Source organism: Phascolarctos cinereus, unplaced genomic scaffold, assembly GCF_003287225.1.
Source record: "Phascolarctos cinereus isolate Bilbo 61053 unplaced genomic scaffold, phaCin_HiC Scaffold_726;HRSCAF=1367, whole genome shotgun sequence".
In the NCBI taxonomy this organism is placed as follows: Eukaryota; Metazoa; Chordata; class Mammalia; order Diprotodontia; family Phascolarctidae; genus Phascolarctos; species Phascolarctos cinereus.
In genome coordinates, this window is record NW_027556098.1 from 11789354 (window position 1) to 11933532 (window position 144179).

The 144179-nt window shown below is 37.9% G+C and overlaps 3 long non-coding RNA genes across 4 annotated transcripts; 1 reads left to right on the top strand and 2 right to left on the bottom strand.

Annotated features, from left to right (window-relative positions):
• Positions 1–5031: 5031 nt before the first annotated feature.
• LOC144458227 (uncharacterized) lies at positions 5032–68160 on the bottom strand. Its single transcript, XR_013487815.1, has 3 exons — positions 67833–68160; positions 56486–56584; positions 5032–5205 (listed from the first exon to the last, which is right to left on the bottom strand). It is a non-coding gene; the product is annotated as an uncharacterized LOC144458227 (long non-coding RNA).
• Positions 68161–68294: 134 nt separating this feature from the next.
• Positions 68295–98975, top strand: LOC110221537 (uncharacterized). Its single transcript, XR_002328164.2, has 3 exons — positions 68295–68492; positions 76043–76130; positions 98049–98975. It is a non-coding gene; the product is annotated as an uncharacterized LOC110221537 (long non-coding RNA).
• A 27736-nt stretch (positions 98976–126711) lies between these two features.
• LOC110221512 (uncharacterized) lies at positions 126712–141227 on the bottom strand. Of its 2 annotated transcripts, XR_002328150.2 has the most exons (6): positions 141155–141227; positions 138474–138540; positions 136551–136607; positions 135658–135715; positions 134738–134828; positions 126712–126879 (listed from the first exon to the last, which is right to left on the bottom strand). It is a non-coding gene; the product is annotated as an uncharacterized LOC110221512 (long non-coding RNA). The 2 variants fall into 2 exon arrangements; XR_002328149.2 differs by lacking the exon at positions 135658–135715.
• Between the last annotated feature and the right edge of the window lie 2952 nt (positions 141228–144179).

The following is a 144179-nucleotide window of genomic DNA, read 5'->3' on the forward strand; positions in this document are numbered from 1 at the left end:
TCAAATACAAGACTTAAGAGAAGCATAAAAAGGTAAACAGGAAAGGGAAATCATAAGGGACCTAATGATATTAAATTATTTACATTCCTACATGGGAAGATGATATTTGTAACTCATAAGACCTTTCTCATTATTAGGATAGTTAGAAGGACCATATGCGGACAGAGGGCACAAGTGTGAGTTGAATATGAAGGGATGACATCTAAAAAATAAAATTAAGGGATGAGAGAGGAATGTACTGGAAGAAGGGGAAAGTAAGAGGTAGAGTAGGGTAAATTATCTCAGGTAAAAGAGTTAAGGAAAAGCTTATACAGTGGAGGGAAAGAAGGGAAAGGTGAGGGGGAGTAAGTGAACCTTATTCTCATCAGAATTGTCTCAAAGAGGGAACAACATACACATTCAGTTGGATATGGAAGTCTATCTTACATTGCCTATGAGAAAGTAGGAGGGGAAGGGGATACGGTGGGGGAGTGATAGAAGGGAGGCAGATTGGAAGAAGGGGAAGTAAGAAGTCCCTTTTGAGGAGGGACAAGATGAAAGGATAGAGAGAAAATAATAAATGGGGTAGAGGGATAGGATGGAGGGAAATATAATTAGCAATAGTAACTATGAAAAAATTTTGAAGAAAGTTCTCTGATAAAGGCCTCATTTCTCAAACATACAAAGAACTGAGTCAGATTTATAAAAGTAAGAGCCCTTCCTCAATTGATAAATGGTCAAAAGATATGATCAGTTTTCAGATGAAGTAATCAAAACTATCTATAGCCATATGAAAAAATGCTCTAATTCACTATTGATTGGAGAAATACAAATTAAAACTCTTTTGAGGTACTACCTCATACCTATTAGACTGGCAAATAGGATAGAAATGGTAAATGACAAACGTTGGAGAGTATGTGGGAAAACTGAGACTTTAATGCACTGTGGTGGAGTTGTGAACTGATTCAACTGTTCTGTAGAAAAATTTGGAACTATGCCCAAAGGGCTATAAAACCATGAATACATTTTGACCTAGCAATATAACTACTAAGTCTGTATCCTGAAAGAGATTTAAAAAAACACACACACAAAAGAAAAGGACCTACATGTACAAAAATATTTATAATAGCTCTTTTTGTGGTGGCAAAGAATTAGAAATTGAGGAGGTGCCTATCAATTGGGAAATGGCTTCACAAGTTGTGCTATGTGATTGTGATGGAATACTATTGTACTATAAGAAATAATGAGCAGGATGCTCTCAGAGAAATCTGGAAAGATTTGGCTGGGCTGATGCAAAGGGAATTGTACTATGTACAAAGTTAACAGTAATATTGTAAGATGATCAGCCATGAAAGATTTAGCTGTTCTCAGTATACAACAATCCAGACAACTCTGAAGGACTTATGATGGAAATGTTATCCATCCCCAGAGAAAGAACTTACAGTGTCTGAATATTGATTGAAGCATACTTTTTTTTTACTTTATTTTTCATGAGTTTTTTTTTCTTGTCTATGTTTTCTTTCACAACATAACTATTATGGATATGTTTTGTATGACTACACATGTATAACCTATATTGAATTGCTTGCCTTCTCAACGAGGTAGTGTGGAGAGAAAGGAAGGGAGAGAATTTGGAGCTCAAAGTTTTAAAAATGAATCTTAAAAATTGTTTTTACACACAACTGGGGAAAAATGAAATAAATAAAAGCTTAAAATATTAAAGAAAAGAAAATAAATGATCATTGACCCAATGGAAGCTAATGAGATCACTAAGTGAGCTAGTGAGTTTGTTATCCTCAAAAAGGACCAAAATGACATCAGTATGTTAGAATCAAGTTACTGTATGTCTGACTGTGCCTGATTAGACTAATATGGGCTCAGAATGCTCTACCACAGGTCAGGCACAAATAGTCCATGTGACCATTTGGGGTGGATTCTCTAAATTTGTGCATCATGCATTTCTTTTGACCTACTCCAATTCTGCTTCACTCATAGAGCACAGCACATTTTTTGATGAGAGCATGCCATGCTGGGTGGTCTTGTTCCAGTGTCTCCATTGCATGCAATCAATTCCAAAGTTCTTCAGAAATACCTGTAGAGTGTCTTTGAATCACTTCTGACTACCATGTGAGCACTTGCCTCCATGAGTTCTCTGTAACATAATAGTCTTTTAGGCAAACATGCATTTGGCATTTGAACAATGTGGCGAGTGCATAAGAGTTGCACTCTCTGCCATAGAGTTTGAATGCTTGGCAGTTGAGCTTGAGAAAGGACCTCAGTGTCAAGTACCATATCCTGCCAGGTGATTCTTCAGAATCTTCCTAAGACAATTCAGATGGAAGTAATTCAGTTTCCCAGCATGGTGATGGTAGACTGTCCAGGTTTCATAGGCATACAGCGAGGTGAGGACACCAGCTCTGTAGATCTTCAGTCTGTAGTCAGTCCAATATCTCTTCTCTCCCACACTTTCCTTTGAAGCCTTCCAAACAGTGAGCTAGCTCTGGCAATGTGTGCATCAACCTCATTAGCAATGTGAACATCCCTGGAAAGTATACTGCCAAGATAAGTGAACTTATCCACAGTATTCAAAATTTTGTAACCAATGGTTCCACATATGGCTGGTGTGGTGATAGCTGGTGGAGCACCTTTGGTTTTTTGGTGTTGATTTTTAGGCCAAAATTAGCACAAGCAGCAGAGAATCAATCCATATGTTGTTGTATCTCAACTTCAGAGACTGCATGGCGTGCACAAATATTTGTGAACAAAAAAATCATGAACTCTCCCTCCACTTTAGCCCTGGCTTGTAGCCTTTTCAAGTTTAATAATAAATTACCATCAGTGTGGTAGCTGCTGTTGATGTTGTGTTCCTCCTCAGGGAAGGCTTCTGACACCATTGCTGGAGAGGGAAAAGAGTGCTTAGAATGGAGTTTTGGAAAATACTTAAGGTTAGTGGGAGTGGCTTGAATGAAGAATAAGCAAAGGAAACTGAGGACTTGTCAGATAGGTAGGAGGAAGAGAACCTGGAGATCGATGGCTCAAAACCTGTAGAGAAGGATCTTATAGAGTGATCAACAATATCAAAGTCCATGGAGAGATAAAGAAGATGAGATATAAGAAAGGCCATTAGATTTGGCAATTAAGAGCTCATTGGTAATTTTGGAGAGTAGTTTCAGTTGAATAATGAAGTTAGAAGTCAGACTTCAAAGGGTTTAGAAGAGAGTGAGAAAAGAGGAAGTGAATCCAGTAAGTATAGACAGCTTTCTCAAGAAGTACTTGAGAAGAGAGAGACTCAGGACAAGAGATGGGCTTGTGTCATCTTGGGTTAATAATCATCTCTAAGAGCATTGCAGTAGTTTCTGAGGACTCCTCTCTTTGCTGCCAATTCTCTCTCTCTCTCTCTTTCTCTCTCTCTCTCTCTCTCTCTCTCTCTCTCTCTCTCTCATTTTTTGTTTGTTTGTTTGTTTTTGTTTTTGTTTTGCAAGGCAATCAGAGTTGAGTGACTTGCCCAGGGTCACAAAGCTAGTAAATGTCAAGTGTCTAGGGTCAGATCTGAACTCAGGTCCTCCTGGCTCCGGGGCCCATGCTCTATCCACTGTGCAACCTAGCTGCCCCTGCTGCCAATTATCTCTAGCAAAAAAAAAAAAATATGGACCTCTCAAACTGACAAGCCTGGACACATCTGTTTCAGAAGAGATACTCATTCACCTAAAGTCAAGAAAGAACAACTGCAAAAGAAGTAGCCTGGATCCAGGCTCAGGTTTGCTAAGACAAGATTTGTCCTTTATTTGTTCAGTGCTCATATCCATAGATCTGATAGAATCCACAACCAGAAGGGAAGAAAAGGACTGGGGGTTGAGTCATTTCTTTTTAAATGTCCACTGAATCACTGGACCTTCAAACTCAGTGGCCAATAAAGAACCTGCCTTTTCACCTCAAAGCCCAGCTTCCTCAGCATTGAAATACCACATGGTGTCTGCAATTTGTCCCAAGGCTGGGGTGCACATGTGGGTGGCCAGAAGTACTGAGGACCACTTTGCTCAATGCCCTGTTCAAACCCTGGAACAATTTAGTAGAAGAGCTGTGCTATGAAAAATTATATATGCATATATATGTGTGTGTATATATATATATATATGTGTGTGTGTGTGTGTGTGTGTGTATGTATATATGTATGTATACACACATATGTATATATACACATAAACACACACACACACATATATATATATATGACAGGTTCAGAGAAACCACAGAACACTTGTGTGAACTGAAACAAAACAAAATGAATAATTTATGTGATGACCAAAATAATGTCAGGGAAAACAAATTTGAAAGACCAGAATTCTGATTGATGTGGTACGGACTCTAGAAGAGCATGCATCCTGCCATGTGTGAAGTAATAACCCTGGAGCTGTAGAGAGAACCATACATTTAAATCTATAGTCAATGTGTTTGTTTGACTTGACTGTATTGGTCACACAATTCATTAGGATGGGGTGGGGGAGAAAAAGAGTTGGTGGGTAATGAGAATGATTTTTTTTCAAAGGTGAAATGAAGGAAAAAGGCTAAATAAAACAATTTTTTTTTGGCTAGGCAATGGGGTTAAGTGACTTTCCCAGGGTCACACAGCTAGTAAGTGTTATATGTCTGAGGTCAGATTTGAACTCAGGTCCTCCCAAATCTAGGGCCGGTACTCTATCCACTGCACCACCTAACCACCCCTAAATAAAACAATTTTAAAATAGATGGAAGAGAGCAAAGAATATTCACAGATGAAAGGTGGGTAGACAAATAGACAAGAAGTGAAATAAATCTGGCAATGTTTCTGTACTAATCCAATTTCATCTTGAATGAAAAACGAACCACGACACATGGACCCTAATGCCCCAGCCAATGATAAGCTATATGAAATAAAAATATTACTTAAGATGAAGTCAGGAAGAGTAACTTGACCTGACCAAATACACAGTGAAGAAATTGGTGTTCAGAAGAGAACACAGATTAGCCGAACAGTTTACTCTGTATTTGCTCTATTTGTATTTGTATATATATATTTACATTTTGTGCTTTATATTTGTATATTTACATTGTATATGTATGTACCTTTGTATACATATTTATTTTATTTGCTCAAATACTCTAACAAAAATTCATATACATTGTTTTATAGCCACTCTTCTTTTGTGTGTTTTTTCCTGTTAATTGACATGTTCTTCTTTGTTGAATCTGTAAGAAAAAAGAAAAGGATTTTTAAAGTCTAAAAAAGAGAAAAGCATGTGGACTGGTATATTGATGTTTCTTTCATCACATTTCTGGGTATTAAGATTAAAGGATTATAGATTTAGAGCTGGAAGGGATATCAGAGGAAACCAGTCCAATTGCCTCAATCATTTTACAGATGAGGAAACTGAGTTCCAGAGGTTAGCTTTTTTTCTGTTCTTTTGGTATTTTCCTTTTCATGAGATAACTTCTTTCCATAATAGTGTCACCTCCCTCCCATCCCACCACCCTTCAGCACCAATTTCTTCATTGCATGTTTGGTCAGGTCAAGTTGCTCTTCCTGACTTCATCTTAAGTAATATTTTTATTTCATATAACTTATCATTGATGGAGGTATTAGGGTATGTGTGTGATGGTTCACTTTTCATTCAAGATGAAATTAGATTAGTATAGTAACATTGGTAAATTTATTACATTTCCTGTCTATCTGTCTACCCACCAGTTTCATCTGTGAATATTCTTTCCATAAGGTGGCTTACTTAAGTCTCATGCCAAGCTTGTTACTATATACTTTTTTTTATTCTATTCCTTTTTGTCTGTTTATGAGGTGATGCTGCTTTAAATCTTCTGCTATCCTCCTCTATAGTGCATGCAAATATATTGTACTCTAAACCACTATTGCTTGGGGTTGTTATCTTTTTTTATCATAAGAAGAGCAAGAATTTCCAGGATTCTTTTGATCTTCTTATTTTGGCAAGTAGCTTAGATCTCATATATTTTCAGGCAATAATGATAATTTAAAATTTAGTCTATTTAAAAATGAATTAGGTAGTATGCTGTGTAAAGGCTCATTGGATAGAGCTCTGGACCTAGAGTCAGGAGGACCTAAGCTCAAATTTGGCCTCAGACACTAGCTGTGGGACCCTGGGCAAGTCACTTAATCTCTGTTTGCCTCAATCCACTGGAGAAAGAAATGGTAAGTCACTCTAGTATTTTTGCCAAGAAAACCCCACAGACAGTACAGTCCATGGAGTGGTGAAGAGTTGGACACAATGAATGATCAGACAATAACAATAACGATAACAACCTGTCGTAAAATACACTACAAAGCATTCCAAAAAGTAATAGAAAAGAGTTTTGGATTATCTCCTCTTTTGAGTTAGGAGGTAGTGGGATATAGCAGAAGGAATACTGAAGTCAGAGGACCTTGGTTTTATTCTGAGATGTACTACTTATAATCTGTGTAATCTTGGGCAAGACCCTTATAGGTGCCAGTTTCCTCACATATAAAATTAAAGGAATGGACTGGTGACTTCTAAGATCACTCTGTCTTTAAACTGATGGTCCTACACATTTTATTTTTATCTCTATTATAAGAGTGGTACAGTGGGAAAGGGCAATGGCTTTGGAGTCAGAGGACTTGGGTTTAAATCCCCTCTCTGTCATTTTTAACCTCTCCAAGCTTGAGTTTTCTCATTTCTATAATTAGGTGTTTGGATGAGATAGTCGGGTCCAGACTAGATCATGGAAAATTGAGTTGGATATAGCTGGAAGCTACAATGGCTAGAAGCCCACTGAAGAACTCAAACCCCTACAAATTATTGAATCACATAGGCAGCAATATACTAAAGTTAGTTTCAATGGGCTATTGTTGAATTTTCAGTGTGAGCATTCGCACCTCAATAATCTGAAATTGCTACATATCAGGGATTGATTCATTATTTTATTTATTTCTAGACTTAAAGTATTAATAATGCAAATTTAACATAAAAATGTGTGCATACTTAAAAAAACCACAAAACTGTTGTAGGTCCTAGTTGTTAAACATTTAGCATCATAACCCTGTATTGTTCTACAGTCATTCAGCTCAGCAGTTCAGTAGAAGGCTCAAAGAATTAAGTCCTCTCTAGAATAGAGTTCTGAAGATTGTAGGCTAATCATAACAATAACAACAGCTAGCACTTATGTAGTACTTTAAGAGTTGTACAGGGATTTACATCCCTTATCTCACTTGAACTCCATAGCACCTTGACTATGCCACCCAATCAACCAGCTTTATTTTGTCACTCTCCAAAATAAACTAAAACTGGACTAGGTTTCTTCAATACCCTACACATACCAGTTTTTCCTCACCTTTGCATTTTGTGCTGGTCCTTCAGCCTGGAATGCCCTGTTTCCACAACTCTACCTTTATGAATCTTCTAGTCCTTTCAAAGTCCATCTCAAATACCGCCTCCTTCATGCAACTGTTCCAGATCCTATATAATTTTGTGTGTCTTCTTTTCCTTTGAACCCTTGTAGTACTATTGACTGACATCATATACACACGCATTATTTCATTTGATTCTCAAAATCATCATCATCCCTATTTTATAGATGATAAAACTGAGGCTCAGACAGAGTGGGAACCTTGTCCAGGGTCACATGGCTAATAAGTATTTGAACCCAGGACTTCTTGACTCCAAGTCCAAAATTCTAAACCACTGCCTCTCATTTATTTGCATTACTTCTGAAAGTACCTACACTGATAAGATCACAGAACCATTGGAACAGTGGAGTGAGAGTATTTGGTTAGGTCCAGGAGCTTTTTCCTAATTCCATTTTATTAAATACCAGTTCCATTTTCTCATACAGTGATAAGTTACATCTCATGCAGTGGAGTTTACATTGTCATTAGTGATGACAGTGGATTGTTACAGAAACATAGATAGGAATGTTTGATTTCATATCTGTCTGTCCTCTTCCTTACGATTTCTTTCATAAGGATTCTCAGGATGATGTGGCTTTCTGCAGTTTTTTTTCTCACCATACTGATTTTTGTTATTTTGTGAGGGGATACTGTTTATAATACGCCAACTTTCTTTCTAATATTTTGTAAGTGACCTTTTACTTGAAATTTAAATTGTCTCAGGCTATAACATCTCTCTGTCTGACAAATAGATAAAGTATTTGTTGGCTAAGGCAACTTTTGTGCTTTTTTGGCTTCTGTTTTAGTGGCAACTGTTTTACCTCAGTTAAATCAGATCTGGGGTCCTGTCCCCAAAGCCCCCATTAAAAAGTTAATGGTAACTTGGAGGCCTCTAGTAGCACTTCAGGGATCTGACTTGGCCCTATTCTGTTTGGCATTTTTATCAGTGACTTAGATGAAGGCATAGATTGATTTTTATCAGATTTATAGATGACAGAAAGTTGGGTAAAATAGCCACACATTGGATAATGATAATAAGGATCCCAAAGCTAGAACATAGGCCACATCTAATTAGATGAAATTTAATAGGTTTAATTGTAAAGCCCTACACTTGGGTTCAAAAAATCAATTTCATAAGTAAAAAGTGGGGAGGCATGAATAAACAATACTTGGTGTATAAGAAATTGGTGGCTTTAATGAATTACAAATTCAGTGAATCAATAGCAACAAACAGTACCTGCAAAAATTTATCTGAGGCTACTTCAAGAGAAGCATAATGTGGGAGCTAATAGTTCCATTCTTTTCCTTCCTGATCATACCATATCCAAAATATTGTGTTCAGTGTTGGCTGCTCCACTTTCAAAAGGGTTTTGACAAACTAGAGAGCATACAGAAAAGAGTGGCCAGAGGAGAGTGATTATGGTGGAAAGGAGACTTAAGATCATGCCCAAAAAAGGATCAGTAAAAGGAGCTGAGGATGTTTAGCTTGGAGAAGGAGTGTGGACATGAGAACTATCTTTAGGTATTTGAAAGATCATAACACAAAAGAGGGTTTTGCTCTTGCCTCCAGATTATGGAACTAGAAGCAATGACGAGGTGATACAAAGAGGAAGATTTAACCTGATGTACAAAAAACTTTTCTTAGACACATCTAAAAATGAAATAGGCTATCTAAAGAGATGATGGGTTACCCATTCACATTTAAGTAAAACCTATAATGACTATGGCTTGAGATACTGTAAAAAAAATAAAAGGGTTATTGATCAGGCCCCAAGTTGGATTACTGAAACCACTGAGGCACCTTCTAAACTCTGAGTTTTATAATTCTAGGAAATATCAATAATCAGTCAATGTCTTCATTTTTGTTCAGTTTCCATTTTCCAGAATAAGCTCTTTGTTTAACTAGGTCTGGAGCTACTGTAAGTACACGCATCTTCTCTTCTTTGTCCTTTCTCATAATGTAGCTTTAATTTTGACCATTATTCAAACCACTCAACAATTTGCTATAGGACTAGTCTCTAGAATCATGCCTATGACTCCTCCAATTCTTCAAAATATTTCACTTGAACCTAAAATTCCTTCAAGCTATCTTATTTCTTTTCTTCAACTCCCAGCCCTAGGTCAACGATTCTATAATATAATCCCATGAGCCTAGAAAATGTCATTTACATTCAATGTCTACACCTTTCCTTTTCCTGTCAACCCATGTAATATTGTTTCAACCTCAACACTTAAGTGAAATTCCTCTATCCAAGTATATCAATAAAAAAAATCTCAGTTACCAAATCTAATGGCCTTTTCTTAATCTTTATTCTTTCTGTCATTTCTGCAGTATTTGACACCATAGAGCACCCTTTCCTGTTGTGTATTTTCTCCTCACTGGGTTTTCATGACACCACTGTCTCCAAGGTCTCCTACATGTATGGCCATCTTTTCTTAGTACTCTTTGCTAAATCACCATCAAGGTACTGTTCACTCAATGGGGCTGTTACCCAAAGATCTGATCTGGACCTTTTCTCTATATAAACTCTCAGTAATCTCATCAGCTTCCATGGGTTCAACTATCATCTCTAAGCAGATGACCTTTAGATCCCCATATTCAGGGGATCCCCTTTCCTTAGGCCTGGTTTCACATTACTAATTCCCTGTTGGATATTTACAACTATATGTCCCATAGGCAATTCATTTCATCATGCCCAAAATGAAATTCATTACATTCCTGCCCCCCCCAGCCATCCCTTCTTCTGAATTTCCCTACTTCTGCTAAGGACATTATCATCCTTCCAACCACCTAGGTTTCCAACCAAATCATTCTCTATTCTTCTTTCTCCCTTATTCCCTGTATCTAATCAGTTGCCAGGTTTTCTTGATTTTTCTTCTAAAACATCTCTTACATCTATTTCTCTCTACTCACGCAATCACTATCCTATTTTAAATATCCATCTCCTCTTGCTTATACAGTTGCAATAGTCTCCTAAGTAATCTTTTTGCCTAAAGTTTCTCCCCTCTCTAATTCTTCCTTCATATGGCTACCAGATTGGTTTTCCTGAAGCACAGGTTTCATCATGGCACTTTCCTGATCAAGAAGCTCTAATGAATCTCTGTTGACTCTAAGACAAAATACAAATTTCTGTTTGAATTGGCTTTTAGAACCCTTTACAAGATGACTCTAGCCTGTTTTTTTTAGGCATACTACTCACCATACACTATACAATCTAGCCATTGATGTACATTGGCAAGTACATTGATGTACTTGCCATTTCTTCTGCACAACTTTCCATCTCCTATCTCCCTGTCTTTACACAGGCTGTTCCCACTCTTGGACTACATTCCCTCCTTGCCTCCATGTTCTTAGAATCTTTGAATTTCTTTGAAGTTTAATTTAAATGCTATATTCTACATAAGACTTATCCTGTTCCCACCAGTTGCTGGTGCCCTCCACTGCTCATATGAATTTGTATTATATATCAATATGAAACATATGTATATACACATGTATGCATTAAATATATTTATATGTAAATACATATATGCTTTTATACAAAAGCACATTCCTTATACATTCTGCTTTCATCTGGAGTTAAAATGTTAATATGGGTGTTCTTCCAGTAGTTAATCAACTTTGTTGGATAAGCATCTCAGATTTGTAGAATCAACAGTTAATCTTTTTAGACAGGCCAGTTCTTGGGTAGCAGACACCAGCTGTCACAGGGACTACTCCAACATCAGAATTAGGCAGATTTTGATCTTTACTGGCTTAAGCTTTGAAAATCTAGGGTCATTTCTATTCCATAATAAGCCATCAGAGAAGGACTTCTGTGGAAGACCTTATAGCTATTTAGTGAATGTTTCTTGAATAAAATTTGTTGAATTCATTGGAAAGGTTTGTTGGTATCTGAATGTAGAAGGCCTTGAATGTCAGGTTAGCCATTATTTGACAAGCAATAGTGAGCTACTGAAATGTTTTTTAGGAGATCTATGCATAAGGAAGATTACTCTGTCAGGTATGTGTGGAAAATGAATTGTAGAGAGGAGAGAGTAAACAGGGAAAGCAAAGCTCTAAGGTGCTTACATTATCCCCTGCAAAAAAAAAATGGAAGGCAACAGTGCCATCAATAATACAGAACTCTTAATGATTCTAAAATCTTTAATATTTGATTTTGAAATGGACTATGTGGTTGTGCTTTCTAAAAGCAAGTTTCTCTCCTCCCTTTTGTTTTGCTTGTTTCCACATTAAAATCAGTTGACATTTTTTGAGCCAATATATATTGTCTAGGCTATGATAGCAATGATCAGAAATCCTGGTAGCAAAAGAAAACCAGCATGGAAAGAATGTTCTATAACACATAATCCACAAAGCAGATAAGCCATCTGTATATAATCAGGACCAGATCATCAGATTTTATTTTGGAAGCCAACTGCTTTGTTCATTACAAAGGAAGGATATCTTGTTACATGCAATAAGTAATTTTTTCAGAGATTTCCTAGGAATTCCTGGCCATTTTGTCTTTCCAGAAAGTTTTGCATCCATTCAGGAAAACAACTTAGAAATTGCACTAACACACTCCTTTTCCCTCCTCCCTCCCCCCTGCCCCATTCTTAACTTTTGTTTTAATCATAGTTGATCACAAGGGGAAGTCTAGAGAGGGATTTACAAGGCTCTGTGGGATAATAAGTGAGAGGCCTAGTACTGGAGGGAGGAAAATCCAACAATGACCTTACCTTTCTGAATAAACAGCTTCTGTTTCCCTTCTAGTAGGACATTATCCACAGAGGACAATCCAGTACCTAGCAGGTAGATATAGGATCATCTTTGTTTTTCATGAGAAGACCAGGTAATTGTGTCAGGAGAAGTTCTGCCTTGTGAAGACTGAACAATTTTGTTCCTTTCATGCAAAAAAAACGGAGGAGAGGAGAATCATTTGGACATTTTAACCACTTTCCAATTATGCTCACACACCTGTATGTAACATAAAAGGTTCAAACATCATTCTTCCCCTCACCTCACAGAAATTTACTTAAGGATTCAGAAAAGTACAACTGTTTATTGGATCATAGATTGAGAGCTGCAGTAGTTTGTTCCAAGGTGAAGGGAAAAAAACCAAATCAAGAGATTATTTTAGTAAAGATACAGTACTTTAGCCCTTCCAAGCTGCTTTGAAGCTTTGAAAAATCATCCTTGGGGTGTTTCAATGTTTACTAATTACTCTTAGGCAATTTTTGAGATGGAGCATGGAGGTTGGTGAGTGAATTGGTATCCACTTTGGTAGAGAAGAGGAGAAAGGAAGAATACTGTGTGTGGATGATAATAACATCTGACATTTATGTCGCACTTTAAAGTGTAAAAAGCACTTAACCTACAGTGTCTCATTTGAGTCTTACAACAACGCTGTGAGGCTAATTTTACGGGTATTATTATTATTATTCCTATTTATATATGAGGAAACTGAGGCTCTAAGAGATCCAGTGACAGGACTTGGTGACCAGAAGACCTAAATTTAAAGCACTGAGTCAAATGTATGACCCTGGGCAAGACATTTCATATTGTGAGCCTCAGTTTCCTCATCTGTAAGACAGCACCCACTTGACATGGTTATTATGAGCATTAAATGAGATAAGATATGTAAAGAGATACATAAAGGGTGGTTATTACTTACTCAGTGTCACACAACTAGTAAGCATGGAGGAGGCAGAATACAAAGCCAGGTGTTCCTGACTCCAACTATCACACTCTATCTATAGTTCACTATAATGGTTGGAAGTGGGAGATATGGACACCTGAATTTTTTATTTGATTCTACACTAATCAAGAACTCTCAGTAAATTATTATGAACATAAAAATGTGAAATTTGAAATGAGTCCCTAAGGAGACTGATGGTTAGTAAATGAGATTTTCAATTTTTAAGAAAAATCTTATCTTTTTGTATTTGTATCTTTTCTCTTTTCATTTATTTAGTATTTTATTTTTCCCCAGTTACATATAAAAACAATTTTCAACATTTTTCTTTTTTTTTCACAGTTACTGATGCTAACTCTATTTCCCTCCAGCCTATTTCTCTCTCCCCATTTATTCTATCCTCTCTCTCCTTTCACCCTGTCCCTCCTCAAAGGTATTTTGCTTCTGTCTGCTCCCCTCCCACAATCTGCCCTCCCTTCTATCACTCTCCCTTTTCTTATCCCTTTCCTCTCCTACTTTCCTGTAGGGCAAGATAGATTTCTATACCCAATTGAATGTGTATGCTATTCCCTCTTTGAGCCAATTCAGATGAGAACAAGGTTCACTTACTCCTCCTCACTTTCCCCCTCTTACCTTCCACTGTAAAAGCTTTTTCTTACCTCTTTTACATGAGATAATTTACCCCATTCTACCTCTCCCTTTCTCTTTCTCCCAGTATATTCCTCTCTCACTGCTTGATTTTATTTTTTAGATATCATCCCTTCATATTCAATTTACACTTGTGCCCTCTGTCTATATGTACTCCTTCTAACTATACTAATAGTGAAAAAGATCTTATGAGTTACAAATATCATCTTCCCATGTAGGAATGTAAATAGTTTAATATTATTAAGTCCCTTATGATTTCCCCTTCCTGTTTACCTTTTTATGCTTCTTTTAAGTCTTGTATTTGAAAGTCAAATTTTCTATTCAGCTCTGATTTTTTCATCAAGAATGCTTGAACTTCCTCTATCTCATTGATAGGTGGGTAGGTGATTCTTGGTTGTAATTCCAGTTCCTTTGCCCTCTGGAATATCATATTTTGAGCCCTCTGATCCTTTAATTTAGAAGCTGCTAAATCTTATGTTATCCTGACTGTGGCTCCACCTTACTTGAATTGTTTCTTTCTGGCTGCTTACAATATTTTCTTCTTGACCTAGGAACACCAGAATTTGGCTATAATATTCCTGGCAGTTTTCATTTGGGGATCTCTTTCAAGAGGTGATTGGTAGGTTCTTTAAATTTCAATTTTAATTTTACCCTCTGGTTGTAGAAGATCAGGGCAGTTTTCCTTGATAATTTCTTGAAAGATGATGACTAGGCTTTTATTCATTCATTCATTCATGCATTTATTTATTTATTTATTTGTTTGTTTGTTTGTTTGTTTGTTTGTTTATTTATTTAGGCTTTCAGGTAGTCCAATAATTTTTAAATTATCTTTCCTGGATCTATTTTCCAGGTCAGTTGTTTTTCCAATGAGATATTTCACGTTGTCTCCTAGTTTTTCATTCTTTTGGTTTTGTTTTCTTGTTTCTTGATTTCTCATAAAGTCATTAGCTTCCATTTGCTCCATTCTAATTTTTAAGGAATAATTTTCTTCAGTGAGCTTTTGGACCTCCTTTTCCATTTGGCCACTTCTACTTTTTAAGGCATTCTTCTCCTTATTGGCTTTTTGGACATCTTTTATGATTTGGCTTAGTTTGGTTTTTTGTTTGTTTGTTTGTTTTGGTTTGGTTTGGGTTTTTTGCAAGGCAATGGGGTGAAGTGACTTGCCTAGGATCATACAGCTAATATGTCTCAAGTGTCTGAGGCCAGATGCGAACTCAGGTCTTCCTGAATCCAGGGCCAGTGTTCTATTCACTGTGCCAACTAACTGCCCCCTAAAGTGCTCTCTCTCTCTCTCTCTCTCTCTCTCTCTCTCTCTCTTTCTCTCTCTCTTTTTCTCTTTTTTGGTGAGGCAATCAGGGTTAGTGACTTGCCCAGGGTCAAGTCCAAGTGTCAAGTGTCCAAGGCTGGATTTGAACTCAGGTCCTCCTGACTCCAAGGTCAGAGTTCTATCCACTGTGCCACCTAGCTGCCCAATCTAGTCTGTTTTTCAATGTGTTACTTTCTTCAGTATTTTTTGGTGTCTCCTTTACCAAGCTGTTGACTCAGTTTTCATGATTTTCTTGCATCATTCTCATTTCTCTTCCCAATTTTTTCTCTACTTCTTTTATTTGATTTTCAAAATCCTTTTTGAGCTCTTCCATGTCCTGAGACCTATTCATATTTTTCTTGGAGGCTTTGGACACAGGAGCTTTGACTTTGTTGTCTTCTTCTGAGTGTGTGTTTTGATCTTCCTTGTCACTATAGTAACTTTCAATAGTCAGAGATTTTTCCCCATTGTTTGCTCATCTTTCTAGACTATTTCTTGACTTTTAACTCTTTGTTAAAGTAGGGCTCTGCTTCCATGGTGGAGGGTGCACTGTCCCAAGCTTCAGGGCTTTTGTGCAGCTATTTTAGAGATACTTCCAAGCACCTGTAAGTTTTCAGTTCTTTCAAGGTGATATGATTTAAGGAGAGATGTTTTCTACTCTTCTGGCCTGTGCTCTGGTCCGTGAAAGACCATAAGTGCTCTTTTCTGCCCTGGAACTGTGAGGAGGGTCCTTCCTCCACTGCTGCTGAAAGGCCTACTATGCTAGTGCTCCTCCTTATCCTGGGACTGCCACTTACAAATGTGACCTGGATCCAAGAATGAGCAAAGCAACAGAGTTCTGCCTTAGTGCTAGCAAAAAGACCTCTGTAATGTCCTTCTGACCAGCTGTTCAACCCCCTTACCATCTGTGAGCTGAGACCTCCAGAAGTAATTGCTGTGGCTGCTGATTCAGTGGCTCCCAACATCTGCTCCTGATTTGCTGGGTCGTGGTCTGTGCTGGCACAGCCTACGCTTGACTGTGCTCCTCTCTCATTCAGGTGCAATAGACTTTGGCATCTGTTGGCTGAGAGGTCTGGAAACTGCCACTGCCACTGGTGATTTAGTCATCCCAAGGCCTGCTCCTGGTTTGCTGGACCCCAGACTGTGCTGGCTTTGCCTGTGCTGGACTGTGCTCCTCTCTCATCCTGGTGCAACAGACCTTTTCTGTTGACCTTCCAAGTTGTCTTGGGCTGGAAATTTGTTTCACTCTCTCTTTTTGTGGGTTCTGCTGCTCTAGAATTTGTTTAGAGTCATTTTAAAAGGTGTTTGGAGGGGTTTGGGGTAGAGCTCAGGCAAGTCCCTGCCTTTACTCTGCCATCTTGGCTCCACCTCCAGAAAAATCTTATCTTAACAAACAACTAAAATGAACTTTTTCTTATACACAATATAATTGAAAAAGTTGCATGGGTTTTAATGTAGTTTTAACTAGTGAAATTGTTGCACTTCTTTTATATTCTACTCCAGAGAAGTCATAATATGTGAATGGGAACCAAATCAACCTTAAATAAATATTTGGTTGCATCATCAGTTCTTTTAAGACAGAATAAGCAGGCCCTCTAAGGCACCTTTGCCAATGAATGGAACCTGAGACAATACTGGTCATTTTACATAATATCATACTCTTCCCCCCCTTTTTTGTATTCCTTAGTTATTGATTGTGCTAACTTTTCTTCCTACTTCTAGTTCAAGTCAACAAATATTTATTAAGTGCCTACTATATAAAAGGTATTACACTAAGTTCTGGAGATAGAAATATGAATTGAGACACAATCTCCGTTCCCCAGTTGCTAAAAATCTAAGAGATGATACAATAGACACAGAGATAAGTATGATATGATGTAAACTATGTTCAGGACAAAAGAAGAATCTAGATCTAGATAACGTGCTCTAAAGAAATAAAAAGAGAGATGATTTTATGGTGGGGAACGGATCATGGAAGGCTTCATCGAAAATGTGATATTTGAGCTTGTCCTTTGAGGGAAGAAAAGGAATTTAATGGATTGAAATGTGAATGTTTCAGGTACAGGTGAGGGAGGGAGTAAAGGAGAAGATAGATACATAGATACAAGACAGACAGGTAGATTGTTATTGCTGAGTTATTTTCAGTCATGTCTAACTCTTTGTGACCCCATTTAGGGTTTTCTTATCAAAGATACTGGAGTTGTTTGCCATTTCCTTCTCCAGTTCATTTTACAAATGAGGAAACTGAGGTAAACAGGGTTAAGTGATTTGCTCAGGATCACACAGCTATTAAGTGTCTAAGGTCAAACCTGAATTCAGGAAGATGAGTCTTTCTGACTTCAGGCCTGGCACTCTGTCCACTGTGCCACCTTGCTGTCCCAGGTACATAGATAGATAGATATAAATAGATATATAAATAGAGCATTTATTAGAGTTTACTATATGCTTGGCACTAAGAACATATCAGGAGGGGTCTGAAAGGCCTCATACATATATACTATCACCAATCAATATTTATTATACTGATATGTATTATAGATGTTCTTAATGGGGTGGGGTGCAGTCTATGTACTTTTTAAAAAATACTTTGAAATCTGTATTTCAATATAATTGGGTTTCTTTGTAACCTCATCTATTTCATGCTATATATTTAAAAACAGAGCCCATAGATTCAGCAGACTGCCAGATAGGTACAGGATACAAAAGGACACAAGGACATTGGATACAAAAACTGGCAATCTCTTCTGGTGCCAGGATGGCAGAGTGAAGAAGGAGGTATATGAAGCCTTCCCAAATTCCTCTCCAAATAATCATGAAACTGCCTCAGAATTGATCTAGGAGCAGGGAAGCAGCTTACTAGCCTTTCAGGAAAGGTCTGTCTCATTGTGGTAGGAGGGGGGTAAGGTCCAAGAGCAGCAGCATCAGCAGCAGCTGACCTCACAGCACAGGGCCTGCAGCAGGACTGTGAGCCTGGAACAATTCATAAATAAGACCCTGCCATTCTGCAAACCAGCAGACACTTAGGCAAGTGAGCAGTTTGTGCAGCACAGCAAGGTCCCACCCCAAAGACCCCAAACCCAGCAGAAGCCACCAGTAAGACCTTGGCCCCTTTGCTGACCAGTAGTAAAGACCCACCATGCAGCTGGCCAACAGCAAGACCCTGCCCCTTAGGCCTACCAGCAGAGAGACCCTGTTTCCACAGCAACCTAGCATAAGGGCCCCAAACCTGGGGCAGTCTAGCAACAGGATCTCCCTTCCAGGGCCAGTCACCAGAAAGACTGTGTTACCATAGCAACTCAGTTGCAAGGTCCCACCCCTGGATTGGCTAAATCAGCTAAACCCCATACCCAAGACAGGACAATAGGGAGATCCCACTGTCCAGTACAAGACAGAAAGGAACCCTACCCTCCAGAGAAAGCAAGCAGCTAAGCTCTGAAGCCAATTGAAAGCCAACAATAAGACCCAGAGCACCAGCACAAAAAGCTTGGGACAGGGCAGGACCAGAGCCCAACTCTCCCATAAAAACATCAAGTCACCAAAAATAGGACAGGAAAAATGAGCAAAAAACAACAACAAAAAAACCCCTTGACTATAGAAAGTTACTATGGTGATAGGGAAGATCAAGTCATAAACTTAGAAGAGGACAATAGGGTCAAAATGGCTACACGTGAAGCCTCAAAGAAAAATGTAATTTGATCTCAGGCCCAAAAAGAATTCCTAGAAAAGCTTAAAAAGGATTTTAAAAAGTAAATTAGAGAAGTAGGAGAAAAATTAGGAAAAGAAATGAGAGTAATGCAGGAGAATCATGAAAAAAGAGTCAATCTCCTGGGAAGAGATACACAAAAATTTACCAAGGAAAATAACTCCTTAAAAAATAGAATTGGCCAAATGGAAAAGGAAGTACACAAGCTCATTGAAGCAAATAATTCCTTAAAAATTAGAATTGAAAAATGGAAACTAATGACTCTATGAAACATCAAAATATGATAAAACAAAAGCAAAAAAGCAAAAAAAAAGAAGAAAAGTGGAAATTTCTCATTGGAAAAACAATTGACCTAGAAAATAGATCCAGGAGAGGTAATAGAATAATTATTGGACTACCTAAAAGTCATTACCAAAAGAAAAGTCTTCACAACATCTTTTAAATTATCAAAGAAAACTGCCCTGATATATTAGAACCAAAGGGTAAAAAAGAAACTGAAAGCATCTATCGATCACTGTCTGAAAGAGATCCCAAAATGTAAACTCCCAGGAACATAATAGCCAAATTCAAGAGCTCACAGATCAAGAAAAAAGCATTGCAAGCAACCAAAAAGATACAATTCAAATATCATGGAGCTACAGTCAGGATTACACAGGATTTGGAAGTTTGAACGTAAAAGAACCAGAGAGCTTGGAATATGATATACTGGAAGGCAAAGGAATTAGGATTACAATCAAGAATCACCTACTCAGCAAAATTAAGTATAATCTTTCAGAGGGGAAAATAGATATTTAATGAAATAGAGGACTTTCAAGCATTTCTGATTGAAAGACCAGAGCTGAATAAAAAATTTGACCTCCAAATACAGACTCAAAGGAAAAATAAAAAGGTAAAAAAGAAACAAGAGGAATCATAAGAAATTCAATGAGGTTAAGCTGTTTATATGGCAAGATATTATTTGTAACTCAACAACTTTATTACTATAAGAGTAACTAGAAGGAATGTGTGTGGATGTAAGCTGACTCTGATGGGATGATACCCTAAAAACAAAAAAAAGGGGGTGACAAAGAAAATTGCACCGGAAGAAGGAGGGGGGAGATTGAATGGGATAAAATATCCCACATAAAAGAGGAATGAAAAAGCTATTATAATGGAGGGGAAGAAGGGAGTGGGGTGGTGGGCAAAGCTTCAACCTTTCTCTCATCAAAATTGGTGCAAAGAAGGAATAACATATATACTCAGTTGTATATAAAAATTTGTCTTACCCTATTAGGAAATAAAAAGAGACAGGGATAATAGAAAGGGGAGAAGGGAGACTGCCAGAAGGGAGGGTATATTGGAGAAGGCAGTGATTAGGAGTAAAACAGTTGTGAGAAGAAAAAGGGTGGGGGGTAAGAGAGAGAAGGGGATACACAACTGAAAAATAGCATGGAAAGAAATACACAGTCAGTTACCATAAGTATAAATGTGAATGGGATGAACTCATCCATAAAATGGAAACAGATAACAGAATGGATTAAAAACCAGAATCCTACAATATGTTGTTTACAAGAAACACATTTGAAGCAGAGAGATACACACAAGATAAAAGTAAGGGGCTGGAGCAGAGTCTATTATGCTTCAGCTGAAACAAAGAAAGTAGGGAAGCAGTCATGATCTCAGACAAAGCAAAAGTAAAAATACATCTAATTCAAAGAGACAAAAAAGGAAGCATTATATTTCTGAAAGGTACCATACAAAATGAAGTCATATCAAAACTAAATATATATGCACCAAGTGGTATGGCATCTAAACTTTTGAAGGAGAAGTTGAATGAGTTATAGGATAATAAGTAGATAATAAAACTATACAATTTTCTCCTCTCAGAACTAGACAAATCTAACCAAAAAGTAAACAAAAAAGAAGTTGAGGAGGTGAATAAAATTCTGAAAAACTAGTATATGATAGATCTCTGGAATAAATTGAATGGAAATAGAAAGGAATATACATTTTTCTTAGCAATACATAACACCTACACAAAAATTTGCAAAAAATTATTTGGACATAAAAACCTCACAACCAAATGCAGAAAAGCAGAAATAGTAAATGCACCCTTTTCTGATCATAATGCAATAAAATTTATATTAATTACTGGATGATGGAAAGAGAGTAATGGAAATTAAATAATCTAATCCTTTAAAAAAAACAAGTGGGTCAATGAATAAATCATAGAAACAACAGATAATTTCATTAAAGAAAATGACATCAATGAGACAACATACCAAAATTTATGGGAGTCAGTCAAAGCAGTACTTAGGGGTAAATATATATCTCTAATTGCTTACATCAATAAAATGGAGAAAAAGCAGATCAATGAATTGTACACGTAACTAAAAAAAAACAGGAAAAGAATGAATTAAAAATCCCCAATTAAACACCAAATTGGAAATCCTGAAAATCAAAAGAGAGATTAATAATGTTGAAAGTAGGAAAACCATTAAACTAATAAAACTAGATGCTGGTTTTATGAAAAAACCCATAAGATAGATAAAGCATTGGTTAATTTGATTTAAAAAAGAAAGAAGAAAACCAAATTACTAGTATCAAAAATGAAAGGGATGAACTCACCACCGATGAAGAGGAAACTAAGACAGTTGTTAGGAGCTATTTTGCCCAATTACATATCTATAAATTTGACAATCTAAATGAAATGGATGAATAGCTACAAAAATATACATTACCTAGATTAACAGAAGAAGAAATAAAATACTTAAATAACCCAATCTTAGAAAAAGAAATGGAACAAGCTATCAATGAATTTTCTAAGAAAAAATCTCCAGGACCAGATGAATTCACAAGTTAATTCTACCAAACATTTAAAGAACAATTAATCCCAATACTATATAAACTATATGGAAAAATAGGTGGAGTGCTACCAAAATTCATTTATGACACAAATATGGTACTGATACTCAAACCAGGAAGAGCCAAAACGTAGAAAGAAAATTATAGACCAATTTTCTTAATGAATATTGATGCAAACATTTTAAATAAAATACTAGCAAAAAGATTACAGCAATATATCATAAGGATCATACACTATGACCAGGTAGGATTTATACCAGGAATGCAGAGCTAGTTCAATATTATGAAAGCTATCAGCATAATTGACCATATCAATAACAAAACCAACAGAAATCATGCGATTACCTCAATAGATGTCAAAAAAGCCTTTGACAAAATACAGTACCCATTCTCAATAAAAAATACTGAAGAATATAGGAATAAATTGAACTTACCTTGAAATGATAAGTAATATTTATCTAAAACCATCAGCAAGGATTATCTGTAGTGGGAATAAGCTAGAAACCTTATCAAATCAGGGGTGAAGCAAAAATGCCCATTATCACCTTTATTATTTAGTACTGTACTAGAAATGTTAGCTATAGCACTAAAAGAAGAAAAAGAAATTAAAGAAATTAGAAGAGGCAATGAAGACACAAAACCATTACTCTTCGCAAATGATATGATGTTATACTTAGAAAATCTGAGAGAATCAACTAAAAAACTACTTGAAATTATTAATAATTTAAGAAAAGTTGCAGGATATAAAATAAACCCATATAAATCATCAGCATTTCTACATATTACCAACAAAGTCCAGCAGCAAGAGATAGAGAAATTCCATTCAAAATAAATGTAGACTATATAAAATACTTGGGAGTCTACCTGCCAAGACAAACCCAGGAACTATATGAATATAACTATAAACACTTTTCACACAAATGAAGTCAGATCTAAATAATTGGAAAAATATTAATTGCTCATGGGTAGACTGGTCCAATATAATAAAAATGACAATTCTACCTAAATTAATCCATTTATTCAGTGCCATACCAATCAAACTAATAAAAAATTAGAGTTAGAAAAATAATAACAAAACCCATCTGGAAGAACAAAAGCTCAAGGACAGCAAGGGAATCAATGAAAAAAAATGCCAAAGAAGGTAGTCTAGCCATACTGGATCTCAAACTCTATTATAAAGTGGTAATTATCAAAAGAATCTGGTGCTGGCTAAGAAATAGAGTGGTGGATCAGTGGAGTAGATTAAGTATAAATTATATTATAGTAAATGACCATAGTAATCTAGTATATGATAAATCCAGATTCCAAGCTTTGGGGACAAAAATTCATCCTTTGACAAAATCTGCTGGGAAAACTGGAAAACTATGGCAGAAAATAGGATTAGACCAACATCTCACACTATGTACCAAGGTAAGATCAAAATGGGTACATGATTTACATATAAAGAATGATACCATAAGCAAATTAAGAGAGCATGGAAGTTTATCTGTCAGGTTTATGGATAAGGGAAGAATTCAGGACCAAAGAAGATATAGGAAGCATTATAAAATGTAAAATAGATAGTTTTGATTTTATTAAGAAGTTTTTACACAGACAAAACCAATGCAACCAAAACTATAAAGAAAGCAGAAAACTGAGAAAAAATTTTGCAGCAGGGATCTCTGATAAAAGTCTCATTTCTCAAATATATAGAGAACAGAGTCAAATTTATAAAAATACAAGTCATTCCCTGGTTGATAAATGGTCAAAGGATATGAACAGGCAGTTTTCAGAAAAAGAAAGCAAATATGCAGATAAGAAAAAAATGCTCTAAATTACTATTGATCAGAGTGGGTAATATGACAAAAAAGGAAAATGTTGGATGTTGGAAGTGATGTGGGAAAACTGGGACACTAATGCGCTGTTGGTGGAGTTGTGAAGTGATCAAACCATTCTGGAGAACAATTTAGAACTATGCCCAAATGTCTGTAAAACCATGCATACCTTTTGACCAAATAATACCACTGCTAGGTCTATTTCCCAGAGACATCCAAGAAAAGGGGAAAGGATCTATTTATACAAAAATATTTGTAGCAGCTGTTTTTGTGGTGCCTGAGAATTGGAAATTGAGGGGATGATCATCAATTGGGGAACAGCTAAACAAACGGTGGTATATATTTGTAACGGAATATTATTGTGCTGTAAGAAATGAGAAGCAATATGATTTCAGAAGAACTTGAAAAGACGTACATGACCTGATGTATAATGAAGTGAACAGAACCAGGATAACATTAGACGTAGTAAGAGCAGTATTGCTCAATGAAGAATTGTGAATGACTTAACTATTCTCAGCAATACAATGAATCAAGATAGTCGGAAAGGACTAATGATGAAACATCATACTGTCTGCCTCTAAGGAAAGAACTGATGTTGATTGAATGCAGACTGAAGTATGCTGTTTTTTTATTTTCTTTCCTTTTTTTCTTTTATTCAAGTCTTCTTGTACAAAATGACTATGGAAATGTTCTACTTAATCACACACATATAACCTATATCCAATTGCTTATCAACTTGGGGAGGGGAGGGAAGAAAGGAGGGAGGGATAGAATTTGGAACTCAAAACTTTGAATAAAAATGTTAAAAAATTTTAAAAATAAATAAAAATATGATGAATTCCAAAAAGAAGGAGGAGGAGGAGGAGAACCACTGGTCTAAGGACTATACAAAATACCAAGGAAACTCAGCATCCCTTACTTCTATTCTTAAATGTCCTCAACATAAGACTACTTAACATCTCTTTTGTATTCTTTTTCTTAGCTTTCTGCAATTTTTTTAGGATGTTGGGTTGTTTCCTTTTGCTTCCTTTAAGACCAGGACTTATTGACACTCACCAGCATTCTCCTCTGCCACAGTAAATCGGGCTAGAGGAGAGATCTGAGCTCTCAAAGTAAACAAAAGGAAATCTTATTTCTTTTCTTTGTGTGTGTGTATTTTTCAGTCATGTTTGACTCTTCATGACCCCATTTTAGGATTTCCTTGGCAGATAGAGGAGTAGTTTGCCATTTCCTTCTCCAGTTCTTTTTACAGATGAGGAAACTGAGGCAAACAGGGTTAAGTGACTTGCCCAGGGTCACACAGTGTTTGGGGCTAGATTTGAATTTAGGAAGATGAGTCTTTCTTATTCCAGACCAAGCATTCTGTCCACTTAGACACGCAGCTGCCCTTGTTTGTTTTTACCTTAAACCAAATGTAGACATCACATCTAACCATTGCTCATGAATCACTTACTTTAATATTTTACTAACAATAATTACTAGAAAAAAGTCACAACCAGATAATTAAAATCAGTTTTGAAAAGAAAGCTTAAATTCTCTTACCTTCATATTGTTCATGCTTATGCTGCCGCCTTGTGGACGACTGAAAGAACACATGGAGTTTGAGCATGATTAAGAGTTTAACCTCCAGAGGTGTGTGGGAATTTGATATTAAGTTACTCCTTCACTAGAAAATTTTAAGTGTATCTTGAGTAGGACTGGTTATGAGGAGATGAAGTGATTGGTTCAGTATCTTAAAAACAAACTTGCTTCATCATTATTTACATTCAAATGAACTAATCTAAATGTATTAAATAGCATAACTTTTTGGTCATGGCTTCTAAGTTCTCATCAGCATTCTTTGTATGTTCATTCTCATTCACTTTTTTCCCTCATATAGTTACAGTAAGTGTGCTCCATTCTTCCAGTTCTTCTATTTTTCCCTTTTGCTTTATTTCAGAAAGATTTTCAGATTTCTTTGTATTTGTTGGTCTCAGTGGTGTTAACGTATTCCATAACACTAATGTACAACAAAATATTTCACCATTTCCCTGTGCTTGGACATTCAAGTTGCTTCCAGTTTTGTTTTGCTTTGCAGTTATATATAATGATGCTAGGAAAATCTGTGAACAGATGGCCCTTTTTTGATTCTTGTTAACATTGCCAGGGTAAATCAAGTCCTTCTGGGAAGATGATGGAGTAGATCAGAAATCCCCAGGCTCTCCCAGATTTCCTCCACAAACAGACAGAAAATCTCCATTAAATGAACTTAGAGCAGCAAAAATAAAGGGGTAAAGGGGCTGTCCTCCTAAGATAACGTGAGAGGACCTCAGAAAAGACAGGGCCTCCAGGGGCTAAGGTTTGGCCTGAGTGAAGGGTAGACACCTACAGGATGACTCCGCTGAATCAACAAGCAGCAGGCCCTGGAGCAGCTCTGTCAGGAAGCAGATTAAGTTTCAAGAAATTTCACCTCACAAACTTTCACCTCATGAACTTTTACCTCACAAACTTTCATCAAAAGAAGAGCAGATGGCTGAGGGGGGAAAGATTGGAGGACCCCCTGCTGTTTCCAGAAGCCAGGCCTCCCTTTGCTGACCATAAGTAGCATCAGGCTACTGTGTTGTTTGTTGTTTGTCCTTCTCAAAGAAGACCAAGGACATCAGGAGGGGATGTCTTGACTTGTAAGTAAATTGGATTTAAGTGAGGCAGGGCTGTGCAAAGTCATCAGTTTCCAGTGGCAAGACTTAGATCAGGATGACTGTGGATGGCCCCAGATGCAGTGGGAGACCTTGGCCTTTGTAAGCTAAGGTCTTTCCCAGGTCTCAGATTGTCTGAGGCAAAACCCACTCAGCAATTTAAGGCCTGGTGATAAATAAGGCAAAAGATGGTCTGTTTGCCTACTCAAAAAAAAAAAGAGAGAGAAAGAAAGAAAGAAAGAAAGAAAGAAAGAAAGAAAGAAAGAAAGAAAGAAAGAAAAAAGAAAAGAAGAAAAAAAAGAAAGAAGGAAAAGAAAGAAAATTAAACTGGGAGGGGAAGACCCTTAGTGTTTCTGGCCAGAACAGAAACAAATTGCTATGACCAGAAGTGATACCAGGCTGTGGCTGTGGGAGAGGAGGAGTAAGCACATGCTGGGAGAGTGCGGTACCAAAGAAATCAAGAACATTTTGGAGACACTATGGCTAGGGATTCCTACCTGTGGCTTAGGGGAGGAGAGGAGTCCCTGAGGTTGAACCCCTGGACAGATTTCAGAAAATAACAGTAAGGAGTACCTGAGGCTTAGGGCAACATTATCCACAACTCAGGATTAAAACTTGATTATAATAATAAGCTACTAAAAATAATAAAAATGAGTAAGCAAAAGAAAAAGAACCCAACTATAGATAGCTATTTTGGTGTACAAGAGGATGTGGATTCATATTCAGGGGAAGGCAGCGAGGTCAAAACAAAACAAAACAAAACCACTCCTTCTTCCAAGAATAACATCAAATGGTCATGAGCCCAAAAAGAATTTTTGGAAGAACTGAAACTGGAATTCAAAAATAAAAAAAGAGATTATATTTTGAACGATGGAAATGCTAGGCCAAAAGACATGATTATTTTTTAAGTTTAAATGTGTACTAAAGATAGTACAACAAAAGACTGTTCTCCAGAAAGTTTCTATACTTTGAAATTCCATCAGCAATGAAGGAGTGTGTCTGTTTCTCTACACATCTTCCATTCTTATCACTGAAATTAGTAGCTGTTTACAATTTTGGCCTATTTCTTGGGTCTAAAGTAGTACAGCAAAGTTGTTTTAATTTAAACTAAATTAAATTATTAAATTTCTAAATTAAAATTTTATTACTGTCTTTTTGGTTTTAAATCTTAATTTCTTTTTTGAAAATAAATTTTTATTAGTTTTTTTCATCATCTAAATTTCCTTCTGTAGCCTCTTTTTCTTACCTAAAGGGCTATCCCATGTAATATAAAAATATTTTTAAAAGAAAGAGAAGGAAGAGGAAAAAAAGCAAAACTAGGAAATACATTTAAAAAATATGAAAATATATACAATGTTCCATATTCATGGTCCTCTTACCTCTTCAAAGGAGTTACGGGAGGGATTTTTCATATGTCTTCTTGATGGCCATGTTCCTTCTTGTAGCTCTGTGACATTCATTTAAGACTATTTTGTTATGATTGGTTATTCCATTCACATTGTCATTCTCATTGTGTATAATGTTCTCTTGTATCTGCTTACTTCACTCTGCATCAACGCATGTAAGTCTTTCTATGCTTCTCAGTAACCATCCATATTGATCATTTCTTATAAGACAATAGATCCCTCACATGCTTTAGCATAGTCAGGGGAACCAGCAGACTCCAGCCCCAAGAACTATCACGTGCTTCAATGTAGCCCTGGGCAAATAGGCATCCTTCAGTGGCCAGACCTCCACATACTGAAGCATAGCCCCACGCAAATACGTAAATGCCAACCCTATGGATGCCTAAGCAAACAGGCAGAGCCAGCCAGCACCAGCCCTGCCAAGCTTTAGCTTAGCCCTGGGCAAACAGGCAGCTTCCAGAGGCCAGACCACCATGTGCTTCAGTGTAGCTATGGGAAATGCAGAAACACCTCACCAGGCCTCAGCAACCAACAGACATCACCACTAGGACCCCAGCTCAGCACCAAGTAAGCTGCCAGATCCCTATGGCCTCCAGCAGTACCAGCCAACCCCCACCCCACCTGTGCAGTGCAGCACTAGACACAAGAGTTTCCCACGGGCCTCAAGGTAATATCAGTGCAGCACCAGTTAAATAGCCAGGACCTGTAGCCATTAATATAAGAAGCATGAGACAGTGTCCCTTCCATCCTGGGAGCAGAACTCAAAAAAAAAAAGGCCCCCCAAAAAACATGAGCAAAACAATAAAAAGAGCATCTGACCATAGAAAGTTATTATGGTGACAGGGAAGACCAAGACACAAACTCAGATGAGGACAACAATGTCAAAACACCTATGGACAAAATCCCAAAGTAAAATGGGAAGTGGTGTCAAGCCCAGAAAGAACGTGTGGAAGAGCTCATAAATGAGCTAAAAAAATCATGTAAGAGAAGTAGAAGAAAAAATGGGAAAAGAAATGAGCAACATACAAGCATGCAAGAGAATTACAAAAATAAAAAAGAATCAAAAACTTGGAAAATTGCTTTAAAAATAATGGAAAAGGAGATACAAAAATCCACTAAAGAAAACAACCCCTTAAAGAGTAAAATTGGCCAAATAGAAAAGAAAGTAGGAAAGCTAATTGAGGAAAACAACATTGTAAAATTTAGAATTGGGCAAGTGGAAGCCAATTGAATCAATCAAATAAATTCAAAAGAACGAATAAATGGGAAGAAAATGTAAAATACCTCATGGAAAAAACAATTGACCGGGAAAATAGATCCAGGAGAGACAATATCAGAATCATTGGTCTACCTGAAAGCCACAATCAAAGGGAGGACCTGGACTGAATTTTCAAGAAATTATCAAGGAAAATTTCACTAATGTCCTGGAACCAGAGGGCAGAATAGGTATTGAAAAAAATCCACTGATCACCTCAGGAAAGAGATCCCAAAATAAAAACCCCAAGGGACATTATAGCCAAATTTCAGAACTATCAGGTGAAGGAAAAAATACTGCAAGTGGCCAGAAAGAAACAATTTAAATATCAGGGAGTCACAATCAGGATCACACAGGACTTGGCAGCTACAACATTCAAGGATCAGAGGTCATGGAACATGATATTCTGGAAGGCAAAGGAGCTAGAACTACAACCATAAATCTCTTACCTGGCAAAATTAAGCATAATACATCAAAGGAAAAAATGGTCATTTTTAAATAGATGGATTTCAAGCCTTCATAAGGTGAAGACCAGAATTAATCAAAAATTTGACCTCCAATATCAAGAGTGAAGAGAAACATAAACAATCAAAAAAAGGGAAAAGAAAACATAAGGGACTCAATGGAGCTGAACTATTTACATCCCTACACAGGAAGATGATACTTGTAACTCTTAACAACTGTATCACTAACAGTACAGACAGAAAGAATATATATAGACAGAGGGTGCAGGTATAAAGTGAATTTGAAGGAATGGCATAAAAAAACTAAGGGATGAGAAAGAAGAATACAATGGGTACAGAAGGAAGGAGGAGGTAGACTGGGGTAAATTGTCTCAGATGAATAGGCAAGAAAGACCTATTACAGTGGAGGGGAAGATGAGAAGGTGGGAGATGGGCATCGCTTGAATCTTACTTTTATTAGTATTGGCTCAAAGAGGGAATAATATACACAATCAGTTGGATATAGAAATCTATCTTGCCTATAGGGAAGTAGGAGGGGAGGAGATTAAGTAAAAGGGGTGGGAGTGGGGACTGACAGAAGGAAGGGCAGATCAGGGGAGGTGGTAGAAGAAAACACTGGCAAGATGGAAAAGGTTGAAAGGAGAAAGAGAACAAATAGGAGGAAGAATAGGATGGAGGGAAATATACAGGTAGTAATGTGAGCATGAATGTGAGTGGGATGAACTCTCCCATAAAACAGAAGCAGAGATCAAAAGCCAGAGTATGTTGCTTATAAGAAATACACTTGAAGCAGAGAGACACACACAGAGTAAAGGTAGGGGGCTGAGGCAGCTGAAGTAAAAAAAAAAGGGGGAGGTAGAGATCCTTATCTTAGACAAAGTAAAAGCAAAAATAGACCTAATTAAAAGAGATAAGGAATGAAACTACATCTTGCTAAAAGGTACCATAGACAATGAAGCAATCAAATTAAAAGAGTAAGGAAGAGTTTACTTGTCAAATCTATGAGGAGGGGAAGAATTCATGACCAAATAAGAGAGCAAGCATTACAAAATGTAGAATAGATAATTTTGATCACATTAAATTGAAAAGCTTTTGTAGAAATAAAACCAATGCAACTAAGACTAGAAGGAAAGCAGAAAGCTGGGAAACAATCTTTACAGCAAGGGTCTCTGATAAAGGTCTCATTTCTCAAATACATAGTGAACTGCATCGAATTTATGAGAATACAAGCCATTCCCTAACTGATAAATGGTCAAAGGATATGAACAGGCAGTTTTTAGATGGAGAAATCAAAGAAATATAGAGGCATATGAAGTGCTCTAAATCATTTTTGATTAGAGAAATACAAATTAAATACCGCCTCACACCAATCAGATTGGGTAATATGACAAAAAAAGAAAATGATAAATGTTGGAGAGGATGGAGGGGAAATTGGGACACTAATGTACTGTTGGTGGAGTTATGAACTGATCCAACCCTCTAGAAAGCAATTTGGAACTATGCCCAAAGGACAACCAACCTGTGCATACCCTTTGATCCAGCAATACCACTACTAGATCTGTACCCAAAGAAATCATGCAAAAGGGGAAAGGACCTACATGTGCAAAAATATTTATAGCAACCCTATTTGTGGTAGCAAAATGTTGGAAATTGAGGGGATGCCTATCAATTGGGAATGGCTGAACATGCTGTGGTATGTGGATGTAATGGAATACTATTGTGCAATAAGACATGATGAACAGGCAGATTTCAGAAAAACCTGGAAAGACTTGTACAAACAGATACAAAGTAAAATGAGCAGAACCAGGAAAACATTACATATAGTATGAGCAACATTATTGGATGATCAGCTATGAATGACTTGGCTCTTCTCAGCAACACAATGATCTGAGACAAGTATAAAGGACTTACAACGGAAAATGCTATCCATATTCAGATAAAGAACTGATGGACCTCAGAATGCATACTGAAGCATAATTTTTTTACTTACTTTATTCTTTCTCATGTTCTTTTTTCCTTTTGATCCATTTCTTCTTTCACAACTGTGACAAATATGGAAATATATTTTACATGATAGCACATTTATAAACTATATCAAACTGCCTACCATTTTCAGAAGAGTGGAGAGGAAGAAGGAAGGGAGGGAGAAAAATTTGGAACTCAAAATTGTGTATGTATTGTATTGTATTGTATTGTATTGTATTGTATTTGTATGTATTGTATATGTATGCATTTGTATTGATATGTAATTGGGGAAAAAATAAAATATTATTCAAAAAGAAAAAAAGACATTGTGAATGACAGAGACAGGAGCCAACTGGCAGCTTTTTTGCCCACACTACCCAGTTCTGGTTCACAGATATAGGGTGGAATGAGAAGGGTGGCATTCCTGGCTACAGAAGCCCTGGGTTGTTTATCAGAAAAGGGAGAAGTTCAGAGTGAAGCAGCAGTAGTGTGGCTCAGAGACTAGGGCCAGAGTAGGGGCTCAATTGCAACATCCAGCCCAACCTATAGAGGAATATCCAGGGTAGGAATCCCAGACCAAGAAGGAGCCTCCCATTCTCTCTCTGAACCAATAGAGCTTTCCAGGTAGCTGATAGGGAAAAGTCCAGCAGCACTCTTCTATTGCTCAGACCCACACCCATGTCGGGAACTCACAGAGATCAGACCAGGGGGACACCGATTGTGACACTGTACCCTGGGTCAGGCGACTTTGTGGGCTTTGAGAGCTTGTAGGTCCCCAGCGTGTGATTCTGGGATAACGTGATGTTTATTACTCCAAGAAAGCATCAACAGAACTAGTCCAGATCTTCTCTCCAGAAGTGCCACAAAGCCCTAACATTAAATCCTAAGTCTAGAAGAATGAGGAAATAAACCATTCCCACCATAAAGAGCTATTATGGTGGCAGGGAAGCTGAAGACAAATGCAGAAGAGAATGATTCTAAGACATCTACAAACAAAGTTTCAAGAGAAAAACACAGCTCAGGTAATTGATACTAAACTCTAAGGATGTAACAAATTATTTATAGCTCTTTTTGAGGTGGCAAAGAATGAAAATCTAAGGGAGTGCTCATAGATTGGAAAATTGATGAACAAGCTTTGGCATATAAATGTGATGGAATACTACTGGGCTGTAAGAAAGGACAATGAAAGAGATAGTTTCAGAGGAACCTGTGAAGACTTACATAAACTTGCACAGTTAAGTGAACAGAATCAGGAGAATGATTTATATAATGACAACAATATGGCAGAGGCAACCACCTCTGAAAGAATTAGGAGCTTTTATCAGTGTAATTTTGCTATTGTTCAATTGTTTTTCATTGTGTCAGTGTCTTTGTGAACCCATTTGGGGTTTTCTTGGCAAAGATACTGGTTTGTCATTTCCTTCTCCAGCTCATTTTGCAGATGAGGAAACTGAGGCAAATAGGTTGAAGTGATTTGCCAGTGGTCATACAGCTAGTAAATGTCTGAGGACAGATTTATACTCAGGGAGAGGAGTCTTCCTAACTCCAGACTCCTCAAGGCACTCTACTCATTTTGCCAGCTAGCTGCCTCTTATCAGTGTAATAGTCAACTATAATTACATAAAACTCATAGTGAATCAAGAAAACATTCTCCTGATGGGAGATAAAAGATTTAGAGTAAAGAATGAGACAAATTTTTTTTGGACATGGCCAGTATGGACATTTGTTTTGATTGACTATACATGTTTGTAATGGGACTTGTTTTTATTTCTCAATGAAGAAGAGTGTTGGAGTGAGAGGGTAAGAAGGCAGATTTATACTCATTGAAAAATGTAAAATACAATCTTAAAATGGGGAAGGAAATTTTAGTTACTTCATTTTTATAGTTCCAAATTGCTTTGCATAATTGTTGAATTGATTTATTGTTACACCAACAATGGACTTTTGTGCTTATCTTTCTTTAAAAAAAATCTAACTTTATATAGCACTTAGTATACAGTCAGACATTATATTAACTACTACAATAACCCTGAGAGGTAGGTGCTATTATTATCCCCATTTTACAGATGAGGAAACAGGCAAACAGAGGTTAAATGACTTGCCCAGAGTCATACAGCTAGTAAATTTCTGAGATCACATTTGAACTCAGGTCTTTCTAACCCCAGGTCCTGTCCTCTAACAACTCTGCCGCCTAACTGTCCCTCCAGCATTGTCTATTCTGATTTTTATCAACTTTGCCAATTTACTAGACGTGAGGTGAAACCTTGTGGTTATTTTGATTTATTTTGTTTATTTTTTTTGTAAATAGTATTTTATTTTTTTAAATACATGTAAAGATAGTTTTCAACATTCATTTTTATAAGATTTTAAGTTCCAAATTTTTCTCCCTCCCTCTCTCCTCTCCGCCCTTGCCAAAATGGCAAGCAATCTAACGTAAGTTATACATATTCTACTACTGCATATCTATACCTTTTTGAAATTTGTAGTCTTAAAAAGTTGCTTGTCTGTGTCAAAGGAAGGATCAGAACCTAGGTCTTCTGGATTCAAGGTCATATTTCCAATTACTAGATGACACTGCCACTCACCAAAAATTATAGTTGATCATAATTGTTATATTTGGAACTTATCTCCATGGCAGTCAAAAGAATGTGTACAGGAGTTTTATGGGTGGATAGCTAAAACAAATCGTTGATTACAATTGTCTTATTTCCCTGGGTTCTGATGTCAGAATGCAGCAGGATAGTAGCCTTCAAAAAGCTTTTCAGTCAGAGCTAGAATAAAAACTAATACTCTTTCCAATGAGCCAGAAGTTATCATGCAAACACACAGGCACTCATTTGTCAGGGACCTCAGAGGTCATGTATTTCAAACCACAAGTAAACAACATTTCTAACAAGCAGTTATCCAGGTCCCTCTTTGAAGACTTTCAGTGATAGGGAGCTCACTACCTCTTGTGACAGCCCATTTATACAGTGGAGAGTGCAGGGTCTGAAGTCAGGAAGATGAGTCTTCCTGAGTTCAAATCTGACTTCAAATACTTACTAGCTGTGTGACCCTGAGCAAGTCACCTAATCCTGTCTGACAGTGTCAGTCCCTCAATTATAAAATGAGCTGGAGAAGGAAATGGCAAACCACTACAGTATCCTTGTCCCCCAGATGGGGTCAGGAGGAGTTGAACACAACTGAAATGACAGAATAGCAACAACAGCTCTAACTTTTAGCAAGTTATTTTGTTTCTGTGAATAGAGCTAGAATATGACTCTCTACAGCTTTCCATCCATTACAACCAATTCTCCCTTTGGGATCAACTTCTCTAGGGAGACTCTGTGGGGCTTATGCACAGGGATGACTTCCCTGGGTTCAGTTTCTAAAGCAATCCACCACAAGTTGGATAGATGAAATTGGGGAATAGCTCATGTGTGCAGTTTAGCTGAAACGTAGAATATAGGGGATCAGAATGACACAAGACTGATTGAATTGATAACATAAAACCTAAAGAACTAACCCAGGGAACCAGCCATGTATTTGAAATACCATTCCTATTCCTTTCGGTATTAAAGCTTTTCCTGTTTCTCCCAACTGCTGGTGTTGTTCTTCTTAAACTACCTTGTATTTAACTACTTCCTATATCTTTGTGTTTATTTTTATTTATCCTGTATATATTTTAAGTTTAATATATATTTTAATAATTTCAATGTGTATGTTTTAATACATTTTAATTTAATACATATTTAATTTATCCCCTCTATTTAATGCATATATCTAATATATTTTATTTTAATATCTGTTTATATTTTAGTTTATCCTGTATGCATTTTGTTTTAATGATATTTCTTGTCTCCTCCATTAGAATATAATCTACTTGCCATTGGGGATTATTTATTTATATTTACTTGTATGTCCAGCCCCTAACACAGGGCTTGGCACATAGTAGAGATTTAATAACTAGATAAATGAGCTTTATAGGCCTCACAATACTCATATACTAACAAAAATCAATATTTATTGACTTTTTATCATTCAAGAGAGTTTGGATAAAAAGTAGCAGAATCACATATGCATACATTAGCATAGTAGCTAACAAAACTTTATTACTACTCTCAAGGGAAGGAAGAAAACAGCTGTAAACAGGGAATAGTCTTGGTGTGTGGCCCTCATTGCCCCCAGTGCCCGCAGTGGGGTGGCTTCCAGATGTGGAACTCTGCAATAACTTTTGTACTTCAATCAAAGACCCAGCTCTATCAGGGCTCAATTTTATATAGAGAGTTTTAGATAAAGAGCCAGGTGGCACCAATGGGAGACTTCCCTGTTATCTAACTGGGAAGATAGCACAATTGGTAGAACCCATGAAATGAGAGGATATTTTCTAAATTGTCTAATAAGGAGTGAGGAATTAGGTGTAAGGATATGGGGAATTCACCTTTAATTGTGCCAATCCAGTGAAGGATAGGTATATATGTGATGGGTAATGTCAAGTCCCTTGGTTTATTAACCTTGGGGTGACACTTATACATTCTAGCAGTCTGGAGCTATAGTCAAACTAGTTTTCATTGGTCAGTGATTTTATCTGGGGCAGCACCTTCCTGTCTGTCAGCATTATGTGATCACACACATGCACAATGTTTCTACACTGGAAGTGGCTTGGAGTGCCTGTTGAGGATTTAGCAGGTATAGCATTATCCATGAAAGCCACCAGGTGATAAAAGAAATTTGAAGTATACTAGCTTGCTGACAATTGAGCATGTCTAGATGTTCCTCCCATTCCCCTGCCTTTCTTCATTGGTTTACATTAAAATCTAGTGGGATAGATTCGAACTTGAAAGAAATAAATAAATATTTCCATACATAAAAAATAACGGAAAGAAAACTGAAGAAAAAATAAACAAAAATAAGAAAGGAAACAGAAAAAATGAAACCATGGGGTTTTTATTATGTGCTGCTTGGCTTTTTTAAGGATACTTTAAATTTAACAGTGTCTTTGTTGTATCTCCTTCTACACTTCCTTCTGGTCCCTACAGTTATGGAATAATTTTCTCAGAATTCACTTCAATTAGATGGGCCCCTATGTACTTGAATCCTCTAATCTTGCTTCCCTTCTCAGTGAATTCCCAAGGAATTTACTCCCTCAGCATTTAAACTAAAGAAATTTTCTAAAGTTAAATTGGAATTAGAATGTAGCCACATCAATAGATACAGCAAGCCATAGCTGCTTCTTATAAAGTCTGAATTTCCAGTCCCCTTCTTCTCACCTTTCTGGATCTCCCTACTGTCCTCACGTCAAGGAAAATGGTCCCAAAGTCCTTTTGTGGTTGAGTGCAGCCGAACGTTCTACCGCTTAAGGATAACCGGGGTAAAAAACTGCCACTCAACACAATAAGCCCTTCCCACATATTCTTACATTGCCACTGGCAATCACGAACTCCTGTTCTCAGCTGCCTGCCTAGCACATCTGCTGGCTTGGCTGGTTACTTTGGCTGGCTTGTTTCAGGGAAACTCTAGCTAAATCATCTCTTTCCCTGATGCAGACACACTCCAGAAATCAGAGATAGTCAACTACGAAGTGCCATGTCTGACTCTTTAAAAATTCCCATCAGATCATGTGAATCACTGTGAATTCTGACAAGTGTCCTTTATTGCCAATGACAGCAAATGTCCCCACCGCAGGTATTCTTTATTCTATACTCCTGTCTGTCTTGGGTGCCTAACATCCAGAAAATGAATGGGAAACACAGATCAATGCTGAGCAGGCCAATCGAGTTTTGTTGTAGGTAAAAGTCACTTATAACAACGACGTGTCTGAAAACGGAATGGAAGATAACATTAAAGACATTATAGAAGTAGAAGGGAGACTGTAATTTTTCATATTTTAGACTTTCATCTTTCATACTCAACATGTGGCAAGATTCATTGCATATAGTAGGCATTAAATCAGTTCTTAACTTTCTTGTGTGTCAGTCTGGTGAAGCCTTTGGACACCAAATCAGAATAATGTTTGTAAATGCACAAAATAAAATAACAGAATTACAAAGGAAATCAATTACATTAAGATGCAGTTATCAAAAAAAATTTTTTAAGCTCTTGCACCCCAAGTTAAGAACTCCTGAACTGAATAGGTATATGTTTAGCTGAATTGAACTGAATTGACATTTAGACTGTGAGCTTCTCCATTAAACTGTGAACTTCTTGGTACTGTCTTTTACCTTTCTTTTTATCTCCAAAGGATCTGGGTTTTAATCCCCTTCTGTACCTTGTAGATGCTTGGTGGATGTTTATTGACTGACTAGCTCTTCTACATATCTGTGGCTCTCTGCTATCTCCTGGTGTCTACCTGAAGATCTGATCCACCTACACATCCAGTGTCCTGATAGCTTTTGCTGTATACTGACTGCCTATGACTTTGCTATGCCTTATCAAGAAGAGGAGCTAATTTAGACAGTTCAGCCCACCAGTGTTAGTTTCAGAACCTGATTCTATAACAGGCAGTGATTGGCTTGGCAAGTTTGCAGCCAATCACCTGTCCATAGTAGAAGTAGCAGCACCCCTACCCCCACCTCTATAAAGCCACAAGCTGTGTCTGTTAATTAATTGCCTTAAGGTCCTGACACAAGTCTTTCCATGGCTGGTTACTGTCTTTAAATATAAGCTTCCTGATCTTGTTGAATTTATACATTGTACTGGCACTACCCATACTTGCCATGTAATTGCCTGGCAAAACTATCAGATTTGAAGGACACTGCTGGTGAAGCTATGGGTGATCCATCCTATTTTCTTCTTATTATGGGAGTGTTGTATGTTCTTCACAGGATCAGGGGATTTGGGCTTGAGACAAGATTGACTTGTCTGTGTTTCTTAGACAAAGAAATCCCATTCTATTTTGTTTTTTGTTTTTAGGCAATTGGGGTTAAGTGACTTGCCCAGGGTCACACAGCTAGTAAGTGTCAAGTGTTTGGTGTGAGGCTGGATTTGAACCCAGGTCCTCCTGACTTCAGGGCCCGTGCTCTATCCACTCCGCCACTTAGATGCCCCCAAAGGAATCCTATTCTAGAGTAGTCTATGTGCATTATCAGGGGTAGGCTGTCCTCCTAGGGCTCTGGTTCTAGATACTGGTAGGTCAGTAGTGTGTGATGATATCTTCCTCCTTATACAGAGCACTCTTATCTCCCATCTTGCCTCCCCTCCACTTCTCGGAATCTCGGGTTTCTTCCAAGACTCAGTTCAAGTGGTATCTTCTGCATGAAATCTTTCCTCCTTCTCTTCCCAATGGCTATCTTTTATCTCATCCCCCAGTTCTAGGTTACCTTGTGTCTGCTTTGCATGTTGTGTTCTGTATAGATGTGCACATGTACTCTATTAGAATGTAAGCCTCTATGGGAAAAGACTGTTCCATTTTTGTCATTGTCTCCTTAGGGCCTAGCATAGTGCCTTGGCACATAATAAGGGCTCAATGCTTACTAATTGATTGATTATTATCTGCAAGAAAATTATCTGACACCTCACTTCTTGGTAACAAGTGGGACTAGCTCTGGTGAGGCAATTAACCACAAAAAGGATGGAATACTTTGATCTATGATTTCATCTGCATGGTTCCTCCATCCATGCTATATTAACTTTATGAATTGAATTGTTTGGACCAAAACATTCATTCTCCGGTGGTTAGTGTTCTTGGGTACAATCCATCACTAAACCCATCTTCAAAACATTTTCATCTTGGGAAGACCCATTAGAAGTTGGACTCTACTAGAAAAGCCTGTGAGAACCTATGATACCACAATAAGACATTAGGAGAGGACTTTCTTGGAGGGACAATCATATAAATCACATCATTTCAGTACTTTTTTTTAATGATCATTTCTTTTTTTTTTAATAATCTTTTCTTTCAGTTCTAAATTTTCTCCTTACCTATAGCCTCTCCCTATCCACTGAGAAGGCAAGCAATACCCATTTTACATGTGAAATCATGTAAAACATTTCCATATTAATCATGTTGCAAAAAAAGAAGAAATCAAGGAAAATAAAGTAAAAAAATGTACTTCAATCTTCACTCAAGAGTGTGTTTTCTTTCTCTCTGGAGATGTATAGGATTTTCCATAATGAGTCTTTTGGAATAACTTAAGTACTTTTAAAATAATCTCTCAATACTTTAATATGTTGCCATATAAATAAAAATATTTCAAGGAACAGATTCTATTTGATTTTTTCTTCTAGCCATCCATGAAGGCCATTGAATGATGACTCTGATTTCATTTTGTTATGACACTTAGCAGGAAGAAAACAAGGGTGATTGAGAGTTGAGAAAAAAAGATACTTGGGGGGAGGAGGAGAGAGGAGGATCTTGACAAGAATGGCTGCCAAAGCTTTTTCATGATATCATTTGACTTGGTAACTGGGGTGCCTAGTTGGCACAGTGAATAGAGTGCCAGGCCTGGAATCAGGAAGACTCGTTTTCCTGAGTTCACTTTCTAGCTGTGTCACCCTGGGCAAGTCACTTAACCCTGTTTACCTGAGTTTCCTCATCTGGAAAATGAGCTGAAGAAGGAAATGGCAACCCACTCTAGTATCTTTGCCAAGAAAACCCCAAATGGGGCCACAAAGAGTTTGATATGACCAACAAATGACTGAACAATGAAAACAGGTTAAAAAGGTGACATAAAAAATAATGGAACCCCATCCTTGCACAGTCTGATCCACACTGCGATTGATTCATGAAGTGACCATTATCTTGATCAGTGCTGTCCTTCAGCCTTGCTGCAGCAGCATAGGAAGACAGGCAGCAGAAAAGGGACATGTTCAGCCCTGAGGCTACTTGAGTTCCTTTCAGCTGTTCAGTGGAGTTTCACATCTCAAGATCATGACACGATGTTGGGTCATTACTTGTGGCTATTGTGCTAACTTGCAAATAGTCTTTTCATGTATAAGATCACTCTCTTGGCTAGTCCCATGATGACACAGCTTTCTCTTGCAAGATATTTCACTGACTTTCTGAAGCAAGTATGAGTGTGGCCTTCTCTTTGTAGTTCTTAAAATGCTTTCTTCAAAAGTTTTCAGTAATGGAGAAGACACATTAAAAGTTTGGATCGTTTGCAAATAAAATTTCAAAATTGGGGGTATAGGGATTCACAGTGATGGAGCATAACACATCAGGCAGGACTGGATATGCTTTTATTGAGCCTGGTTTGGAATCACTAAAATGTGCCACTTGGTCCTGTGTCAGCCTTGCATAGCAGTCTTTTGATGGATGAAGGGAGTAGTGTGGCTCGAAGGAGAGCATGCTGGATGTGGAATCAAAGTCTAGGTTTTAATCTGAGCTCTGCTACCTCCTACTTGTGTGACCCTGACCAGTTTATTTTCCATCTTTCGTTCTGTTGCCTTGTCTGTGAAATAAAGAGAAAGGATCAGATGATTTCTAATTCTTGTTCCTGCTCTAAATCGATGGTCCTTTGATGATAGTTTGATGGGGAACTCCCCCCGCCCTTGTCTCTGTGTATCTGTGGGTGGCTACATTATGGATCTTATCTTTGGATTTGGAATGGAGATTGGGTGGTAATTATATCTCACCCATTATGCCTCCTTTTCATCATGTCAGAACTTATCCTCCCTCATATATTCAGAAGAGAACCTCCCCCCCTCCACTTTTATTTTTTTAAAAAAATTTTAAAACAAATTATTTATTAATTTTTAGTTTTCAACATTCACTTCCATAAGATTTTGAGTTCCAAATTTTCTCTCCCTCTCTCTCCTCCCCCCTCTCCAAGATGGCATACAATCTGATACAGGCTCTACTTATACATTCATATCGTGCATATTTTCACATTATTCATGATGTAACAAAGAATTAGAACCAATGGGAGGAAGCATAAGAAAGAAGAATCAAAACAAAACAACAAAAGAAAAGGAGAGCAAATAGCATGCTTCCATCTGCATTTAGATTCCATAGTTCTTTCTCTAGATGTAGATAGCTTTTTTCTATAGTGAGTCTTTTGGAGTTGTCTTAGATCCTTGCATTGCTCAGAAGAGCTAAGTCTATCAAAGTCAGTCATTGTACATTGTGGCTGTTACTGTGTACAATGTTCTCTTGGTTCTGCTCACTTTACTCAGCATCAGTTCATATAAGTCTTTCCAGGTTTTTCTGAAGTCTGCCTGCTCATCATTTCTTATAGCTCAACAGTATTCATTACATTCATATACCACACCTTGTTCAGCCATTTCCCAATTGATGGGCATCCCCTCAATTTCCAATTCTTGGCCACCACAAAAAGAACTACGATACCCCCTTCACTTTTAAAAGGTTGGACGGAAATAAGATAGAGTTCTAATAGAAAAAAAATGAGCTAGAATGTGCTAGACTTTGTTTCTATCTTTACACTTCAGTGTTCCTACTTGGGAGATCTATTGTTTTAGTCTCTTATAGTAGAGGCTGAAAGTTAGTCGGTTGTATTTTTTTTATTTTGCCATAGAACATGAAAAGCATGAGCTTTGGTGGCAGATTATGGAAAATGTTTGTGTATTTAATTTGGAGAGTTTTCAGTCTCATTTGTGGTTAGTAAGTTGGTGCCCATTTTGATTGTCCTCTGAATATAAAGTTAGGTTGGAATCAGATATAAAGACATTACAGGCACAATATCACACATTAAGAATTTTTCAACACATATGTGAAGGGAAAAACTTCATTAATAAACTTCAGAACTCTGTACAATGCAGTGACCAATTGTGACTTCAGAGGAATGATGCCTCCTGCCTCTCAGGAGAGATGTGGTGGACCACAGTTGGAGAATGAGGCATACATTCTCAGATATGTTTAGCATGACAATTTGTTTTGCATGCCTATACTTACTTCTTACAAAGGAAAGTCATATTTACTGTGTCTTCTCATTTCACATCACATCTTCTTTGGAGTCATATTGACAGTGTTAATAACACAAAGAATTCACCCAACCAAGAAGACCTGTCCTAAACTGTTTGGTTCTCTGCGTTAGCTGCAGAGTGTACAACATACTTTTTTTTTAATAGTATGAATAAGACAGAACAATAGGAATCTAGTTACCTAATAGCTCGTCTTAATGAGCAGCTGTTATCCAATTGGTTAATGAAGGGGTAACTTCATGCTGCAGACATGATGGAATGAACTGTCACAAATTCTCAAAGATTTCTCTCCAACGACGGTGCATGACCAGGAACTGAAGGATCCACTGCTGCCAGAATAACTCCAGAATTTAAAGCAAAAATGAAGTCCTGGTTTTGTTCTGTTTGACAAATTGTGCTGTTCTTCCCTGTGGGTGGCTACATTTGTTCCGTACTGACCCTCTTCCTACCTGAATGGTTGACTTGCTCCTCAGGATTACTGGAGAATGAGAATTACTTGCTTGGTTTATGGGAACTGGTGTGATCCAGGACCTGGATGGGAAAATGTGCCAAGGCCATCCCAGTCTATTGATCCTCTCTGCTGAAATCCAAGTGGCTTGGATTCTTATGTACTTTTCTCTGGTCCTCTTGGGTTCTTGGTCATCCCAAATGGACAGACCTGTCAAAGGTACAAGGGAAAGCAAGGGAGTCCTTCCAAGAGAAATGTGACCATTACAGGAGGAGTTTTCTTTCTTCTTTCAGCATTCACTACTTTAGTGTCTGTATCTCATATGTCTCATGTGACAGTATAGAAGTTCTGGAGTTCTGATTACCCAACAAACATGCCCTGGTGGAAATATGGAAATGCCATGTTCTATGGCTAGACCAGAGGATTTTTGCTTTGATTGGAAGCCTTCTTTTGTTCAGATCTGTCTTGTTTCAAAAAGAATAGTAAAGAATATGCCCCTTTTCCTTCAAAAACTGGATCTTTCCAAAAAGGCATTTTTTAACAAAATGGGCTCTGTATAATTAAGGAAAATGAACTTGGCTGTATTTCCTAAGACACTTTAAATGCAGGTACTCTTCTTTATCCTGAATGGACAGAATCTTCCCTTTCTCCACTCCCCCTCCCAACCTTTTTTTTCTCTACACTATCTGTTTGTAGAGTACAAGTTGAATTTTAAAGCATCTTGTTAGTCAATCAGAATAATAATTGACCTGTGTCATTATACTTGATTAAAAATGAACCTCAACCAGAAACTTCCAAGGAGTGAGGTGTTATTTCTTGCTAAATACCATGCTTAAAGATATTCACACGTCCTGACAAAAGACTATCTACTCTGTATAAAAATCTTGACACTGTATAATGAATACAGAGAAAAAGGCAAGATGGAATAATTTGATCCAGTTAGAATAACTTCAGATGAGTAATGTATGATGTGTATTATGGGTGACTTGTCACATTAACTAATTTCATTAAGCCAATCCAGAGATTTGGCAATGCATGACAAGGATAAATAAAAGATAGAAATAAAATTTTAATGTAATGATTAAAAAGTGAAAAAAATCACTTGAAAAATGTTCAGCTTTAGTAACAATTGGAGATACAAATTAAAACAACTTCAAGGTACTACTTTGCACCCAATTAATTGGCCAAATAATGAAAAGCTACTAATTTCAATGATAGGAATGGAAGAAAGAGTCACACTGCTTCATTGCTGGTGGAATTGTAAATGATAGAAACTTTCTGGAGAGCAATCTGATAGTATAAAATAAAAGTTACAAAATGATCACATCTTTTGATTCAGTAGTTCCATCATTGAAAATATACAATCTTATTGATTTTTAATTCCTTTTTAAGTTCTTCCAAGAGTTCTTTTTGGGTTTGTGACCATTTGATATTACTCTTTGGGGTAGAAGTTGTTTTTTTTTAACCTCACTATCTTCCCCTGAATATGAACCCAGACCATCTTGTACATCAAAGTAGCTCTCTGTGGTTGGGTTCTTTTTCTTTTGCTTACTCATTTTTATTATTTTTAGTAGCTTATTATTATAATCAAATTTTAATCCCAAGTTGTGGGTAATGTTGCCCCAAGTCTCAGATCCTCCTTATTGTTATTTTCTGAAATCTGTCCAGGGGCTCAACCTCAGGGACTCCTCTCCTCCCCTAAGCCACAGGTAGGATCCCTAGCCACACTGTCTCCAAAACGTTCTTGCTCCCTGCAGGACTGCACTCTACCAGCATGGGCTTACTTCTCCTCTCCCACAGCCACAGCCTGATATCACTTCTGGTCATAGCCAGAAACACTAAGGGTCTTCCTCTCCCAGTTTGTTTGTTTTTTTCTTTTCTTTTTCTCTCTCTCATTTTATTTTTCTTTTTTGAGTAGGCAAACAGACCATCTTTTGCCTTATTTATCACCAGGCCTTAAATTGCCGAATGGGTTTTGCTTCAGACAATCTGAGACCTGGGAAAGACCTTAGCTTACAAAGGCCAAGATCTCACACTGCATCTGGGGTCATCTACAGTCATCCTGATGTATGTCTTGCCACTGGACTCAGATGACCCTGGAGGAGAGAGCGAAACTGATGACTTTGCACAGCCCTGCCTCACTTAAATCCAGTTTACTTGTGAGTCAAGACATCCCCTCCTGATGTCCTTGGTCTTCTTTGAGAAGGAAGGACAAAACAACAAACAACAACACAGCCTGGTGCCACTTCTGGGCAGCACCGCTATGCTTGGCTTCCTCTGGGAATAGCAGAGGGTCCTTGAATCTCCCCCACTTTAGCTGTCTGTTGTTCTTCAGATGAATGTTTGTGAGGTGCTACCTGACACAGCTGCTCCAGGGCCTGCTGCTTGTTGATTCAGTGGAGTCAGTTTGTATGTATCTACCCTTCACTCAGGCCAAACCTCAGCCCCTGGAGGCCCTGTCTTTTCTGAGTCCTCTCAAGTTATTTTAGGAGGACAACTGCTTTACCCCTTTATTTTTGCTGCTCTACATTCATTTTGTGGTGATTTTCTGTCTGTGGAGGAAATCTGGAGAGCCTGGGAATTTCTACTCCATTGTCTTCCCAGAATGCCCTGTTTTACCCTGACAATGTTAACAAGAATCAAAAAGGAGTCATCTAGTCACAGATCTTTCTGGTATCATTATATATAAATGCAAAATAAAATGAAATTGGAAGCAACCTGAATATCCAGCCATGGGGAAATGATGAAATATTTGGTTGCACATTAATGTTATAGAATATTTTAACACAGGGGTGGGGATCCTGTGGCTTAAAAGCCACATGTGGCCGTCTATATCCTTGGGATTGCCTTTTAACTGAGTCCAAGTTTTACAGAACAAATCCTTTTATTAAGGGGATTTATTCTGTGAAGTTTGGATTCAGTCAAAGGGTCACACTTGAGGACTTAGAGGGCCACATGTGGCCTTGAGGCCACAGGTTCCCCATTCCTGCAGTAGTTTAACACCATTGGGACCAACAAATAGGAGAAATACAAAGAAATCTGGAAAAACTTTTTGAAATAAAGCAAAAGGAGGAAAAAGAAGAACTAGAAGAATGGAGCACACACTTACTGTAACTACATAAGAGGAAGAAAAATGAATGAGAATGAATATAAAAAGAATGCTTATTTAGAACTTACAAGCCATGACCAAAAAGTTATGCTATTTAATACATCAAAATTACTTCATTCAAATATAAATGATGATGAAGCAAGTTTTTTAAAAAAATGTAATGAACCAACCACTCCATCTCCTCATAACCAGTCCTACTCAAGATACACTTAAAATTTTCTAGAGATAGAGTAACTTAATATCAAATTCCCACACACCTCTGGAGGTTAAACTCTTAATCATGCTCAAACTCCAGGTGTTCTTTCAGTCTTCCATAAGGCTTTCTTTTGAAAACTGATTTTAATTACCTGTTTATTGTGATTTTTCTTTAGCAATTATTGTCATTAAGATTATTAAGTAGGTGAATCATGATCAAGGGTTAGATGTGATATCCACATTTTGGTTTAAGATATAAATAAACAAGGGTAACTGGGTGTCTGAGTGGACAGAATGCCCAAACTGAAGTAAGGAAGACTCATCTTCCTGAATTCAAATGTGGCCTCAGACACTGTGTGACCCTGTCAAGTCACTTACCCCTGTTTGCCTCAGTTTCCTCTTCTGTAAAATGAACTGGAAAAGGAGATGGAAAACTACTCCACAATCTCTGCCAAGGAAATCCCAAATGGGGTCACGAAGAGTTGGACATGACTGAAAATAATTCAACAACACCTGAAACATTCACTTTTCTATCCATTAAATTCCTTCTCTTCCTTCAAAGGTCAAGCTCAGATATCACCTTTTCAATGAAGCCTTCCCTGATTCCTCCCCCACCATAAAATAATCTTTCTTCTTATTTCTTAGGGTACTAGATCTAGACTCTTCTTTTGTACTGAACATATTTTATATTATATCATACTTATTTGTGTGTCTATCATATCACTCTGTTTGACTTTTAGCAACTAAAGGATAGAGATTATGTCTCAATTCATATTTCTATCCCCAGAATCTAGCATAATATTCTTTATACAGTAGGCACTTAATATATATTTGTTGACTTGAACTGGAAGTAAGAAGAAAAGTGAAGATTGAAAATGAGGGAACAAAAAAGAAAAAAGGAAGAATATGGTAGTATGTGAAATGACTACTATTGTCTCAGGTACCATTCAGTGACAAAGGTGTCTAGAGGGTCTGTTTATTCTGTCTTTAAAGAATTGATCATACAACCAAGTATTTATTTAAGATTGATTTGGTTCATATTCACATGCTATAACGTCTCTGGAATAGAATAGAAAAGAAGTACAACCAATTTTATTAGTTAAAACTACATTGAAACTTCTACAATTTTCTATATTCTACCATGCATATGGAAGAGTTAATTTTAGTTGTTGTTTGTTAAGATAATAATTTTTTTAAAGGAAAAAGTAATAAATGAAAAGTACATTGAAATCCTGATACACTAACCATCAGTTCACTTACAGACTCATTTTACATTTCACATTTTTACATGCATAATAATTTACTGAGAGTCTCCTGATTAGTGTAAAATCAAATAAAAAATTCAGGTCTCCATATTGAGACCATTACAAAGAAGTATACTTAGAGTGTGATAGTTGGAGTCAGAAAGACCTGGGTTCATATTCTGCCTCCTACATGCTTACTAGCTGTGTGACACTGAGTAAGTAATAACCACTATTTATGTATCTCTTTAAGGTTTGAAAAGTACTTTTATATATCTTATCTCACTTAATCCTCACAACAACCATGTCACGTGGATACTGTCTTACAGATGAGGAAACTGAGGCTCACAATGCTAAGTGTCCTGCCCAGGGTCACACAATTGATTCAGTGCTTTGAATTTAGGTTTTTTTGGTCACCAAGTCCTGTCACTGAATCTCTTAGAGCCTCAGTTTCCTAATATGTAAATAGGAATAATAATACCTGTAAAATTAGCTTCACAGGATTGTTGTTTGTTTGTTTTTAGCTAGGCAATTGGGGTTAAGTGACTTGCCCAGGGTCACACAGCTAGTAAGTGTCTGAGGCTGGATTTGAACTCAGGTCCTTCTGACTCCAGGGCTAGTGCTCTATTCATTGCATCACCTACCTGCCCCCTCACAGGGTTGTTGTAAAACTCAGATTAGATACTGTATATTAAGTACTTTTTACACTTTAAAGTGTTGCATAAATGTCAGATGTTACATCCATACACAATATTCTTCCTTTCTTCTCTTTTCCACCAAAGTGGATACCAATTCACCCTCCAACCTCCATATTCCATCTCAAAAATTGACTAAGAGAAGTTAGTAAACATTGAAACACCCCAAGGATGATTTTAAAAAGCATGTTGGAGCACTAAATTACTGTATCTTTACTATAATAATCTCTTGATTTGGGTTTTTTCCCTTCACATTGAAACAAATAACTGCAGCTCTCAATCTATGATCCTATGAACAGTTTTACTTCTCTGAATCCTTAAGTAAATTTCGGGGGGGGGGTGGAGGAAGGAATGGTGTTTGTACTTTTTGAGATCCATACAGGTCTATTTATTTTAAGAAATAATAGAGAGCTATGAATAAATTGATAAGCTATGGAATCCTTCCAAGATTGTGGAACCAAGAATTGAACAAAATTAAAACATGCTTTTAAGTGTGATAATTGGGGTAGATTAAATTGTAATATCAGATTGACACTTTTACACTCTTTGACAGTGAATTGGAGTGTTTGGAATAAATAGCATTTGTGAAAACATAATACTATAATATTAAAATCATAACCCCAGATTCTGTGTAATAGCATCTGGAATATAGGTACAGGTGTAATTGAATTCATTTTGGTCATATTTTAAGTGAAATGTGTCACTCGTAATTTGATGCTGAAGATAAGTCAGAATTTATTATATTACTGCTCATTAAGACAAACTGGGAAAATGCATGGATCTGAAATTTGTTAACTGGGTGACCTTAAGCAAGTTATTATTAGTTCCTTAATGAGGTGTGATCAGTACACAACATCAGTGGTGATGCCTGATTTTCTGTGTAAGGTAATTTAGAAATGCATTCAACAGCATTGAAGTAACCTGATCAGTAATGGGTTTGTTTCAAGTTTCAAATACATAATATTGTTTCAGACTGATAAACTTTTGTATTAGTTGTGTCAAGCAACTTTTTGTAACTGTGATGTTATTAAAGTATGAACCGAAAGAAACTAAAATATGGTGGAAAAAAATTTTAAAACCAGTTATGTTATTTTATTAGCCCTGATAACCTGTTTTATAGTGCTTTGTAACTGCCATTTGGGGAACTGGATATTTCTACCTTTGCCTGTAGTTAAAAGGAGGTTATATCTACAACAATTTGGCTATCACTTATGAAAGTTGCAAGATGGTTAACTAAGTTATTTGGGGTTATTGTCATAATGTTAAAACTTAAAATTGGTAATTGATTGCTGTGTGTTGAGAGGAGGGGAAGAGGTGAAAGCCTTATCTGGATTGGTTTTGTCCATTCAGAGGAGCTCACCTTGGGGTATGAGGATGTGCAGCAGGGTTAATCTATTCCACCTTGGGGGAGGGGTGAGGTGCTGTCAAAGAGCACAGCCCACAACAGCTCTAAGAATAGATGGGATGGATACCTCCTTTAGGTCTCCTCTGATGTGGGGCTATGCGGGTGACCAGAGGGCCCATATGCAAGTTACCATACACTGGATATACCATGATGCTCTACAGGAACCTCAAAAAACATCTTGTTAAGGGGGTAGCCATAGAAAGATATGGGAGAAATTCAGTCAGGGCAAAACAAACTAAATTAAGACTGAAAATAGGGGACTTGCCACCCAGAAAGTATGTGGTTTACATCAGTCCAGAGGAAGGATATATCATGAAGGCTGGACAGGTAGAAGCATCTGGATCAGCCCCTTCTCTGGGGTCCCTGCTGATTCCTCTTATTTTGTAAACTTTCCAGGTCCCTGGAAATCATCTGTATGAAAGTCATCACCCATGGGAAAAGGGCTTGTTTAGGTTATGGAGCTCCTAAACAATGAACTTGGCTCGTTGAGGATTTGCAAGTTTATGTATAATATAGAAGTGATTTCTATTGATTGATCTTTACACCAGGATAAATTTAAACTCAAGAAGAAGAAAAGAAAAACAAATAAAAGATGTTAAGTGAAATCTATAACATGTGTGAGTCCTGGTCAACTTTTATTGCTTACTGTAACTCCATGACAGTAAAAACAACTGTATCTAGCCCTAAGCTGTGAAACTTGCCGTTTGAGGTAAAAGCTCTTGAGACTGTAACTGATTTTGTTTTGAGTATTGAATTCAGGAAAATTCAATTATAATTGTCTGATGGATCATTAAGCAGTAATCCATCATTCGAGAAAAATGCCAAAATAAAATATGGAATGTGATCCTGAACTGTTACAGGTGGAGGTTTTCATCTGGGAAAAAGCCAAGAGGACAGCCTTGGCATCAGCCTATGGTGGGATACTTCTGGCTCAGTTTACCCATTGTGTTCCTTTGAACAGGAACATTTCCCACCTAACTATTCCTGAGTCTGATTATGAGGTGGGATTATTACTGCATGGTTGGTTGCCAAACTGTGACTCTTACCTGAAATGAAAAAGAGCTAAGGATGTTCTATCTAGTATTATATGTGTTGACCAAGGACTGTTTGATGCTGTTATAATCATATGCCCTGCTTTTTCCTTTTATAGCAAATTTCCATAATTAGAGCAAGTCGTCAGTAGAAGATATGATCACAATCCAAGTATGTGAGATCTTGCTGTTTTCAGTCTGAAGATGTAGTAATTCCACATCCCAAACAACTAGGTAAATTATTAATCAGCTTGCTTGTCATCAGCCTGCTGTTTGCATAGTCATGTGAAAGGTTAAGTCCTGGAGATAGCTCATTCTTTCAGAATGCTATGGGAATAATTGGACAAAGATAAAATGTGAAACAAAGATATGAACCTATTAATTTGTGGAATGGAAATCAGAAACATCTTCAGTTTGGTCTGGGGAAGAGAATTTTGATGCAATACATTTTCTTAGAGGAATGTAACTCACAGAATATTTTGTGTTACATTAATGGAAAAATTATTTTCATTCAAGTTTATTACTAATATGGAAATAACATCTGTTTGTATTGCGTGCTCTCTAGTACAAACATGTTTTATTATAAACAACTTTTTGATATGCACTGTTTTGGAATCAATTACTTAAGTATCCTTCCAAGTCTTTTATTATAATTGGAGTAAAGTCAGCCTCTTATAAGTAAATTCGTTTGTATAACCTTTGAACCCGCTGTTGGAAAGCTTATACCTGCAAGAGGGTTGTTACTTATGTTTTCACGTACAGGATTGAATCTTCAATGGCATCTGATCCTCCTAAAGAAATTTGAATCAGAGTGGAAAAATTTGAGGAAGTAACAACATCAGACAATCCTGTATGTCAAATGTAAATGATTCCAATAGGGCATGTAAAAACCTAAATTTTCTTAAGCTTCAAGTAAACTCTGGGTTCCTACTTTGATGATCCCCTTTATAGCTCTGTTGTTAAGATCAGAACATTAAGGTTTGAGCTCATTTCCACAATATGAACTAGTTGCTGGAGAAGGAAAATTTAAGAGGTTGTGCTTTTATTGAGATTTGTTTTGTAAAAGATTTTATCAGGAACATCTAAGGAGTCTCTATAAGTAACTTAGAACCAGAAAAGCAATTCTACTGAAGAGTTGCTCTTAAGGACAAGACATATTCCAGATTGTCCCAAGAACAGATGTTCCAGAGACCAGACAACTACATCAGATGTCTGGATTCCAAGATGAAATTTGTTAATTAAATGGACTTTGGGGGCGGGTTGATGGTCATCACTACAGAAGTCTTCCATTGACAAAAAAGGGGAAATTGAGAAAATCAAATTGTTTTGATCCTATTTTGTAATTCATTTTATCTCTATTACCCTCAATAGATTGTAAAATTGACTGGGCCATGTTAATTTGTGTCTAAACCTAGTTCAGAAACTCAGTTGACCTGCACTGAGTTAAGTTCAGAAATTCAGCTCTCCCACTAATCACCAAATGCCACTGGTTCTTCCTTTACCTCCCTAGGGGTGGGATGGAAGAAAATTGTAACAATTGTAGTAGTTCTCTTATTGGTCATGCTGTTTTCCTATGTGTGCTTATATTACTTGTGTGGTTTATGTTTACAAATGGGACCATCCTGGCTGTACCCAAAAAGGCCCTAAACACCCTAGGATAGGGCCACCCCAGGGAACTTGCAGAAGATATTTGGAAAGAATGTATGGGTGGCTTTTGTATATATGATGGATTGTGGGGTCATGATTGGGGAAAAGCCATAAAATACAGTAATAAGTGAAAAGACATAAAACTTAGACTCTGTGAAAGGTAGAAGCCCGGGCATGGTGACCTGTTTAAAATCTTAACTTAGATACTATGACCAATGACAGCCATAACAAGAATATCATGACTTATATGTAACTTGTACATGATCAATACACAAATCTGTGTTTGGGCATTATACCTGATATCATTGGCTTAATACCCAAGCTCATTACTCATTATTCAATACCAAAAATATGCAGCAATCAGTAGTGATGCACTCGCTAGCTATTCCTCCCTTCGACTGTTTTCTATAATTACAACAGGGATTTTTGGGGTTCTTTGGGGGAATCCATTGAACTGTATGGCAGCTACCCCAGATTGCTTTTGTATATAAGTAATTATAATGATTGCTTGAACTCCTATAATCGATCTGGAGTCCTTTGGCCTCTTACTTTGGTATCAAGAACACCACATGGTTGTGGGGGAGATGCAGAGCTCCCCAGCCAGGGGAATTCCAGACCTTACAGTCATTGTTGAACTTTTCTCCCTCTGGGCCTATGCCCCTCACCAGCTATCACCCAGAATCTTGAAAATCTCTCTCTGGACTTCCCCTTATGATAAATTATGAGTAAAACAGAAGTGGAGAATGGAGAGCAGGGAGGAGAGAAACACAGTGTGTTAGTTAGCACAACTAAACTGACCTTTACTTGAATGGATGCAAAATGTTCTGTAAAGACAAAGTATCTAGGAATTCCTAGGAAATCTCTGAAAAATTATTTATTGCATGTAACAAGATATGCTTCCTTTATAACGAACAAAGTAATTCCAAAATACAATCTAATGATCTGTTCCTGATTACATATGGATGGCTTATTTGCTTTGTGGAGTATCTGTTATAGAACATTCTTTCCATGCTGATTTTCTTTTGCTACCAGGATTTCTGATCATTACTTCTATTGCCTAGACAATGTATGTTGGCTCAAAAAATGTCAACTGATTTTAATGTGGAAACAAGCAAAACAAAAGTGAGGAGAAAAACTTGCTTTCAAAAAGCACAACCACATAGTCCATTTCAAAATCAAATATTAAAGATTCTGGAATCATCTAGAGAAGGGTTTCTGAAACTTTTTCCATTCACAACCCCTTTTCACATTTCAGCAGTATTTGTTGGTGTTGCATGGCCTGAGGGCATGTGCAGTGCAAAATGTGCATGCTTTGTGTTCAGAATTAAGGCTTCAGTGAAATTGCATGATGCAACATAGGCAAGCACTGCCAGAAACACCTCAGATTCATTACGCATTTGATTTTTAATTACTTTTTGGTTGTTGTATGTTCAGAAACCTTTTACTGTTGCCAAATTTTTTGCAAGCCTATATGTGAGTTACAGCTCACAGTTTAAGAAGCACTGATCTAGAGTTCTGTGTTATTAATGCCTCTGTTGCCTTCTATTTGTTTTGCAGGGGACGATGAAAGCATTTTAGAGCTCTGCTTTCCTTGTTGATTTTCTCCTCTTTACAATTCATCTTCCACACATAGCTGATAGATTAATTTTCCTTATGTATGCATAAGGATCTGTTCATGTAACTTGTCCATTATAAACTTTTCAGTAGCTCACTATTGCTTGTCAAATAATGGCTAACCTGACATTCAAAGCCTTCCTTTTCTGATATCAACAATGTCAATTGAATTCAACAAATTTTATTCAAGAAACATTCATTAAACAGCTATAAGGTCTTCCACAGAAGTCCTTCTCTGATGGCTTATTATGGCATGGAAACGACCCTAGATTTTCAAAACTTAAGCCAGTAAAGATCAAGATCTGACTAATTCCAATGTTGGATTAGTCTGCTACCCAAGAACTGGCCTAGCTAATCCCAGAAGACTCATTTTCCAGAGACCATGAATATTTTGACCAGGGTGAACAATGAAACAAAAATAGGTAATTTTTGTCCTCAGTTCTGTGTGAGGTGCACAGTTTTTGGAATGTCTAAAAAGATTAACTGTTGATTCTACAAATCTGAGATGCTTATCCAACAAAGTTGATTAACTACTGGAAGAACACCCATATTAACATTTTTACTCCAGATGAAACTGGAATATATAAGAAATATGCGTTATGTTTACATACATGTATGAGTATAAAAGCATATATATGTTTATATGTAAATATATCTAATGCATATATATGTGTGTATATACATATATATATATATATATATGTTCTATATAGATATATAATATAAATTCATGAGCAGTGGAGGGCACCAGCAACTGGTGGGAACAGGAAAAGCCTTATGTAGAATTTAGCACTTGAATTAAACTTCAAAGGAATCCAAGGATTCTAAGAAAACTGAGGTAAGAAGGGAATGTAGTTCAAGAATAAAACAGCCTATGTAAAGTCAGGGATATAGGAGATGGAAGGTTGTGCAGAAGAAATGGCAAGTATGTCAATTTGCCTAGATTGTATAGTGTATGGAGAGTGATATGCCCAAAAAAGCAGACTGGAATCATCTCGTGAAGGGTTCTAAAAGCCAATTCCAACAAGAGTTTGTATTTTGTCTTAGAGTCAACAGAGCTTCTTGATCAAGGGAGTACAATGATGAAACCTTTAGGAAAATCAGTTTGGTAGCCATATGAAGGAAGAATTAGAGAGGGGAGAAACTTTAGGCAAAAAGACACTTAGGAGACTATAGTAACAATATAAACAAGAGAAGATGGGTGTATGAAATAGGGTAGTGATTGTGTGAGTAAAGAGAGACAGATGTAAGAGATGTTTTAGAAGAAAAATCAAGAAAACCTGGCAACTGATTAGATATGGGGAATGAGAGAGAAGGAAGAATAGAGGATGACTTTGTTGGAAACCTAGGTGGTTGGAAAGATGGTAGTACCCTTAGAAGAAGTAGGGAAATTCAGAAGAAGGGATGGCTGGGGTGGGGGGGCAGGAATGTAATGAGTTTCATTTTGGCACGTTGAGCTGAATTGCCTATGGGACACACAGTTGTAAATGTCCAACAGGGAATTGGTGATGTGAAACCAGGCCTAAGGAAAGGATGAATATGTGGATCTAAGGGTCATCTGCTTATAGATGATAGTTGAACCCATGTAAGCTAACGAGAAGCTAATGAGATTATTGAGAGTCTATATAGAGAAAAGGCCCAGATCAGATCTTTGGGTAACAGTGTACAGTATGATGATGATCTAGCAAAGAACACTAAGAAAGGATGGCCAGACACATAGACCTTGGAGACAGTAGTGTCATGAAAACCCAGTGAGGAGAAAATATACAACAGGAAATAATGTTTTATGGTGTCAAATACTGCAGAAATGACAGAAAGAATAAAGACTAAGAAAAGGCCATTAGATTCGGTAACTGAGATTTTTTCATTGATATTCTTGGAGAGAGGAATTTCACTTAAGTGACAAGGTTGAAACAATGCTTTATGGGTTGAGAGAAAAAGGGAAAGTGTAGACAATGAATGCAGATGACATTTTCTAGGCTCATAAGACACTGTATTACAAAATCATTGACCTAGAGCTGGGAGTTGAAGAAAGCAAATAATAAGATAGCTTGAAGGAATTTTAGGGTCAAGTGAAATATTTTGAAGAATTGGAGGAGTCATAGGCATGATTCTAGAGAGCAGCACTGCGGTAAATTGTTGAGTGGTTTGAATAATGGTCAAAATTAAAACTAAATTATGAGAAAAGGATGAAGAAGAAAAGATACTACGTGTACTTACAGTAGCTCCAGGCCTAGTTAAACAAAGTGTTTATTCTGGAAAATGGAAACTGAAGAAAAATGAAGACATTAACTTAGAATTGCCATTTTCTAGAATTATAAAATCTCAGAGTTTGAAAGTTGCTTCAGTGGTCTCAGTAAGCCCACTTGGGCCTGATCAATAATCTGTTTTACAATATCCCAAGCAAATAGCTATTATAGGTTTTACTTAACAGTGAGTGGGTCATCTCTTGAGATAGCTTATTTCATTTTTAGATGTGTCTAAGAAGTCTTTTCCTTGAATCAAGTTAAATCTTCCTCTTTGCATTACCTAGCCATTGCTCCCAGTTTCATAATATGGAGTCAAAAGCGTAACCCTCTTTTGTGTTATAGTCTTTCAAATATTTCAAGATAGTGCTCATATCCATATTCCTTCTTCTCCAAGTTAAACTGATCCTTTTTTGGGCATGGTCTTAAGGCTCCTTGCCCCCATAATCACTCTCCTCTGGCCACTCTTTTCTGTATGCTCTCCAGTTTGTCAAAGCCCTTTTGAAAGTGGAGGAGCCAGCTCTTACTCTCCCTTATTAACCCCTGAAAGCCCAGAAAATATCACCCCAGGAAAAACCCTGGAACAGCTGAACCAGAAGAAAGATGGAGTGTAGCAGTCCAGTAGCCCAGGTAGCTTGAGGGATTAACTGGAAAGGCCCCTCTTACCCTGGGGGAAGGGGAGCAGTACAGAATGGGAGGCATCCTGGCAAGCTAGTGGAAAGCCCCACCTCAGCATACCAGGAGGAGATCCTGAAGCCCAGGTGGTGGAGCAGGCAAACACCAACACCTGGACCCCTAGTGCCTCATTGAGGGTGGGGGAACCAGTGAAAACCAGCTCAGAAAACTCACCATTCTACAGCAACTGGCCGTCCCGGTACCTCAGCAAAACTAAGGGAAGCGGCGTTGCAAGGGGTCCCAGGCAGATAAACAAACTCCCTCTGCCAAGAGCTAGAGAAAGCAAAAGGAAGGAAAGGCCTGGGTGAGAAGGAGATCTCCAGGAGCCACACTACCCAATACTACCCCTAAAGTTCCAGTACTGGTGTTTCCAGCCCAACACCAGGTAAGCTGCCAATCCTACAGCCTCCAACTGCCAACATAGGAGGCCTCAGCACACAAAGCCATTGACCAGGCCCTACGCTCCCAACACAAGAAGCTTGGGTCAGTGCCCTCTGCCCCCCGGCAGGAGAACCCAATCTCTTTTTTTTTTAATTTTTTTTTAATTTATTTTGATTTACCAACAATCACTTCCATATGCTTTTGAGTTTAAATTTTTTCTCCCCCTTCCTTTCCACCACCCTTCCCAAGATGGCACACAATCTGATATAGGCTATACATTTACATTCCTATTAAACATATCTTCACATTAGTGATATTGTAAGTAAAAATTAGAACCAATAGGAGGAACCACCAGGAAGAGAAACAAAACTCAACAGAAGAAAAAAATAATAATAATTCAACTTCCATAGTTCTTTATTTGGATAGGGATAGCATTTTCCATCACGAGGCCTTTGGAGATGTCTCAGATCCTTGTATTGCTGGGAAGGGTTAAGTTTATCATTGTTAGTCATCGCACAACATAGCTGTTATTGTGTACAGCGTTCTCTTGGTTCTGCTCACTTCACTCATCATCAGACCATACAAGTCTTTCCAGGTTTTTCTGAAGTCAACCTGTTCATCATTTCTTATAGCACAATAGTATTCCATTACATTCATATACCACAAATTGTTCAGCCATTCCCTAATTGATGGGCATCCTCTCAATTTCCAATTTTTTGCCACCACAAAAAGAGCTGCTATGAATATTTTTGTACATGTGGGTCTTTTTTCCCATTTGTATGATGTCTTTGGGATATAGCCCTAGAAGTGTTATTGCTGGGTGAAAGGGTATGCACATTTTTATAGCCCTTTGGGCATAGTTCCAAGTTACTCTCCAAAATGTTTGGATCATTTCACAATTCCACCAACAATGCACTAGTGTTGCAATTTTCCCACATCTTCTCCAACATTTATCATTTTCCTGTTTTGTCATGTTAGCCAATCTGATACATGTGATGTGGTACCTCAGAGTTGTTTTGATTTGCATTTCTCCGATCAATAGTGATTTAGAGCATTTTTTCATGTGACTATAGATGACTTTAATTTCTTCATCTGAGAACTGCCTGTTCATATCCTTTGACCATTTATCAATTGGTGAATGACTTGTATTCTTATAGATTTGACTTAATTCTCTATATATTTTAGAAATGAGGCTCTTATCAGAGAGACTGGTTGTAAAAATTCTTTCCCAATTTTCTATCTTCCTTCTAATCTTAGTTGCATTGGCTTTGTTTGTGCAAAAACTTTTCAATTTAATGTAATCAAAGTTATTCATTTTACTTTTCATAATGTTCTCTATCTCCTGTTCAATCATGAATTCTTCTATTCTCCATAGATCTGACAGGTAAACTATTCCTTGCTCCAGGAGAGCCCAATCTCTTTAAAGGCCAAGAAACAAGCAAATACCATGAGCAAAAAGAAACATACCAGATCTTATGAGAACAGTGAAGATCAAGGCAGAAATTCTGAAGAGGACAACATTATCAACAAACCCACATCTGGAACCTCAAAAGGGAATATGAACTGATCTAAATTCCAAAAAGCCTTCTTAGAAGAGCTCAAGAAGGATTTTAAAAGTCAAATGAGAGAGGTAGAAGAAAAAATGGGAAAAGAAATGAGAGGTATGCAAGAGAGAGTCAATAGCTTGGGGAAAGGAAGGACAAAAATTAACTGCAGAAAACAAGTCCTTAAAAAAAATACAATTGGTCAACTGGAAAAAAAGTACACTGAAGAAAACAAGTCCCTAAAAAATACAATTGGCCAAATGGGGAAGGAGTACAAAATCTAATTGAAGAAAACAATTTGTTAAAAATTAGAATTGAGCAAATGGAAGCTAATGACTGTATGAGAGAACATGAATCAGTCAAACAAAAACAAAAGAATGAAAAAATAGGTGAAAATGTAAAATATCTCATTGGTAAAACAACTGACCTGGAAAATTGATCCAGGAGAGACAATTTAAAAATTATTGGTCTACCTGAAAATCACAATGTAAAAAAGAGCCTGGAAAGTATCTTTCAGGAAATCTAAAGGAAAACTGCTGTGAGGTCCTAGAACCAGAGGGTAAAATAGCTATAGAAAGAATCCACTGCTCACCTCCTGAAAGAGATCCCAAATTGAAAATGCCAAGGAATATAGTAGCCATATTCTAAAATTACCAGGTCAAAGAGAAAATACTGCAAGCAGCCAGAAAGAAACAATTTAAATATCATGGAACCACAGTCAGAATTACACAGGACCTTGTAGCTTCTACATTAAAAGACCATAGGGCGTGGAATATGATATTCCATAAGACAAAGGAGCTTGGATTACAACCAAGGATCAACTACCCTGCAAAAATGAGCATGATCTTTTGGGGGAGGAGATGGATATTTAATAGGAGACTTCCATACCTTCCTGATAAAAAGACCAGAGCTCAACAGAAAATTTGATCTTCAAATATAAGACTCAAGAGAGACATAAAAAGGTAAACGATACAGAAAGTAACGACATAGTATTAAGACAGGCAAACTCTTCATATCCCTACAAGGGAAGATGACACCTGTAACTCTTGAGAACTGTATTGCTATTACACCATGTGAAAGGGGTATACATAAAGGGGGTGGGTATAAATTGACTTTGATGTAATGATGAAAAAAATCTAATCAAGTGGGTTAAATGGATCCAAGTAAGCGAATTAATTTGATCTAACTAAGAAAATGTACTGAGAGAAAAGGAAAGGAGGAGTCAGACAAGTGTAAATTACAACACAGGAAAAGGCACAAAAACCTACTATAGCAGAGGGAAAGAAGGGAGGGAGATGGGCATTGTTTGAACCTTACTCTCATCAGATTTGGTTTAAGAAGGGAATAACATAATCAGGTATAGAAATCTAACATGCCCTATAGGCAGTAGGAGGGAAAAGGGGAAAGAAAAAGGAGGGGGCTAAAAGAAGGGAGGTAGGACTGAGGGAGCAAAGGCAAAACATTAGTGAGGAGGGAAAAGGAGAAAGGAGAAAGAAAAGCATCAACAGGGTCCCCCCTGAAGAGAAAGACACAGATAGTTATGATAATTGTGAATGTGATACATGAATGTAATGGAATACTATTGTGCTATGAGAAATGATGAACAGGCACACTTCAGATAAACCTGGAAAGACTTTTATGGTTTGGTGCTGAGTGAAGTGAGCAGAACCAGAACACTGTACACAGTAACAGCCACATTGAGTGATGACTGACTTTGATAGACTTAACCCCTCTCTGCAATACAAGGATCTAAGACATCTCCAAAAGTCTCATGATAGAAAATGCTATCCACATCTGAAGAAAGAACTATGGAGTTTGAATGCAAATCAAAGCATACTATTTGCTATTTTTTTTTCTGCTGTTGTGTTTTGTGTCCTTTTTCTGGTGGTTCCTCCTATTAGTTCTAATTCTTACAGTATCACTAATGTGAAAACATGTTTAATAAGAATGTATATGTATAGCCTATATAGATTGCAGCCATCTTGGGGAGGGTGATGGCGAGGAAGGGGGAGAAAAATTTAAAACTCAAAAGCTTATGGAAGTGATTGTTGATAAATCAAAATAAATTAATAAAAAAATTCATAAAAAAAAAAGGAAGTGGAGGAGCCAGCACTGAACACAATATTGTGGATGTGGATGTGATCAGAAGGGAAGGGAGTGGAACTATCAGCTCCCATATCATGCTTCCCTTAAAGTAGCCTAAGATCAGATAAACTTTTGTGGATGTAAGATGAAACTGGTGGGTAGACAAATAGATATAAAATGAAATAAGTCTGCCATTGTTTCTCTACTAATCCAATTTCATCTTATATGAAAAATGAACCACCACAATGAAAAATGAACCCTAATACTACAGTCAATACGTTACATGAAATAAAAATATTGCTTAAGATGAAGTCAGGAAGAGCAACTTGACCTGACTAAATAAATACATAGTGAAGAAATTGGTGTTCAGAAGGGAACACAGACTAGCTGAGCAGTTTTGTTTTAGTATTAAATTTAATGGACATTTAAAAAATTCACCAAATACTCTGTAACAGAAATTCGCAGACATTGTTTTATATCCACTTCTCTTTTGTGTTTTTCCTTGTTAATCAACATGTTCTTCTTTGTTGAATTACTAAGGAAAAAAGAGAAAGGCATGTTGGCTGGTAGTTATTGATGTTTCTTTTGCCACATTTTTGGGTATTAAGATTATAGGCTCATAGATTTAAGGCTGGAAGGGACCTCAGAGGACAACCAGTCCAGCTGCCTCCCTTATTTTACAGATTAGGAAACTGAGTTCCAGAGGTCAGAGGTTTTTTTTCTGTTCTTTTGCCATTTTTCTTTTCCTGAGATAACTTCTTTCCATGATAGTATCACCTCTCCCCAGCACCACCCCCTAGCATCAATTTCTTCACTCTGTATTTGGTCAGGTCATGTTGCCCTCCCTGACTTTAGCTTAAGTAATATTTTTACTTCATATAACTTATCATTGACTGGAGCACTAGGGTCCAAGTGTGGTGGTTTATTTTCCATACAATGAAATGATTTCAACTGACTGAGTCTTTATTAACCTGAGAGAACCCAGTCTCAAGAAATGGCTTAATATCTTTTAAGGAAAAACTAGCCTAACTTGAATAGAGGGAGGGAGATATCCACACACACAGACACAGACACACACATATATACATACACACATATACATGTGTATGTGGCATGCATGTGTGGGGTGTGTGTGTGTGTGTGTGTGTGTGTGTGTGTGTGTGTATGTGTGTGTGTGTGTATCCAGAGGCCACTGGATTTGAGGACAGAGCACATAGGTTTGAATCCAGGCCCTTCTGTAGCCTACCTTGGCAAGCCATTTAACCCAGTTCCCTCCCATGTAAACTATGGCTGCTTACCTGGATGATTTCTAATCAGGTACCTCTAAAACATCAACATAGAGTGAGATGATATGACTAGACGATATATAAAGTTCCACTATCTTCCACATCTGTCCCATTTTTTCTACTTGTACAACCACAATAATCACTACTTTGTGTCAGGCCCTTATCACCACTTTCTGGTAGTGATAAAAGTCTGCTGTGACCATTGATCTATCACTGTTTCCTCCTTTCCAATCCTACTACACTTCCTTTGTGAAGTTCTTCTAATCTCCACAAAGTCCTTATTGTTCTGTCCCTCCTCAAATGATCCCATCCATACTTCTCAGTGCACAGATGTGTTCTCCCAAGGAAATGTAAGCTCCTTGAGGGCAGGCAGACACCGTTTTGTTTTTGGTTTTGTATTCCTAGTACATAGTATGGGGATCTAAGAATAGGGATATAAATCTAAATTTTGGGGAAGTAAAGTTGAGTCACTAGAACGGCTTTGACAGCTAGGTGTTGTAGCTGATAAAGTGTTGGAAGTGGAGCAAGGAAGACCTGAATTCAAATCTATCCTCAGACAATTAATAGCTGTGTAACTCTGTAACACTTAAGCTCAATATGCCTCAGTATGCTCTTCTGTAAAATTGGGATCACGTAAAAGGGGGACAATAACCCTAATTTCCAGGGTTATTGTGAGGATAAAGATGAGACAATATTTTTAAAGTACTTTGCAAACCTTCAAGTAATATAGAAATCTACTTCTCAAGGTTGTTATAAGGAAAAATGAGTTAACATTTGTAAAGAACTTTAGAAACCCTGAAGTGCTAGATAAATGCAACCTACTGCTAAATCTTGTGTTCTAACATCAAATACACTCAAAACTCAATGAGTCATCAGTGCAATATGACAGCCAAGAAACCATAAACTGAATTTAGAGAGTCAGTAACCAGGAATAAACTCCTTTGTATGCTGCTCTCATCAGATTGTATTTGGATTATTGCATTCACAATAGGCCACCATATTTGGGGAAAGATGCTGATAACTTGGATAATGTCCAGAACAGGACATCTAGGATGGTGAAAAGAACTGAGTTCATACCATTCAAAAATAGTTGAAAGAACCAAGTATGGTGAAAGGAATTGAGTTCATACCATACAAGAATAGTTGAAAGAACCGAGTGTGGAAAAGAGATTTAGAGGGAACACAATAACTATCTATTTGAAGAAAATGAAGAAACTAAAACTGCAAAAGACTACATACAATCAATCAACAAATGAACAAATATTTATCAAGATCCTTCTATGTGCCAGGTACTGTAATAGATACTGGCCATACAAAGAGTGAAACAACCCTACTCTCAATGAGTTTCCATTCTAACGTGAAAGATGTGACTAAAACACACACAAGTACTTCCAGAATAAATGTCAAGAGAATAACTACAAATCAATGCAAAGTAGATCAATACAAGATAGGGATGGAGGGCACTCACAGTTTGGAGGAGTCAGAAAAGACCTCATGTAGAAGGTAGTCTGAGCTGTGTCTTGAATGAAGAAAGGAAATCTCTGAGGTGGATCTCAGAATCAGCATGTGAGCATTAGAAACTCAAATGACATGTAGTTCAGACACATGGAGGAAAGAAGGGAAAGCATTTTAGCTCTGGGGGACAGTCAGTTCCAAGAAAGATGTGACATGAACTGTCATGTGTGAAAGCCAGTGAAGCATTTGTGAAGCACAGTGAAAGCCACAGAATCCAGAGGAAAAGGAGCAATTACCATGAGGTAGAAAAATAGATTGGGGCCAGGTTGTAAATGACTTTAAAAGCTCAACATAGCTTCTGTTTTATCCTAAAGTCAATAGGGAGCCACTGGAGTTTATTGTAAGGAGGAATGATATGGTCAGATCTGTACATAAGGAAAATCATGTTGGCACTATAAAATATGGATTCGAGTGGAGAGAGACTTTGCGCACACAGACCAATTAGGATTCATTCTTCTAAATGAGAGGTTATAAAGTAAAGTGGTGAGCTGTGTAAAAAAAGAGAAATTGGTCAGATACAAGAGATATTGTGGAAGTAGGAATCAGATCTTTCAATTGATTGGATATGTGGTGTTTCAGGAATGGATCTGACTTAGGCTAGCAACCTCTTAGTTCAGTTTTGATGTTGGAATGAAATGAGTCACTAGTAAATCATTCAATGGTTTATCAATTAAGGTTTATTTAGTTATAACACAGAAAATGTATACTCCAGCTTTGAGCTTGGGTAGATGGCACCATGCATCTCCATGTGGAAACTCCTTTGATCAGCACAGCAGGGTGTGCAAAGTCTTGGGGTTTGGGGATGTCTAAGTGGAGCAGTGGATAGAGCACTAGGCTTGGAGTCAAGAAGACTCATCTTCCTGAATTCAAATCTGCCCTCACACACTTCCTAGCTGTCAATCTTGGCAAGTTACTTTACCCTGTTTGCCTCAGCTTCCTCATCTGTACAATGAGCTGGAGAGGAAGTGGCAAACCACTTTAGAATCTTTGCCAGGAAAACCCCAAATGGGGTCAAAAAAAGTTGGACATGACTGACAAGTGATTGAACAACAACCACCATACAGGAAAGGTCCCAACATGATTGGAATGTACTTATTTATGCCCTTTGGTATCCAGGAAGCCAAGTCCATGTGTCCAGTAGGTACCAAGGCCAGGTTGAGCCCTAGCTCTTTGAGCCAAACAAGACCTAGGAACAGGCATGGCTTTTTTTTTTTTAGCGAGGCTGTGACTTGCCCAGGGTCACACAGCTAGTGAATGTTGTGTCTGAGGTCATATTTGAACTCAGGTCCACCTGAGTCCTGGGCTGGTGCTTTATCCACTGTACCACCTAGCTGCCCCATTTTATTGCTTTTCAAGGAAAAACTAGCTCAATCTTCATGGGGGAAGGAGGTTTGGACATTGCCCTCACCACATAGGGTGAGGAAGAGGGGGAGCTGCAGAATAATGCTATGGTTATGAACTTCAGGGACTGATATATATCTAAGAAGTAACTTCAATAATAGTAAGGCATGTCAATGGTGATTTGGAAAAGCAAATGCAGATGATTAAAGAAATGTTTTTGTGTTTTCTTCAAAGGACAGTAGCAAGAAGTCTCTAACAACCTATTATTATTTATTTGAGAAACTGCACAAAACATCTGTGATTTCCTTTTCTGGAGAAGCTCAGCCCAAGAAGCCCAAAAGATGACTAGTCTGAGGCATACAAAAATTAAGTCACTTACACAGGGTTACACAACTGGTGTCAGAAGAGACACTTGAACTCAGGTCTTCCTAACTTTGAGCCTAGAACACTAGCCACTATTCCATGCTCCCTCAGTTTTAGAGAAGCAAAGATGGAAGAGAAACAGCAATAGAAGACAGATGACAATAATGGAAGAAACACAAAAGGCAAGCAGTAAGGATGCTAAGCCACTATTGCCTTATCCCCTCTCCTCTCCCATTAGAATGTAATGTCTTTTTCTTTTTTTTTTAATTTATTTTTAGTTTTCAACAATCACTTCCATAAGCTTTTGAGTTTTAAATTTTCTCTCCTTCCCTTTCCCCTCCCAAGACAGTGTGCAATCTGATATAGACTCTACATATATATTCCTATTAAACATTTTCACATTAGTCATGTTGTAAAGAAGAATTGGAACCAACAGAGGAAACACAAGAAAGAAGAAACAAAACAGAAGAAAAAAAGAGCAAATAGTATGCTTTGATCCACATAGAATGTCTTTTTCTTCTTCAAAGCTGCCATTAAATTTAACAAAACCAAAAAATCTTGGATTTGATAGAAAGATTATATTGCACTAAAAGGTGGAAAGAATTCCTAGATTTAGAGAGGTATCTGAGATGATACTTACTTTAATTTCCTTTCTTTGTTTTACATTTAGTTGAAATAGTAAAAGGAAAAACAAAAGCTCTGGCAACCAACATATGTAGTCAAGACAAATTTCTGCTTAGGCCATTTCCATACATCTCTTCTTCTGCACCTTGAATCTCTCACCTGTCTGGGGAGGTGAGAAGCATACTTCATGATTCCTCTGCAGTTGTGGCTGGTCATTGTGTTGATAAATAATTTCCTTATTTTACATATAATCAAAGTGGACTGTCCTAGAGGAGACCAGTCCGTGGAGAATGCACCTCCACCTGCTTTAGTCTAAGTTACAATGTGGAAATTTGGTGAGAGCTTATTTCTGAACAAGTATAATAGATTACTGTGTGATGATGAAGTCATCTAATTAGCTGTGGAGCTAGAAAAACTAATGACTGAGCTCAGCAGGCATACAAAAGGAATGACCTGTACTTTCATTGCTTTTCTTTATGGTTATGAGGAAGGGCTCCTTAGAGTTGGAACCAAGTCACAGGGGTAGAGAAGGGCTGGAAGCACATTTCCCATCCTGCCATATTGATTATGACCACATGGCTACCTCTTCTCTGTATTTTTTTTCTTAATCTAATCAGGTAAAGGAGTATTCCAAAATGGAAGTCTCCAAATGACCTTGTGAGCTGGGGAGATCCAAAGGTACCGTCAGAGATCAAAGCTGAATTGCAGCAGAACAGTGGCCATTGGAACACTACTGGCTCAGGGGAGTGGAAACAGTTGCACTTGGATGTGGAAAGATAGTCACTACCTAAGTATGGCAGCAGCTTCAGGGACCATGACCCTTCATGGCAAAAAGAAGTGACTGTGATGGACTCTAGAAACCTACCAATCCTCAGAGTACAGCAGACAGCTAGAATGAAGGCAAATTTTATGAGGACTCCATAAAGGGGGAAAAAGACTTCCAGAGCCAGGTGTGGGAGGTATCCTTTGCCACAAAGGAATATATACCATGTCTCTGATATTGACACTGAATACAAGGATCAAACTCGACATTTATTCTTTTTTATTTTCATTTGATTCTATCAGGCCCAGTGTTCTAGTCTAAGATCTCCTTTCTCCTGATCCCCACCTAGTCTGTTAGTGATTTGTCTTAGCATTACTTCATCCCCAAGTTTGATGGGCATACTTTCTATGATGTCAGCAAAGTCATTTATAAATGTGTTGACTGGCACCATCCTTAAAAAGCATCTCAGTGTTGTCTGATGTGTACTTGTTAGTAGGACAGATGCAATATTTTATATCTTTCAAATCATTTCTCTATGCATTGTCCAGTGAAAGTCAATTGATCTGAGAATGTTGCCCACATTCAATACTGGAATTTATCTTGCTGGACTATGCATGTTGTTGCAAGTGTCTTTTTCCCCCAATGTTAGGGGGACAGGAGTAGGGGAAGTGGGAGAAAATTATAATAAATGCTAGATAATTAAAAAAAAAACTAATTTGAAAAAAGAAAACAGATTTTCATTTCACTATCGACTTGTGTTGCACACATGTATATTATATATAATCTATCTATTTATATGTAGTATTTATTTGTATTTGCATATAATGTATATCTACATCTCTGTGCAAAATAGCCATATTACATATTTTTTTCTTGTTGAGTTGTTTCAGTAATGGCTGACTCTTTGTGACCCCATTTGAATTTTTTTTTTGCAAAGGTACTAAGGTGGTTTGTCAATTCCTTCTTCAGATCATTTTACAGATGAGGAAATTGAGGCAAACAGGGTTAAGTGACTTGCTCAGGATTACACAGCTATGTCTGTGTGATGTCTGAGGACAGATTTGAACTTGGGTCTTTCTGACTCCAAGCCACTTATTCTATTCACTTCACCACCTAGAAGTCCAAAAAAATAAGTTACTCCAAAATGAAGTTCAGTCGTAATTTTACTGGTTACAACAAATATTACTAGCAAGATCTTGAAAGAAAAAAAATGACTGAACTTATCATAGTCTTGGCAAGAAAAACTGTGACTGTACGGTGGTATAAAAGGGGTCAAAAAGTAATTGCTTTTACCCTATTAAAGTACGTATACATATGTGTATATCTCTATCTATCTATCTATATCTTAAAAATCATGGAGTTTCTTAAGAGGAGGAACATTTATCCAGCCCCACCCCAGAATATATTCACCCTTGATACATTCTACTTAAATAAAAAAAGTGGGGCAGAGTTTGGCCTCTGAGGGGAAGATTGGGGGGGTCCTTTGCAGAGGTTACGAGGGCCGGGTGTGAAAGGTCACAGGAGGCCAAAGAACAGAGTCCATTCAATGGCCCTGAGACAGGACAGTTAGTCACGGTTCTTCCTACCCCAACATCCTGCAATTGTGCAAGTTATCCTACCTGGGGGGGGGAAGCACCAACGCTGGGTCTGCGTCTCCAGGGGCTCCAGGTGGGTTCAGGAAGCCCCAGCTCGGGCCCAGCACCTGCGGTCCGAATGATGGGAAAAAAGCATGGGGGGGGGCTGGGGTGAGGTTGAGAGTGGGGGAGGCGTGGGGCACCCTTCATTCTTGACGCGCCTGCAGCCGAGAAAAGGCCCCAGCAAAGGAAGGGAGGGAGCGGGGCTCTGACGTGGGCAGCTCCTCTCGCCCGCACGTGTAGTCTTTGGCCTTCAGCGCTAATCAAGGTCACGCGTGCCTCAAGCCACGAGAACGAGGCCCGCCCTTTGGGCACGCGGTGCTTGAGCGCTGCAGCGGCAGGTGAGCAAGGCGCCCTTATTCACACTTCAGCCCGCCCCGCCTATCAGGAAGCCATCCCGCTCATTGGCCCGCGGCCAGGACGCCCCGCCCCCGGCAGCCACGTGATAATAACGTGCTAGAACTTGTCCCCTTCCCCATCCTCCCAGTCAGTTGGCCCCCAACGGCCGCCCACTCTCAGACACACTTTGAGGCCAGGCGGAGGGCACAGGCCGGGGCTGGCTCCCCATGGGCTCTGCCCTGGAACCACAGCAGGTTCCCCTGCCCGGAGATCAAGGGCAGCTCGAGGTTCACAGCCTGGGCCTCGGTGAGGAGAAGGGGCATCCAGGGGGCTGAGGGAGCTGTGTGTGTCAGGCCTCCCCACGCCCCCCCCCCCCGTGCCCCTACCCCTGACCCCAAAAACACTTGGGGGGTTAGGAAGGGATGGGGGACCAAGCCAGCCAGGTGTGGGGAGGTTTGGGGGTGCATGAGGCACGTGGGGGAGGACAGGCCCAAGTAGGGTCACCTGGGGGTGGGGGGGGGGGTTGTTGGGTCCTGGACGTAGATGGGCCTGAGGACAAGTGGGAGCCAGGAACAAGGCTTTGGCTACTTTAATTGGCCACTTAGGATGGCAGAAAATCCAGGGTCACTGGTATTTCCCAATGCCTGGCATAAGATGGCGTGGTGACCCAAGTTCCACACACCTATTTTTCCACACACACATCTTTCCTTTTGCAGAGACCAGTGACATCACTGGGCAATGCGTTGACTTGTGCATGAATTGGATTTCAACGAGAGAGAGTTGTACAAAGTAGTCTCACTCTCTCTTCCAGAGTCAGCTAAGTCCAGTGGCAAGACAAAAGTCAAGAGTGACGATGGCCTGGGTTGCAGTGGTGTCTTGGGTCTGGCCAAGTTCTAAGTGCCCACTTTAGCTGCTTTTGTGGCTGTTGGAACAAATTGTTTTCATGCACCCATTCCACTGGGGAATGTCTTCAGATGCTTGGGATAGACATCCTTTTGACTCACTGTGATAGATTTTCTGGCTTGTAGGTTACTCTCTAAGTGAGTCAGCCCATCTGTTCAGGTGGTTTTACCAGGATGTGGCTGCTGTGCATGCTTGTTGAAACCACAGCTTCTTGTAACCATAGGGAAGAGCTGGGTGAAAAGTAGACACCAAAGGCAGATTGGCAGCCCTGAAGAGGGCTAGTAAGTCCTCACATGCGAGATGCTAGTCCTCCCTGAATACACATGCCTAAAATGTGTCTAGAGTCATAACTTTTTTTTCACTGTAGAATTTAGTCTATAGAGTAAGTCTATGTGTCCTTGTCCTAATTTTGCCATCAGCTATTAATTTGGAACCATCTCCTCCGTCCATGTGTGAGATTGCTCCTGGGAGCCAGAGGACAGTTATGGATTTGGGGACAAATTCTGAGGGTAAAAAAGAGAGAGCAAAAAAAAAATGCTTCCCAGGGCAGGGAGATGCCAGTTGGAGAAAGGAGTGCGGAGAGGCAGTATGAAGAAGAGAAAGGAAGAACCAGAGAATGAGGGCAGAGATGAAGATGCTGAGCAAGGAAGGACAGGGATGGAAAAAAATGGGCAAGTGAGCTGTGAAATCTCCAAAAGGCCCGAACAGGAGAAATCCAAGAGTACATTCCCATCCCAAACCCTGGTATTTTTAGTATCCCATTGTCTAATGGAAGACTGATTCCCAGTTCTCTTTGGAAAGCATTTTGCATACCTTTAAAAATCACTAAATTGGGAAAATATGTCTCTTTGGTTTGTTCCTATTTCAGCTGGTGTATAGTAGCTCTTCCTTCAGAAAGTTAATTACAAAGTTGTAGTAAACGCATGATCACAAAGGGAAATGCTAAGCAAGTAAAGTCATGTTAAATTCAATTTAGGATGAAAGATTTGTATTTGATTGACTTTTGTAGTCATGAAATAGGGGAAATAAGGATGATCTCAGCCCTGTTAGTATTCTGTGTCCTGTCAAAAGAGATGAATATTTCTAGGGATGTAGTACTATTTTTTAAATAGTACTTTTTTTCAGTCTCACTAGGGTGTAAGGTCTGATTGCTAAGAAATGCCATTTAGATCATGGTTTCATCAAGCCTTATCTTTACGGGTCTTCAGAAGCCACCCTTCTTAACTGTTTATAAATTGAGTCTAAGAATGTATATTTCATTGAGAATTTCTCAGCAGAGACCCTTGCTCTGTTGCTATCTAAGAGAGTCACAATAGGCTGATATATGCAGAAATAAAACATGAATTCTTGGCAATGAAACCATAAGGCTGAAGTCATTAGACTTTCTATGAAGGAATTCAGTGAAATTTGTCCTGGGATTTTTCAACATGTACTAACGAGGCATTTGTCTGGGCAGACTGTTCCAATTTTCACTTCTGTGATTTTTTAGAAATAGAAAAAGTTATAAACATTACTATCTTTTGTAGGGAAAATCTCAAATTCTGGTATCTTGAAAGAGATGGGATAGCATTTCAACATCCCACTTTCTTCGTAGATACAGAGGAGCCTGCTAGATCTTGGGGAGGTATCCACATGATGGCTTCAGTTTAACTAAGCTTAGCCCTGACTTGATATTGTCTTGATGAAATCCTGTGCTGTAGACCATACTTTTGACTTAGAACAATTCAGAACACTAAGTTATTTTCAAAGTTACAAAAGATTTTTATTTTTCATTTTAAAAAGCTGAGGACCTGTGAGTAGAGAAGGAGCTTTGAACTTTGCCCAGAAGACTGGCTTGTTTGAATCGTGCCATTCACTATCATTATTCAGATGACTTCTTGTTTACACTGCTATCTGTCACTTGCATTTTTGGTAATTGTTCCAGGTGTGTCAAACCACCATATGAGTTAATCTGTAGTTTTCTTGCTCAAAATCCACGTTTTAAACAGACTTACAATTGAGTGATGAATGAGCTAGCCTGGTCTCCAGCCTCCTTTGTGAGGAGAAGTACTGTTTCATCATAATAGTCTCCCACCCTTGAGGTGAAAGGAGAGGGTGCTATTACTTCAAATTTCCAGTCTGGTCTTCTGACTTGGAGGAATGAGAGTATCATCATTTCTGCTTCAAAATCTTGTCCCTCACCTCAACTGCCTAAGGCTCTGAAGGACTATCCTGAGGTCATAAAACTATGGACAATGAGAAATCTCTTGAAAATGTTCATGTAATGATTAACCAATGCCCACTGGTCATATTATCCATATTAGAGTGATCCTGAACTCTCATAGCTATCAGTATTGAAAGCTTGTTCTCTATCACCTTGCTTGGCCTCTGATTCCCATCTGTCTCAACTCAACACTCCCTTCCTTACCCCCAACCCCACAGTGTCCCATTCTAAAGCTAATCATCCTTTCCTTTGTGCTCTCTGGAGTTCCATAGGTAACAAATTTGATTTCATCTTAGATCTTTTCTTTTCCCACTCCGTCCATTTTCTGGATCTCACTGAGCCCTGGATCCCTGCTAAAGGCACAGCTTTCCTGGCCACCCTTTCTATCACTGACTCTACTTTTACTCTGCCCCCTATCCACACCTGACTCGACTCCTGGTGCAAGTTGAGGGAAAACTCCATGTTCCTCTTTTCCAGGTTCTCTCTCCACCACTATGATTCAGTAACCTGCCTGGCTTTGAGCTTCACTCAATCCGTATCTGCCAGCCAATCAAAATTCTAGTAGCTATTGTCTGCTGATTGACAGGACACTTCCTTTCTGTCCTCAGTAAGTTTAGTATCTGGCTCACAGTCTTTCTCCTTGCAAACTCCTCCTGTCCTACTAGGGGACTTTCAGCATGCTCCCTCAAATACCCTAACCTCCCACTTCTCAACTTAGTTGTTTTCTGTGACCTACTTCTTTACCCCGCCTCAGCCACACACAAAGATCACCCTTGATCTAGTCATCATCAACAAATGTACCACTTCCATATTAAGAGTTCATGAACTCTTGAGATTCCCTTCTCTGATCAGTCAATAGGCTTTCTTCCTCTATCTCTTCTGCCTTCTAATACTAAATCTTGCTTTTCATCCATACTGTGACCTTCAGTCCTTCAACCCCTCAGACTTGTCTCTGAGGCCACCCAGTCCTTCACTAGCCACTCCCTTCCTTTCCCTTTCTTGAGACCTTGGTCAGCCAGTCCAGGTCTCCTGTGTCCTCTTGTAAAATCCTTTGTCCCTTTATTTTATCCTCTCTGATTGCACCCTTCAAAGCCTGAGCCTTGTCTTCTACATATACTCTGCTGTATAAAGCTGGAGAAAAATCACTCATGTGTTCTGACTGGTCAGTCAGATTTCCCATGCTCTGTTTTTATGCTACATGACCTAAACTGGACCTTCATTACCACTGGCAATACCTCTTCCAAACTTTTCATCTCACCTCATACCTCCCACGGCCCTTCCCACACATTTGAGAATGTTGCTTCCTATTTTACTGAAAAAATGAGAGGTTGTTCACTGAGGCTCCCTGTTCTCCTTCCTCCTCATTTAATAACACTCAAATGCCTTCTGCCGCTAACTCCATCTTCACCTGCCTCACATGCAGAATGTGGCCATCCTTCTTGACAAAGCAAACCTTTCTACCTGCAGAAATGATTTCAGTCCATCCCATCTCCGCCAGCAAGTTTTGCCCTTCTATCATGCCCCCTCTCACTTATCTTCAGTCTCTCTCTTCCTACAAACATGTGCATGTACTCACTTGATCCTTGCATCCCTCTAACTAGTCCCATATCTATCCTGACTTTTGTAACAGCTTCTTGAGAAGGCTACCTACAGTAGTTGTCCCCATTTCTCCTCTCACTTTCTTTACTGTCTGTATCTAACTTATGACCTCAACATTTAACTGAAACTGCTCTCTAAAGAAATCTTCATTGTCAAATTAAATTTTCTCATTCCTCATCCTTTTTAACCTTTCTTCAGCAGCCTTTGACACTGTGGATATCTGTCTTCTCTTTGACAGTCTGTTCTCTCTAAATTTTCTTTCCCTCCAGGTTATGCTCCTGCTTATCTGATCACTCCCTTCCCAGTCTCCTGGGATTCATCATCCAGGTCGCGTCTGCCTACCTTGGGTGTCCCACAATGCATAGGGCGCTGTTTTGAGCCGCCTTCTCCCTGTATACCATTTTGCTTAGTGAGCTCATGAGTTGCCATGGATTCAGTTCTCTCTGTGCTAATGATTTTCAAATCTACTTGTCTAATACTAACTTCTGATGACTTCCAGTCTTGCATCTGATATCCTGAGGACATCTTCAACTCAACATTTGCAAAACTGAACTCATTATTATTCTCCTCCACACTGCCATATTCTATTATTTCTATTGCTATTAAGGGCAACACTTATCCTCCTAGTCCCCCCAGACACACAACCTAGGTGGTGTTCTTGACTGTTCACCATCTCTTACCTCTCAAGATCCATTCTGTTACCAAATTCTTTCAATTTCCCCTTCACACTGTTCTCTTGAATATGCCCTCTGCTCTGATACTGTTGCCATTCTCTTGTAGGTCCTCATTTCCTTTTGCCTAGACTATTGTAGCATTCAGTTGGTTGGCCTTTCATAACATCATCCTTTCCTACTTTTCTAGTCTTCTTACACCTTACTCTCTGCCCCCCACCCAAGACAGGGAGCAATCTGATATAGGTAATACGTGTGCAGTCGTGTTAAACATATTTCCACTTCGGTCATGTGGTGAAAGAAGAATCAGAATAGAAGGGAAAAGCCATGAAAAAGAAGAAAACCTTTGTTTAAAGTATTCTCTGTCTTGTAAAAGCATGTCTTTTGCATAAAAAGATCTCTAGTACCTTATAAGCATGGGATCCATGAATCTTCCTAACTCTAGGCATAGCACTCTATCCATTGTGCCACTTAGCTGCCCACACAAAAGCATATTCATTCCATATTTCAGCTGAAGAGGAATATTCAGTTTATATCATTGCATACCAAGTTACTGTGAAAAAGAAAAGGTGAAAATGGGAGCTTTACTGCTGATACTCTTGGTCACTAGGGGTTAGATGGTGGGATGGGGGTATGTAGAATGCATCTAGGTGGATAATGTGCTGGCTCTGAAGTCAGGGAGACTCATCTTTGTGAATTCAAATCTATCTCCAAACACTTAGTAGTTGTGTGACCCCGGACAAGTCACTTAACCCTGTCTGCCTTAGTTCCTCATTAGTAAACTGAGCAGTAGAAGGAATGGCAAAACCACTCCACTTTTTCTGCCCAGAAAACCCCAAATGGGGTCACGACAGTCAGACACCACTAAAACAACTGAACTTGTTTTTGAGCAGAAAAAGATTGTACTAAGTCTTATGAGAACTTGAGGGAAGGGCTTTATTGGCATGGGACAAAGTGGCCACTCAATGTTCCTATGAGTGAATAGTTCTTTTGAAATGTTCCTAAGTCAATGACTAAATATAGTTATGGGATGTTCATTTAGAGTGGAATTCTTCCATGTATGTATTTCTTAAAAAATTTTGCTAGATTAGGCTGTTATACTATATGATAAAATCATCAGAGAAACTCACTATCACTGTCACTAGAACTTTCTTCTCTGTTTTAGATGACCTTGCACACAGGAACCAACCTTGAACAAGAAGTAAACACTTTTAAATGTAATTCCTTATTTTAAAATGTCAAATGTATGAATATATAATTTCTCAAAAGATCTTCATAACCACTTTCTATTGCTAAGGAGATTAGAAGATGAATCCAGTTGATCGAGGGAAAGTCTATTCATATGACTCTAAAAATAATTTTAATTTTCTGAGTCTCTATATCATTTGTCCAACTTCCCTCTGTAGGTGTCTCTTATTCTTTGAAATATTACCTGAGTTTGTAAATATTGAGAAAATTAATTGGGATTTTAAAAATTCTAATATACCATGTAGAGAAAGCCCACAAAATACTACTTACCATAAAAAAGCATGGAAACCAATGCAAAGGGTTGTTTGCCCTGTCAGGTTCAGGTCCCACTCTCATAGAGTGACAAGAGCTTTAGAATTCTGGATATAGACAAAATGGGAAGAATATGCTAGAGCTGGAAGAGAGGTCATAAAGAAAGTGGTCATCCAGTCTGACAGCCTCACTGTACTCATGAAGAAACTGCAGGCTTTAGCAGTTAAGTGATTCATTCCAAATTCCCAGGGAGTAGAAAGGCTGCCCCTCTGAGTCAGGAGGGCTAGAATGGATTCCCACCTCTACTGTATCTGTTGCTGCTTGAACATACAAAGTACCATGAGAACTCTCGGAATGCTTCGAATCTAACCCTAAAATTGGAGGAGAAGAAGCCTAATAGAGGGAGTTTCTTCCTCTTGGGAGTTTTTTTTATCAGTGTAATCACACTTCCCATTACAATCCGTATCCTTTATTTTCTTTGGACAGGTGACTGAATCTTATCCTTGTTGCCTTTCCATGTCTGTCAAGTCCTTCCCTTTTGAGGAATCTTGGTTGGAACCTGTATTTTACTCCCATAGACCATGCTTGGAACATAGTAATGCTAGCATGACTCAATGACATTAATTTATCCCATTAAAAAATTGTCATTATGGTGAGAAACAACCTCAAACTTCAAATAGACTCTAAGCATATGTTCAGGGATGGAACAGTGTAGGATAATTCTCTAGCATTTAAAGAGTGCCTTGTGCTGAAATCAGTATCTTATAAGCATGGAATCCATTGTAGGTTCATGGAGTCATCAACTTCAGTGGGGTAAGAAAAGAAATAAAAGGAATAGAAGGAGGACAATTGAGAAATGGTTCCTTGAGGGCAAGTTAAATGAACCATGATCAATTCCATCTCAAATATAGGAATAAGAAAATGAAGCTTTCCTTCTAACATAGTGCTTAATGTATATATTTATATATTCCTTTTCTCAGTTTTTCAACTGAAAGAAAGCAAACTCAGAGAGAGGTTTACTTTCTTTGAAGAAACACAGAAGTACTTCTTGAATATGGACATATTATAGTAAATAAAATTTGAGTATTTTTGTTGAATATGGTGACTTGTGAGTCCATATAGACTTAAACATATGAATATCATTCAATATTTTGAATTTCATAAATGTCTCTTTCCCTAATGTATAAGTTAGTGGTGTTTGATAGCAACACCATGCTGTTAGACTTTGTATTGTCTCTTTGTCTTTAAATTCATTCTTAAACTGCCTGTTGAGTCAGGAGCAGAATTAAACCCTAATAGTCTCTTAAGCCTTTCTTACCAGGTGACACTGTAACCCAGTTACTAGAGCCATGGCTTTCATACATTCTCAAGAGACATAACAGACTATGGAAACAATTGTACACTGAACAATCATGTTCTAAGGAGTGACTGATAGTGTCAATACATAAATAAATGCCGAAAATAGTAAGCCTTTTAATAAAAGTAATGTGCAGATGATATATTTCACTGCCATCTTTGTAGCAGTAGCCATTCAAATTTTAAATGCTACTTGTTTTAATGTCACTTGGAAAGATTACTTAAAATATATGTTTTGCTGGAGATTATTTTTTCATTAGAACTTTGTCCACTTTCTAAAAGGACCTATTCAGAGTATCTCAGTCCTCATTACAAAGCTAATTCTAATAAATTTTAGGCAAAAGTGGAAGCTCACCATCCTAGAAGGTATGTGGCTTCTTCTTCTTCTGTATATGGTTTCCTGCCACTTGGCTCCATGTACTCTTCATCTAAAGGTGTGACATTTATGTGTAAACCATAAATACAGAAAGCTCAAAAATTGGTACACAAAAAACATTTTAAGGGATAGTAAAAATGTCAGACAGTTCTCTAAGGTCCCAGGTTTCTGATGTGTTGCCAATCAGATATCAGTGGAGAAGCTGCCAACTGTCAGCTCCTTACACTGATGCAGACACAGATTTTTATAACCCCTACCCACCTACAAAAGAATATTCCATCCACTCATGTTAGTTGAAAATCCCCAAAGTAAAAAGGTGCCAAAATCTTAAACAGTAGAGTCTGTTTGTAAATCAGGTATTTCCACATTGAATGAACATTAATTTAGTTAACATATAGAAAACACCAACTCTACCCCCAGGGGTGCTAAATAAGTAAAGGTGAAGAAGGTATAGCCTTTACCCTCAAATAGCTAAAATTCTACCCGAGTAATGTTATAAATAAGTTTCTCTGAGTAATCCATGAAAGTCTCCTCGATCCATATTGTAGCTTCACAGGAACACCCAGTGTGTCACTAGGCACCAAGTCTCTATGAAAAAGGAAGGGTGAAAATGGGAACTCTGTTGTGGGTAGGTTTGGTGATTGAAGATTTGGTGATGTAGTCGGAGTGTGTAGGAAAAGACTGTTGCAGCAGCTCTGGTTGGAACTGGAGGGAAAGGTTCTACTGGTATGGAACAAAGGTGGCCCATTGATTATTCCAATGAATGGATTGGTCCTGTTGAATATTCCTAAGTCAGAATCTAAGTATAGCAAAGTATTATTAATTTACAAGAGGAATTTCTCAAAGTATTTCATTCTGAAAAGTTTACTAGATTAGCTGCCAGTCTACTGTTTGACTGACAGAGTTGAATCTCAACATTTCTCCAATGACTGCATGTATGATGAAATCACCAGATGTAAAAATATTGTGAAAAACCTTACCACCACTGTCACTAGATGTTTCTTTGCTACTTTGTGCTATTTTAAACACAAAGCCCTCTCCTGAGTAAGAAGTAAACGCTATTAAATACAAATCCTCATTATAAATTAATCAAAAGTGTAAATATGTGATTTTGGGGAGAAAAAACCCACCTATGCCACAAAACTCTCCACATTAGTAAGGCCCTTGGAATATTAATCCATTTGATTGTCAGAAATCAGTCTACCTCCTTTCAATATATTTTACCTTTCAGAACCAGTAAGTTCATTTAGCCTATATTTGGAGGTGGTTTTGATATGTGAAAGTATAAAATATTAATTTGTGGATTTCAACAAAACTAATTGGGATTTTTAGAAATTCAAAGAAGTTGAAAATGGAACAATAGCCCATGAAGTATTGCTTTGTGTTAAAAAAAAACACAAACATGAAATATAATGTTTGTCATTTGTGTCAAGTGTAATTGTCATATGATGGAATAAGGTTTTTTTTTAAGAAATAGATTAGTAATAGTGTTTTAGAGCTGCAAACATTGTCAGAGAAAAACATCTGATCTGAAGACTTTGTTTTAACCAAAGTTTAACCAAACTGAAACCTCAATAAATTATGTGACTAACTCCAGTGAAGAATAAGGGCCAATCACTAATTTGGGGAAAGGAGGGGGGAGTGAATGACAGTAGTCAAGGTCTTGTAACTGATTAATATATAAAGAAATGTCCATTATTTCAGACCTTTAAAATGGAATGACAGGGATGTTCTATACTGTTGTTCTGTTTGCAGCAGCATCCACTCAATTCTTAATATTACTATATTTATAGCTAATTGTAATGAAGAAATAGGATAAAGTACAAGCTCACTGTGCATAATGATTACCTGCATCTTCTTGAATAATAATTTCCTCACTTATTACTCCTTGATTTGATAGGTTTATCTTGATGTCAAAGGAAAACTCAGGTTTATCTGCAGAGATAAGGAGATCAACTGGCAATTGCCAAATCATTTAGAACACTAAGAAGTGTCAGGCAATAGATTTTTCTAAAGAGCTGTTGAGGGGATGAATTAGTGCAAGAAGGTCACGTGATGGGAGTTCTTTTCTCTGATGCAGTGCTATGTTTTTGCCAAAAGAAAAATAATACCAACAGAAATTGATTGCTTATCAATTATTGTGAATAGAAAGCCAAAGGGAGGCAAAGCCAAGATGGCAGAATAGAAACAGGAATCTATCTGAATCCTCCCAATGTTGTCTTCCAAACAACTTTAAAATAATGTGTCAAATCAAATTCTGGAGTGGCAGAGCCAATAAATAATGGGAGTGATGCATTTTTCTAGTCTAAATAACCTAGAAGATAGGCAGGAGAGATCTGTGACACTGGGATCAGGGCTGGCCCAAAGTGCATTCACTTGGCAGCACCAGCAGTGAGCCTTAGAGCAGGTGGGAAAGCAACAGCTTTGGGAGCTCTCAGTCAGAGGCAATAAGGAGGCCAGGCGACTGGTCGGAAAGAGATTACAGGGGATCTCGAGTTGGCACTGAGTGAAAGGACCCTGTTGCATTGTCCTACACAATTCTGACTGTGCCTGTGGGCAGAGAGGAGCACTAGCTCATGTGGCTACAGGGGAGAGCAGGTGCCCTTGTCCTAGTTCCAGGGATCAGAGGAGCACTAGCACTTGTAGCTAAAGAAGAACACAGGCCAGGAGAGCAGGGACAACACCTCTCCTTGGATCAAACCATCTCTGAATCATCAAAAAATATACAGAATCCCAGAACTAGCGCTGAAAACGGAAGTGTGAAAAAGCCTGAAGCTTCAGAAAGTGCCCACCACATCTCAGGAACAAAGCCCAATTTTAACATAAAGTTAAATGTCAAGAAATCGGTTAGAAAAATGAGCAAACACCACCACAAAAAAGGAACTGACCATAAAAGGCTACTGTGGCAACAGAGAAGATCAAAACACAGATTCAGAAGATGACAACAATGTGAAAACACCTACAAGGAAAGCCTAACATAAAATGCAGATTGGAGAAAAGACCAACAAGACTTCTTAGAAGAGCTAAAGCAAGAGATAAGAGTGGGGGCAGGTAGGTGGCTCAGTGAATAGAGCTCTGGCCTTGGAGTCAGGAGGACCTGAGTTCAAATCCAGCCTTAGACACTTAATACTTACTAGCTGTGTGACCCTGGGCAAGTCACTTAACCCTGATTGCCTCACCAAAAAAAAAAAAAAAAGATTAAAGTGATAAAAGAAAAAATGGGAAAAGGAATGAGAATGATTTAAAAAAAATTGTGAAAAGGGAATTAGCAGCTTGATAAAAGAGGCAAAAAAAATACTGAAGCAAATAACACTTAAAAAAACAGAATTGTATAAATGGTGAAAGAGGCACAAAAATTCACTGAAGAAAACAACTCCTTAAAATAGAAAATTGGCCAAATGGAAAAAGAGATACAAAACTTTATTGAAGAAAATAATTTCTCAAAAAATAGATTTGGCAAGTGGAAGCTAATGACTCCATGAGACAGCAACTAATAATGAAACAAAAAGAATGAAAAATAGAAGAAAATGTAAAATATCTCATTGGAAAAAGAATTTACATGGAAAATAGATGGAGGAGAGATAATTCAAGCATTATTAGACTACCTGAAAGCCATGATCAAGAAAAGAGCCTAGGCATCATATTTCAAGAAAATGTAAAGGAAGACTGTCCCAGTATCTAGAAAAGTCTAGAAAATAAAATGGAAATGGAAAGAATCCATTGATCATCTCCTGAAAGAGATCTCAAAGTTAAAATTCCCAGGAATATTATAGGGACATTCCAGAATTCCCAGGTCAATGAAAAAATATTACAAGTAACCAGGAAAAAAAAACATTCAAATATCATGGCACCACAGTCAACATCACATAAGATTTACCACATTACATGTTCAAGAAATGCAAGGCTAGGAACCTAATATTCTGGAAGGCAAAGGAGCTAGGATTACAACCAAGAAGAACCCACTCAGAAAAACTGAGTGTGAAAAAATGAATATTTAAGGAAAAAGAGGACTTGTAAGCATTCCTGATAAAATGATCAGAGATGAGCAGACAATTTGACATTCAAACAGAAGGCTAAAGAGAAGTGTAAAAAGGTAAACATAAAAGAGAAATCATAAGGGATTCAATAAGGTTAAGCAGTTTACATGTCTGTATGGGAAGATGATACATGTAGCTTGTAAGAATTTTGTCATTCTTAGGGTGGTTAGAAGAAGTCTACATAAATAGAAGATATAGGTATCAGTCAGTTATATTGGGGTGATCTAAAAAATGAAGGGTTGTGAAAGAGGGATGCATTGGGAGGACAGGGAATGGAGAGGAAAAATGAGGAAAATTATTGTACAAAAAAGTTGTGGAAGGAAGAACTTTTAGAAGGTAAGAGGAAAATGGGTGGTGTTGGTGCGCAATGCTTAAACCTCACTCTAATCAAAATAGGTTCAAAGAGGGAAGAATACACACACACACACACACACACACACACACATATCCAAATTCAAAGAAGCAAACAATGTACAAAGAGCCATGGGAGTATGACTTACCATAAAGCAAAGCATGGGAAACAATGAAGAGTTATTTTATATTGTGAGATCTCACAAAGTCATGAGTGGTTAAAAAAATAAGAGGAGATTCTGAGACAGAAAATGAGAATAGTAGGCTAGAGGAGGAAGGGAGATTAAAAAAATTACGGACAGCCAGTTTGACAGCCCTTATATACTCATGAATAATCTGAAGCCCCCAAAAGTTATTTGGTTCATGCAAATTCTCCTAGGGAGTAGAAAAGATGCCCCATGACTAAGGAATTGCATGTATTCCTTCCTCTACAGTGGGCTTGCAGCTTTAACACTGAATGAGTCACTTAACCTTCCTGAGTGTTCAGCATCTGTCCCTGTAAATTGGGGAGAAGATACTGAACTTGCATTGGTAGAAGGTATTTCTTCTTCTGGGAGGTCTTTATTATCAATGCAAATTCACTACCCATCCCAATCCATATCCCTCTTTTTTTTTTCTAACAAGGAACTTGTGACTGACTAATCATGGCCATCCCTCTCCACCTCCCTCCTAAAGACAGCAGGCAGTCTGATATAGGCTATACATATACATTCCTATTAAACATATTTTCACATTAGTGATGTTTTAAGTAAGAATTAGAACCAATAGGAGGAACCACCAGAAAGAGGAAACAAAACACAACAGAAGAAAAAAAACTAGTATGCTTTGATCTGCATTCAAACTCCATAGTTCGTTCTTCTTTGTGGTTAGCATTTTCCATCACAAGGCCTCTGGAGATGTCTTAGATCCTTGTATTGCTGGGAAGGGTTAAGTTTATCAATATTAGTCATCGCCCATCGTGGCTTGTTATTGTGTACAGTGTTCTCTTGGTTCTGCTCACTTCACTCAGTATCAGAGCATACAAGACTTTCCAGGTTTTTTGAAGTCAGCCTGCTCATCATTTCTTATAGCACAATAGTATTCCATTACATTCGTATACCACAACTTGTTCAGCCATTCCCTAATTGACAGGCATCCTCTCAATTTCCAATTCTTTGCTTTCTTTGCCACCACAAAAAGAGCTGCTATAAATATATTTGTACATGTGGGTCCTTTTCCCATTTGTATGATCTCTGGGATATAGCCCTAGAAGTGCTATTGCTAGGTCAAAGGGTATGCACATTTTTATAGCCCTTTGGGCATAGTTCCAAATTGTTCTCCAAAATGGTTGGATCATTTCACAACTCCACCAACAATGCATTAGCATTCCAATATTCTTACATCTTCTCCAACATTTATCATTTTCCTGTTTTGTCATGTTAGCCAATCTGATAGGTGTGATGTGTACCTCAGAGTTATTTTGATTTGCATTTCTCTAATCAAGAGTGATTTAGAACATTTTTTATATGACTATAGATGGCTTTAGTTTCTTCATCTTAGAACTCCCTATTCATATCTCTTCACCATTTGTCAGTTGGGGAATGACTTATATCCTCATAAATTTGACTTAATTCTCTATATATTTTAGAAATGAGGTCCTTATCAGAGAGACTAGTAAACATTCTTTACCAATTTTCTACTTTCCTTCTAATCTTGGTTGCATTGGCTTTGTGAAAAACTTTTCAATTTAATGTAATCAAAGTTATCCATTTTGCATTTCATAATGTTCTCTGTCTCCTGTTTGGTCATGAATTCTTCTGTTCTGCATAAATCTGATAGGTAAACTATTCCTTGCTCTCCCAATTTGCTTACAATATCAGCCTTTATATCTAAATCATGAATCTATTTTGACTTTATTTTGGTATATGGTGTGAGATTTTGATCTATGCCTAGTTTCTGCCATACTCTTTTCCAGTTTTCCCAGCAGTTTTTGTCAAAAAGCGAGTTCTTATCCTAGAAGCTGAGGTCTTAGGGCTTATCAAATAATAGATTGCCATAGTCATTGACTACTGTTTCTTGCATAGTTAACCTATTCCACTGATCCACCACCATTTCTTAGCCAGTACCAAGCAGTTTTGATGATTGCTGCTTTATAATACAATGTAAAATCTGGGATGGCTAGGCCACTTTCCCCTGCCTTTCTTTTCATTAGTTCCTTTGATATTCTGGGCCTTTTGTTCTTCCAAATGAATCTTATTATTTTTTCTAACTCTATAAAATAATTTTTGGTAGTGTGATTGGTATGGCACTGAATAAGTAAATTAGTTTAGATGGAATTGTCATTTTTATTGTATTAGCTTGGCCTCCCAATGAGCAATTGATGTTTTCCAATTATTTAGATCTGACTTTATTTGTGTGAAAAATGTTTTATAATTGTATTCATATAGTTCCTGGGTTTGTTTCAGTAGGTAGGCTCCTAAATATTTTATAATGTCTACAGTAACTTTAAATGGAATTTCTCTTTCTCTCTCTTGCTATTGGGCTTTGTTGGTAATATATAGAAATGCCAATGATTTATGTGAGTTTATTTTATAGCAATTTTTCTAAAATTGTTTATTATTTCCAATAGTTTTTTACTTGATTCTCTAGGATTCTCTACGTACATCATCATATCATCTGCAAAGAGTGATAGCTTTGTTTCTTCTTTGCCTATTATAATACCTTCAGTTTCTTTTTCTTCTCTTATTGCTAAAGCTAACATTTTCAGTACAATATTGAACAACAGTGGTGATAACGGACATCTTTGTTTCACCCCCGATCTTACTGGAAATGCTTCTAGCTTGTCCCCATTACATATGATACTTGCTGAAGGTTTTAGGTGGATGCTATTTATTATTTTAAGGAAGATTCCATTTATTCATATGCTCTCTAGTGTTTTTAATAAGAATGAGTGTTGTATTTTGTCAAAAGCTTTTTCTGCATCTATTGAGATGATCATGTGGTTTCTGTTAGTTTTATTATTGATATGATCAATTATGCTGATAGTTTTCCTAATGTTGAACCAGCCCTGCATTCCTGGCATAAATCCTACCTGGTCATAGTGTATTATTCTTGTGATAAGTTGCTGCAATCTATTTGCTACTATTTTATTTAAAATTTTTGCATTGGGGAAGCTAGGTGGCGCAGTGAATAGAGCACTAGCCCTGAAGTCAGGAGGACCTGAGTTCAAATCTGGCCTCAGACCAAACACTTGACACTTACTAGCTGTGTGGCCCTGGGCAAGTCACTTAACCCCAATAGCCTAAATTAAAAAAAATAAAATTTCTGCATCTATATTCATTAGAGAAATTGGTCTATAATTTTTTTTCTCTGTTTTGACTCTTCCCAGTTTACTTGTATCATAAAAAGAATTTGGTAAGACTCCTTCTTCACCTATTTTCCCAAATAGTCCATATAATATTGGCAGTAATTGTTCCTTAAATGTTTGATAGAACTCGAGTGTAAATCCATCTGGCCTTGGAGATTTTTTCCTAGGGAGTTCATCAATGGCTTGTTCAGTTTCTTTTTCTGAGATGGGGTTATTTATGTATTTCCTCTTCTGTTAATCTGGGCAATTTATATTTTTGTAAATATTTATCCATTCCACCAAGATTGTCAAATTTATTGAAATACAGTTGGGTAAAATAGTTCCTAATTATTGTTTTAATTTCTTCTTCCTTGGTGGTTTCACCCTTTTCATTTTTGATAGTGGTAATTTGGTTTTTTTATTTCTTTTTTTAAATTAAATTAACCAAAATTTATCTATTTTATTGTTTTATTCATAAAACCAGCTTTTAGTTTTATTTATTAGTTCAATAGTTTTCTTAATTTCAATTTTCATAATTTTTCCTTTGGTTTTCAATATTTCTAATTTGGTGTTTAATTAAGGGTTTTTAATTTGTTCTTTTTCTAGTTTTTTTAGTTGTTTGCCCAATTCATTGATCTCCTCTTTTTCTATTTTATTCATGTAAGCATTTAGAGATATAACTTCCCCTAAGAACTGCCTTTGCTGCATCCCATAAGCTTTGGTATGTTGTCTCATTATTGTCATTCTCCTGAAGGAAGTTATTGATTGTTTCTATAATTTGTTGTTTAACCCAATCATTTTTTAGAATTAGATTATTTAGTTTCCAATTCTTTTTTAGTCTGTCTTTCCATGGCCCTTTATTACATATAATTTTTATTGCATCATGATCTGAAAAGGATGCGTTTAATATTTTTACCTTTCTGCATTGGATTGTGAAAGTTTTTATGCCCTATTTTTGTGTATGTGCCATGTACCGTTGAGAAAAAAAGTATATTCCTTTCTATCCCCATTTAGTTTTCCCCAGAGGTCTGTCATGCCTAAGTTTTCTAATACTCTGTTTACTTCCTTAGCTTCTTTCTTGTTTATTTTGTGGTTAGATATGTCGAGTTCAGAGAGGCGGATGTTGAAGTCCCCCACTAGTATAGTTTTGCTGTCTATTTCTTCCTGTAACTCCCTGAACTTCTCCTGTAAGAATTTGGATGCTATACCATTTGGTGCATATATGTTTAGTAATGATATTACTTCATTGTCTATGGTGCCTTTAGCGGATGTAGTTTTCTTCCTTATCTCTTTTGATAAGATGTATTTTTGTTTTTGCTTTGTCTGGGATCAGGATTGCTACCCTTGCTCTTTTTACTTCAGCTGAAGCATAATATATTCTGCTCTAGCCTTTTACCTTTACCCTGTATGTGTCACTCTTTTTCAAATGTGTTTCCTGTAAACAACATATTGTAGGATTATGGTTTTTCAGGAGAATTATTATATCATGGCCAAATAACCCTGATCCCTCCCATGAAAATAATGTTATTGTAATGTGAGGAACCACCTCAAACTGCAAATAGTTTATACATATTTTTTGTGCAGTGGAATTGGACTGGATACTTTATATCATTTGAAGGATTGCCTTGTGCTTAAATCCCAAGCCTGAGTGAGAAAAGGAAGGAATTAAAATGACTAGAAAAGAGACAATCCAGAAATTTTTCCTTGAACCCCAAGTGAATTATTGATCTAAAATAAATTCCCTCACTCATTTAGAAATAGAAAACTGAAGTTCTCCTTCCAATCTAGAGTTTACTTGGGAAAAATGCTTTTTTTCTCAGTTTTGTGAATACATGAGCAAACTTGGTTTTATTTTCTTTGAAGGAACTTAAACATGTTTCTTAAATATAGACATATAGTTAGTATGGTTTGATCCTATTTTTGTTGACATTGGCTTCTTGTGAGTCCCTATAGCCTGGATAATATGAATCTTTGTTAATATATTCTAATTTCTTAAGATGCCCTTCCCTAAGCAGATGGTGAGTGGTATTGCATAGGAATATCCAGTATTTAAAGATCTATCATATCTGTTCAGTTTCTTTTTGAGTCAATTGCTGGTTCAGGAGCTTAATTCAACCCCAACTATTTCCTAAGTCTTGCCATGGAAGCAAGACCCAATTTGCTCAATCAGCTATTGAACACTCTTTGAAATCAAAGAATTTTGGAAATAACTCTATCCAAAACAATGAGATTCTATGGAGTGACTGACTATATATATATATATATAATATATATAATATATATATATATATATTATATATATATATATATATATATTATATATATTATTTATTATATGTATATATATATATATATGTATATATATATATATATGTATATATATATATATATATAAAATTTTTTTTTTTTTTGCTTTTTGGTAAGGCAGTCAGGGTTAAGTGATGTGCCCAGGGTCACACAGCTAGTAAGTGTCAAGTGTCTGAGGCCATATTTGACCTCAGGTCCTCCTGACCCCATGGCTGGAGCTTTACCCACTGCACCACCTAGCTGCCCCTAGTGACTGACAATATTTAAGACCTTGTAACTGATCAAAATGTAAATAGATGCCTATTGATTCAGACCTTTTAAAAATGGGTTGCTATGGAAGTTTTGTGTTATTGTCACATTACCAGCATTGCCTTTCCCTTTCAAATGCTAATTGCGTATTGTCTTTTTGAATTTTTCTTCAGAATGCTTTATTTATTTTCAAGTGATACTGTCTTTCAGATAATTTTTTTTTTGCATGAGACATTTATAGGCTTTTAAAAAATGACTGTGTTCCAAAATAAATGTAATGAAGATACAGGCTAAAGTAGAATTTGCCAAGCCCGATGATCACCTGCACCTATCTGAGCAATAATGCCCTAGTTATTTCATATTTTTCCTTGTTTATTTCATCCTTCCCATGGATTGTGCCACACACCTTGGGTTTATCTACAATGATAAAGAGTTCAAATATGAAATTTCAAATCATTTGGAATACTTAGAAATGTCAGGCAATTTTCTGCGGCAGAGAGTGGTGAAAACTTTGAATTTTGAGATATACAATGGGAATAATATGCTAGTGGAGGAAAGGGAGGTTCAGAAAGAATGTGGCCATCCAGTCTCACAGCCAATCCTGTTACAGTGAGGAGTAACTCCAGACCCTGAAGTATGAAAAGATTCATTCAAAAATCACCTAGGGTAGGGTTGGAGCCAAGATGGCAAAGTAAAAGCAGTGACTTGCTTGAGCTCTCCCCCAAACCCCTCCAAATACCTGTAAAAAATGGCTCTAAACAAATTCTAAAGCAGCAGAACCTACAAAAAGACAGAGTGAAACAAATTTTGAGCCCAAGAAAATCTGGATGGTTGATTGGAAAGGTCTATCATGCCTGGCAGGGAGAGGAATGCAGTTCAGCATGGGGGCACAGGTAAAGAAGGTCTCAGTGAACCTGGAACAGTCCTCAGATGACTGAATCACGGGCAGCTGTGGCACTTTCAGACTTCTCAACCCATGAACGCCAGAGACAACTTAGAAGGTCAATAGGAAAAGTATGTGACTGCAGTGAGAGAGAAGCTAAGTGACTGCTTCCAGAGCTCTCAGCCCACAGACTGAGGGGGAATTAAGTGGCTAGTCAGAGGTGGATTGTAGAGATCTCTTTGCTGGTGCAGGATTATCTTGCTTTGCCCATGCTTGGATCTGGGTCACAGTTCTGGGTGGTGGTCCTGGGGTGAGGAGGAGCGCTGGTGTGGTGGAGCTTGTGGTGGTGGTGGAGAGAAAATCTTCCTCACAGTTCCAAGGCAGAGAACAGTGTTTGTGGTCACTCATAGACCAGAGCACAAGCCAGGAAAGCAGTAAACACCTTGCCCCTTATCATACCACCTTGCAAGAACTGAAAATTTAAAAGTATCTTTGAAAACAGCTGCACAAAACCCGCTGAAGTTTGGGACAGTACCTTCTCCACACTGGAAGCAGACCCCTACCTTAACAAAGAGTTTATAACTCAAGTAATTGGGTGGGATCATGAGCAAGCTTCCCAAAAAAAGTCAGACCATAGAAGCTTTCTTTGGTGACAAAGCAGATCAAGACATACAACGACAGGAAGACAACAAAGTCAAAGCTCCTACATCCAAAGCCTCCAAGAAAAATATGAATTGGTCCCAGGCCATGGAAGAGCTCAAAAAGGATTTTGAGAAGCAAATAAGAGAAGTAGAGGAAAAACTGGAAAGAGAAATGAGAGTGATGCAAGAAAATCATGAAAAACAAGTCAACAACTTACTAAAGGAGACCCAAAAAAATACTGAAAAAAAAAGACTTAAAAAATAGCCTAACCCAAATGGCAAAAGAGGTCCAAAAAGCCCATGAGGAGAAGAATGCCTTAAAAAGAAAAATTGGCCAAATGGAAAAGGAAGTCCAAAAGCTTACTGAAGAAAATACTTCCTTAAAAATTAAAATGGAGCAATTGGAAGCTAGTGACTTTATGAGAAATCAAGACACTGTAAAACACTGTAAAAAGTCACCTAGGGTAGATAAGAGTACTCCAAGATTCAGGAAATGCATTGGTGATTCCTCATTTTACCATGTCTGCTTGCTACTTGGACGATGAATGAATAACTTAACTTCCATGAGTGCTTGGCATCTGTCCTTATAAATTTGTGGGAAGACACTGAAATTGCATTGGTAGAAGATATTTTCTTATCTAGGTGAGGTTTTTAATATCAATGCAACCTTCCTTCTCATCCCATATGATAACTTTTTTTTTTCTCTGACTGGAAGAACTGCCTTGTATTTCTGAGTTGCCCAAGCCCTTCTATTGTGTGAGTTCTGTTGGACTGGAATTAATATTCTACTGTATCAGACCATCCCTGCCACAGATCATTATATCATGGCCAAACATCGTTGATATCTTCCATTAAAAAGCTGTCATTATAGAGAGGAATTGCTTCAAATGCAAATAGTTTATACATACTTTTTGAGTGATTGGATTGGGTGGGATACTTTTATATCATTTTCAGGAGTCCCTTGTGCTCAAATTGCAAGCCTGAGTGAGGCAAGAAAAGAACTAAGAAGAGGAGGGGCAATTCAGCAATGTTTCCTTGAGGCCAAGTGAATTATTCTAAAATAAATTCCTTCATGTAGAAATAGAAAAACTGAAGCTCTCCTTTTCCAATATAGAGTTTACATAAGAAAATTATTTTTCTCAATTTTGTGAATATATGACCAACTTTTTTTTTCTTTAAAGGAATTTAGATGTGTTTATTAAATATGGACCTATAATTAGTACAATTAGATTCCATTTGTTTTGGAGTTGGTTACCTGTGAGTCTCTATAACCTGGATTAAATATGAATCTTTGTTGATATGTTGGAATTTCTTAAGGTAGCCTTCCCCAATCATGTGGTTGGTGGTATTGCATAAGAATAGATATGTTATCTCTTTTCCGTTTATTTTTGAGTCATGTGGTAGTTCAGGAATTTAACTCAGCCCCAATCATCTGCTAATCTTTTCATGGCAAGATCCAGTTTACTCAAACATCTACTTGGCTTTCAAACATTCTCTTTGAATTCAAAAGATTTTGGAAATAACTCCCACCTAGAACAATGAGATTCCATGGAGTGACTGACAATTGTTAAAGCATTGTAACTGATTAACAGGTAGACAGATGCCATTGAGTAAGGCCATTTAAAATGTTTTGCCAGGGAAATTTTGTGCTATTGCCACCTCAGAAGTAGTATCCATTTAATTTTAATTACTAATTGCATATTGCCTTTTTTAGTTTTTTCTTCAGAGTGATAGTTTATTTTCAGGTGATGTTTTCTTTCAGATGAACTTTTTGCATAAGACATTTGTATGCTTATTGAAATGACTGTTCCATATTAAATATAATGAAGATACACGCTAAAGTAGACCTTGCCATTCCTGGTGATCACCTGTACCTATCTGAGCAATAATTCCCTCAGTTATTTCCTATTTTGCCTTTTTTATTTCATTCTTCCTATGGATTGTACCATATACCTCAGGTTCATCTATAATAATAAAAAGTTTAAATGTGAAATGTCAAATCATTTGGAATACTTAGAAATGTCTGGCTATTTCCTGAGGCAATAGGTTTTGAGAGAAATGATTAAGAATAACCAATATCTTGGGAAAATTCAGTTTTTCTCCCTTTCTTCCAAATTCCTGATTTTGAAAAAGCTCAGGCTCTTTAAGCACATTACTGATAATGAGATCTAATTAACACTCCTCAAACTTGGTTAGACCCCACCCAACTTTACAAGGAATTTAAGCTAAGGCAGGGAAAACCATTGTGTTCTACTCAAACTTGGGTGGAGACAGATTCTTTTGTCTAGCTAGCCCAAGGCTGCCAGTGATCTGAGTATAGAGATCATTTCCTTTCCAAGGGTAATGTGAGGGCCCCCTCAGTCCCTCTTTGAAAAGGGTATATAAACTATGAACCCCACCCCCATGATAGTCTTTGGTGTAAGAGAGACAGCCAAAGAACCATTCTTTTTTGAATAATCTGCTGGCCTTATATTAATAAAATAATTAAATTACTCAAAAACTATGTCTCTTGAACCTTTTTAAAAGTCGTGTTTATGGTAACCAGAGGAAGGGATTTTAGAGAAACTGTAAATTGAGATTTTGACTCTTCTCAACCTCAAACTTCTGATCCTAACCTTCGATCACCTCTAGGTAAGCATATATGTGTCTCTATGTCTGTTTTTAATGTTTGAGCTGTAGCTTTTTTCTAATTATCACTAATTATCAGGAAGGCAAGTTGTCGAGTAGATGTGTCAGCTTGAAGAAGATCCCTGAAGTAAGCCATATGGAGATGAGACAGGGAAAACCTGTATACACAGTAAAGGGGCACCTGGGAATTCTGGAATATTGTGAATATTCAGCTTATGAAAGCAGTTGCTAGTCAAACTTCAAAAGTGGTAGCAATGTATTCTGAGTTTTTTGAAGGAAAAGGGTTTCAGAAAGGGAAATCTGAGCCATTACTCTGTGACAGAATCTCTAATGCTACAATCCTTGCGTGTATACGTGTGTGTGTGTGTGTGTGTGTGTGTGTGTGTGTGTGTGTGTGTGTGTGTGTATGTGAGAAAGGAACTCTTTAAGTAAAGGAAGGACTTAGGTAATTTTATGCAGACTGCCATTGGAGAGAATCCCTATTCTTAGCCTTTTCAGGCAGAGGTGTGTCAAAAGGATTCTTGTGATCAGGTAAAGTGAGTGAATTAAATGAGATATTAAAGCAAGAAAAGAAAATAGTTTTTAATTTTAACTTTTGATTTCTGAGTCACTAAGGCTCTGTTGGTTGGTTCTGTGTTTTTGTCTGTTCGAGTTTTCTCTCTGTCTTGTGTGAGTTTATAGATTTAGAGGTGGAATCAGAGAAAGGATCTTTCTCTCTGAGTAAAAACACCAAGTTCTTTTCTTTGGTGGGGCTTTAACTTGCAGCTCCAAGCTGATAACATCTCAGACCAAGCAGCCTGTAGCTTGGCTGTAGTCTGCAAGGGCCGATTCTTTGGAGCAGGCCCATCCTCTCCAGTGAGGTTAGTTAATAAGACACTTAAAGCCACTTGGATTATGTTTAAATTATATCTAGAGAACTGTCTTCACCTCTTCCCAACTTCCCCAATATATCTGAGATTTGGCAAGAGGATGGAGGGAAAATGTGGAAGGTAGATAAAAAGGTTTGGAGACAAATGGGGGACATACTCTGCACACAGCAGGCAGGCAGCAGCAAGCCCATGTCTCCAAGCCCCTACTGTCTCAGGATAGTTGCTTTGGGTGCTCTTGTGCCAGGTTCAGATGGTTTTAAGCTTATTGAGAGGGTGTGAGAAAGTTTGACTTTGTTTTAGGTAGAAAGATTGAGAATGAAAATTTGTAGCTTGATTTGAAAGTCAACAGAGAAAGTTATAGAGGATTAGAAGGAATCAAAATGGAGGATACCATGTGTTTCAACTTCTTGTTCCATGTCACTTTAAAATCTTTGGCAACTGGAAATACTGAATCTCATTATATGAAATGCTTGGAATAAATATTTTTGTATAAAATATGCTAAATAATTGAAATTATAAATTGAGATTCTGTGTGATAACATTTGGAAAATAGATCCAGGTTTAGTTGAATATATTCTGGTCTCATTTTAAATGAAATTTATTATTTATTATTATTATACTGTGTCAGGAAACTTGTTAGCTGTGTGGTTTTAAGTCAAGTTACCCCAGTTATGTGACATGTAATGTGTATAAAGATAATGCCTAACGTGAATTTGGTAATTTGTTGTATTAGAAATATTGTTAGAAATGTGAATTCTTCTTTAATTCTTTTGGGTTATGTCTTTAGCTGTTAAAAGACTGATGTAGGGGCAACTAGGTGGCACAGTGGATAGATCACCAGCCCTGGAGTCAGGAGGACCTGAGTTCAAATCCAGCCTCAGACACTTGCTGTGTGACCCTGGGCAAGTCACTTAACCCCATTGCCTAGCCAAAAAAAAAAAAAAGACTGATATAAAAAAAATTTAAAGAAATCAGTAATAGATTAGTAACTGTTATTGTGTCAGTATTTTAAGATTTCAGGATCCAGCCCCCTGCTTAGGTGATTAAAATGCAGTGATTTGACTTCAGTTAAGAACTAGAAATTGCAAAAGAAAAGATTTTTGGAAATCAGTCTGTAATCAGATTTAGTCTAGGAGTAAGTTTAGATCTTCTGGTTAATCATGTCTACCCACCTTTCAGGGTAAATCTTTAGGAAGGCCTTATTAAATCTAACATTGCATAAATATTGGATATGGTAAAGACTGGTTATTGTGATTTGTAATTATTATATAATATCTTAAATGTTTCTTTGTACTGTTCAATTATTTAGTTATTATTTTAATTCAACTATTTAAGTAACTCTGTGGAAGCTCTTGAAGGTTTCTGCCTGGGGAAACTGGCCCTGCCCTGCCAGCATCAAATCAAATTCCTTAGGTCTCTTTGCTTGGGCCAAAAAAAAAAAAAAGCATCAGTACAACTTAGAATCTTGGGATATTTTAGCCCAGCCCCATTTTCAGTTAACCTGAGGTGTGATTTCAAACTGTTTGTAAAACTTGATATGTATTTCCTAGTATATGTAGCTTGAAATTCCCTGGAGGATGGTAATGGAGAGCTGGAATGCTTAGGGCAGTTCTTTATCTGATGAGTCTCACAGGTAAAGAAGGCAGGGGACTCCTGCTCTTTAAGGAAGTAGAGGAAAAGGTTATATGGAGCTGGAAATTGTCACCACATCTTTAAAAAAAAAAGAAAATATATGAATTTATGGATAATAATATTTTTCTTCTAAAGTGCTAAGAATATCAAGCCTTAGAAATTAAAATGTTACCATTAGCAATTATAAATCTAGAGCTGATTTGATTTAAACCAACATCTTTTGTGAAAAGAAAATAAGGGGTCTGATTATGAGTATGATAAATTAAACTTAACATGAAAAGATATTTGTTATTTGACATTAAGAAATGTATTAGCTGTATGGCCCCAAGAAAGTTCTATTTACCTCAGTTTCCTGTTCTATAAGGGGATAGTAATAGAAACCACCTCCCTGAGTTGTGAGGACAACATGATTGTAAAGTGCTTGGCATAGGGCAAATGCTATACTAATGTTAACTGTTTTATTGTCTCTTTAATTAGATATAATTGCCTCATATTTGATAACTTTATGTGGGTTTTTAGATGTGATCAGTATACAATGCCAATGTTGATGAGATAAATGATTTGCTGTGTAAGGTAATTTGGAAGTGCATTTACCTGAATTGAGACTACCTGATTGGTAATTAATTGGTTTTGTTTCAACTTTTAAATACATAACACTGTTTAGGAAATTGTTATGTTTCTAAATTTTCTTATATTGTGTGATCCAGAAAACTACCAGCAATTTCTAGATGTTGTTAGAGTAAGAATTGTACTGTCAAAAAAAAAAGCTGTTAGGTCATTCTGTCAGCCCTGCTGACCATGTGTTATAATATTCTGAAGTACTGTAATTTAAGAAGTTATGTAAACTTATATGTTTTGCCTATATTTAAGAAGTTCACTTAAAATTATTTGGCTGTCATTTATGAAAATTATGAGATTGTTAAGCAAACTATTTGGAGTTATTGTTATAATGTTAAAACCTATCAACTATTCACATAGGTGTTTTAAAAGGAAAATTGGTAATGATGGAAAGAAAAGATCTTGTAAAATCTCCTTTGTAAACCTACAAGGATTCTTAGAACCATTTAGTCATAAATTCTTATCAACCCTGTGAAAGAGTTCTATATTGTGGAATTCCTGCTGAGTAAATGGGAATCTTTGCACAAAATGGCTGTGCAATTTTCAAGCCTGCTTCATCTAAGGATATTTTTAATATATGTGTTAATTTGGAGGCTTATAGCAGTTGGCCAGTGTTGTTTTTCTAGGGGTTTAAATGGACTATTGTACATATTCACTATGTGGGATTCTAGAATGTAAGAATTTTTCCTAATTTCTGGTGATATATTTAAAGACAAAAGGAAGAAAAAGATATTGAGTAAAAATTTAAAGGTCTAGTAAACTTTGTTATTGTTTTAAGGCTAATTTAATTGGGTATGTTCTTTTTGGCTTATAAAAACTGAATATCCTCCACATTACAAATACCTTTTTGAGTAGAGGAGGGTGGTGCTTAGGAATTTGTGCTGATTAGGAATTTATTTTGTTGTAGTACTTTGGGAATTTATGTGTGTTACTCAAAAATATTTTACAGCAACTTAGTCTTGATAAATTCCAGTTTCAAATATTTATTTTTGCTTTAAGGTTGAATAAGAAAGAGATATCTCTAAGATTAGTGGTTTCCAACTAATTAACTTTCTTAAAATTTAATGATTATCTTTATAATATCAGGATAAAGTTTAAGCTGGTAAAGAGAAATACTTTTAGGAAGGAATGTTTAAATAAAAAAAAACTTTTGTAAAAAAAGAAGTTTGGTGTGATTTTTAAAAGGCCTACTAAATTTTATTTGTAAGCTAATGTATTGCAATAATTTAATATTGATAACAATTATGTCCTGATCTACTATGATTAGTGAGATTATTATTTGAGAAGGAAGCTTTTTTTGGCGGGTAGCCTGAATATTCTTTTTTGAAGTTTAATTCTTAGGTTTGCTGTGTCCTGGGACAGTCCTTAAATGGGTGCTTTTAGAAAAATGTCAGAAGTTAGCAGCTCAATGGAAGCAACATCTGAGCATTCACTAAGGCTAGTAAATATCTATCCTCGGGAATAAGGTAGAGAGGTTACCTTGGAAAAGGTTGCACATTCCCATACAAGAAATCTGTCTACCTGGCTCCATATGCTAGGCTACTTATAGTGGTGTAGGCCCCAGGGACCAACCAGTTTTGCTGCTATTATAACCATGTCCTTATAGCTCTCATAGCAAATTTCTATTACTAGAGTACACAAAGTAGAAGTTTTCCATTGTAATACTAGATCTATTAGGTATTTGATTAATACTAATGCATCTAAATTACTGTAATAAGTTGTAAGTGGGAAAGATATTACTTTTTTTATATGAATTTTTTGTCATTCCATGGCCAGCAAGAATTAAATTAGTGCTTGAACTGGTCATTTGTGACAGATTCAATTCCTGAAGTATCTTATTCTTTCAGAATGATATGAGTATAATCATACAAAGGTAAACAAGCTTACAAAGATGTAAATCTATTAAGTTGTGAGGTTAAAGTCAGAATCTCTTTTGTTTTTATTTTAAGGAATAGAATTTCACTACAATTATGTTAGTGAAGAGTAGTAACTTATGAGCTATCTGGTGTCACTTTAATGGGAAATCTGATTTTATTTATGTTTGTTATTTAATCTAGGATTAGAACATGTGTAGAAATGCATGCAAACTATTTAAGAATCACCTTAAAGAAGTTCCCATTGTTTAAAGGGATTCTGAGAGCAGTAATCTGTGTCCTTGTCCATTTGAACATTAAACTGTACATGTTTAACTATAGACAGTGTTTCATATAGAATCTGTTTCTGAATACAGTTTAGGATTTATATTTACATTTTTTTTTACATTTATATTTATATTTACATCCCAAGACTTGTTTTTTTGCTATTAAGCATGTTATTAAGACAAAATCATTTGGGTAATGTTGAACTTAGGAATGAAAAAAAGCACCTAATTAGCCTGAATATTAGTTATATCAAGTTGTGATTTTTCATTATAAATCTCTTACTGTTACCGATGTGAGATTGTAGTCAATACTTGTTATCTAGGATATATGATCCTTGAGAGCTGAACCCACCTGAAGCTCTGATTATTGGAACTTGCTACCTAAGACCTTATGGGACTGTTAACTGATATTATTCTGATTCTGATTCCAGGCATGATCATCAAGAAATGCTACTGAGCCAGTGATCCATGATGCTAGCAACCCTGTGGGGTTTACATGCATGAATTGTAGGTGGAGTTCTCGGGGAAAAAAGGTTGGGAGAACGACTCTTGGCATAGGCTGAGGTGGGATTCTCCTGACTCAATTTCTCCAATGAAAATATCCCACCTGGCTGACTTTAAGCCTGGCTCGATGCAATTGGCATCTATATAACGTTTGCCTGGAATAGACATCAAAATAAGGGAACATTTTCCCTTTTGTCCCTATTCTTCTTTTATGGCAAATTTCTATAATCATGTCAGGTGATAAGTATGAACAAAATATTAAATCTTTATCTTATAGGCTAAGACTGGATAATATCTGAGCTACTAGAATAAGATGGAGGTGTAAGATTTGAGTTATTTGGCCAGAATTTTAGTCCTGTCTATATTCCAAACAACTAGGTGAATAAGTATCTAGCTTTGTCATCTGCTATTAGTTATATAATTTCTCACAATCATATAGGGATTTGTAAAAGATTTGTGAAACCAGGAAATGATTCTGTCATTTAGTGAATATCATAACTCCCTCAGTTTGGTATTAAGGACAGAAATATCAGTATAATTAGTTATCTTAGAAGAAGGATGCCTTGTGTTCTATCTTATAAATGCCTTAAAGAGACATTTTTGTTAGGAGTTATTCATTTGAACATGGCTAGAAGTTGAAAATGTTTTATTATAAATAACTTACTTGATTATGCACTGTTTTAAAATGGATTACTCAATGTATTTATGTATCTCATCCCTGAACCTTTTGTTACATTCTAGTTAATCTGGAGACTTTTAAATAAATTCGTTTTTGTATTAGAGTCTGTCTTCTTATAGAAAGTGTTCTGTTATTAATTCCTTAGTGGAATTTCATCCTCCTAATGGGGAAATGAATAATGCCAACTATAAAAATTGGTTTCTAATTTTCCTGTTTTTGTATATGAGTTTCTTTGATTTATCAATATGATAATTGGCTAACCTAAAAATGTAAATTGCTTGTCCTGGTGTAAAAGGTTCCAAATTTTATTTTCTAGTAATAGACATAAGGTTTAAGCTAGCTTTCATTATCTGACCTGGTTATTGGCAAAGTAAATTAAAATTGTGTTAAGACCAATTTTATAGGAAATATTTAGCAGAGAAGAGGATTTCTACAAGTGACCTGAATCTAAGAAGACAATCAGCAGGAAACTGTTTTGAGACCACACTCAGACCAGAGAGCAACATCAGATGGATTCCTGAGAATCAGACAGCTGTATGAGATGAAACTTCTGAGTTTTAAATGGACAATTTTATTTTTTTACTGTCTTACCTTTTCCCTTTGTCTTTTATCTGTAAGGTCTACTTACTAAAGGGAACTGCCCCCTTTGGTTTTGTCAATGCATCAAATCAATTTCTTCCCCTTTTCCCCTTACAATGTTATCCATTATAAACCCAATACTTAAGAACCCTTAATGAAGTGTTTATAATATCACTTAGTGATTCATTGAGATTTTATCTTTTAATTAGAACCAAATGGGGAAATGTGAGAAATGAATATTTCTCCCATGTTTAATAATTAACTATTGTATTAGGAGTAAAGTTTTTTCCCCTTTTCTACTTCCTCATCCAGAAATCAACAAGTGTGGGAAATCTATCTTAAAGATTTAGCAAGGCCAAGATCTAATCAGACAGTAAAAGAAATTCTAAGTTTGGGCTAATGGTGAGTGTATTCCTACTCATTGCATTTGCTCAGACAGGTGTGGGAAAATGTTGATTCTCCCTATTATCAAGATAGATGATATGGAAGTTGATGTCTCTTTGACCAAGATTTGAATGATCTAAGTCACATACCCTAAGAACTTCATTTTAATATAGCCTACACCTCCCATTGTCTTAACCAATCTGAGTTGATTGCCATCCTTCAGAAACACCTCCTCTTCAAGGGCAAATAAACTGCGTCCCCACCACCACTAGAGGTCTTTGGTCTAAGAAAGATGGACAAATGACCATCATTTTTGTTAATAACCTGCTGGCCTTATTAATAAATGATTAAATTACCCAGAAACTAGGTCTCTCAAACCTTTTTAATCGTCACAGTCCTTCATATTTGTTATTCCTACTGGAGCAATAATATTCCATTACATCAATATACCACAATTTGTTCGGCCATTCTCCTCCCTATCAATAGAAATACATTTTTCTTTTTTTTTTCTTACTACCACAAAAGGTGCTGTTTAGAAATATTTTGGTATATGAGAACTTTCTATCATCAGTATCGCATCTCATTTGATAATCATTAAGAATCAAAGGAATTAACAATTTTCCTCATTTTATGGATGAGGAAACTGAGGGTCAGTGATTTGTCCAGGGTTACACAGTGGCAATACATCCTGTACCCTTTCTGCTATCTTGTGCTGCCTACCATATTCCTGCTTGAGCTTTGGGACCCTGTAAATAAAATAACAGTAAGTGCACATTTATATGTAGTTCTTCTAAGGTCCAGTCAAAGCCTTCCTCTTTGTGGAGATCTACAACTAGAAGGAACCTTAGATATATTTTCATCCAATCCCTCTTTTTACAGATAAGAACACTGAGGTATGAAATGAAGTGATTTGTCCAAGGTCATTCAGGGAGTGAGTAGTAGAGCTGGAATTTGAATTTAAACAATCTGACTTGATTATTAGTGCTCACTCCATTACACCATATGGCCTTTTGACTTAACTATCATTTTTTCTGAGTGATTCTCCTATTTGTCTCTTCCTTGCCTTTTGCTCTAAGAAGTCTTCCCTAACACCACAGGAACAAAAGTAATTTCTCCCTCTTCTTATAGAATTTTGTATTTTTATCTTTTTAGTGCACTTTCACCTGTCAGCCATTACTGAGTTTGTTCTAAGAAAGACAAACAAAATTAGGCTGCATGTGCATGTTTATTTCTGTCAAAGCTGGTGGAACATGAATATAGAGATGTGCATGGGAGTTCTTTGTAGAAAATGAGCCTAAGAACAAAGAGACAAAGAGAAATTTATATCTTCAGAGTAATTCCCTCTCATCCCTCCCTCCCTTCCTTGCTCAGGATGCCTGTGTCAGCCAGAATTATAGTCTACATATGTGTTAACCATAATATGATAAAGGGATTTCTTAATTGGATAGATTGTAAATACAGTAAGATAAGAGAATGTCAAAGTGTCAATTGAAATTATAGATCTAGGATGTCTGTGTTTCTTTTATCATTAACATGACTATACATGCATACATATATACACACACATATATATATATTTCATAACATAGCATAGCATAACATGTGTCCATAAAATACCAAAATAGGAAAAAGTCCCATTATTTAAGGTAGTGTCTGGTTCAAGGCATCAGGCCCTCAGCAGTTATAAAAAGAAGAATGCTTCTGATCAGCTTCATCTGGCCTTGTAGTTGCTGACACAGGAAGGGGCATTTTGGGTTCACTCAGAGAGCAAAGCAAAGCATGTCTGTTATGCCAGAGTACCCAAGGCTTTATGGTAGGTTAAGCTCAGAGTGGGCCAAAATGTCTTTTTCCTGATTGGCCAATCCAGGTTTTTAGGCCTTTCTCAGGTCCTGGGAGTTCAGAATGATCTGGGGAGGTGTTCATACACCTTATACTTAATTCGTTTAAGTTTTGTACAAGACTGTACACTTTGTGAGGGCAGGGCCCATGTCTTCTTCTTTGCATTGCTCCTGCATTTCCTAGCACAGTACCTTGCTTTTTGGTAAGCATGTATTACATATTTGTTGCCTTTGTCATCTATTCAGGCATATTATTCCCACCTCCACTTTTCAGTTCTGCCTCCTTGCAGTATGCCCACACCAACAGATTGTTGCTCTTTTAAAGATTACTTGACTAAATTCTAAACCTGGTGATCACTTTCTGATAGAACACCTGGATTAGTAGAATCCTGCTATTACAAGGTGCCTGGGAATTGTAAAACAAGGTAGATGCTCTCTTTAGGAAATTTAAATCTCTCCCAGCAAAGGGGAAAGATACCCGGAGAATGAAAAGGCCAGTTCTGGAGATCCAAAACCTCCCTTTTCCCTAAGGAAAAGAAAACCAGAGGAAAGCAATGCCTGTGAAATTAAAGAATTTTATTAAGCAGGGAAGTAAAACATGCACATAGAGACTATCAGCCTGTGTAGATAGCCCACCAAGCAATGGATGGGGAGAGTTTATATATCATATAAACAAAGGAAGGTACGAAATTTGGGCAGAAAGGTGGGCTTAGAGGGGAATGAGTCAGTGAGCAACATCCCCAAGGTGGGGGAGGAGGGAGGAATTCCAGGTGTCAGAGCTGTGGCCCTTTGATATGCAAATCAGGGATAGGCAAATCAGAATACAGTCCACAGTTCAAAGTTTGAGCTGAAACAGTAAGACAGAATGATGTAAAACAGGAGACTTATCCAGGAGCCCCATAACAATTAGGGAAGTCTGAAGATAAGGATGAAGATGATGGGGTACTTGGGTGCTTGTGCTTGGACCCCAATTTCTCCCTAGTCTCAGAAACACTGTCTCTGACAACCACTCCCCAGCCCAAGGACACTGTGCCTAGCAGTTATTCATGCATGGGCCCCAGCACAACCCTTTTCTCTCCCTGGTGCAGCTACACAAAGCTGGGTGAGAGTGCTGGGCTGCTCAGGCTCCAGCCCTCAGATCATGTCTCTGGAAGCCTCCCAATTCCTTAGTAAGTTCCTGTCTTGTAAAAAAAGCTTTCCCTTGTTGCAGAACATTCTCTCATCAAGACAGGGGGAGAGGGGTGCCTTGCCCAGCCCAAGGAGTTTTGTCTTTGGCCAGCCCAAGAACTCTTCCTCCTGCCAGACTCCAAAGATCCATACCTCTGTCGTGTCCCTCCCTGTCCAGTATACTCCCTGTACTTTCTCATCCATAGCTCCCAAAGACATCTGGACCTTTAGATTACCTCATCAGTGTCCCTGGCATTCTTTTCCCATGCCCTTTTCCATATAAACTCTAGCTCCGTCATCAGTCTCTTACAGGTTCCATAAGAATCCTTGCCTGCTGAAAAGCACAATAATAAACTTTTTGTATCTTGACTTAAAGATTGCTTGAGTTTGTGAATTCATTCCAGATGACTCCATCTTGTACTTCAGTCTTTGAGGGGTCTCAACTTCTTAGATCTCAACAAAGATATCTCTTGAAGGTCCATCAACTACCAGATGGCTCAGAGTCTGCTTCAAAGCTGGTATGAGCTTCTAGCTGGGTTTACTCTTGATCACTACAAAGGATTGTTGGTACGTCAAGCCACTCAGTATCTTAGCTAATATAGCCAGTCATCATATAACCTTCCCTCCACGCCCTCCCACCATGAATAAACTATGTATACAATAGCTTTAATTACACTATCATTACAAGCAAGATTTATATAGCATGGTGCCCCTGGAAAATCTGGATTGTAAACCTTGTTCCCACTAACCTGGCAGAAAGAAACCTTGGTTCATTGTCGTCACTGACTGCACACATCAGGGAATGATTATGGATTTTAAGGGTTTGCCAAATAATTATAGAAGGGACACGAACCTGAGGACTTAAAGCCCATCTGAGAATTCAGAGTACATGGGGAGTCACTGATTATATCTTAAGTGCCTCCCTCTTTTTCCCTCTCAGATTACTTGTAGCCCTGGACAGCTCAGTACTTAAACTACTCCTCCTTTCCCTCTTCCCCACCCCCAGACTAGTTGGAGCCTGATGATATCAGACTCCAATTTTCATATATAGTTATACCACCAAGCAGCTCTCTAGATGGTGGCTTCATTTGCAATTAACATACGTGTCCTCAGTGGAAACAGTAATAGGTGTAACCCATAATTAAGTAAGCCCAGAGCTTATGTCTTGTGGTGAGCAGAATCTGCCTCTGGATTTGACATCACTTTTCTGTGGCCCTTTAACAGTCATTCAAGACTCCAGTTTCTGAAACTCCCTTCTGTATCTCGTTTGGGATCTTTTTCTAGTGCTTTTGTAAAGATTGTGTTCTGAAACCGATTCCTGAGTTTTGGTCTGCAATTCCTCACACCAGGGGGCAGCCTTGTAGCTGCCTCTGCCCTCAGGAATCTGATTTCTGATCTGGGAGGGCCATAAACCTCTGCTCTTCACTTGTGCCATAAGAAGTACAAAATGCCCCTTTAGAGAAGCTTTCCAAAAAGCCCTCATACAGCCCTGCATAATTGGGGAGCTCAAGCACAAATTCACCTGTACAGAATGTTCCATCTAATCTAATTGCATCAATTAACTGAAAGGAAAGATTGCAGAGGAAAGGGTAGATTAGAGAATTAGAAAGGGGATTAGACTTGGAGTCAAGAGTTTTGGATTCTAATTCTAGCTGTGACTAGATAAGTAATTTAACATCTGAGTCTCATGTTCTTCATCTGTTAAGTAAGGAAAATACGTCTGTGGTGAGGAAAATGCTTTGTCAACTCTAAGGGCTCTGTGGATGATGATGATGATGATGATGATGATGATGATGATGATGATGGTTATTATTATTATAGCAGGAAACACTTGGTACTTTGCAGAGGAGGAAGAGGTGGGGGGGAGTAGCTATTCCCTGCCCTTCCCCATTTCCCATCCGCAGCATGAGAATAGCCGGCGAGACTTGGGGAGGACCGCAGCAGCGGGAGGAGGCGGCAAGGGCCAGGCTCTAGCTCTCCTTCCCCTCCTCCTCCCTGATATGGCCAGTGACGAGGAATGAAGATGGCCGGGAGAGCCAGTGGGATGGAGGAGCCGTCGGTAGCAGCCGAGGCGGTGGCGGCCCCGAGACCGTGATCCAGTGCGGTAGAGAAGAGCAGGTCCGGACTGCCTCGAGGGCGGGCACCCGCCGACTTGCCCACGGAGGGTCGGCGGCCGGAGTGGGAGACAGCGGAGGGTCCCGGGGGAAGTCTAGGCGGCGGCTGGAGAAGGGGCCCGCTCCGGGAGCGCAGCGAGAGTGCCGGGTGGCTCCTTCCAGGCGCGGCGGGCGCGGCGGCGGCGGGACTGGTTCGCGGGCTCCAGGGTCAGAGCTGCCCGGGCACGGGCGGAGGAGAGCCGGGAGCAGCGGGAGCGGGCGGAGGATGAGCCCTGTGCGGGGGAGGAGCGGCTGCTGTCGCCCGGCCTTCCTGCTCTACCCGTTCGCTCCCCGCGCCTCCTGCGCTGGTTGGGACAGTTGTTAGTGCTGGAGGAAGCGGCGGCGGGGGGCGGTCGGGGCCCGGGCTGGGCAGCAGCAGCTGGCTCGGCCCGGGGCGGGGAGACGGCGGCGGCTGAGCCTCCTCCACAGAGGTGGTTTGCTGTCTCATGCACCGACCAGACTCAACTTTTCTCCTTCCCTTTTTCCTCTCTTCCCCCTCCCCAGCTCGACGGGGCAGCAAGTAAGGAACCAAAGCCCACCCCTGTTGGCTCCTTGAAGTTTTTGGACCGGGGTTGGGGCTGGCGGAGATCACGCCCCGCTGTGCAGGTTTGGAAGGACTTTGGCGAGGGGGAGTTAGGAGAGGGGGTCTTTGCAGGCTTTGCCGCGGGCAGGGCAGGGCAGGGCAGGGGGAGCCTCGGTCCTTCCCCCCGGTCCCAGATGGAGGAGCAGACTCAATAGATTCAGAACTTGGACGCTTGGAATTTCCTCTTCTCATGTAAAAGATGGATGCCCTTTTCTTCTTTTGCTTTGGTAGTTTCGCCCAGTTTTCCGTTGTGCCTCGGGTGGGATGGTGGCCCGAAAAACAGTCCTCCCGAATCAGACGTTCAGACGTGCAGTCCAACTAACGCAATATTGATAATCCACGATAACCACAGCCGAGGCTCCTCGGAATGCTGGCGGACGCCCTCCGCTTCACCTAGGCTTAGGGCGAGCTCCGCACGTCCTTCCGAAGCTCTTCGATCTGCGTTCAGCTTCTATAGTTCTTTCTCTGGATGTGGTTAGCATTTTTTATCGTGAATCTTTTGGAATTGTCTTGGATCGTTGTATTGCTGAGAGCTAAATCTGTCATAGTTAATCATTACACAGTGTTGCTGCTGCTGTGTACAATGTTCTCCTGATTCTGCTAACATCACTGAGCATCAGTTCATGTAAGTCTTTCCAGGTTTTTCTGAAATCTGCCTGCTCATCATTTCTTATAAAACAATAGTATTCCATTACATTCATATAGCACAACTTGTTCAGCTATCCTCCAACTGATGGGCATCCCCTCAATTTCCAATTCTTTGCCACCACAGAAAGAGCTGCTATAAATATTTTTGTACGTGTGGTCCTTTTTCCTTTTTAATGATCTCTTTGGGATACTGACCTAGTAATGGTATTGCTGTATCAAAGGATGTGCAGTTTGGTTACCCTTTGGGCATAGTTCCAAATTGCTCTCCAGAGTGGTTGGATCAATTCACAACCCCACCAACAATGCATTTGTGTTCCAATTTTCCCACATCTCCAACATTTATCATTTTGATGTTTTGTCATAGTAGCCAATCTGATTGGTGTGAGGTAACTTAGAGCATTTTTTTATATGAGTATAGATAGCTTTAATTTCTTCATCTGAAAATTGCCTGTTCATATCCTTTGACTATTTATCAGTTGGGGAATGACTTATATTCTTATAAATTACACTCAGTTCTCTATATAGTTTAGAAATGAGGCCTTTATCAGAAACACTGGTTGTAAAAATTGGTTCCCAGCTTTCTGTTTTCCTTCTAATCTTGGTTACATTGGTTTTGTTTGTACAAAACCTTTTTAATTTAATGTAATCAAAATTGTCCATTTTGCATTTCATAATGTACTCTATCTTTTTTGGTTGTAAATTCTTCCCTTCTCTGTAGATCTGACAGATAAACTATTCCTTGCTTTCCTAATTTGCTTATGGTTTTCCCCCTTTATATCCATTTCAACCTTATCTTGGTGTAGGGTGTGAGATGTTGGTCTATGCCTAAATTTCTGCCATATTGTTTTCCAGTTTTCCTGGTAGTTTTTGTCAAATAGTGAGCTCTTATCCCAGAAAATAGAGTCTTTGGGTTTTTCAAACAGTAGATTTATAGTCATTTACTATCATGTCTTGTGTAAATTCAACACATAGAACTAGTGGCCAGGCAGTGCTAATTTATTCTGGGAAATGCCATAATGCAGTTCACTAATATACTCTTTGCAGGAATGTTGGTATAGATTTTCAGAGCTAGAACTACTTATGGCAAGAAGGTAGTCTGCAGCATGGAGATTCTGGGCTTCTGAGACTCTCCAGATATGGTAAAAATCTCATAAAATAGGAGTCTACACGGCTTTGGGCTGCAAACTGAAGAACACTTGTTGGAGGCAGAGGGTGAATCGTCAGTTTGTTCTTATCAAATTTTCATCAAGGATACTCTTTGATTTATATGTAAACCATTCCTAAAAAGATTTTTTTTTTACAGAGACATGAAAGTAGGTATATGCTTGTGTAGTTATTGGGGAATTTATTAGTAATCTTTTTGTTGTTATAATACAGTACATGACCTTTTCCGTTCTTTTGGAACCTTTTAAAATTTGTAATAGTTTAAAAACTGGTCTTTGAGTGTCCTGAAACAGAAACAAAAATGAACGTTACTTAATCTAGCATTTCAGAAGTCATTTATGGATCTTGCTGTGCTGTGGGGTCGTTGTTATGAAGAACAACAGCTATATCAAAGTGCTTATAGAGTGTTATATTAGAATGCTCTGAATTTGGAAGCTGAAATTCTCTGATTGCTTCATAATGTAGGTTCCCCCCCCACATACACTTTAAATGTTATAGCTGAAGTATAAGTAGTACTTTTAAAATAGAATGCTTCCTGACAGACTTTTCCCATATTTGTAATATTTTTTTTTCTAGAATTTGAACCAGATTCTTTTGGGCGGTGGGGGTAACAATGGAGTTAAAGTAGGAGAATGCAATTGTAGCAATTAGCAAAAGATATTTTGTGGAATCGTTTAGTATTTGCTAAAAAGGGAGAGAGGTCATTACTTGGAAGGCTAACATCTTATTTATTTCCTCTATTGGTATAATACTTTTAATTTTGTGACTTTCTTTTGGATAAAAGGAACTAGATGATTAAGCCTATCAATTTATATTTATTAAGCACCTAGTATATACAAGATATTAGGGATGAAAGTACAAAGAATGAAACAATCTCAACTTAAATTCTGTTGATAGGAGAGATAAAAAGCACTCATAAAATACATACAGTACAAATATAACTTAATAAACACACATGCTCATGAAAAGCAGTGAAATAGAAGGTGTTTGGGAAGAGTGGACACTACTATTTTTGAGGGATCAGGGACAGCTTCATGTAAAAGACAGTGCCTGTGCTGCATCTTAGAGGAAAGAGACACATTGAGATAAGGAGGGAGGGCATTTCAGGCATGGGGGATGGCTAGAGTGAAGACAAAGAAAAAAGAGATGTAATGTTATAAATGAGGAGCAGAGAGAAGACCAAGTTTGGCTGGATCTCAGAGGGGACAGTGAGTTTGGAAAGATAGGTGGGAACAGGTTGTGTAGGTCTTTAAATGGTAAAAAGAGAAGTTTATATCTTAGAGGCAATAGGGAGTCAACAGGGGAGTCATGTGGTTGGATCCATGATTAAGGAAAATTGCTTTGGCAGCATTCCAGAGAGTGGGCTGGAGTGGTGAGGAACTTGAGGCAGGGAGACGAATTAGGAAGCTAGTGCAATAATCTAGTCAAGAGGTAATAAAGGACTGAACTAAGGTAGATCCTGAGTGGAGAGAATGAATTAGATGTGAGAGATGTGAAAGCAGCTATGTCAAAATTTGGCAATGGATTGGATATGTGGGGTGAGGGAGAATGAATCCAGGATATCCTAGGATAGTAGATACAGAGCTGGAAGGTACCTTATCATTTATAGACATAGATATTGGGGTCTCCTGAGATTAAATAATTTGCCCAGGGTGACACAAAGTAGTATGTAGCAGAGCTCAAAGTCTAACCCACCAGGTCCTCTGACTCCAGGTACTGCAATTTTCCCAGTGCTCCATATTGCTTCCTGTGGTGTAGTCACTTTGAGATATTACTGTTTCATTAACTAGCTGAACCAGTAGGGAGGGGATGAGTTTCCATCATCAACCGCCCCCCCCCCGGACTAAAATATCATCATCCATATCATTTAGACAATGGAAGAAAGAAAGCAGAAAGGGACTGGAGAGATTTCGGTAGTTAATTAAGAGTACCTGCCACAAACAAGGTGGCATTGGGTGAGGAATAAGAAGAATGGGGCTGCTACTTCATCGAATAGTTTCTCAGAATGATTTTGGGAAAGAATCCTGGGCAAGAAGATAACAAAAGATTAGGTTTTTAGAGTGCTTTACAAGTAACAAAGGACTTTCTTCCTATTACACTTGCAAGTTAGGTTGTAACGCTCTCCATGCCTTGTCATAGTAGACTCAACATATACTAAGTAAATACTTATCTATGGAGTTGAAATTATCCTATCATCTGAATAATTCTAACATTTCATTTCCATCTTTCCTTGCTTTCCCCGCTTTTACCATTAAAACTCCTTTGGTGAATTAGATTAAATCTTGATTTCCATATCTCTTTTTTAAAATATTAAATACTTGTTGAGGGCCAGCCCTAAAGAGTCTGATCTGGGTTGAAGATCCAGGACAGAGTTTTAGGGCTCACATTCTTAGGAAGCTGGCTGTCCAATCTCCCGTGCAAGGGAGGCTCTTGAAACATTCCTTCCTGCTCTTTGAACCCTTAGATTTCTATACCATCCTTCTGATAAGGTGGTGCCAGGGAAGATCTGGGAATATACTGCCCTATCTAGGAACCCTGATAACAAGGAAAGATATGTTGTCATGTATACAGAAGATGTATGGGGAGTGTCTCACGGGAATGACTCTTTGAAGTTATGTTAGGTTTTTCTATATATGCTGTAACCCTCAGATGAATAAACGGCTCAGTCTTCACTGACCTGCCTGGCTCACATCTCTTCATTTCATGCTGTCCTGTGAGGTGCCCCACTTAGTTTCAGGCAACAAATACTAGACTAATTTTAAACCCTAACTCAGTCGTCCTGACTTTTGTTCCAGCACTCTTTCAACTGCAGCACTAAACCTTATATCCTCCTCCCTTCCAACATTTATTTTTGTGAACTACAATTGAAGATGTCATTGAAATATGGAAATGTCCCCATATTCAAAACTTAAAACCAATACTACTAGTCAAAAAGGGTAAGAGACCAATCCAAAATGGTGGAATAGGAAGAAGTAATGTAGCCCAGCTCCCCTTCAAAACTAGTCCATCAAGACCTAGAAAATACACCAGACCAATTCTTGATCAGGAAATCCAGGGAAAATTCAGTAAATTTTTTTCACCTCTAGGTCAACATAAGGAGACAGATGTCTGTAGAGAGGTGTATGGAGCTGTGCGACTTGGGAACTGAACTGAGGACTGGAGCTGTGTCCTAAAGCAAGAAGAATTCCTGGGTCCCAGGTCTGGTCCCTATGGGCCTGATGCTCAGCAGGAAGCAGTCACAGGTGCAGACTGTGGTAGCTGTGTCACATTACCCAGAGCTGGGTCATAGATTCAGTGCAGACTGAGAAGGGGAATTGCAGCTAGTGGATCAGGGTGGATCAGGACAAAGAGGAGTAATGGGTGTTAGGTTATACATACCGGACAAGGAGCAGGAAGCGAAGGAAGTAGCAGCTGTGGGATTCTGACTCCTGAAGCACAGCAGAGTCTCAGATTTTGCCCCTAACCCATTCTAGAGACTATAGTGGGAAAATCAGGGCAGGGGGCTCAGACCAAGGGGCAGCTTGCTATGAACATGTAGAATCTTCCAGCTAGCTGATGGTTACTGGGCCAGGAGAAACCTACTAGGCCTTGTAAAAGGAGGGCAAGCCCAGAGTTGTGTTGCTCAAGCCCTAATGCTAGTCAGAAACCTGCAAATTTCTGACCAAGAGTAGAAATCTGACCTCACCCTGGATCAGACTTGAAGCATCCAGTAAGTCGTCTGTATTCAGATGAATTCAATGAATTCAAATTCATTACCCCATAGAATTTGATTTCTGCCAGGACCTGGTTGCCCATTTTCCTGCAAACAATTGGTCTGATTTTCACTTTGGGGGCATTCTTGATTATCTTCAAGAGTGAATCATACCACTGATGCTGAGTGAAGTGAGCAGAGTCAGGAGAATGTTATACACAGTAACAGCCATGTTGTGCGATGACTAATGTTGATAGACTTAGCCCTTTTCAGCAATGCAAGGATCTAAGACAGCTCCAAAAGTCACATGATGGAAAATGCTACCCACATCCAAAGAAAGAACTATGGAGTTTGAATGCAGATTGAAGCACACAATTTGCTATTTTTTTCTTCTGTTTTGTTTTGTTTCTTTTTTCTGGTGTTTCCTCCTATTGGTTCTAATTCTTCTTTACAACATCACTAAGGTGAAAATATGTTTAATAGCAATGTATATGTATAGCCTCTCTCAGATTGCTCGCTGTCTGGAGGAGGGAAGGGGAGAAAAATTTAAAACTCAAAAGCCTATGGAAGTGATTGTTGATAAATCAAAATAAATTGATAAAAAAAATTTAAAAAAGAATGAACTATACTCATTTTCCCTAGACACATGTCGTTTAATTACTAGTTGTTGCTTTGTACTCAGTAGTATCAGTGTTGGGAGTCTTTGACCTGGAACATCTACATGTATTGACGGGCCTTAGCACCTTGACATTGTCAACAGAATTTCTAGTTTAAGTAAATGAAATAGTTGAGAGAAATCAGCCTTTCTCTCCCATTGGGAATTTTATATACAGCTTGTTCTTTTACAATTGTAAGATTTTTACTTTGCCACGTATATTGTTGAAGACTTTCTAGAGTAGATATTCCATAAGCAAGCTGACTGGATCAACAGGATAAAATGCCAAATGCAGTTACAGAGACTTGATTCCTTTGTGAACTGGCCCAAAGGAATTTCTCTAAAAGGTTTCTGGGCCTATTTCTTGATGAGCAGTTTTCACTCTTTGCCATCTCATGCTGTAAGTGATTGAACTCTGCAAATATTTAATTTTTATAAATTTCAATGTATATAGTAGGCATCTTGATATAATCATATATGTATCACTATATGTTCCTATGTTCCATTAATTTGTTTTATTAAAATTTTTATTTAAAAATGAGTTCTTTAATTGTCTAATATGGTGGTAAGTATATGTTTTCCATTTTTGCTTCCAGTTTCAAGGTCTAGGCCTCTTCATTGGGGCTATTCCATGGACCCTCAGTCATGGTGAGTCAGAAATCCTTAGATCCTTACCAGCCATGTGACTCTACACATGTCCTTTAACCTCTTAGTGCCTTACTTTCCTCATTGGTCAAATTAGGGGGTTGAACTCAAAGCTTTCAAGATTGCTTCCAGCTATCAATCTGTGTTCTTAGGATTTTTCTGTCAAATGAGAGATTTGTACTAAATGACATCTGAGGTACCTTTCAAGTCTAAATGGATGCTTCTCTAATTATCTACAAAAATGAGAGGGTTTGGGCTAGATAGCATCTGAGGGTCCTTTCTACTTCTAAAGCTGTGATCTTAAGGACCAGCAGTCTTTTGCACATATATTTTATTAATACATATGTTTCTTTCCTCTTTTTCTCAGTATTACTCACCACTCTTCTCTTTCCTTAATGACTCTTCACTTTTCTTTCAATCTTCTTTCTCTTCCTTGCCTCCCCAACATTTTCTGCCCTTCCAAACGAAATTTGAGCTATTCTGTAAGGTCTTTGGGAACATCACATTAAAATAAAGATTATAACTGCCTCAGTCTCTTAAGAGCAGCTCTGTGCTCCGTAATATAAAAGTTCAACACTGAGAGTGATAGAATCAAAGAATTAGGTAATCTTGAAGTTCTAAAGGACCTCAAAGGCTAACCAATCCAACCATTACTCCATTCCCTCTTGTCCAACATGAGCTGGTGACCATTTTATGATGACTTTATGACCACTTTAGTTAGTGGAGATGCCCCATGCTTTGCTTAAGCTGAGAGATCCCCTGGTGACATACCATTTCTAGCTGATGCATCATATTTTTGACCCTCATAATAAAGTCTATCAACCAATGGGATTCTGTATTTTGTGCAGCTCCTCTGGAATGTTCAAGTCTCAAACCTGGTTTTGAGTCCTTAAAAATAAGTCCCTGGAAGAAGGGGCATCTTACATAGTGAGGAAGAGCTGAGATTCACTTCATTAGAGGTGACCATGGATCCTTTAACAAAGTACCATTGGCTCAGAGCTTTGCTTCAGTGGTTTTTCTTGCAGACTGGGCAATTATAGCCTCTTCATTATTGTTGACTTGAGATGGGATAGTAATGCATGGATCTCAACCTCTTTAGGCCAGCCCCTGCAAGGGACTTTCCCCAACACTACCCAAAAAAAAAGTACAAAGCAAGACATTTTTGCTGATGACTCCCCCATGAACACCAGCCCTGGTTGTTGGACTTCCTTTGTTTCCTGTACCCAAATTCTCTGTGCCTGAGGTAGGTCTCTGTCAGCTGAAGATCAGTGAATTTACTTTGATTTATCCTCAGGTCATTTTAAGAAATGTCCCTGATTGGGCTAAGAGGGACTGTTTGAATTTGTGATTTATCTGTCTAAATTTGTAAGTTCTGGAGTATTCAAATTCTATTTTTACAAAAATTATATGGCCATAATTTTAACTCTTTATACACAGGCTACTGTTTTACCCCCTTTCCCTCTTTTTTCTTTACTTTCATATTGTTAGAGATTCAGCAGTGGAATTGCTCCCCTAAGCCCTCAAGTGAGGGCTAAGAGACTAAAGCAGGACCAAAAGTTAGGAGGAACAGTCCTGAAACCCCAGAGGAAGGGAGAGTTCAGTGCAAAAGGGGGCTGCTTCATGATTTAAAGAAGCCTAGAGAGTCAATAAAAATTAATTGAAGAATTCATAATTTCTGCAAAGTTGCAGGATATAAAATAACCCTACATAAATGATCATTTAGAGGGCCAACAAATAAATAAACCCAAAATAAACAGAAAAGAAGAAATGCTGAAAATTCAAGGAGAAATGGATAAATTAGAAACTTAAAAAATGCTGTAGAAATGAGAAAAAGTAAAAACAGATTCCTTGAATATACTAACACAGCAGAAAAACTTTAACCATCTTGCTTAAGAAGGGGGCAGAAAATCAAATCAGTGAAATAGATAAACAAGGTGAAATCACAGCAAATCCATAAGAAATAAAAAGAATGATAAGAACTTTATATGCTAAGAAAATGGAGAAGCCAAAATAAATCAAGGCATACCATCAAAAAAAGCACCAAACTAAAAGATGACGAAATAGAAATATTCAATAATCCAATCTCAGAAATGGAACAAAAACTAACTGTAAAGTAACTGCCAATGGGAGGGAGTGAAGGGAGCAGGGAGACCTCTGCATCCTGATGGATTCACAGGAGAATTCTATCAAACTGAAAAAAAAATACTACACAAATTTTTCTCAAAAATTGAGAAACAAAGCATTTTGCGAGACTTCTTTTATGAGACAAATATAGTCGTAATACTAAATGAGGGAAGGATAAAGGAAAAGAACAGAACCAAAGATCAATATCATTAATGAATATTGACCTTAAAAATGAAATAAAATTCGGTCAAACAGATTATAGCAATTCATTCATTATGACAATGTTATCAGCGTATATAGTTCAGCATTAGGGAAATAGTCAACATAATCACATTAACAACAAAAACATCCTCAACAGATCAGACTAGGGAAAATCAGAAAAAAATGGGAATCAATAACCCAGTATTTGCTAAACCCCAAAACTAATTTAACTAGAAAATATCTTCCTATTTGATTAAAAAAAAACTTCTGGGAAGATTGGAAAGCAGTTTTGCAGAAATCAGGCATAGACCAATATTTCACAATAAATTCAAAATGGATATGGGACATGAATATTAAGGACATACCATAAAAGAAAATTAGAAGAGAATCAGATCATATCTCTTTCACAACTGTGGGTAGGATATATTTTAAAATTATATTTTATCTTTTTCAATTAAAAAAAAATCCATCTTCTCTACCTTTTAACATCTCCTTCCACATTGAAAAAAGAAGAAAACCAAAACCCTTGTAACATTCATAGTCAAGTGAAAATGAACTCCCACATTGGCTATGTCCAAAAATATGTTTCAGCTTGCACTCTCTCAGGAGGTAAGTTGTGTGTTTCATGATTATTCCTCTGCAATCATTCTTGGTCATTGCATTGGTGATAATTCTTTAGTCTTTCAGAGTTGTCTGTATTTACATTTTTATTGCTATTCCATAAATTGTTCTAGCAAATGTGATATTAAGGAAATGAGGCAGAGGCAGTTACAAGTAGATGAATTTGGTTACATGAAATTGAAAAGCTTTTGCACAAACAAAATTAATGCATGTAGGTTTTGAATGGGAGTATTTGAATGGGAAAAAATTTTTGTATTAAATTTCTCAGATAAGGATTTGATATCCAAGATTTATTTACAACTAACAATTATTATAAACAGATAGAGGTGTGTATGTTACACACACATTAATCCACATATGTTATATAAATACGTAAAATCCATTTATACATATACATAGATGTGTGTAAATATCCTTTGACCACCATATATACATAATATATCCTAATGATCTTCCCAACTGACTTGGAGTTTAGAAACAGGTGTCCACACACTTCTTATGTAAACATAACTTCATGCCAGCTAGACATGCAAACACACAAAAGCTACAGAGATATAGGCAAAGTACAACTATCCAACTCTGAACTAACCAAAAAATCCCCATTGCCAAGTGGCTTGCAGCAGGTACTTAACTTAATTAGCCTCAGTTGCTTACAGCAATTGGCTTTTTTTTTTTACTGAGAGAGAAATCACTTCTCTGATTCCGTCTCCAAAAATGTAAATTCACAATCAAAAAACAGAAATAAATTCTTTAAAATTACCCTCTTTTAAATATTATAGACTGGGAGAGTCTCACCCTGCTTTTTCAGTCCCCTGCATCCGAACCTAGCAAATACAGGTCATATCCCAAAGACAAAAACAGACAAGAACAGCAGATCCTACAGATGAGGAGAGCCCACTGCAATCCAGGTATTCCCCTTGGTCCAAACAAATATAGTCTGACAGTAAATGTCCTATCAGAGTATCAACTGTGACCTATGAAGCATAACAGTATCTACCTAGTCCTAGTCCTTGTGCTCATGGGTCTTTTGCCTTCTGGGATTACAAAGAGAAAGGTCAGGAATCCTACTGATTTCTCCTAACACAACTTAGAATTCATAAGACTTTAGAAACAGAGAGCTCCCAATTCAACATCACTTTCGCTTAGGGCTCCAAGTTAGTGTCCTGCACTGGGGAACTGCAACTCCCTGCTCTTGCTTCAACTTTTCTTTACTTTGCTTTCTAGTTGCTCATTCTTTCTCTGCCCTTACCCTGCATCTTTTATGTTCATTTATCATCTTGTAAAATCTTGTAAGATTACAAAATTTAAAACTCAAATGGATTTGAAAGATCATCTAGTCAACTATTATTCTCAATGGCAAACATATACTACTGTATGTGTGGATTTGGCCAAAGCAGTAATTTAATTACTAGAACAAAAAGTTCTGACTTTCCTCACACCTGCCCTCCCTTGTGCCCTCCCCTCAGATGGCCAATTATTGGCCAAGTTGAGATGACAGGTATATTCCTTTTTCCAGTTACAATTATAAAATAATAATCATAAAATAATAGCTAGTATTTTTCTTTCTTCTTCTTCTTTTTTTTTTTTTTTGGTGAGGCAATTGGAGTTAAGTGACTTGTCCGGAGTCACACAGCTAGTGAGTGTTATGTGTCTGAGGCCAAATTTGAACTCAGGTTCTTCTGACTCCAGGGCTGGTACTCTATCCACTGGACCACCTAGCTGTCCCATTAGCTAATATTTCTATAGAACTTACTATGTGCCATGCACTGGGTTAAGCACTTTACAATCATTATCTCATTTGATCCTCACATTACCCCTGCGAAGTAGGTACTATTATCATCCTCATTTTAGTGAGGAGGAAACTGAGGTAAACAGAATTGACATGACTTGCCCAGGGTCACACAGTTATTAAGTGTCTTAGGTCAGATTTGCACTCGAGTCTTCCTGACTCCAGGTCCAGCACTCTAACAACTGCATCACTAAAAGCTATATCCTTCTCCCTTCTATCATTTATTTTTGTGAACTACAAATAAAAATGTCATTGAAATATGGAAATGTCCACATATTCATAACTTAAAACCAATACCAGTAATCAAACAGGGTAAGAGACCAATCCAGTGGTGGAGTAGGAGTGCCAGGAGCGCCTGCGTCCCCGGCTGTGGTCTGATGCTGGCAGAGTGTGAAGAGAAAAAGAATCACGGGCCAGGTGAGAGCAGTGAAGAACAAACTTTGTTTATTGATCTGAGGGCTCAGGCTTATATAGTACTGGATCAAGCAATAGTAACATTGTTATTCATGAAAAGTACAAATCTAATTAGGTGATTTCCTTACTTCCTTGTACCTTGTCTGTTACATTCTTTCCCTCGGTCCTGTCCTGTACCCCATCCGTTTCCTCCCTTCCTGCATCCTGTTCTCAAGAGACGGAACAGGGGGGTGGTGAGCTGACATCCTGAGTTTCACAGCTGTCAGACTTAGTACAAGCTGCAGGTAAGACCCGGGCTGGCCTACGCCCTCCAACTCCCCAAAGCCAGCCCTCTACATAGGAGGAAGCAATGTAGCCCAGCTCCCCTTCACAACTACTCCATCAAGACCTGGAAAATACACCAGACCAATTCTTGATCAGGAAATCCAAGGAAAATTCAGTAAATTTTCTTCATGTCTAGGTCAACATAAGGAGAGACAGATATCTGTAGACAGATGCCTGTAGAGAGGTATATGGAGCTGTGCAACTTGGGGGAACAGAACTGAGGACTGGAGCTATGTCTTAAAGCAAGAAGAGTTTCTGGGTCCCAGGTCCTGGGTCCCAGTCTAAAGGGGCCTGATGCTCTGCAGGGCGCAGTCTGCGGACCCCAGTAGCTGTGTCACATTACCCAGAGCTGGGTCATAGATGCAAGGCAGACCGAGAAGGGGAATTGCAGCTAGCTAATCAGGGTGGATCAGGACAAAGAGAAGTAATGGGTGTTAGGTTATACATACTGGACAAGGAGCAGAAAGAGAAGGAAGTAGCAGCTGTGGGATTCTGACTCCTGAAGCACAGCAGAGCCTCAGATCTTGCTTACAGTGGAAAAATCAGAATATGAAATAAGGCCAAGCAAGGCCAGACATTCACTCCACAAGTGCACAGAGCCTGGCCCTAATGCAAAATCTCAAAGTCTGAATCTGAGAAATGTACACTGGGATACATTTTCACTGATGGCTCCCTCATGGACACCAGCCCTGGGAATAGGACTTCCCTCACTGTTAGGATGCAAATTCTGTGAACCTGAGGTAAGTCTCTTTCAGCTGAAGATCAGTGAGTCTGCCTTGAGTTACCCTAAATTCATTTTCTTTAAAAAAGGTCCCCAATTGGGCTAAGTGGAACTGTTCGAATTTGTGACTACTTTTATGCCAATTTGTTTTTGCAAAAAAAGTATGGCGCAATCATTATGTAAAGCATTTTTATGCTGGTATTACTTTAAAATCATCTATTAAACTCTCTGGTTCAAGATTAGGATGCACAGCATGCTCCTGAATATATGTTAAAATTGGATACTAACAATGGGAGTGTGCCAACAATTCTAGGCTAGCGGTTTGCAATGTATGAGAGATAAATAAATGTATATCCATATGCCACTGGTGAATACATTGCTGTTCTGTTTACTGTTAAGGTGGTATGACAAATAGACTTATACCATACAAGGATTATGCGATAAAAGGTTATGAACCAATTTTTGGACTGGAAAAAAAAAAAACAGGGTGGGATGATTATGCAGTGGTGATGGTTAGGCAGTAAAATGTGATAATCTGTCTAAATTTATAAGCTCTGGAGCATTCAGATTCTATTTTTATAAAAATTAAATGGCCATAATTTTAACTTTTTAAACACAGGTTACTGTTCTTTTTTTCTTTTCTTCTGTTCTATTTACTTTTATTTTGTTAGAGATGTAGCAGTGAAATTGCTAGTTCCTCATTTTCAGCCAGCTAGCCAAGTAGCTAATTTTAGAAGCTCCTGCTGGCAGAGTGAAAATAGACTTTTTGCCTTTAAATCCTTTCTATCAAGGAGCAATTAAATCATTCTTGTTATTAGTAGAGAAATCTCTTGGTTGAGGGGGAAGTTTCAGTGGCTCAAGTGGGATGAGGAACACATCTAGAGGACCCTGTGACTAGTCTTTGGATAAGTAGGGTTTGGGGGAGTGATTCCCCACTCAAGTGCTCTGACACCACCTTGAGGGGGCAATAATTTGGGCTAGACTCAATAGCCTTAGGGGAGAGATTCTCCACCTCAACAGTAAGGAAGCTGTTAAGGCTTGTGACCACCCTGGGAGCAATCCCACTGTCTTCTGACCTGAGAAGAAGGCTCATTTTAGTTTTATAGAGAAGAAAGGAGAAGCGCCCTTTCAGCTAGTAAGGTTATATTCTCTTATATTGCCTTAGGAGTAAGTCATTATTGACAATCAAAGCTAAAGTTTTAGGAAGTTTTAAAGGAAAGCTGGTATAAATTTTTTTGAATATTCACTTATCGAGAACCCTTGGGCCTTAGTTGACTGGCCTTTGGACCCTAGAGGTGAACCCCAGAAATTAAAAATTGGAAGACTGGAGAATTTACCAAAACAAATTTCTGAATATTAGAGTGTTAGCTGTAGGAAGAACTCCCATAATGGTGGAACTCAGACTTTCTGTGGACTGCCCCCTTAAAAAGTCAGGGGACCGTCTCCTTAGGCTGACAGGAGGACTCCAGCCACAAGAAGGTTATAAGTTCTAAACTTAATAGATGAGACAGGTAAGATTCTGACTTCAAAATATTCTAAAGAAAAACTTAGAAGTTCAGGCCTGATTTAATGTTGTATAGTATTATACGTTTTGTGTCTCTGTGTCTGTTTTATAAATGATGAAATGAAGTTTAGGAATAGTGGGTTCCTCACTTCAGGTAGAAAGTGACCTTACACAATTAGGAAAATTTTTAAGAGAACGGGAAATGTGTATCTGTTTTGTCTATGTAATGCTATTTATACTTTGTGTTAACCCACAGCTAATAAGTGTTTTATCTTTATCTTTTCTTTTGGCATTGCCAACCAAAAGAAACAGGCTGCAAAAAAAGGTCAACTTTCAAAAAAGCCTTAAAAGGGGATAAATCTCTCTTTTTTCTCTGTTTCCAGCACTGACCATGTTAGAGATTCCTGAGATGAAAGACAGATACAGAAATTCATTGAAAACTAAGATATGAAAAATGTTTGGAAACCAGATTTGTAAAAAAAAAAAAAGGAATAATCAAATCAATCTTTCATTTCTACTTTCTAATTTGGATGTTTATATCAAGTATTTTGACAAGCTTATGGGGCGATAGCAAACTCTGTAGAATTGAATGAAACCAACCACAATAACAAAAACTTCACAGATCAGTTATTCCTTAAAAGAGACCTTTAAAATGGCTAGGGATTGATTTAAAGCTGTAGTTTGAACTTTAAGAACTGTTTTATTAATCATGAGATATGTTCAGGAGAGATTCAGTGGAATAGGAATTCAGGGAACTATTAAAATAAGAAAAACAGGGAATAGTATAGGAGAAATCAGAGTAAAACTCTTGTGAGCTTCTATAATTCTACAACTAAGAATTTTAAAAGGAAACTCATGGACTAAGCCTGAAGGAGTTTCAGTTAGCCAGTCTCTAAGTCTGAAGTTTTGGGGTTTCAATCTCTGAGATTGGTTTTAATTTTAGTGTAGAATAAAGGCATACTTAAAACCTGTACTTAAAGTTGGATAAGTTTATTGCAGGAAGAATTTTTATTATTAGAAGGCAGAATAAGGACATTTTAGACCATCTTCAGAAAAGAATCAAAGTGCATAGATTTGGAGTTCATTTGTCCTTCTGTTGTGTACTGCTTTTAAACAACCAACCTGAGGGCACCAAGCTCGTTGTTGTTAAGACTCCCAGACTGAAGGTGAATCCCAAAGTGCTCCCAGAAAAAGGGAAATGTTTTGAAATCAAAAAGCAAGTGAAGGTAAGTGAAAGTTAATGATACTACTGCAGTTTAAATCAATTGTTTGGGTAAATTGAAAGACAGTAAAACTTATGTTTAGTGACTATGAGTTCAAATTGCATATTTGTGTTAACAGAATTTTAAATGCAGTCCAGACTGGACGGACCTCTAACCTGGCAATGGCCAGAGCCTAAACAGAGCAAGCTAGAGATGGGTGTGTCAGGAATCAAGTAGCAGTTTAATTTTAGAGGAAGGAAGGCAAGTTTGCAAAGGAAGTCCTCCTAGGGAAGAGCTTATCTTGCTGGGGGCAGAGGTGGAGTTTATATAAGTTAAAAAATCACAAATGGGTTGAACCATAACATAATCATTCTCAAGTCTTGAGTAGCGTTCACATGACAGGCTCACCCATGGACAATGCAGGTATTCCTGGGTCATGTGAAAACAATTCTTAAGTTGATTGTCTCAAGTCTTGGGGTCGTGATTATTCAGTGGGGATACAGAACCAGGGTTCTGTGATGGGAACAGGTTTTACAGTTTCTGATTTGGTGCACTTAACGTTCACAAGCATAGGAATGCAGGAATTAAGAAAGTGTCAAAACTTCTGTTTTGACCACTTTATGCTGCAGTGTATTTCTGACTCCCAAGCCGGAATCTCCTGGGAAAATGGGAGTTCTAAAATATCCAGATAGTTATATTGATTAATATGAGAATCATAAATCCCCTTACATTCCCTCATTTCAGTCAGAAGTTGGGATGGCCCTGCATACTGAGGACATTCACCTGGAACCTGATTTTGTTTTTCTGTAAGGCAGAAGTGAATAGGTGAATTATAAAATGAATGTCAAGGTAGGCAGTGAGGCAAATAAGGCAGAGAAACATCAGACCTGTGAGGGCAGAACAGAGAATGCTGCTGAGGTTTCCAGGCAACCAGGAGAATAGTGCTGTGGAAAGGGCCAATTCAACAACAAAGGTACAGGTAGTAGAAAATACATCCCAGGTGGAATGAGTGCTTCCAGGTATGGTTATTTAGCTGTGGTCTTCTTATGGAACAAGAGACCATTCTGGGATTCCCACACTAACCCAGAAATTGAATGGATGCCTTTATAGTTGCCTTTACTGGGGACAAAGGTCGGATGCCAGATTTGGAAGGGCAGGCTCCTGTACTCCACTTGCTACAGGGATCATTTGTATTGTTATAAGATGCATCAGGAGAGCGGAGCCAAGATGGCAGTGTGAAAGCAGAGACTTGCTTGAGCTCTCCCCCAAGCCCCTCCAAATACCCATTAAAAAAATGGCTCTAAACAAATTCTAAAGCAGCATAACCCTCAAAAAGACAGAGTAAAACAAATTTCCAGCCCAAGACAGCCTGGATGGTTGATCAGAAAGGCATATCGCGCTGGGTGGGTAGAGGAGCGCTGTTTGGCATGGGCGTTCAGGCCACAGCGAATCTAGAGCAGGCCTCAGAGGACTGAATCACTGGGCAGCTGTGGCGGCTTCCAGACTCCTCAATCCACAAACGCCAAAGACAACTTTGGGCAAAGTCTGTTTTTTCAATGAGAGAAGAGCTAGGACAGAGCCAGTTCCAGAGCACACAACTCGAGCGCCCAGGTGGTGGTTGTGTCCTGAGCTTCTGGCCCACAGACTAAGGGAGAATCAAGTGGCTGATCAGAGGGGGACTGCAGGGATCTCTTTGCTGGTGCTGAGGCAGGAACCTCTTGCTTTGCCCATGATTGGATCTGGGTCACAGTTCTGGGTGGCAGTCCTGGGGGGAGGAGGAGCGCTAGTGCGGTGGAGCTTGTAGTGGCAGTAAAGAGGAAACCCTCCTCACAGTTCCAAGAGAGAAAAGACTGCGTGTGGCTGGTCACTCAAAGACCAGAGCACAGGCCAGGAAAAGAGTAACACCTCGACCCTTATCATACCACCTTGGAAGAATTGAAAATTTACAGGTCCCTAGAAGTTTCTCTGAAAACAGCTATACAAACCCCTGAAGCTTGGGACAGTATATTCTCCACATTGGAAGCAGACTCTTACCTTAACAAAGAGTTTAAAACTCAAGTAGTTGGCTGGGATCATGAGCAAACCTCACAAAAAGAGTCAGACTATATTATCTTACTTTGGTGACAAAGAAGATCAAAACATACAACCAGAAGAAGACAACAAAGTCAAAGCTCCTACATCCAAAGCCTCCAAGAAAAATATGAATCCATCCCAGGCCTTGGAAGAGCTCAAAAGGGATTTTGAGAAGCAAGTAAGAGAAGTAGAGGAAAAACTGGGAAGAGAAATGAAGTGATGCAAGAAAATCATGAAAAACAAGTCAACAGCTTGCTAAAGGAGACCCAAAAAAATACTGAAGAAAATAACACCTTAAAAATAGCCTAACCCAAATGGCAAAAGAGGTCCAAAAAGCCAATGAGGAGAAGAATGCCCTAAAAAGCAAAATTGGCCAAATGGAAAAGGAAGTCCAAAAGCTTACTGAAGAAAATACTTCCTTAAAAATTAGAATAGAGCAATTGGAAGCTAGTGACTTTATGAGAAATCACGACACAGTAGAACAAATCCAAAAGAATGAAAAATTAGAAAACAATGTGAAATATCTCATTGGAAAAACAACTGACCTGGAAAATAGATCCAGGAGAGAGAATTTAAAAATTATTGGACTATCTGAAAGCCATGATCAAAAAAAGAGCCTAGACATCATCTTTCAAGAAATTATCAAGGAAAACTGCCCTGATATTTTAGAACCAGAGGGCAAAATAGAAATTGAAAGAATTCACCGATCTCCCCCTGAAAGAGATCCCCAAAGGAAAACTCCTAGGAATATTGTAGCCAAATTCCAGAGTTCCCAGGTCAAGGAGAAAATATTGCAAGCAGCCAGAAAGAAACAATTCAAGTATGGTGGAAACACAATCAGGATAACACAAGATTTAGCAGCTTCTACATTAAGGGACCAGAGGGCATGGAATATAATATTCCGGAGGGCAAAGGAAATAGGATTACAACCAAGAATCACCTACCCAGCAAAACTGAATAATCCTTCAGGGGAAAAATGGTCATTCAGTGAAATAGAGGACTTTCAAGCATTCTTTATGAAAAGACCAGAGCTGAATAGAAAATTTGACTTTCAAATACAAGACTCAAGTGGAACATGAAGAGGTAAACAGGAAAGAAAAATCATGAGACTTATTAAGGCTGAACTGTTTACATTCCTGCATGAAAAGATGATATTTATAACTCATGAGATCTTTGTCAGTATTAGGGTAGTGGGAGGGGAAAAATTATATGTATGGATAGATGATAGATAGATAGATAGATAGATAGATAGATAGATAGATAGATAGGTGAGTTGAAGATGAAGAGGTGATATCTGGAGAATAAAATTAAGGGGTGAGAGAGGATTATACTAGGAGAAGGAGAAAGGGAGAGGTAGAATGGGGTACATTATTTTGCACAAAACAGACAATAAAAGGTTCTTACAGTGGAGGGGAAACAGGGAAGGTGAGAGGAAATGAGGGAATCTTATTCTCATAGGATTTGGCTTAAGGAGGGAATAACATACACACTCAATTGGGTATGGAAATCTGTCTTACCCTACAGGAAAATAGGGGAGGAAGGGGACAAGAGAGCAGGGGGATGATAGAGAGAAGGGCAGATTGGGAAAGGGTAATCAGAAGGAAGTACTTCTGAGGAGGGACAGGGTCAAAAGAAAGAATAGAATAAATGGGGGGGCAGTATAGGATGAAGGGAAATAGAGTTAGTTTTTCACAACTTGTCTACTATGGAAGTGTTTTGTATAACTGCACATGTATAGCCTGTATTGACTTGCCTGCCTTTTCAATGAGGGTGGGTGGGGTAGAAGGAAGGGAGAAAATTTGGAACCCAAAGTTTTAAAAATACATGTTTAAAAAAAAGGTTTCCACATGCAACTGGGAAATAAGAAATACAGGAAATGAGGTACAGAAATCTATCCTAGAAAGAAAAGGGGATAAGAGAAGTGGTGGGGGGGGGAGATAGAAGGGAGGGCAGACTAGGGGAACGGGTATTCAGAATGCATGCCATCTTGGTGTGGGGGGAGGGGCAAGATGGCGTGAAAATATGGAATTCAAAATCTTGTGGAAGTAAATGTTGAAAACTAAAAATAGATAAATTTATATATTTAAAAAAAAAAGATGCACCAGCCCCATTCAGGGAAATCTGTGGCTGAAGAAACTGGCCAGAGGAGTCAAGTGAGGCATTTAGGGATACAGCCCATGAGGAGCTCAGAATAAAGGTAAAATTATGTTGCACAGGATTTAAAAATGAAAGGGAAAAAAACCCTGCTACTTTCATGAACATTGAGATAGGCAATGAGAGGACAGTAGCAAGGAAAGAAAAAAGGCTTAGTTTATAGAGAGAGTAACTGCAAACCTCAGCCTAGGTCCAGTTTTGGGGGTCAGTGATCTGTATCTGCTGTCATCAGCTTCTCTGCCAGGGGGGTCTTGGGAACAGCTGTCTGCCTCAGATGTCAGCTGCTTCAGACTCTGTTTGATTTTCAAGGTGAGGTCACCAGTAGGTTCCACAATCCAGATGGGCGGTACTGCCTTTTTTAGATGTGACAGGTGGATCCAGGACTCCAATCCCTGCAGTTTGTAGGCAGTGGGGTGGTGAGCAGGACTTCAAGGGGACCTTCCCATTGTGGCTGTTTGTGGAGGTGGCGTTTCTAGTAAACCCAGTCACTGGGTTGGATCAGGAGCCTAGTCTTCATCGGAATTCCCAAAGAATGGGACTGCAAGATGAGTGGGTGATTTTCTGATATTTTCTGAGCCAACCAGTACAGTATTATAGGAGGGAGCATTTGGCTGTTATGTTTTCTCCCATGGGTACAGTGGCATGAGGCATCGTCCTGTTACTATCTCATAGGAACTGAGCTTGTGGGAACCAAATGATCTAGATCTAAGGCCTAGCAGGTCTAAAGAAGGACTTTGGGCCAGGGTATACCTAGCTCTTCAGAGAATTTAGCTAGAGAGGTTTTAAGTATCACATTAACTCAACCATTTCTGGTGCTTGAGGATGGCAGGCACAGTGGAGGTGCTGAGTGATTGGCCAGGGTGAAAGCAGCTTAGCTAAATGAAGCTCCTGTCAAACGGGTGCCTCTATTACTATGTATTTCTTTAGGAACCCCCTCCCCCCATAGTGGAATAACTTTTGCTATTGTCACATAGGCTGTGACAATACAACAGAACACTTTTACCCACAGGGAGAACAGACTATAACCAAGGCATATTTGTAAGCATGGGTGGGTGGCAATCGAATGAAGTTGTTCTGCCAGGTTTTCAAAGAGCACGTCGGGCAGAGGAAACTGCCCGTAAGCTGGCTTCAGAAGCTTGCCTGATAATAATGCTGGAGGAGTTTTTACAGGGCTGCTGCTGCCACTTATAAGATGTGTTCCACCTGCCCCAAGCACAATGCCCTAGATTTTGCCATGACATTGTTATATTACAGTTAACCCATTCATTTTCCCTGTGATCAAAGTGGACTTCATTGGATGATACCACAGAAGAGGTGAGCACAAAGCTCATTGATCATAGAATGTGAGGACTTAGCCTTTGAGTTTGGGCTTGGGAGTCAGAAGATATGGATTGCAAACCCTGGCTGTGCCAATTCCCTGTGGCACCCCAACAAGGGTCTCTGTGCCTCACTTTGTTCATCTGCAACTGAGAGGGTGTGATGACAGCCCCTTCCTGATCTAAGTCCATGATTTTATGATGCACTCCATTAGCCTATCTTGCCATGTTTAGACCAATTTCATGTGAGCATTGGATCACTTTCAACATGAATTAAAATTCAGACATTTCTAGGTGGTCACATGTGATGTGTCTGGAAGAGTTGGCTGTCTGCCCCATAGCAGGGTCACCTCTAATCTACTGTCCTACACCAGGCATCCTAGTCATGGAGTTGTTCACTGAACATTGCTTTTGTGAAGAGATGGCTAGGAGGAAAATCAAAGATAAAGAAGAGGGAAGACAATGAGAGGGGACACATTTAAAGGGGGAATGGAAAGTTGCAAGTTGACTCCTTCCTTCCTGGGGTCTCCCTCCATTATTACATTGAGGTGTCTGGGGCTGAGGGCACCCTAAAGAATTATCTTGGCTGCTCCTGCCCTGAGTTTCATTGATGGGGACTGAAGTTGCAGCCAAGTTCAGAGTGCTTGGGAAATTCCTTTCTTGACAACAGTTAGCAACAGGGTGAAATGACTGAGAAGAATAAGGGATGCAGGTATAGACCTGGCTGGAGGGCAAGCCTAGCACTGTAGACAGTAGGGGCTAATCACATATTTGCTAAATCTGCCCAATGTAAGTTGAAAGGGGGATTGAGGTGCGTAGCTGAGAAGACTCACAGAATCACAGACACTCAGCTGGGAACATCCTTTTCTTCTTCATAGGGCCATAAATCTAGAGGTAGAGTAAACCTCCAAGGTCCTCTAGTCCAGTGGTGTCAAAATGGAAGAGAAATGAGGGGAAGGGAGTGGTGCAGGGGAGCACTAAACTGTACATAAGGATCTCTGTGGGCATATTTTAACTTAGAAAACCACACACAAACATTATCTCTGTTTTATTGTATTTTATTTTAACTATTTTCCAATTCCATTTTCATCTGGTTTGGGTTGTACTTGAGAGTGTTGTGGGCCTCAGGTATCCAGGTCTTTCTTTCCTCTGGTCTAGTCCAACCCCTCCATATTTTAGATAAAGAAATTGAGGCCCAGAGGGTGATTTGGCCAAGGTCACTCATGGCTAGTACTGTTTCTTACTGGTACATTCAGAAATCATCCACTCTAGCTGTGAAGGAGGAAAAGGGAAGAAGTCTGCTTTAAGAAAACCCCAAGCAAAATAGTCACATATGCTTACTGCTATTATTGCCTTTCCCAGAACATGCTCTGGGCAGACAGACACAATGCTCAAACAGTGTAATTCCTCTGAGACAGGACTGTCATCTTCATGATCCTGTCCATGAGGGATCAGAGACTGGAGGAGGGGAATGGCTATTGCTCCTGCATCTTCTGCCTACACCCCCAGCACTATTAACCTTACTTTAATGCCAGATGTGGAGTTTCAAAGTAGCCATTTACTTGGCTGTCCCTTTCTCCTAGTTTTGTGGGATTTCATAAATCCCAGATCCCTTGAAGTTGGGAGACCATAATAATTTCCTCCTCACCTCATTCATTTTCCCCCTGCCCTCTGAAAGTACTACACCATCTGTTTTCATCTTTTCAAAGGAGATTGCCTCCCATTACAACCTTGAGAGTCACCCTGCATTCCTCACTTTCCCATCACCCCTCTCTGACATATCAAATCAATCACAAAGTCCTTTGGATCATATTTCTATAACAGTCTCTCGTGAATGGCATCCCTTCTCTCTACTAACAGCCAACACAATAGCTCCAAAGCTGTCTCCTCTGGACATTTCCAACCTATCTCACATATACCTTCAGTTTCAGTGCCTATACTTCCTCTAAGTGTCTCATGTTATGATTCCAGCTTACACAGGGACATTCATTAGTCCTCTGGTTTCACTGGTATAGGAACACTCTCTGCCAATGTAGGTTGCCACCTACTCTGCAACTTAGAATCTTAGAGAATCTCCTACAGCTCTGAGATATTACATGACTTGCCCAGGGTTACATAGATAGCAGAGGTGTCACAGACAAGCCTTGAGGCCAAGTCTTCAAGTCTTCAAGGCCGTCTTATTCATTACAAAGAGCTGCCTTTCAACCTGCCTAAAGCATATCTCATTAGCCAGATCTTCCTAGTTGGTTTGGCTTTTGATAATCAATTTGCCTCATTAATGACTTCAATGATGACAATAAAAGCTGACACATACTTAGCATTTTTATGTTCATGAAACACTACATATGCACTATCTTATTTTCTCTTCAAAAAAACATTTCCATCACTATTAAGTGGAGAACTTAAGGCTCAAAATTAAGTGATTTTTTTTTATCCATTGGTAAAAAGTTGGGTTGTTATCTTATGTCCTCTAAATACAAATCCCCATGAGCCTCAGTCACATGGACCAAGCTCAACCTGGATCCTGGTGCTGGATCTCCATGCTCCTGGGTCCTCTCCATTTGACTTAATTTGTCTTTTATTCTGACTTTCCTCACACCTGCCCTCACTTGTCTCCTTTACCCAGATGCCCAATTATTGGCCCAGTTGAGATGACAGGTATACTTCTTTTTTCAGTTACAAATATAATAATAATAATAATAATAATAATGATAGTAGGGTAGTAATAATAATAGCTAACATTTCTATAGCACTTACTATGGGCTAGGCAATGTGCTAAGCACTTTAAAATCATCTGATTTGATCCTCACATTAAGCTTGCAAAATAGATGCTACTATCATCCCTATTTTAGTGATGAGGAAACTGAAGCTAACAGAGTTGAAATGACTTGCCCAGGGACACACAGTTATTAAGTATCTGAGGCCACATTTGAACTCAAGTATTCCTGACTTCAGGTCCAGGACTCTATCAACTGCATCACTAAAAGCTATATCCTTTTCCCTTCCACTGTTTATTTTTTAAACTACAAATGAAGCTTGGAAAGATCTATGTGAACTGATGCAGACTGAATTAAGCAGTGCCAAGAAAACAATATACACAATGACTATAACAATGTAATCAGAAAGAACAGTCATAAATAAAATCAATATTGGACATTGTAAAACCATAACGAGCAAGCATGGCTTGAAGGTAGAGACATGAGAAGATAACCCCACTCCTTTGTAGAGATGAGAGGTTTACAAGTATTGTACATTGCATCTATTTTCAAACTTTTTTTGATGTATTGATCTGTTAGACTTATTTTTTTCCTCTTCTATTTAACTTTCTGTGTTTAAAAAATAGTTGTTATATGGGATGACTCTCTGGGAAGGGAAGGGATACTGGGAGAAATTACAGGGGGCAGGTAGGTGGCACAGTGGATAGAGCACTGGCCCTGAAGTCAGGAGGACCTGAGTTCAAATCTGGCCTCAGACACATAACACTTACTAGCTGTGTGACCCTGGGCAAGTCACTTAACCCCAATTGCCTCACCAAAAAGAAAAAGAAAAAAAGAAATTACAGTGATGTTGAAAAAAACAAAAGATATCAATAAAAGCTTATTTCAAAAAATAAAAAGGGGAAAAGATTTGAATGATACAGTTGGAATGATGTGGCATTTAAGAAGTTTGAGAGACATAATTTCTGTGTAATTGAATCATTTTATTAATAATGTCAGTATTTTTAATACATGTCTAGTGGTGTTCTAGAATGCCAAAGGCAATCATGCCAGGTAGGCTCATAACTTCTATGCCTTTTGGAAGAGAAGTGTTCCTGAGGGTGGTAATAAAAAATGATGGGTCAACAGTTAATGAGAAGTGGGCTTTACAAAGAGAAGCGACATCATGTCCCTCTTAGAGAGACAACCCCCAGATTTGGGCAATCTAGACAAACTGTGTCCTTCAACCAAGCCTGAGTTAGTTGGGTGGAGGAGCAATACCCAGAATGAGGAGAATGTTAATCCTATCTTCCATCAGCCCTGTCCTTGAGAGACTGCACAAGGAAATAGAACAGGGGGAAAAAAGCTAGGGTCTCTCCAATTTTAAGAACTGGCTATAAAATATGAGAGAGAAACAATCATTTTTCTCATTCCTTCATTTGATGCTATTGAGAGACATAGTCTCAATAAATCATTAACTGATATGAGAAACAGTTCATAATAGGTTTCTAACTATGGGGCTTGTGAGAGAAAAAGGGAAAAGTCAATGAGCGCTTTGATAAAATCAAAGGGGGCAATCCCCTTTGATAAGTAGACCTTACAGATAAAGTGCAAAGGGAAAAAGAAACAGTAAGAGATTGTGCATTTCATAAGTCTTACTCCATACAGCCTTCTCTTCCTCTGGAAATATCTGATGCTATCCTGTGGTTTGGGTTGGTCTTACGAGTTCTTCTCTGGTTCAGGTCACTTGAAGAGATCTTCTCTGCTAAATATCTCCTGCAAAATTGATCTTAACCCAGTTTTAAATTTACTTTGCCAATAACCAGGTCAAGTAATGAAATGTAGTTCAAACCTTATGTCTCTATTACTAGAAAACCAAATTTGGAACCTTTTGAACCAGAGATTTCACATTTTTAGTGTAACCAACTGTCAAGTTGATATATCTAAGAAACTCATATTAAAACAGACAATTAGAACCCAATTTTTATACTTGGCATTATTCATTCCTCTATTAGGTGGATGAGATTCCACTGAGGAATTAACAACTGAACACTTTTCATAAGAAGATTAACTCTAATGCAAAAATTAATTCACATAAAAGTTGCCAGATTTACTTCGACTGTAATAGAAGGTCCCAGAATGGCATATATTAATATATTGAATAATCACTTGCCAAACAGTGTACATCAAGGAAGTTTTTTACAATAAAATATTTTCAATTTGTAGCCAGGTTCAAATGAATAACCCAGAACAAAAGTAGATTTCTCTTTAAGGCATTTGCGAGATAGATCACAAGCCATTCTTCTCTTGAGACAACTAATTGTACTGCTATGTTTTTATTAACACAGAACTGAGACAGTTATGATATTAACCTCACTAAATAACTGAATTATGATCTGGTTTCACAAGTCTTTGCATCATTTGCCTAATTATCCCCATATCATTGTGAGAAATTAAAGGTCCTTAGTTTACACAGGAATACAGAATTAGTTATGGGTGTTGTTAAGGCTAAATACTTAACTAGTCAGTTGTTTGGAATATAGAAAATACTAAAATTCTAGGCCAAATAGCTTAAATCTTATACCTGCATCTCACTATAGTAACTCAGATGTAGTTCAGATCTATTTAGCTGCATTTATACTGAGCACATAACATGATTATAGACATTTGTCACAAAAGAAGCATCAGACACATAGGGAATAATCCTTCCCTAACTTCAGGTCAATTCCAGGCCAGAGTTATCTAGATAGCCAACTGCAGTGAGCCAGGCTTAAAGTTAGCCAGGTGGGATATTTCCAATCAAGAGGAAATGTCATCCTGGGAAAGCTGAGTCAGGAAAATACTATCTTGGCCCATGCCAAGAGTCATTCTCCCAATCTTTGCCATGAGAACTCCACCTGTAGTTCATGGATGTCAACCCCATAGGGTTGATGGGATCATGGATCACTGGCTTGACAGCATTCCTTGATGATCATACTTGGATTACGACTCAGAATAATATCAGTTAACAGTCCCAAAAGGTCTTAAGTAGCAAGTTTCAATAATCATAGCTTGGGTGAATTCAGTTCTCAAGGATCACATATCCTTGGTAACAAGGACTATTATCTCACATTGGTAACAGTAAGAGATTCATCATGAAAAATCACAACTTATGTCATAAGTACTAATACGTAGATGCTTTGTCATCCCTAAGTTCAACATTATACACAGGATTTGGCTTTATGACACTTAATAATAAACAACAAAAGACTAGTGATGGAGTGTGTAAATATAATAATCCCAAATTGTACATAGAAAGCAGTTTATAGGAAAGACTGTCTATAGTAAAACATGCTCAGTTCCTAACCATATTCAAATGGACATAAACATAGACTACTACTCTTAGAATCCCTTTAAGCAATAGGAACTTCTTTAAAGTGACTCTTAAGTACTAATCCCAGATTAAATAACAAATATTAAGTAAAATCAGATTTCCCATTAAGGTGACACAAATAACCCAAGTTACTACTCTCCACTAACATAGCTAAGTGTACTTAAATCTTATTCCTTAAAGCATAAACAAAAAAACTTCTTGACTTCAACCTCATGACTTAATATGATCTGCATCTTTGTTTCTCAACCTTCTTTAACTTAGTCTAATTCTACTCATATCATCTGAAAGAATGAAATACTTCAGGAACTGAATCACATACATATGAAAAATTCAAGTACTAATTGAATTCTTTCTTAGGCCATGGAATGACTATGAATTCATATCATAATAGCAATATCTTCCCCACTTGCAGCTTATTACAGTAATTCAGGATTACTTTAATAATGTAATAAAGTAATTAGGATTACTTTAATAATGAACAGATTCAATGTTGCAGTAATAAGTTTCCAATGATTGTCTACCCTGATAATAGAAATTTGCTGTGAGAGTTAGAATCAGGAACATATTTATAACACTATCAAAACTGGTCCTCAAGGCCTACACCATTATCAGTAGCCTATCATATGGAACCAGGTGAACAGATTTTTTGTATAGGAAAATGAATGGAAAAGACTTAGTTTTCTCAAGGTACGCTCCTACCTTATTCCCAGGAAGAGATATTCACTAGTCTTAGCTCATCTATATCACTCCCATTGAGCTGTTACCTGCTGATGTTTTTCATAAAGGGCTCAATTTAAGTCAGTCTAAGGACACAACAAACCTGAGAGTGAAACTCCAGAAAAATATTCAGGATCCCAGAAAAGCTTTGTCCTCAAATAACAATACTACTCATACTAGGTCTGGACATATCAATACCATCAAATTATTGCAATAAGTTGGCTTACAAATAAAATTGATTAGGCTTTCTAAAAATTACACAAAATATCTTTACCTAAACATGTACACAAAATATTTATTCCTTAAACATTCCTTCCAAAAAAATTTCTTTCTTAATAAAAGCTTAAAATTAATTGTGATTTTAAAAAGCTAATCACTAGAATCTAATGAAGTAAATTAGCTGGAAAACTCTAAACTGACAGATATCTCTCTTATTCAACCTTAAAGCAAAAATAAACATTTAAAACTAGAATTTATCAAAACTAAATTGGTGTGAAATGTTTTAGGTATCAAATCCCAAAAGTGCTATTAAAAAAAAAAATAAGATCCTAACCATCACAAATTACCAAGTACCACCCTCCTTTAGTCAAAAGGTGCAGGTAATAGGGAGCTGATTCAGTTTTTCTAAACCAAAAGAAAAAATACCCAATCAAATTAGCACTATCACAATAACAAAGTTTACCAGGCCTTTAAAATTTTACTCACTATCCTTTTCCTCCTTTTGTCTTCTCCTAAGGTATAAATTCAACCTGATGTAAAATATACCACTAGAAACCAAGAAAATAATTAACATTCTGGAATACCACATAGACAGTGAATGTATGATAGTTCACTTAAATCCCTAGAAATACAGTACTGGCCAATTGCTGTAACCTCCAGATTAACATACATACACATATACATACATATGTATACATGCACACACATATACAAACACAAATACACATACACACACACACACACACATATCTTAGTGGACATTCACTCTCCATAATAGCAGGCTTGAAAATTACACTAATTACTGCCAAGTCCTTCCTTTTTGAGGAATCTGCTTGGTTGGAACTTATATTTTACTCCCATAGACCACCCCTGGAACACAGTAATGCTAGCATGGCTCAATGACATTAATTTCTCCCATTAAAAAGTATAATTATGGTAAGAAACAACTTCAAATTTCAAATAGATTCTAAACATATATTGAGGAATAGGGAAGTGTAGGATGATTCTCTACAATTTAAAGTATGCCTTATGCTGAAAAAGTCTGGAATCCATGGTAGATTCATGGAGTCATCAACCTAAGTGGGGTAAGAGAAGAACTAAAGGGACTAAAAGAGGAACAACTGAGAAATGGTTCCTTGAGGGCAAGTGAAATGAACTATGATCAATTCCATCTCAAATATAAGAATAGGACAATGAAGCTTTCCTTCTAACACAGTGCTTAATATACAGTTTTTTTTTCCTCAGTTTTGCAACTGAAAGAAAACAAATTCAGAGAGAGGTTTACTTTTTTTTTTAACTTTTTTTTAGGCAATTGGGGTTAAGTGACCTGCCTAAGGTCACACAGCTAGTAAATGTCAAGTGTTTGGTCTGAGGCCAGATGTGATCTCAGGTCTTCCTGACTTCAGGACCGGTGCTCTATCCCCTGCGCCACCTCGCTGCCCCAAGGTCTACTTTTTCTGAAGGAACACAGAAGTATTTCTTGAATATGGACATGTTATAGTAAGTAAAATTTGAGTATTTTTGTTGAGTATGGTAACTTGTGGTTTGTTACAGACTTGAAAATATGAAGATAATTCAATATTTTGAATTTCATAAGTGTCTCTTTCCCTGAAGCACACAGGATTAGTACTATTTGATATTAAAACCTTCCAGGTAGAGTTGTACTGTCTTTCTGGTCAATTAATTCTTGAACTGGGTGCTGAAGAATTAAACATCAATAGTCTCATAAGCCTTTCCTACCAGGTGACACTAGAACCCAATTACTAGAGCCACTGCCCTGGCTTTCATACATTCTCAATAAATGTCACAAACTATGGAAACAATTCTACACTGAATAATCACATTCGAAGGAGATTGGGTCGTCCATAAATAAATGCAGAGTGTAGTAGGCCTTTAAGTAATGTGCAGATGACATATTTCACTGCTATCTTTGCAGCAACAGCTATTCAAAATTGTGAATGTTGCTTGTAATATCACTTGGAAAGATTATTTAAAAGCTATATTTTGCTGGAGATTATTTTTTCATTAGAACTTTGTCCACTTTCTAAAGGGACCTATTCAAAATGTCTCAGTCCTCATTAGAAAGGTAATTCTAATAAAGTTGTAGGCAAAAGTAGAAATTCACCATCCAGGTAGATAAGTGGCTGCTTCCTCATTCATATAATTTTTCCTGCAAGTTGGCTCCATGTACTCTTCATCTAAAGGTGTGACAGGGGCTGTAAACCAAAAATACAAAGAGTTCAAAAATGGGTACACTTTTTCAGGGAAGCATTTTCAGGGAAAACGAAAATGTCAGACAATTCACTAAGCCCCAGGTTTCTGATGTATTGCCAATCAGATGAATCAGTGGAGAAGTTTCCAACTGCCAATTTGTTACACTGATGCAGACACAGATTTTTATAATCCCTACCCACCCACAAAAAAAAATTTTCATCCACTTATGTGAGTAATAAGGCAGTTGAAAATTCCCAAAGTAAAAATGGCCCAAAATCTAAAACTCTCTATTGTCATCTATTTGTAAATCAGATATTTCCACCACTGAATGAACATTAGTTTAGTAAACATGTAGAAAACTTCAATTCTACCCCCAGGGGTACTAAATAGGCAAAGATGAAGAAGGCGCAGCCTTTATTCTCAAATAACTAACATTCTACTTGAGTAATGATATAAATAAGTTTCTCTGAGTTATCCACCAAATTCTCCTCAATCCATATTGTAGCTTCACAGGAGTACTCAGTGCATCATTGGGCATCACGTCCCTATGAAAAACGAAGGGTGAAAAAAGAAACTCTGCTGTGGGTAGCTTTGGCAGTTGGGGAATTTGGTGATGAAATGGGAGTGTGTAGGAAAAGACTGTGTAGCAACAATTCTTGTGGGAACTGGAGGGAAAGTTTTTACTGGTATGGAACAAAGGTGGCCATTGAATGTTCCAATGAATGAATTGGTCCAATTGAATATCTCTAAATTTGAGACTAAGTATAGCTAGGTATTTACAAGAGGAAATCACCAAATCACCAAATATAAGAACAAAGTGAAAAAACATACCACCACTGTCACTGGAAGTTTCTTTGCTATTTGTGCTGTTTTGTACATGAGAATCTCCCTTGAACAAGAAGTAAAACTGTTAAATATAAATCCTCATTATAAAATATCAAAAGTATAAATATGCAATTTTAGTAAAACCACCACAAAACTCTCTATGCTGGTAAGGACCTTGGAAGAGGAATCCATTTGACTGTGGAAAGTCAGTCTACCTCTTTTCAAGAATATTTTCCCTTGCAGAACCTTTCATTAAGCCTATTGTTGGAGGCATTTTTGATAAATGAAAGTGTAAAATATTAGTTTGTGGGTTTCAACAAAACAAATTGAGATTTTTAGAAATTCAAAGAAGTTGAAATTGGAATGATAGCCCATAATGTATTATTTGCCATTCAAAAAAACCTCAAACAAACATGAAATACAATGAGTTTGTTTTCAGTATCAAGTATAATTGTCATATGATGGAATGAGTTTTTTTTTTTAAGAAACAAAACAGTAATAGTGTTTTAGAGCTGCAAATGTTGTCAGAGAAAGAACATGTGATCTGATCAACATAATTTTTACTAATGAGAAAACTGAAACCCCCTGAAATTATGTGATTAACTCATAGTCAAATGGAGAGTAAGGGCCCATCACTAATGTGAGGAGAGGAGGGGAATGAGTGACAATAATCAAGATGTTGTAACTGATTACTATATATAGAGATACCCATTGTTTCAGACCTTTAAAAATGGAATAGCAGGTATGTTCTACACTATTGTCCCCTTTGTAGCAGCATCCACTCAATTCTTCTTAATTTTACTATATTCATAGCTAATTGTAATGAAGAAATAGGATAAAGTACAAGCTCACCATACATGATGATCACCTGCATAATTCTTGAGCAATAATTTACTTACTTGTTACTACCTGATTTGGCAGGTTAACCTTGATGGTGGTGGCAATCTCAGGTTTACCTACAAGGAAAAAGATTTCAAATGGGAACTGCTAAATCATTTAGAGCACTGAGAAATGTCTAACTATTCTGTAAAGCAATAGGTTTCTAAAGAGTTGTTTAGTGGATGAATTGGTGCAAGAGGGTCACATGATGGAAGTTCCCTCCTCAGATGCAGCGCTGTGTTTTTGCCAAAAGAAAAACAATACCAAGAGAAACTGATTGCTTGTCAATTATGAATAGAAAGTCAAGGGTAGGTAAAGCCAAGATAGTCAGAGTAGTCTTGGAAATCATTCCATGTGGAAATGGAAGATTGAAAACAAGAGCTGTAACAGAGTTAGTTTTAGCCACTATTTAGGTAAAAGATAGTGCAGTAGCGAGTCTCACTTTAGCCATTAGAATGATAACTGCTGATATGGGAGTAGAGTAGCCATTAGATGTTTCAGTGAATGGATACTTTTTTTTTTCCTGCTTTTTGGTGAGGCAATCAGGGTTAAGTGACTTGACCAGCGTCACACAGCTAGTAAGTGGTCATGTGTCTGAGGCCACATTTGAACTCAGGTCCTCCCGACTCCAAGGCCGGAGCTGTAACCACCGTGCCACCTAGCTGCCCCCGAATGGATACTTCTTGATAAACTTTCATAAGTTGGAAACTCATTGTGATTAGGTATGATCGTTTACTTTGGGAGTTCCTGACAATTTCTGACAGTCTGTCATCTTCAAAATTTTCTCTAGGGTTTGTGAATATTTGTAAGTTTCACTGAATTTTATTTGAAACCCCATATTGGTTGAATGACTATATATTATCAAGCCTAAAAATATGAAAATTTAAAAAAAACTCACTTGAGTTATCATAATAGATCTCAGTGATTTCCTTAATCACTATGATATTCCCATCTTTGGTCTCACTAGATTACAAAGGTAATGCATTTAAATGTAATTACAATTTTAAAAATTATGAATAGGCCATAATGTTATCAGAAAAAAGGATTATTTTCATAATTATTCTCTTTCACCTCAGGAAGGGACTTTGCAAAGGAATCCATTTGACTGTGGGAGAATCAGTCTATATCACTCCAAAAATTATTTGCAAACTCTGAACCTATATATATATATTTTTATTTTTAAATTTATTTTCTTTTGAACTTGAGAAATAAAACAAGAATCTCTGTAAAAGGTAGAATAGAAAAACAGTGGATTGCACCTGAAATTGCAGATGTACAAGTTACTATTCCTTTCAAATATACAACAAAGTTATCACATAACTTTCTTTTTTTTCCTCCTTCATCCCCCAAACCTAGAGATGGCTACCATACAATTATGTAAACACATATATGTCAGTTTTCACTCTGGATCTAAACAATATCTCCCTTCACAAGATCCTTATGGTCAATATGGGTATTTATAATAGTCAGAATGACTTAGCTGCTCAAAGTTCTTAAAATAATACTGCTATTACTATATACAATGTTCTCTTGATTATGCTTATTTTACTCTTCCTTATTTATTGCAGGTCTCTCCATGCTTTTCCAAAGTCATTGAGCCCATCATTTCTTATAACAGAGTAATATTCCATTACTCACATATGCCACAATTTGTTTAGCCATTCCCCAATTGATGGGCATTGCTACAATTTCCAGTTCTTTGCCACCACAAAGACAGTTGCTGTAAATATTCTAGACTATCTCAGTTCTTTTCCTAGATTACCTTGGTGAACAGTGTTATTTCTGAGTCAAAGGGTAGGCAGTTTAATAACTCTTTGGGCATAATTCCAAATCACTCTCCAAAATGGTTGGATCAGCTCAAAGATCCACCAGTAATGAATGAGGATCCCAATTTTTCCACATCCCCTCTGATACAAATATGAATATACTTTTAATCAACTCACCAGGCTCATTCACATGATAGATCCCATTCTTTCCCTTATTTGGGGATTATTTCTGTTTTTGTTCTCCCTGAAGTAGAAAGAAAAACACTGCAATGTAAATACAATTTTAAAAAATTTCTGTGTGCCATGATGTCATTTCTCACAGGACCTCTTCTGTCACCTCATGAAGGGCCCTCACAAAAAATTCCATTTGATTGTGGTAGAGTTGGTCTATATCACTAAAATATTTTAAATTTCTGAACCTGAGTAACATATTCAACTTCCCTCTACAGTCATTACTTATTTTTGAAATATCAGTGTGATTATTGAAAAATCTAATTTCCAAAGAAGTCAACAAGGTAGAGAGAGTTGATGAACTACCACTTATCATAAAAGAAAGCATGAGAACCAAAGAAAAGGGTTATTTCTACTGTCACATCTCAACACTGTCAGAGTCGTGAAATCTTTGAAATTTTTTTTACATAGAGTGGGGACAGGCAAGAGGGTAGGTAAAAAAAAAATGGCCATCCATAATGACACCCTATTGTACTCATGAGAGAACTGAAGCACCTAAAATTTATTTGATTCACTCAGTCACCCATGGATTAGTAAAGTTGCCTCTCTGAGTCAGAAAGTGATGGTACATTCCTGCCTCCACCATGTATGAATGCTGCTTGACATTTGTTATTACATTTTGGGTGTAAGACCTCAAAATTGCATTGGTAGTATGTGTTTCCTCCTGAGAGGTCTTTATATTAATGCAAGTTCACTTCCCATCCCAAACCATATCCTTTTTTTTTGTTCTGTCAGGGCACAGTCTTGGGATTATTCATTCTACTTGTTTCCATGCTGACCAAACCTAACTTTTGGTGGAATCTGCTGGTCCAGAACCATTATTCTACTCCCACAGACCATTCCTGCAACATGATTATTGATTGGATGTAGCCAAATAACATTGATTTATTTCTCCCCTCCCAAAATGGTCATTATGGTGAGAAAAAAACTCAGATTTCAAATAGACACAATGCATCTTTCAGTGATGCGACTGGGCAGCATAATTCTCTACTCTTTAAAGCACTATCTTATGTTTAAATCACATGCATGAGTCTCTCAAGGAAGGAAATTTAAGAGTACTAGAGGAGGGACAATCCAGAAATAATTCCTTGAGTCCAAGCGAATTGGTCTAAAATAAATTCTCCCATGTAGAAACAGAAAACTGAACCTCTCTTTCAAGCATAAGTTTGCAAAGGTACATTTGTTTCTTTTTTAACTTAGTTTTGCAACTGAAATAACAAACATAGAAGTATATTTTCTTCGAAGGAATTCAGAAATGTTGCTTAAGCATGAACATATAATTAATATATTTTGAACACATCTGCATGGACGTTGTCCACTTATGTAGGGGGTTGGTAGGTTGCTCTGTAGATAGAGTGCTGGGACTAGAGTCAAGAAGACCTTAGTTCAAATCCAGTCACAGACATTTATTAGCTATGTGAATAAGATACTTAAGCTATTTGCTTCTAAAATGAGCTGGAAAAGGAAATGGCAAACTACTCCAGTATCTTTGCCAAGAAAACCCCAAATGAGGTCACAAAGAGCCTGGCGTGACTGAAATGACAACAACTTATGAGTCCTTACAGGTGGGATCTCTGTCAATATGTTGGAATTTTATAAGATATCCTTTCCCTAAGCGGGTGCTTGGTGATTTTGCATAGCAACAACCTGTAGTAGAGATATGTCATTTCTGGTCAATTTGTTCTTGAGTTGGGTGCTGGTTCACAACTATAATTCAACCCCAACTATCTTGTAGGCCTTCTATGGCAATTCCCAATTGGACCACTCAGCGCACTCTGCAATATGACTATTATACATTCTCTCTGAAGTGAAAGGACAGGGGACATGATGCTCCCCAGTATGATAAGATTTCATGAAGTGACTGACAGTAGCTGAAACCTTGTAACTGAGCAACATATAAATACATTTCCATTGAGTCAAGCATTTGAAATTGGATTTCCATGGAAGTTTTGTCTCACTGCCAATTTTATAGCAATGCTCATTCATTTTAAAATGCTAATTACAAATTGCGTTATTTTTGAGCTTTTTTTCAGCATAACTTATTATTTACAAGTGATATTTACTTTCAACTAGTTTTGTTTTTGCATTAGACATTTGAATCCTTATTAAATGACAGTGTTCAACATTTAATTTAATAAAGACATGAGCTAAATTAGAAATATACCATACATAATTATCACCTGGCTCCTTCTGGAACCATAATTTTCTTGTTCTTTCCCAATTTTGAGTGGTAATCATTTTTCTGTTCAACAGTTCCGTGAACCTCACTTTCATCTATATTGATAAAGAGTTCAAATGTGAATTGCCAAATTATGAGAGCACTTAGAAAAGTCAGGAGCTAAAACCTTATAACTGAGCAACATATAAATACATTCCCATGATTTCAGAGCCTTTAGGAATGGATTGCTATGGAAGTTTTGTCTCAGGGCTGGCTTTGCAGCATTGACCATCAGTTTTAAATGCTAATTGCATGTTGCCTTATTTTTTTGAGCATGATTTATTATTATTTATTAGTGATATCCTCTTTCAGATACAGTTTTTTTGAGGGGGGCAGGAAACATTTGCTTACTGAAATGACCATATTCAAATTAAATGTAATGCAGATATGGACTAAAGTAGAAGCTCACCATTTATAATGACCGCCTGCTCCTTCATGAACAATGTTTTTTTTCATTGGTTCCTGCTTTGGACTGACCATCCTTTTGAACTGTGCCACAAACTTCATTTTCGTCTACAAATAATAAAGAGTTCAAGCGTGAACTGCCAAATCACTCAAAAGCACTTTTAAAAAGTCAGGGAATTCCTTAAGGCAATAGGATTCTAAAGAGTTGTGGATTGGATGAATTAGTGGAGGAATGTCCCTTATTCCTTACTTTGTACCAAAAGAAAAACAACACAAATGAAAAAGGATTACTTCAATTACAGCTAATTTCTGAAGTATAAAAGGCTTGAAATCTAAAACTTTTGTTGTCATCACTTGGAAGCCCAGAGACAGTATGGATTAAAGCAACTACTTGAGAAGGCATGAGAAATAAAGATGAGTAAGGCCACAGCCTTTGTTTTCAAGCAGCTTCCAATTTCCTTGAAGAATGTTATAATAGTTTTTCTAGGTGATCTACTAAGGTCTACTTAATCCATACTGCAGAAGGATAAAAATATTCAGAGTACCTCATTTGGCTATCATTTGCCATGGAAACATAAGGTAGAAAATAGCAACTCTGACGCTAGTAGATTTGGTCACTGGTTGGGATAAATGACTGTACAGCAGTAAGTCTTACTTCTGCAGTTAGAAAGAGATGTACCGCCAGTCATGACTTTTGTCTTGCCACTGGACTCCGATGACTCTGAAGGAGAGGCACTGATGATTCTGTGCAGTTCTGCCTCACTTAAATCCAATTCATGGGCAAGTCAAGACATCACCCGTGTGACATCATTGGTCTTCTTCCAGAACAAGTGATGAACAACCACAACATTATTGTAGCTCTTTTCCCTCATCCTCTTTACCATTCGTCATTTCTGATGTGTAAGATGGTACCTCAAAATTATTTTAATTTGACTTTTTCTAATCAGTAGGGATTTAGAGCATTTGTTTCCATGTTACAGTAGATAGCTTTGACGTCTTCTGAAAATTGCCTATTTATATCCTTTGACTGTTTATTATTTGGGGAATGGCTCCAATTTTTATAAATTTGACTAAGTTTCTTATATATGTCATAAATTAGTCCTTTATCATAAAAACTTAATGCAAAATTTTTTGACAGTACTTCATTGTCTAAGGTCCCTTTTAGCAAAATGTACTTTCCCTAATTATCTCTTTTAATTGGGTCTATTTTTGCTTTTGCTTTGTCTGAGATCATAATTTCTACCTCTGCTGGTTTTTTGTTTTTTATTTCAGCTGAAGGATAATAGATTCTGCTGTACTCTTTATTTTAACTCAATCTGTGTCTTTCTGTTTCAAGTGAGACTCTTGCAAACAAATTATTGTTGGATTCTGGCTTCTAATCCATTCTGCTATCCACTTATGTTTTATGAGTGAACTCATTCGATTTATATTTATGGTTAAGATTACTGTGTATTTCCCTCCATGCTATTTTCTTCTTCTTTTTATCCTGTCCTTCCTCAAAAGTCTGTTTCGCTTCTGACTACTGTGGCCCCCAATCTGCCTTCTGTTTTGAAACACTCTCCCCCCAAATCTCTTATCCCCTTGTTCTCTTATTTCACTTGGTAAGATTTCTAAACCCAGCTGAGTGTGTACACACAATCTTCCCTCTTTGAAGCAATTCCAACAAAAGTGTTCAAACATTTCCCACCATGCCCCTCCCCAACAATTTCTCCTCTATTATAAAGCTCTTCCTTGCACACCTCTTTTGTATGAAAAAATTCCCATTATACCTCTCCATTCCCCCTTTTCCCTGTACATTTCTTCTCTCTTGCCCCTTTACTCTTTTTGGAGATCATCCCAACATAATTGACTCATACTCAAGCCCTCTGTCTATACAGATTCCTTCTAACTGCCCCTTTTTGTGCTTTTTCATGCTTATGGGTGTCTGCAAGTTTCTGGTGCTTCCAAGGTGGTATGATCTGGGGAGGGGTGTGGTCACCGCTCTTCTGGTCTGCACACTGGTCTTGGAGCCTGGTGTCCTACAGCCATACGTGCTAGCCCTTCTCTCTATCTTAGAACTGGGACCAGGGCTCTTACTTCTTTGTGACTGACCACAAGCACACCTCTCTACTCTGGAACTGTAACCCAGAACTGTGTATAGGCAACACAGTTGCCAATCAGCACCTGTTGCGCCCAGTGCCAGCAAAGGGTCCCTTGTAATCTTTTTCTGACCAACTGTCCAACCCCCTTACTATAACTGGGCTGAGAGTTCCCCAAGCTGCTACTGTTGCTGCTGCCACTATTGCCTCCAAGGCTCACTGCTGGTGCTGCTGCCCCACTCTGTGCCAGGTAAGTATGCACTGCAGTGTCATAGACCTTTCCTGCTGACCTACTAAGTTGTCTCAGGCTGGAAAAATGTCTCACTCTGACTTTTTTTGGCTCCTGCTACTCCAACATTTTATTTTAGGAGTTATTTTGGAGGGGGAATGGTGGGAGACTTCAGCTGGGTTTGCTGCCTGTACTCTGCCATTTTGACTCTGCCTCCTGGGTGATTTTTTTTATTCATGCATTTTCAATCAACTCAAAGGACTGTGAAAACAATTCTGTGAAAACGCTGTGGATCACATATCATATATGTACCTTCCTCCATCACAGCAGTGCCCATTCATTTTTAAACATTGTGATCATTTTTAGACTTTAAAAACTACAAAAGTCTAATGTAAAAAAAAACAGACAAAACAATGAACCATCTCTTGAATTATATCTCTTGTAAATAATCTTTCTAATCCTAAAAGTATGGGCCTAAGCAACTAGAGTTTAAAAGTGAATAGGCACTTCTATGCTGAAGGAAGGGGCATATATAATCCATAATGTTTCTGCTTCCTAAAAGACCTGTTAAACTCTATTTATGTATTGATCAATTAGAAGGACATTGTTGCTGTCAGTCAATGCACAGAAAGTCAATTCTTCAATACATAGTTGTTCCCACAGTCCTTTGAGTTGACTGAAAATGAACAATGAAATGAATAAAAACAACCCCCTCCCCCCCA